The following is a 144179-nucleotide window of genomic DNA, read 5'->3' on the forward strand; positions in this document are numbered from 1 at the left end:
GAACGTGCCCTCCCCTCCCCGTGAGTTCAGGGGTGAGACCCGGATGTGGGTAAAGTCCACTCTGCTGTGTCACTCTCACAGCCACTGCTCTCAGCACTGCTCTCAGCACTGGTGGATGCCAAATCTATGCACAGCGGTGTGTCGTCTGTAAAAAAAAGAAAAACATATTATCTCTAGAAAGAATGAAAGCATATATATATATATATATATATATATATATATATATATATATATATATATATATATATATATATATATATATATATATATATATATATATATATATATATATATATATATATATATATATATATATATATATATATATATATATATATATATATATATTATGAGGTTAGGGAACAGACTAGTGGGAATTAATATGTTTAGGAAATAGACTGAAATAAGACAGTATTAACTTACTTATGCCATGGTGAAGGGGTTGAGCAGGTGAGTGGGTATGAATCCGTAATATTGTGTTAACAGGATGAGATATGGTCTCGTAGCCCCCCATCTGGCGGCGTGGCTGACCTTGATGAAGGGGGTGTGGGTGCCCGCGAGTGAGATCTGCTCTCCTTAGCTCCGTGTGGGAGGAACGGGGTATAGACTCGATGGCGTCTATGTTCCCTCCGTCGATTGAGGTAGGGATTATAACCTGAAATGGAATAAATGATATTCAGCACGGGTGAATGGGGAAAAATATGTTTATTATGCATGTGTGTTCGCTTGCAATGGGATGAAATACAGATACGAGAAGTATATTTTTATATGTTACCTACGTTTATGTGAAGTTTCATTCCGGCGATGACCTCCTCGCGGGGCAGGTGAGCAATAAGGACACTTCACGGTTTTGTAAACTGAAATTGGAAAGAACATATTTAACTGTGTGGAATGTAATAGCCCGAATGAGTAAATATTCTCACACTATAGTAGTTTACACACGCGATATTTCACCTGTGGATGCCATAAAATGAACTGTGGAATATTAAATAAGAATAACACTCACGGTTATCACAGAAAAATCTGCTGACATCGCTTGCATTTGATGTCGTAATGTCCTAGGGGCGGTTTTTCACAGCTCGCGCATTGCAGCCGACACAGTTGATTTGGCGATGGAATATAAAACACTCCGCATTTCATGCAGGCTGTAGAGCTTCGCCTTTCCATGACATGGAGCTGTATGGTGAGTGTGTGTAGCGGATGAAGTCTCGCAGGGAACTGGCGGCGCGTTTGTGTGTGAGGGGAGGGAAACGACCCGGGTCAAATGAGAAGTGATTGATGGCTGACAGGTGCAGGTCTGTCGTATGTACCTCGCTCCCCTCCTTACCGGAATCGCAGTAGAGGGGGAACCGTGGTGGGATGAACATCAAAATGTCTTTAAGGCAATGGCCCACTTCCGCAGGAGGCTGCTGCTCTCTCTCTTACCCTCCTCTCACACTTACGACTTCCTGTAGGGGGAAGCTAATGGACGTAAAGGCTTTCCTCTCAGGTATAGGGGTTCTCCTCTCCCTACCCCCTCCCCCTCCCCTCCACCCCAAACAACATATCCTCTATGTTGGATCCCCTCAACCTCTACTTACTTACTATCATCAAACTATTATCGTCACACAGGATTAAGTCTATGACAAACACACATACATATTTAACGCTTTTCCCTGTACTTACTTACTATACCACATACTCTCCTACATCCCCAACAACATGGCTTCCCTCTTTCCTGACCCAAACACACAGAAAAAGCTCCCCAAAACCCCGAGGACTAGAACCGCGCGCCTTACATTCCTCCGACACGCGTCATAACATCCGGGAAATTCCCCCCAAACCCTTTGTGACTAGAGCGACGCGCTGCGACTACGACGACGCGCACCACCTGGCACCCAACAACATGACTTCCCCTCGTTCCTGACCACATACCCCAACACAGGACGCTCACACGCGCCAAACTTCCGGGAAAATTCCCCCCAAAACCCTGTGCGACTAGACACCTGCGCACCACCTGCCAAGCTGACTCTAATAGAGCTACCTGGGCAGGTGGTGCGCGCGGTTCTAGTCGCACTTTACACTACTATATATATATATATATATATATATATATATATATATATATATATATATATATATATATATATATATATGTATATATATATATATATATATATATATATATATATAGATATATATATATATATATATATATATATATATATATATATATATATATATATATATATATATATATATATATATATATATATATATATATATATATATATATATATATATATATATATATATATATATATATATATATATATATGCAATTGATGATCACAAAACACTGATCATTTTATGCGGAAAATCCACAGAGAAATATGAAATGAGGTGAACGTTTCGGCTTGTTAAAGCCTTTGTCAACACCAGACTAAGGAGAAGGGAGAAGGGGGGAGGATATATAGGCCGACACCTGACCAACCCATTGTAACAAACTAGGCTGTTGTAAGAATTATTCCAGAAGGTTCCAGAAGTTTCGGGTAGGGACCTGACCTCTCAACGCACATTCCCCTGGGGATTAGCAGGTCTGAGTCACAAATGGCGGGCGTCTCTGTTCATAGTTGCGTATATTGAATCATCCTATAGTATACAGTAATTTAGAGAACAGATATGTGTTGGTGCTAGTTGACCATCTGTCTAGATACACTACACTAGTTGCATTACCTCAGAAGGATTCTCGTACGGTTGCAGATGCGTTCTTGCGTAGGTTCGTTACTGTATTCGGACCTCCTAAAGTTTTAGTCTCTGACCGGGGTCAAGAATTCAATGGGAATATATTTAGAGAAGTTTGTAAGATTTTAGAGACAACTTCGGCTTTTACAACAGCCTACCACCCACAAGCAAACGGAATGACGGAACGGACTAATCGTTCAGTCAAGGATATGCTTGCAATCCTTGCTGAACATGATGCAAACATCTGGGATGAACACCTACCCTATGTTCAGTTCGCCTTGAATACTGCCATCCACCAATCAATTAACACCCAACCACTTCATTTGTTTACTGGTAATTCATGCAATTTCCCCTCAGGTCTGCTTAACAGACATAATGTTGCATACGGGGAGGACTATCCTTCAGAGGTCCTTGGAAAAATGAGAAATGCATGGAATATTGCAGCTGAAGCGTCCAAGAAGGCACGGACTCGGTATGCTCATTTTTATGACTAGAAAGTGCGCCCTCTTGAGTTGACGGAAGGAGGCCTCGTATTGAGAGTGAATGAGGCTGCGCCCGCCAATCAGAGCAGGAAACTAGCTCCGAGGTGGCGAGGACCATATAGAGTAATTAAAAGGGCGGGGCCGGTTAATCTTGTTATAAAAGGAGTGTTCGAGGACCAGGTGGAAAGGACAATTCATGTGAATAAATTTAAACATTATCATGCTAGAGAGGAATTAGAACTGCCTTCAGCGGGTCTAGTTCCTGACTCAGCAGTGCTGACTCGTGGCTTCACCGACGAGTCAGAAGATGAGGATGACCCTCTGTCATCGCTCATCAGTAGTCAGGTGCAGTCTCGCCACCCTATGGTGACGAGATCTCGCGCTGTACAGTAAAGTAACTTCCCTGGTTAGTATAATTTAGTATTCATTAGATTTTCCTGTAAAGGCAATGAGGTGTACTATGTCTATACTTGACTCAGGTAGCAACTTTTACTGTGCTCTGGGGTTCCACCTCCACCAAACCCAGAGTATATCTATGCTTCCGCTGTGTTGTGTCTGTCTGTTCCCAGGTCTGATTGGTACACCGACCCAGTTGTTCCAGCCACACGTGAACCCTTGTCTGTAAAGACCGAGGGGGGAGGCACGTTACACAAAGCCCTCCCCCCACCAGACCCAGTAACTCATACATCAGTTACTTTGGAGATGAGTGACTGTCCAAGAGTCACCCGGCCGACGTCTCACGTCACTAACGAGGTTGTCAGGGCCAGCGAGCTGTCCACATTATAGCAGTCACCGGAGGTGCCATACAACGCCGGGGTAGCTGTCTCGAGATCACCACTACCCACCTGCTGCGTCATCAAGACTGCAGCCATTCCAGCAGTGTTGAAGGAGAGGTCAAGAAATGGAAAGCACGTAGCAGTACTCAAGAATTTCGCCGGAAGATTAATGATTACGTCATCTGAAGTAACAAGAAAGCGGAAATAAGGCGATCACAGGTGGAAGGCACGGTTTCCCTACAGAGTAACGGGACTCGCCAATAGAAGGTCGCAAAATTGTCTCCTTTGGCCTAAAGTCGGCGGTACGAGGGTATACACAGTGGTGTTTACGGCCTAGTAACCTGGTGACATCAAGAAACGCCTGAGATGACGTGAGCAATGATGGAAGACGAGATTCACCTGTTCTGCAAACAAGCAACCCGCCTCTACGACCTTCTGACACCACTCCTGCTAAGAGACACCGTTGGTACATCCAGTCCTGCTCTGCTGTGGTTATCTGCGCCGTCAAGTTTAACATCAAGACTGTTGTGTGAACTGTGATTGATACGAAGGCGTGGGGACTGTCGAGAGCAAGATTAATGGCCGAAGTAACAGTATTCTACAGCTGTCACTTGGCACTCAGCTCTACTACACTCTGTCGTCATTCAGGAGTACCGGATGGGAGTACAAGAGGACCAGGTATTGATGTCTACACATGGGGAGAAGCAAGATCGACATCGTAATCGTCAGCGACTACATTCAGCATCCAGCAGCATCGATTTTTTTTCTCGATTACTCAATATGAACAATTGATACAAACAACAAAGTGGCTCTGAACATCTGTGTAAAGAACATCTGGACACTTTTGTTTAAATGTTGAAAAACAGAGTTAGAATCACAATACTTTTTAAATGTTGACAAACAGATTTAAAATAATAATTCTGGTATAATATATGAAAATTTTACTCTATAAATTGGTCAGTAATCAAAATCGAAGCCCCTGTGACATTGTTTAAGCCCTGAACAAACGGTTATGGAAAATTATGTTGTGATACTTTTGCAGAATGTTTGAACACAGGAGAGGCGGACCAATATAAACATTGACAGTGAGTGAGAACACTTGGCTGTACAGTCAGCTGAAACCTGTGATATAGTATAAGAATTTTTGTTTATATTTTTAGATACATGTAATAAACATTAGGTGTGTTCCTTAACATGTCAAGGTTGACATTGAGTGGGGAGTGGGTAGTACACGGATGTGTACCTGATAGTTCCGTAGTACGCTCCCGGACGACTGAAAGTTCAGTCTGAAGATATAACTTTAATGTTTATGTTTGAGCACGGTGTGGCCGGCTCTAGAGGACACATGAACTTGGCTAGCGAAGAGCCAAGAGAGTTTAATAGCTAGTCTTTGATGGCAGAGTAGGGACATGTTATTTAGCTATGTCAGTAAGGATAGGATGTATGTTTCCTGATATTGGAGGATTGCTATCAGTTGACAGCTGAGAAATTTATGAAATGTGAACATGTTTATTATGATGTTGGACTATTATTTGTCAAAATTTTATTAGTTAGGTTAGCTTTTGTTTGTGGCATGAGTTGAATTGTGGGTTTGGATACTAAACCTCGTGATTTTTAACAAATTAACAAGGTTTACTAAGTGCTTGTGCGGGGGGGGGGGGTTGTAACAAACTAGGCTGTTGTAAGAATTATTCCAGAAGGTTCCAGAAGTTTCGGGTAGGGACCTGACCTCTCAACGCACATTCCCCTGGGGATTAGCAGGTCTGAGTCACAAATGGCGGGCGTCTCTGTTCATAGTTGCGTGTATTGAATCATCCTATAGTATACAGTAATTTAGAGAAATTAGCCTTTATTCATTTTGTATTAAAATGGTATTGTATAATATTCCTGGTTACAATATCAAGAGTATTCTAATTATTGAGTTAAGTCACCATCAGTGACGTCACGAATCAGATCTAAGTTGTAAGGCGGAGTGACCGGCGGTCATAGGTCATCAGAGTTGACGATGTCCACTATTTCTCGAAGTTCAATTAACCATTTTGGGGAACGGGAACAGCTCTGCCGTTAGATGCTTGTGTAATTTAATTTCAGTAAAATAATTCAACCAGTCTGGATCAATTCAGTACAAACAGAGGTTAATTGTTATAACTTAAACCTTGCTAAGTAACTGGGTAAGCGATGCGGAACAATACAATGCTCTAGTCTGGGGTAGACCAGACGAGGATAGATCAGTGTGGACTCCAGATAAACTGGGGGAGGTCAACCCATCTTACCTCTCCCCCAAGACCAGCCCAACATCTTTAGCTGGTAACACGTAGAGGTATAGTTGCTATTTGTTATTTATAGGGATAGTCTTCTCATTTGCCGTTCAGGTCAAGTAGGGAGTGTTAAAGTGACAGGGAGTGAACTTATTTAGATTTTGTTTTAGTTTTTCTTTTAATAAATTAATTAGTTAATATTTTGCATTTTTATTGTTTCCATTTGGTTATGTTTACTTGTCCTGGTCACGTGGTCCACACGAGGCAGAGTTGAATTGGGCGCCGATTCTAACATCGAATCGGAATTCATCATTACCGTGTAATTTATTCCACATTCAAGGTCATCAGTTATAGTGGGGATCAAGCCCCAAGGTTGATTAATTCGCATGATCGATCCAGACCTCGATCATTGCTGTGTTACTGGTCTGGTGGTGGCGGCGGAGGCGACTCTAGGGTTTTGCTCAAAGCCTAGGTCACGTCATACTGGGTGTAGAATCCTAAGTCGGTCAATCGTCTTAGGACCACGTGGCGTGGAGTTGGCTTTGGTAAAAGTTTTGGAGTCCCTTGTAGAGAATAAAGAGTAAGAATACGGGTAGGGGGGAGAAGAAGGAAAGATAAGTAGAGAAACCCCTACCCTTGTTACACCATCCCTAGGGAAAGAATTAACCATAAACAGGTATAGCTTATCTTAGAATGGTCAAAGAGGATTAAGCGGTCAGAGAATAAGGATGAAAGATTAAAGAAAAGCCTCATGAACACACAATATATGAATATACAATTATAATGAGACATTGTAAGCCTCTCTATCAGAGTTGTTTCTTAAACTGTTGTGCAATATTATAACTTAAAAATGGATCAAGTTTGTACATACCAGTACTAACATTAAGAAGATTTGGACACTGACTGATTAGAGCAGACTCAATCAAATTCCGTTCCACGAAATCCCCACAATTGGTAATGCTTTTTGCCCCATTCCAGTTAATATTGTGATCGCATAAACTCGTATGTTTTTCTGGTTTTATAGTAAATCGTCAGTTGTATCCTCTGATTTTTGTCTGTAGGGATAACGTTTCTATTAACAATATCTTTCAGGACCCTTTCCTCCGTTTTATGAGCTGTGGAAAAGAAGTTCCTGTAAAATAGTCTAATAGGGGGTATAGGTGTTGTGTTAGTTGTCTCTTCAGAGGTTGCATGGCTTTTCACTTTCCTTCTTATGATGTCTTCGACGAAACCATTGGAGAAGCCGTTATTGACTAGGACCTGCCTTACCCTACAGAGTTCTTCGTCGACTTGCTTCCATTCTGAGCTGTGGCTGAGAGCACGGTCGACATATGCGTTAACAACACTCCTCTTGTACCTGTCTGGGCAGTCGCTGTTGGCATTTAGGCACATTCCTATGTTTGTTTCCTTAGTGTAGACTGCAGTGTGGAAACCTCCGCCCTTTTCCATGACTGTTACATCTAGAAAGGGCAGCTTCCCATCCTTTTCCATCTCGTAAGTGAAACGCAGCACGGAACTCTGCTCAAATGCCTCCTTCAGCTCCTGCAGATGTCTGACATCAGGTACCTGTGTAAAAATGTCGTCAACATACCTGCAGTATATGGCCGGTTTCAAGTTCATGTCGACTAAGACTTTTTGCTCGATGGTACCCATGTAGAAGTTTGCAAACAGGACACCTAGGGGAGAACCCATGGCGACCCCATCTACTTGCTTATACATGTGCCCTATACCCCCTATTAGACTATTTTACAGGAACTTCTTTTCCACAGCTCATAAAACGGAGGAAACGGTCCTGAAAGATATTGTTAATAGAAACGTTATCCCTACAGACAAAAATCAGAGGATACAACTGACGATTTACTATAAAACCAGAAAAACGGCCAGCCTACTCATGAGAAACTCTCCAGACACAAAACAGAACGCTTTAAAAGAGACTAACGTCGTCTATGCCTTCAAATGCCCTCTTGGGGACTGTAAGCTCCAAAAAACCCAGTATATAGGCAAGACAACAACATCTCTTTCTAGGCGTTTAACGATGCATAAGCAACAGGGCTCCATTAAGGAACATATAATCTCTTCCCACAACCAAACCATCGCCAGAGAAATCCTAGTAAACAACACAGAAATCATCGATAGATACAGCGATAGCAGGCGGCTTGACGTTTGCGAGGCACTACACATCAAGAAGTCAACACCAGCAATCAACAGCCAATTATTGCACAACTATATTCTACCCACCTCAAGACTCCGCTCCAATATAGAAGCATCAAGAAATATGGACCAATAGGCTTTCTACAAACACTTCTATTCAATATCCATTGTTTCGTGTTCTGTCTTGTGTTGATGAAATTAATACCCTATTAATACCACTTCTTGTTCTGTCTTGTGTTGATGAAATTAATACCCTATTAATGCCACATCTTGTTCTGTCTTGTGTTAATGCCACATCACCCCTTCCACCTCACTCAAATGTAGATATAAAATCGGAGATGCGTAAGTTCTATTCAGTTGTGTATTTGTGAACTAAAGTCTTTGAAAATGTAATAAGTTTTACGAAACGTGCTCGTGTCGCGTCAGACTAGAAATAAAAATGAATTTTGGAGAATTGATTTTTGATTTACCTCCAACAGTGAAAAGAAATGTACGAAAGATTGAGAAAATTCGTGTTAGAATTATTAATCTTACTTTTTCGGTCATATTTAATAATATATGTCTACAGGAAAGACTGCTACCAAAATATACTAATATATATATATATATATATATATATATATATATATATATATATATATATATATAAATATATATATATATATATATATATATATAAATATATATATATATATATATATATATATATATATATATATATATATATATATATATATATATATATATATATATATATATATATATATATATATATATATATATATATATATATATGCGGAAAATCCACAGAGAAATATGAAATGAGGTGAATGTTTCGGCTTGTTAAAGCCTTTGTCAACACCAGACTGACTAAGGAGAAGGGAGAAGGGGGGAGGATATATAGGACGACACCTGACCAACCCATTGTAACAAACTAGGCTGTTGTAAGAATTATTCCAGAAGGTTCCAGAAGTTTCGGGTAGGGACCTGACCTCTCAACGCACATTCCCCTGGGGATTAGCAGGTCTGAGTCACAAATGGCGGGCGTCTCTGTTCATAGTTGCGTATATTGAATCATCCTATAGTATACAGTAATTTAGAGAACAGATATGTGTTGGTGCTAGTTGACCATCTGTCTAGATACACTACACTAGTTGCATTACCTCAGAAGTATTCTCGTACGGTTGCAGATGCGTTCTTGCGTAGGTTCGTTACTGTATTCGGACCTCCTAAAGTTTTAGTCTCTGACCGGGGTCAAGAATTCAATGGGAATATATTTAGAGAAGTTTGTAAGATTTTAGAGACAACTTCGGCTTCTACAACAGCCTACCACCCACAAGCAAACGGAATGACGGAACGGACTAATCGTTCAGTCAAGGATATGCTTGCAATCCTTGCTGAACATGATGCAAACACCTGGGATGAACACCTACCCTATGTTCAGTTCGCCTTGAATACTGCCATCCACCAATCAATTAACACCCAACCACTTCATTTGTTTACTGGAAATTCATGCAATTTCCCCTCAGGTCTGCTTAACAGACATAATGTTGCATACGGGGAGGACTATCCTTCAGAGGTCCTTGGAAAAATGAGAAATGCATGGAATATTGCAGCTGAAGCGTCCAAGAAGGCACGGACTCGGTATGCTCATTTTTATGACTAGAAAGTGCGCCCTCTTGAGTTGACGGAAGGAAGCCTCGTATTGAGAGTGAATGAGGCTGCGCCCGCCAATCAGAGCAGGAAACTAGCTCCGAGGTGGCGAGGACCATATAGAGTAATTAAAAGGGCGGGGCCGGTTAATCTTGTTATAAAAGGAGTGTTCGAGGACCAGGTGGAAAGGACAATTCATGTGAATAAATTTAAACATTATCATGCTAGAGAGGAATTAGAACTGCCTTCAGCGGGTCTAGTTCCTGACTCAGCAGTGCTGACTCGTGGCTTCACCGACGAGTCAGAAGATGAGGATGACCCTCTGTCATCGCTCATCAGTAGTCAGGTGCAGTCTCGCCACCCTATGGTGACGAGATCTCGCGCTGTACAGTAAAGTAACTTCCCTGGTTAGTATAATTTAGTATTCATTAGATTTTCCTGTAAAGGCAATGAGGTGTACTATGTCTATACTTGACTCAGGTAGCAACTTTTACTGTGCTCTGGGGTTCCACCTCCACCAAACCCAGAGTATATCTATGCTTCCGCTGTGTTGTGTCTGTCTGTTCCCAGGTCTGATTGGTACACCGACCCAGTTGTTCCAGCCACACGTGAACCCTTGTCTGTAAAGACCGAGGGGGGAGGCACGTTACACAAAGCCCTCCCCCCACCAGACCCAGTAACTCATACATCAGTTACTTTGGGGATGAGTGACTGTCCAAGAGTCACCCGGCCGACGTCTCACGTCACTAACGAGGTTGTCAGGGCCAGCGAGCTGTCCACATTATAGCAGTCACCGGAGGTGCCATACAACGCCGGGGTAGCTGTCTCGAGATCACCACTACCCACCTGCTGCGTCATCAAGACTGCAGCCATTCCAGCAGTGTTGAAGGAGAGGTCAAGAAATGGAAAGCACGTAGCAGTACTCAAGAATTTCGCCGGAAGATTAATGATTACGTCATCTGAAGTAACAAGAAAGCGGAAATAAGGCGGTCACAGGTGGAAGGCACGGTTTCCCTACAGAGTAACGGGACTCGCCAATAGAAGGTCGCAAAATTGTCTCCTTTGGCCTAAAGTCGGCGGTACGAGGGTATACACAGTGGTGTTTACGGCCTAGTAACCTGGTGACATCAAGAAACGCCTGAGATGACGTGAGCAATGATGGAAGACGAGATTCACCTGTTCTGCAAACAAGCAACCCGCCTCTACGACCTTCTGACACCACTCCTGCTAAGAGACACCGTTGGTACATCCAGTCCTGCTCTGCTGTGGTTATCTGCGCCGTCAAGTTTAACATCAAGACTGTTGTGTGAACTGTGATTGATACGAAGGCGTGGGGACTGTCGAGAGCAAGATTAATGGCCGAAGTAACAGTATTCTACAGCTGTCACTTGGCACTCAGCTCTACTACACTCTGTCATCATTCAGGAGTACCGGATGGGAGTACAAGAGGACCAGGTATTGATGTCTACACATGGGGAGAAGCAAGATCGACATCGTCATCGTCAGCGACTACATTCAGCATCCAGCAGCATCGATTTTTTTTCTCGATTACTCAATATGAACAATTGATACAAACAACAAAGTGGCTCTGAACATCTGTGTAAAGAACATCTGGACACTTTTGTTTAAATGTTGAAAAACAGAGTTAGAATCACAATACTTTTTAAATGTTGACAAACAGATTTAAAATAATAATTCTGGTATAATATATGAAAATTTTACTCTATAAATTGGTCAGTAATCAAAATCGAAGCCCCTGTGACATTGTTTAAGCCCTGAACAAACGGTTATGGAAAATTATGTTGTGATACTTTTGCAGAATGTTTGAACACAGGAGAGGCGGACCAATATAAACATTGACAGTGAGTGAGAACACTTGGCTGTACAGTCAGCTGAAACCTGTGATATAGTATAAGAATTTTTGTTTATATTTTTAGATACATGTAATAAACATTAGGTGTGTTCCTTAACATGTCAAGGTTGACATTGAGTGGGGAGTGGGTAGTACACGGATGTGTACCTGATAGTTCCGTAGTACGCTCCCGGACGACTGAAAGTTCAGTCTGAAGATATAACTTTAATGTTTATGTTTGAGCACGGTGTGGCCGGCTCTAGAGGACACATGAACTTGGCTAGCGAAGAGCCAAGAGAGTTTAATAGCTAGTCTTTGATGGTAGATGATTTCAACACAGAAATCGATGATTTCTGTGTTGTTTACTAGGATTTCTCTGGCGATGGTTTGGTTGTGGGAAGAGATTATATGTTCCTTAATGGAGCCCTGTTGCTTATGCATCGTTAAACGCCTAGAAAGAGATGTTGTTGTCTTGCCTATATACTGGGTTTTTTGGAGCTTACAGTCCCCAAGAGGGCATTTGAAGGCATAGACGACGTTAGTCTCTTTTAAAGCGTTCTGTTTTGTGTCTGGAGAGTTTCTCATGAGTAGGCTGGCCGTTTTTCTGGTTTTATAGTAAATCGTCAGTTGTATCCTCTGATTTTTGTCTGTAGGGATAACGTTTCTATTAACAATATCTTTCAGGACCCTTTCCTCCGTTTTATGAGCTGTGGAAAAGAAGTTCCTGTAAAATAGTCTAATAGGGGGTATAGGTGTTGTGTTAGTTGTCTCTTCAGTGGTTGCATGGCTTTTCACTTTCCTTCTTATGATGTCTTCGATGAAACCATTGGAGAAGCCGTTATTGACTAGGACCTGCCTTACCCTGCAGAGTTCTTCGTCGACTTGCTTCCATTCTGAGCTGTGGCTGAGAGCACGGTCGACATATGCGTTAACAACACTCCTCTTGTACCTGTCTGGGCAGTCGCTGTTGGCATTTAGGCACATTCCTATGTTTGTTTCCTTAGTGTAGACTGCAGTGTGGAAACCTCCGCCCTTTTCCATGACTGTTACATCTAGAAAGGGCAGCTTCCCATCCTTTTCCATCTCGTAAGTGAAACGCAGCACGGAACTCTGCTCAAATGCCTCCTTCAGCTCCTGCAGATGTCTGACATCAGGTACCTGTGTAAAAATGTCGTCAACATACCTGCAGTATATGGCCGGTTTCAAGTTCATGTCGACTAAGACTTTTTGCTCGATGGTACCCATGTAGAAGTTTGCAAACAGGACACCTAGGGGAGAACCCATGGCGACCCCATCTACTTGCTTATACATGTGCCCTATACCCCCTATTAGACTATTTTACAGGAACTTCTTTTCCACAGCTCATAAAACGGAGGAAACGGTCCTGAAAGATATTGTTAATAGAAACGTTATCCCTACAGACAAAAATCAGAGGATACAACTGACGATTTACTATAAAACCAGAAAAACGGCCAGCCTACTCATGAGAAACTCTCCAGACACAAAACAGAACGCTTTAAAAGAGACTAACGTCGTCTATGCCTTCAAATGCCCTCTTGGGGACTGTAAGCTCCAAAAAACCCAGTATATAGGCAAGACAACAACATCTCTTTCTAGGCGTTTAACGATGCATAAGCAACAGGGCTCCATTAAGGAACATATAATCTCTTCCCACAACCAAACCATCGCCAGAGAAATCCTAGTAAACAACACAGAAATCATCGATAGATACAGCGATAGCAGGCGGCTTGACGTTTGCGAGGCACTACACATCAAGAAGTCAACACCAGCAATCAACAGCCAATTATTGCACAACTATATTCTACCCACCTCAAGACTCCGCTCCAATATAGAAGCATCAAGAAATATGGACCAATAGGCTTTCTACAAACACTTCTATTCAATATCCATTGTTTCGTGTTCTGTCTTGTGTTGATGAAATTAATACCCTATTAATACCACTTCTTGTTCTGTCTTGTGTTGATGAAATTAATACCCTATTAATGCCACATCTTGTTCTGTCTTGTGTTAATGCCACATCACCCCTTCCACCTCACTCAAATGTAGATATAAAATCGGAGATGCGTAAGTTCTATTCAGTTGTGTATTTGTGAACTAAAGTCTTTGAAAATGTAATAAGTTTTACGAAACGTGCTCGTGTCGCGTCAGACTAGAAATAAAAATGAATTTTGGAGAATTGATTTTTGATTTACCTCCAACAGTGAAAAGAAATGTACGAAAGATTGAGAAAATTCGTGTTAGAATTATTAATCTTACTTTTTCGGTCATATTTAATAATATATATATATATATATATATATATATATATATATATATATATATATATATATATATATATATATATATATATATATATATATATATATCCGATCCTATCTTAGTGTCAAACACTACTATATGTAGCCATCAATGATCTATAACCTCCCATTCTCTACCAGTAACCGTAGGAGTGCCGCAGGGCATCATCCTTGATGATGATGATAGTCCAGTATCTGTGGACTTTTTCTTATATTAGTCAATGATTTGCCAAATATCTCTAACATTCTTAAAGCTATACTATTTGTTGCCGATACTACCTTCATCTATTCAGACCCCACTCCACACACTAAATAATGTTGTAAATAACGAATTAAAAAAGTCCATTCATGTCAAGTTTGTCAACCAACAAACTCACACAACACGTAAAAAAGACCTACTAAATATCAAATCATCATATCAAATTCAACTTCAGATAGACAATGCTAACATCAGCAATAAAAATGATGAAAGGTTCCTTGGCCTATATATAAACAAGAGACTTAACTTCATCATCCACATAAAACACAGTCAAAAAAGTCTCAAAAACTGTTGGATAACTCTCTAAAATCAGATATTTTGTTACCCATTCTCCTCTCATTATACTACGCGCTAAATTATCCCTATCTTACATACAGTATCTGTGTATGGGTTTCAACTACTGCAAATTACCTCAAGCTCATCATCATCAAGCAAAAAACTGCTATCAGCACAGCAATAACACACTCTGTTTTCAGACAAAACACAGCCTCCCTGTTTAAATTTCTAACCATACTAAACATACACTTGCTCCACACATTCTCTTGTGCTATTTACATGTACAAAACCTTGTTCCTAAATGCAAACCCTGATCTGAAACTCTTCTTTTACAGATGTAATAGATCCCATAATCACCACACCAGAAATAAATATCTCTGATATCCCTAGAGTCAAATTAAATCTGTGCAAACACTTTATGCAAATAAAGAGACCTGGTGTATGGAACCTTGACTCCATAACGAATTCAAAAGCCGTCCAATCTGTGCCTTATTCAAAAAGTAATACCAAAAAGTGCTTCATTTCATCCTCATAGCTTCCTACGTAGTGCTTCAAACTCGCATTGAATCTTGTACTATCCACTCCCCCAGTATATGTGCCTTACCCATGCAACTTCACCGCTGTAATGACTGCTATCAACTTATATCATAGTTGTTATGTTGAACGCAAATTTTGCTACTTTGTAACTATTAATAATCTTCAAATTATGCTATAGTGTACGTATTAATAATCTTCAAATTATGCTATAGTGTACGTATTAACAATCTTCAAATTTAAAGTACCTATTAATATTTTACAAATTTTGCTGCAAATTACCTCTTTTTATATGTTACATTAAGGACCTGCCAGAAACGCTATGCGTGTTAGTTAGTAGCTTTGCAAGAATGTAAAAACATGAAAGTTATGTACTCTCACAAACTCAATATACTTTTTTGTATACAGTATATAATTACAAATACAAATGTAAGGTATCATCTCAAACTGAAATAGTTACCGGTGAATTATTCGTATATGTATTACAGAAAACGGAAATCGACTCTGTTAAATTTTCTGAAGACAAGGAGCTGGGACGAGATTTAAAGATTATCCCGTTATAATATAAAGTAATTAGGAAGAAGTCTGACAGTACAAGGGATTTTTTTTTTTTTTTTTTTAAGGAGTGGATGAAATTAAGTAGAGTATAGTACAAAATAACGCCAGAGAGTAGGACTGGTGAAGAAAACGTAGATAAAGTTGAAAGGGGCTATCGGGAGGTTGATTATATGAGTTTATTTTGAGAGAATATATGTGTAAGATGTAATTAATGATTTTAAGTGCGTGCCGTAGTTTGAAGAGACACTTTACTACCATGATGAACTAACGTAGGTAACTAACTTTCAGGTATTTAATTTTAAGAAGCTAAATATGATATATACTTGATAACTGATATGTATACCTTAATACATAATATGTTGTAATACTGGTGAGGCAAAGGCAGTGTAACTAAAAGTGTAACAGGAAGGAAAACAAGTTAAATCCGGATTGATTGAAAATAAAGATAACCCTAACTGAAAAACCTATTGTAATTCTTTGCTCACTAACCGGTCTGTATTAATAGAAAATAGGTGTATATAATTTATATTTATAAGGTGTAATTTAAAATGTTAATAATAATTCAAAAAGGACCAGGTCCGCCTATGTTGGCAAGGCTGCTACGGGCCGCCCACTCACGGGCGCGATCCCACTACTGCTCGACACGGGTGCTTTTGGCTGCTGGGTTTCCCCCCTGGCCCGATTCACACCTCCTTAGACAACCTGGACGCCCTTGACTCCCCAAGGGTGGCCATATTGATGCCGAGCTTAGTGCGGACGCCCACTCAACGTGGGGAGTCCCGCACCAGTGATCCACACCGCAAGCCGTCCACTGGCCCAGGCCTCCGAGTCGCCGGATTACAGGGATGCGCCACCATCCCCAGCCGCTTGTAATGACGAGGAAGACAGGTCCAGTGACTCACGACACACGAAGTTTAGTTTAGTTCATTTATTATGCACCCCATACCCATCTTGTGGGCGGTAGTGGAAAGAGTTACAGAGGCACATAATGGGCTCAGGGACTGAACCCCACAATTCATTTAGCTAAGCAAGTTACAATCTTGATGAGCTAGTTACAAAATTCTATATAAGTCGTCACATCAACAATGGGTTCGAGATCGACCTCAAATACAGGTTCTAAATTAAGCAACTGACATATGTGGAGAGCTAGTGTCAAAATTTATATGTTTGTCCTGCACACCGCCCCCCATCCAGTGGGCAGCGGTGGATAGGTTACAATCACACAGTTACTACCTACAGTTAGCAAACTGGGGATATTTGGCTAAAATTTCTGGTAGCAGATCATTTTGAATGAAATATTTACACATCGCTGCAACATTGGTTATAGAATTGTCTCTAAATTCACGTATCTTTTCGCACTCCATCACATAGTGACGGAGGGTGTGCGAATTAATTTTGTTGACACAGTTTACATTTGGTCAGGTCTACATTGGCAGATAATGAGAATTCCCAGAAATACTTGTAACCGAGTCTAAGCCGAGCAGTAGTAACATCTAGAAGTCTGCTGATTTTATTGGATGATCCATAGATGTGTGGCTCCTCTTGCATGATAGTATGATGATAGATGGAATTACTGGTGTCAATTTCACTTTGTCTCAGATCTACACGATCTTGTTGAAGTTCTCGGTGTACTGCTGCTCTCAGATTGCTCATTGACAATCCAAGGTTACACTCAACGGCTCCTTTAAAGGCAGATTCTTTGGCTAACTTATCAGCTCTATCATGCATTCGGAGGCCAACATGAGATGCAGGAGACCACATGAAATGGACTCTGTTACCATCCTTAATAATTTTGTTGTATTTGTGTCTAGCTTCGGACACGAGCATGTTACAGTTATGTCTTAAAGAGTTGAGAGCATTTAAGGATGATAAGGAGTCACTTACAATTAAGTATCAAGTTTGGAGACTTATACACATTTCAGTGCAAGGATCAAGGCAAATAGTTCGGTCTGAAGGGTATAGAGGCCCAATTGTTTATACGGACTCCCCACTCAAAGTACAAGCCATCGCCCATTGTCAGGACAACTGCACTTCCAGCTGCACCCGTGGTGCGGTGTAGGGAACCATCAGTGTATATGATTTGAGAGAGAATGCTCTGTGGACAGAGCATCAATATGGCTTAAGGCGTTGAGCTTTGCCTCAAGACGAAGCTTGGGCTGATCTCTAATTTGCTTCTTGGGTGGAAAGGGAGGGATTAAAACTGGAAAGGGTGTAACCTCCCACGGTGCAGGAAAGTGCCGTTGTTGTTTCTCTTGGTACAAATCATGAACCTGATACATTCTGAGTTGAGTTCCACTTTTTGTTATCCATTTGGAACAATGCTGATCTTCAATAAAGAAATTCTGGAGGGCTTCTGTGCAAGGATTAGGATGAGTTAGCCTAAGCATTTTTATACCAATTTGACAGTTAATTTCAGTAACACGATCAACAACGCTCAGAATATTAAGTTTCTTTCTCATATTAAGTATCTTTGTGGTACGAGGGCACCCAAGGATTATCCTCAAGGCTTCGTTCTGCAATTTTTCAAGCCCTCCAAGCTTTCTTTCAGGCATCAAGACAAGCAGAGGTGCAGCATAATCCACTAGCTGATGTATGCAAGGTACATCATTTTGACAAATCTGACATTGGCACCATAGCCTGAGTGATAACCTGCAACAGCCTCGAGAGCTCGGAGCCTCTCTTAATTTATACTGACGACAGAGTCTGAATACAACAGGACCATAGAGTGGCACCTCAAGGCCAAGGTATTTGAATCTGTTTACATAGTCAAGCTGGGAGCCATTAGACAGTTGCATCTTGCGAACAGCTCCTCCCTGCCTGGGTGGGCGCCGATTTAGTATCTTTGTTTTTCTGAGGTTGGAAGAAAACGTGCTCAGATTGGGGACTTGTTTATTTTATAATGGTAAATAATAAATTAATATATAAAATTAATATATAATAAATTAATTTATTATATAAATTAATAAATAATAAATTAATAGATAAAATTATTATTATATAAATAATAATAATAATAACAAATAGTATAATGATAAGCAATTATTTTTAATGAATCAAATAGCTAATTAGGATGAATGATAAATAATTATTGACTAGTGCATAACAATAAAGTATTAAGGAATAATTATAATGAATAATCCTTAATGATAAAGTAGAGATCAATTACAATTAATAACTACATCCATAGGTAGTAAATGAAAGTTGCATTAATTAGACTAATTACAATTCATGGGAATATTTCTTAGCTATCTGCAGGCTTATCACTTTGGGGGTTCCGGCGGAGCACCCCCAATCCCGCGAGGGCCAGCGGGAGAAGGATTAAGGAGAAGGGGTTCCTTACTCTTACTAGCACGTAGACTGGGCAAAGGATTAGCTGCGGACAGCGGGACACTTGGGGACCGGCGCTGCACCCCCACCGCAGGCCAGCTGGCCGGACCCCCCCCCCCCCCGAAGGGCGAGGCCCGCTGGTCGCAAGGAGGCCTCAGAGTGGCAGTGCAACAACGTCCCGGACGTAGTCAGCTGGGTGTTCCAGCTCGTTGCTGGACCCGCCGTTAACTCCGATGGCTAGCCCGTCAAGAGAGCCGAGTGGCCCTGTCAATTCTAAAGGTAAGAGGGCGTGGTCGGCTGAAGGCGAGCCTAGCTCTGCGAGGGCGGCGCGAATTAATCGCCCTGAAGAAGTGTTGCCTGTTCACTGGGCGCGGGCCGGGTAGAACTTGCCGGGGGGCGCTCGCTGGGCTAGGGTATGCGTGCGTCCTGCACTGCGCTTGTAGGATCCGAAGAGTGTTGATTCCTGACCATGTAAGCGATACCTGGTCCAGTCGGAGCGTGCGTCGATTTTTTGTCGCGTAGATCACCTCCCCCGGGCTGAAAGATATAAGGCAGTAAGGGTGGGCAGAAGCGGCATGCAGTGTTATCGTGACAGGCAAGGGCACAGACGAGAGGGAAAACCTTAGCTGAATCAATACGGAGACGAAAAACGGGGGGAGGGAGCCCGGCACAGGAATTAAGAGATTCCTTAATTAACAATCCTGGATGAATAAAGAGTTTTCCGAATAATTATACTGTAGCAATGAAGGGGGCTAACAATTCTAAGAATCTTCCAGCAAACAGAAGGGGGAGGTACCTTTGCTAAGAGCAAAGGTGGGAGAAAGCCAGTAGGAGAACAGCAAAGAAGCACAAAGCAACTATAAACAAGGATAATACGAAACACTGTAAATCTTGAATATAAACCAATAAATATACCAAGAACGGGAATATATACAACAAAGCAATATATACATAAACAATAAAATGGAATAAGAACCAATTCTTAAAGCCAAATCTATAACATGCTTGTGTCCTAAGCGGATGTAGAATGTGAGCGGGGAACATTACCCTTGGTCTCCATCCCATCTCTGCCTCCAGACGGGTGATAGGGCTGGATAGAAGCCAAGGAGTCTGCCTTAAGTGGCCGCTGAGTGTAGTCGTGAGTTGTCAATGAGCGTCTGCAAGCCGCAGCTAGTACGCCGTGAACTTCGGCTACATCTTTTAGAACAGGAGCAAAGTGAAATCGACGGCAGGGAACCGTCATCCAGTAACTGTAATAAGGAATAATATTAAGAATACAATGTCGTAAATAATCGTACAATGTAAGAATACAATGTAATATCGTAAATAACCGATGACGGCAAGTGCCGCAGAATGGAAGAAATTAAGAAAGCAACGCCAAACCATAATAACAATTTATATTTTTAATAAAATAATACTGGAATGACAGTAACGATACGGAATAATATTAATACTACCATATAGCCCAGCAAATAAGGGAAGATAATAGTATTAACGTAGGCCCTGGGCGGCTGCAACCCGGCACCTCTGCGTGTGTTGTAATGGTGATAAGAGGAATTTTCTGACCAGGGGGAGAAAGATACTGGCAGTATGGGGCGTTAAAGTTTATTGAAGATTAAATTCTGCAGAACATGTAAATATATAAAGTTCAAATAAAGTAAGTAATTATATAAAGTTTATATTAAACACGGTTTATATTATAGACTTATAACAAAGTTGATATTATATAAAACTTAACATTGAACATGTAAATATATAAAGTTTCAAATATAAATTAAGTAAATATATAACGTTTATATTAAAATATATAAAGTAAATATATAAAGTAAGAATTAACAGTAACAATTCCAAGTCCGAGGACTAGATTTAACTTAAAAGGTACACCCGTAGTAAGTATGAGACCTTAGCCTATAGTGACATGGAAACTAATTCTGCAGAAACCTAAAGGTTAACTGGTACTAGAATTAAGGCCGAGTGCAAATGTGTAGTAATTATATAACACTAGGATATAACAGGCAGGACACAAAGAATAACTAATAAGTGAGAGACCACATAACACGTAATGTACCCAGCCAAGAGGCCGTAAAAGACCTAATGGATAAGGAGAAGGGGGTGTGACTACAAGTAGGGCTTACTAGCACCTAGACTGGGCAAAGTATTAGCTGCGGACAGCGGGACACTTGGGGACCGGCGCTGCACCCCCACCGCAGGCCAGCGGCCGGACCCCCCCCCCCCCCCGAAGGGCGAGTGCCAGCTGGCCGCGTGAGGCACTCAAAGTAGCAGAGCAACAACGTCCCGTCTGACGTAGGATGTGAGCACTACTCTTCCGCCTGCCGTCTGCCATTATTTCTGATGTGGCGAGCCCGTCCCGAGACAGCTGGGTGCGGAGCGTAGTCATCTGAAGTCAAGCCTAGCGCCGAGAGGGCAGCGCGTAGGATCCTGGAGAAATCTCGCCTGGTGACAGGAGCGCTTGTAGGATCTGTGCTTGTAGGATCCGAAGAGTGTTGATTCCTGACCATGTAAGCGATACCTGATCCAGTCGGAGCGTGCGTCGATTTTTTGTCGCGTAGCTCACCTTCCCCGGGCTGAAAGATATAAGGCAGTAAGGGTGGGCAGAAGCGGCGTGCAGTGTTATCGTGACAGGCAAGAGCACAGACGAGAGGGAAACCCTAGCTGAATCAATACGGAGACGAAAAACGGGGGAGGGAGCCCGGCAGCAGGAATTAAGAGAAACCTTAATTAACAATCCTGGATGAATAAAGAGCATCCGAATAATTATACTGTAGCAATGAAGGGGGCTAACAATTCTAAGAATCTTCCAGCAAACGGAAGGGGGAAGTACCTTTGCTAAGAGCAAAAGTGGGAGAAAACCAGTAGGAGAACAGCAAGGAAGCACAAAGCAACTATAACAGGGTAATACGAAACACTATAAATCTTGAATATAAGCAATACATATACCAAGAACGGGTATAACAACTAAGCAACATATACATAAACAATAAAATGGAATAAGAACCAATTCTTAAAGCCAAATCTATAACATGCTTGTGTCCTAAGCGGATGTAGAATGTGAGCGGGGAACATTACTCTTGGTCTCTATCCCATCTCTGCCTCCAGACGGGTGATTGGGCTGGATAGAAGCCAAGGAGTCTGCCTTAAGTGGCCGCTGAGTGTAGTCTTGTGTTGTCAATGAGCGTCTGCGAGCCGCAGCTAGTACGCCGTGAACTTCGGCAACATCTTTAGAACAGGAGCAAAGTGAAATCGACGGCAGGGAGCTGCCATTCAGTAACTGTAATAAGGATAATAATAAGAATACAATGTCGTAAATAATCGTACAATGAAGAATACAATGTAATATCGTAACTAACCGATGACGGCAAGTGCCGCAGAATGGAAGAAATTAAGAAAGCAACGCCAAACCATAATAACAATTTATATTTTAATAAAATAATACTGGAATGACAGTAACGATACGGAATAATATTAATACTACCATATAGCCCAGCAAATAAAGGGAAGATAATAGTATTAACGTAGGCCCCTGGGCGGCTGCATCCCGGCACCGCTGCGTGCGTTGTAATGGTGATCAGAGGAATATCCGGCTCGCGTTCTCTTCCTCGCCGCAGTAGGGTGTGGAGGGGGGGGGGTTCCGGCTTGTCGTGGCTGCGAATAAAGGGAACAGAAGAAGCCGGCGTTGAGCGCCAAGCGGGCAGAGCGCAGTGGAAGGAATAGCGGTTGGAGGTAAGGGCCCCTAACCTAATGATAGATGAGGTAAAATTAAATAGAATACTATTACGTAGTAGGAAACAACAATGGCGAAGGAACAAGAAGAGTAAAATAGCCCAGAAGGCCGGATGGGCAAAGAACGTTAGCGACCGTATGGCCAACAGCATGCTGGCTGCGCTGGCCAACAAGAAGCTGGCCGACGTCATGCTAACTGACTGGCTTGAGCTTGCCGAAAGGAAGGCCGAATGGCCAGTTTTTGCATGACACCGTGCGCGAGGCCATGCTAAACTTCTCGGTAGCATCCAAATGTAACTTAATGTACTGTCGATACGATGAAGAATGGGTGGGCAAATATAATGCACAATATTCAGAATATATAATGAGGGAAACGAGTGTAATAGGACGAAATAACCGGAGGAAAAAAAAAAAAAAATTGTGGGGGGGGGGCCCACCCGAATGCACTGCAACTAGCGTACCCTAGCTGAAAATAACTTAAAGGCACAGAGGCAAAGCAATAGATTAATACAAATCCTAATTGATAGTCCCTTAATAACAAATTGAACGTGAAACTTAAACAAAGAGTAAATTGCGGGAGAAAAATTTTGCCGTAATAAATACAAATCAAATTGCGAGTCTAACAATAACAAATTTAACAGATACGCAGACGTAGGAGGAACCAAGGGGACGTTTCCCACGGGCGTGCCCGCACGGCTGGGGGGGAGGGGCCGTCAAACAGAGGCCGAAGAGAAGATAACGGCGCTGAGGCGCGCTGGGCAGCACACAACCCGTACAGGGAAGGAACAAGGCCCAAAAACGAGAAGCGATAACGTAGAATGGGAAGGAAGAATGCGGAAGTAAGAGGGCAAGACCGAGTAAACAGGGACCGAGGGGGGGGGGGGGCTACCGATAAGCCGTGGCTCGCGCCCCGCTGTCCATACCTAAACATCCTAGACAAGAAGGGGAGAAGCATAAAAGTAAGCCGGCAAAAGAGACAAGCAGCTGACAAAGCATAGCCTGCAGGAGGCGAATGACAGGGGAAGGCTGTCGAACAGGCCCAAATAACTTAAGCAAGGGCAAAAGGCCCGTAACACAGCAACGAGCCCGACGCGTCTGCAATTACCCAAAACATAAAGGCAAAGCTCTAGCAAACACCCGAAGGAGACCAAGGAATTACTGAGCAACAGAAAGAAAAGTTAACCAACCCAATGAAAAAAAAAGAGACCCCAGAGAAGGGGGGAAAACGTAGCCTGAATAGACAACAAGAAGCAAGGGGCCCACAACACCGAAGGCAAGGCGAACTAGCAGACCTTACAGACGTAGAAGCAACAAGAGTAGTTGAACGACAGAGGAACCGGGGGAAGAACATAACTAACAGCGAGAGCTAGGCGTAAACGAGAATAAAAGAAAGGGGAACCCAACAAGTGCAGGGCCAGAAGCATAAAGCAAGAGGCGAGGGCCCACAACTGCACCTCGCGCATCCTGGCTGCCTTGAAACAACAGCGAAGGAAAGGGGACTACTAACTGAAGACACTGCCGAGGAAATAAACAAAGGATGGCAGAGACAAAGAATAACGTATGCTAAATGTAACATTTCGCCCTATAGTAAAAAATGTTTTTATAACAGACATAAAGGATGCACGACACAAGTGTAACCAAATAAGTAACAGGGATGAATAGTGGGGAATGGGACATTTCGCCCTATAATAAATAGAAACAAATTAAATGACAACCATAAATGAAGCACATCACAAATGTTATCAAATAAGCAAGATGTATTAAATTGTGGTAGGCTAAATGGAACATTTCGCCCTAGAATAAATAAAACCATTTTTACATTAAGAAACGGAGGAAAAGCATAACATAAATATATAACCATATAAGTAACGTGAATAAACTGCAATAGCCAAGCATAAACTACTGTAACTACCTATGAAGCTAGGCAAAAATGCAGGGCCAGGAGACGTGAAGCTAAAATAAGGGCCCGCGAATACTGCAAATAGCACATCCTGTCTGACTTTACTTAATAATTCTAGGAACTCTGCAAATACACATCCTGGTTGACTTTACTTAATAATTTCTTAGTAACTCTGCAACTAGCATTGCCTGGCTGACTTCACTTAATAATTTACTTAGTAACTCTGCAATTAGCACATCCTGGCTGACTTTACTTAATGAGGTAAGGCAGGGTAACATGGGCAAGCATACTGAACACAGCAGCGCAAAATAAACGTGCGACATGAGCAACGCATCAACTGTCGGGGTAAATTAAGGAGGCTGTTTGGGAAAGAGAGTCGAGGTAACCTGAAACAGGAGGCATGTTAGCGCTGAAATGTAGAACATAATTATGAATAGGGCAGGCATGTCACGTGGTATCTGCAATTACAAAAAAGTGGATACAATCGGCGTGGATATAAAGCCATTTACATTAAGAGAACGGAAGAGATGCATGACGTAAATATAACCAAATAAGCGACGTGAATAAACTGTAAGAGCCAAGCGAAAGTAGTGTAACTACTGAGGAAACTAGGCAAAATGCAGGGCCAGGGAACGTAAAGCAAATTAAGGGGGCCCGCAAATACTGCAAATAGCACCTCCTGGCTGACTTTACTTAATAAATTACTTATAACTCTGCCAATAGGACATCCTGGCTGACTTTACTTAATGACAAGGAAAAGTGAACAAGCATACTGTAACACAGCGAACGCGAAGATATGAACGTGCGACATGCACAAGGCACAAATGCCTGAGTAAAATAAGTTAGGCTGGTGGCAAAATGAGTCCGAGGTGATCTGAAAGCAGAGGCATGTCAGTCTGATATGTAGAACATAAATATGAATAAGGGCAGGGCATGACGCGAGATGTCTGCTAGTACAAAATAAGAAACCTTCCATATAAAGTGGGAGAAAGTCTTAATTTACAGTGTCAGGAAGGCAAAGAATGGGAATCATTAAATATACGACGTTCCCGACGACGCTTCGACGCCGCCATCTGCTGGAGGAAGCCGTGTCCGGAGATGGACCGTGCCCCAGGCAACATGGGGGCCACCCCCCTGTCCAGGGCACGGCCCCTGGAACTGGATGCCGAGGACTTAACGGACATAACGAAGTCATCCTGGATTGCCGGCGGCAACGCCGAACCCAGGGCCTGGGTGCGTACCGTTAGACGTAAACCTGCCGGCGTCGTCGAGCTGATCTCGGGTCCTTGCGCCAGCGCCGGCGTCTCCCTCCGACGAAGAAGAACAACAGACGACACAGGCGGACGGGCAGGCAGACGAACGCTGAACTTACGACGTAGGAGGAATCCCTGCTACAACGGACGGGCAGGGCGCTTAAGACAAACACACCAGGCTACACCGGCCAGGCGGGAGCGCCTGGGAACCAACCTGCCGGCAACACCAGCCAGGCGGAGGACATGGAGTAACGGTCCTGGCTACCCCCCAGGCAAGCAGGGCACGTGCCTGAGGGCCTGGACGGCTGAAAGCTTGAAATAACACACCGGGCAACACCGGCCAGACGTACGTCTGGGGACTACATGCCGGACTTACACCGGCCGACGGACGTCTGGGGACATCTTGATCGGCGCCACTCGGTGAAGACGTACCTGGGGACTCCGGGACACCGAAGGGCCTGGGACTAACACCCCGGGCAACACGGCCGGGCGAGACGTCGGAGGGCGACGTGCCTAGCGGAGAACACACCACACACGGCAAGGACCCCGTGGCCTACCAACCACGCGCTGCCACACGGCATGCTCAGGGCCTAGACGAAAAGGGAAGGGGGGGGGGTGCCGCACACAGGCGCGGCCGTACGGGCGCAAGGCAGCCCGAGCCCCGACGTGGGAAGCCGTGGCGCAAAGCCACGTGGATTAGCACCCAACAGGGAACAGGAAGGGCGGGACACAGCCCAACCGTGTGCGCCATGGAACGCCGTGCCACGTGGCAGCACGACCAGGCGTGTGCCCCGTAGCAGGCCCGGGCGGAGGGCCGGACCTGGACACTTGTCGTCGCTTGTCCGCTCAGGGAGACCCGACCCCTGGGGACATCCCAGGGAAGCCGGCAGACCGGCAACAGGGAACACCCGAGGGAAAAACAGAAAAGACGCAGAAGCACGCCCTGCCGGCCAGGCACGTGACGACCCGGCAAGGCATGCATGGGCCCCAAGGCGGGGCCCGCCATAGGGCCGCCCACGCCTGGCCACGTGTCGCCGCCGCCGAGAACATGCGTCCCGGGCGTAGGACCGAACCTGGCCACAATCCGTCGCCGAGGGCGACACATGCCCTCGGACAAGGCGAAACCTGGCCCCCTGGGACACCCAGGGAACCCGGCGGGCCGGCGACAGGGAGCCCTGAAGGAAAGGCGGGAAGGACGCCGAAGCACGCCCAGACGACCCCAAGGCCAATTAAAAGGAGACGGCCCCAAGGCAGAGCACAAAGGGCGTAGGGCCCACCACGCCTGGCCACATGGCGACGCCGGCAAGGGCACGCCTGGCCGCCGACGGGGCCCCGGGCAGGGCGCGCGCCTGGGCACGCCGCGCGGCGGGGCCCCCTTGGACACGGACGGGCATGGCTGGACGGGGCCCCACAAGAGAGGAGACCGAACGCAGGCCACTAGGGACGCGGCCCGGGGCACGCCGACCCTAAGCCAGCCACGCGACCAACACGGCACGGGGGCGCCCGGCACAGGCCCAAGGAGGGCGCCCCAGCTCTCCGGGAACTAACAGCAGAGAGCCCAAAGGACTAACTAAGGCGGCACACACGTACCGCGAGGGGATGGCGCATGGCACACGCCGCACTGGGGAAGACCTGACTAGAATTGAACAGAAAACCTCACCTTGGGTTTAAAAGTGTAGGGCAGGAGGGCCCTGCCGGAACAGTCTGGGGTGTCGAGGGCCCCAGGATGTCCGTGAGAGAGAGGTCAGGTACCGAGGCAGCTGGCGTGTTGTCCATCTCGTGCGAAGTCGGGCGGCCGGGGAGTGGTTGCGAGGGCAGCGGCGAGGGCAGGCGGAGTGAGGCAGAGCCCCATTGTGCGCCAGTATTTATACGGCCCCAAACTGCCCGCGCAACGCTGCGGGACGCGCTGCGCAATTGTTTCTTTCTCCCACGCCAGAAAAATCCCCGCTTGCGATCAAGCAGTGACCATATCCGGCTCGCGTTCTCTTCCTCGCCGCAGAATTTTTAGGCATGAGGCAAAAGCAATGCTATAAATTGCGGAAGTAATACAACTCATAACTGAAAGTCTAGCAGTCATAAGATATATTTTAAAATTGTTCACAAATAATATAAATTATAAATCACCAAAACGGCGTACCGCACGACGCCAGGGCGTCAAAGCTTAAGGTAGAGATAACCGAGACGGCGAGTAGCCACTCGCTCGGCCTAACTGGCCTTACCTAACAACTTAAAGTCGAGCGAACAAGCATAAAATTCCACCGGGAAGCAAAACCTGCAGCTGGTGTTGGGAGGGCATCAATTGAATTAAACTGTGATAGGGTAAATGTAAACATTTAGGCCGTAAATGATAAACCACATTACGTAACCAGGAGAAACAACAAATATGCCGCAAGGCTACCCGTAATAACAGTAATAATTTACAGAGGAAACTAAACATAAATGCAGGGCCTGAAACTTAAAGCAGGAGACAAGGGGCCCGTAACACCGCGACTAGCACGTCCTAACTGACTTTACTTAATAACTTAAGGCAAAGCAAAAGTTAAACAAACATACTGTAAACACAGTAAAAGACACATGCAATAAAACAAAGCATCCTGAGCGGGAATACAGTGAGTAGGCTAGTGGAAAAAGCGAAGCCAGGGAAACTGAAGCAAGAGGCCTGCGACACGGCAACTAGCACAACCTAGCTGGCTTAGTTAATAACTCAGATACAATAAGCACGGGATTTTTTATAAGTTAAAGAATTATGCACGTGGGTAGTACCTGGACCTTAAACCCACATTAACGTAGCATGTATAACACAAACACCAATAGTCAAAATTGTGCAAAATAATGGATCAACTTAACGACCGTTGCCGAATGTTGAACTGCAAATTCCTGCCATCAGCGGCTGGAACATCGGGGCTGGGCACCTGCAGCTGGGCATCGACAGCTGGAGCATCAACATCTGATAAAGGGAGGAAAATAGCGGCAACTGGCCACCAGGGAAGACCTTAGTGGTAAGTAGAGGGCCAGCTGCAAGACAATTTAGGCTAAAGATTGGAATATAACTGTCCTAGAAATAACGGGAACAATTCATGAAGCTGGGAAAGCGAGAATTACAAAACTGAAAAGAGTGTTAAATTGATGGGCGCAACGTCGGGTGGAACGCTTCAGCTGGAGGTTCATGACTGAAGCATCGGCTGCCGGGAAGCCTAAGATGGAACTGGGGCGTTAGCAGCTGTAACATCGTCTGCTGAAACTAGCTGAATCTGTGAGGGCGCCCGCTGCAACAGCTACGGCCGAGCCACCAGCTGGTCCATCCTCTGCAGGAACAACACCGGCTGGGACGACGTCGTTGGAAAAGCCTAACAATGTAATAAATTATTATATGAATAATCGTAAATAAATGGTGTAAATAATAAAATTATAAACCAATTATAACTATAATTAATTATAACTAATTATAAATAATTAAATTGCAAAACAAAGTATGCTCAAAATAAAGCTGGACTATAACTCGTTAGAGAAACGGGATTAACACTTTGAGCCGAGGTAAATACAACCAAATACATTAACGAAAAGGAGTGAAAAAAGACACTTCGGCTGTAAGGCTTCAGCTGGAACTTCGCGACCAGCGGCCTAGGAGGCCGCTGTGACATCCGGGCTACACCGGGCAGACAACACGTCTGGATAAACCAGCGGCCTGGGAGGCCGCAGTGACATCCGGGCTACGCCGTGCAGACAACACGTCTGGATAAACCAGCGGCCTGGGAGGCCGCCTATTTATATGACCAAATAAATATAAAACTGAAAACATCGCCGGCTTAACTCGTCACAGGAAGGACGTCGGCTGGGAAGCCGCATTACCTTCCGACTAAATTGAGGAATAAACTGAAAGTCTTTAATACACGTCGTGACTGAAAGACCCCATAGCATAACCTAACTAGCTCGTCCTAGCTGACTTAACTTAAAACTTAATGACAAATATTCAAAGTTTCAAATATATAAAGTAAGTAAATATATAAGTAAATATATAAAGTTTATATTAAAATATATAAAGTAAATATATAAATGATGCGCAGCACAAATGTTACTAAATAAGTAAGATGTAATAAATTGTGGTAGGCTAATGGAACATTTCGCCCTAGAATAAATAAAACCAATTTTACATTAAGAAAACGGAGGAGAAGCATAACAAAATATAACCATGTAAGGAAGGTGAATAAACTGCAATAGCTAAGCATAAACTACTGTAACTACCGATGAAACTAGGCAAAAGTGCAGGGCCAGGAGACGTGAAGCTAAAATAAGGGCCCGCGAATACTGCAAATAGCACATCCTGGCTGACTTTACTTAATAATTTACTTAGTAACTCTGCAACTAGCACAACCTGGCTGACTTTACTTAATAATTTACTTAGTAACTCTGCAAATAGCCCATCCTGGCTGACTTTACTTAATGACGTAAGGCAAGGTAAAAGTGGGCAAGCATACTGAACACAGCAACGCAAAATTAAACATGGGACATGAGCAAAGCATCAACTGTCGGAGTAAATTAAGGAGGCTGTTTGGGAAAAAAGAGTCCGTGGTAACCTGAAAGCAGGAGGCATGTTAGTGCTGAAATGTAGAACATAATTATGAATAGGGCAAGGCATGGCACGTGGTATCTGCAAGTACAAAATAAGGGTATACAATCGGCGTGTATATATAGCCATTTTTACATTAAGAGAACGGAGGTGATGCATAACAAATATAACCAAATAAGCAACGTGAATAAACTGCAAGAGCCAAGCGTAAATTACTGTAACTATACAATACAATACAATACAATTTTATTTAGGTAAGGTACATACATACAATAAATTTTTACAAGGATTGTTTGACTTATAGGTAGAGCTAGTACATACAATGCCTAAAGCCACTATTACGCAAAGCGTTTCGGGCATGATAAACTTAAATGACAAGCTTAATACTAATTGAGCATAATGAGTAGAATGAAAACAAGAAATGAAAACATAGATGAAAAAGCAGCACAAATACAATTATGTCGACAAACAGCGCTCTTTAAAGAAAAAAACAGACATTGGTTGACAATAGAAGGGTAAGGTAGGTTACAGGGAATTTATTAGGTATAGCTTCACTTTTAACTTAAACTGGTTGAGAGAGGTACAGTCTTTAACATGGATGGGAAGGTCATTCCACATTCTGGGCCCCTTGATTTGTAGAGCATTTCTAGTTTGATTAAGTAGTACTCTAGGAATATCAAAACTGTATTTATTTCTGGTGTGATGCTCATGGGTTCTGATACAACCTTCTATGAAGCTTTTGAGATCAGGATTGGCATTATAGTTTAGCGTTTTATATATGTATAATACACATGAGAGAATGTGCAGTGACTTAATGTCTAACATATTCAGAGATTTAAGTAGGGGTACCGAGTGATGTCTGGGGCCAGAAGTGGATATTGTCCTTATAGCAGCTACTGAGGAAACTAGGCAAAAATGCAGGGCCAGGGAACGTAAAGCAAAATAAGGGCCCGCGAATACTGCAAATAGCACCTCCTGGCTGACTTTACTTAATAAATTACTTATAACTCTGCAAATAGGACATCCTGGCTGACTTTACTTAATGACGTAAGACAAGGAAAAGTGAACAAACATACTGTAACACAGCGAACGCAAAAATTGAACATGCGACATGCACAAGGCATCGAAAGAATGAGTAAATTAAGTTAGGCTGTTGGCAAAATGGATCCGTGGTGATCTGAAAGCAGAGGCATGTCAGTGCTGAAATGTAGAACATAATTATGAATAAGGGCAAGGCATGTCGCGAGATGTCTGCAAGTACAAAATAAGAAACCTTCCATATAAAGTGTGCGAAAAGTCTTAATTTACATTGTCTAGGAAGGCAAAGAATGGGATATCATTAAATATACGACGTTCCCGACGACGCTTCGACGCCGCCATCTGCTGGAGGAATCGTGCCCCAGGCAACATGGGGGCCACCCCCCTGTCCAGGGCACTGCCCCTGGATCTGGACGCCGAGGACTTAACGAACACCGAGGGAGACGAGTCATCCTGGATTGCCGGCGGCAACGCCGAACCCAGGGCCTGTGGTGCGTACCGTTTGTCGGAAAATCCGACACCATTTAATATATCATACAGACAGATAATAATTGCTGCTGTATTACCAACAAGTTACCCATAGAAAACGTAACTTGTAGTGGAATTACCATCTATAGAAAACGGGATATCATCACCACATACTATTATAATTCACCAGCTATTCTGCTGGGAATTATTCTTTAATACATTAGTCTTTGGACTTTACCATCATAAAAACATCTTATATAAATTAACTTAATTATCAATATTAAAGTAGAGTAAATGTGACCCTTCTATCACTTTCTGTCATGTGGACAATGTAAGCCAGGCGTCAGTGAGGAAGGAGGGGCAGCCATTGTTGTGTCACCTCCGAGACGTGTGGAGCAAATTCGGCTCCTATCATATCTGGACAATGTCGGCCAGTAGCGTCAATAGTATGGAGTGTTAGACATTGCCATTGTTTATACTAGACCAGAGGCATACGGGAGCAAATACGGCTCCCGTTAATTTTACTTGGAGGAAGTGTTATGGAAACCAAAGGTGTACCATTATCACACGCTGTCAACAAATTCAAGTTAAGTGTCTTTCCGAAACCCGTATATCTATCATTGGTGGCCATTAATGTCATTGGGTAGGGTGGGCCGTTTAGATCACGAAATCGCCTCATACTAAAGGTAATTAAGCCAGGTCTTTATTGTTCCATGTATAGTGTTTTCTCTGATATACTTGTCATATATAGGTTTCTGGCTTTACAGCTAGCACCCTTTTGACAGGTCAAGACGAGGAAGACTTTGTGCACCAGTTACTGGGTGATGGAAGCTACCTCAAAGAGGATAATTTGGTGTCTACACCCTAGTTATACCTGGTGGACTAACCTGCTGTACTATAAGATAAGGAACCTTTTCAATGTATGTAGTTAATACTGTAGTTTGATTGGCTGCATATATATTTAATTAATATAAACCCCCCCTAATGTGTAGAGGATTGAATTGTGAGATTAAGAGATTATTGCAGAAATACAGTCCACTCATTATTATACAAATTGCTATCGAAGTATATAAATTAACGTAAATATAAATTCATATAAATTAAATAAATATAAATCTCACATTTCGGTTCCCACATTATTTGGTCATCTTCGAACCGGATGACGGATTATTTGATCCTTTGAACCCACATTTGGTCATCTTAGTACCGGATGAACCAGTTAACCAGTGGATTCATTAAATATACTAGTGCAGTGTTATTTAAACAAAGCCAGCAGTCAATGACGGCGGCGTTGACTCGTGCGAGTTCACGAGCCCCGCTCAATTCAGATCAGCTTCGTCAGCGGTTTCATGCACACCCACAGAGATTTGGTGGCGTGTTATTCTGTGAAATGACAGCGCTAATATAGAAGCCAGCCAAATTAGTGACTGTGTCTTCGCGATATTGTTCACGGATTTCGTGGTGTTAAATTTCGCAAGAGATTATCTACGAATTTTGTGGAGTTTATTTCGCGAGGTCACTAATAATATTTAATACTTCTTGATAATATTAGAAGTTTCATAGAGGCTAATTATATAAGAGGCTATTATCAATAATTGTGTATATTATTTCTCCAAAATAGAGAATTATTTAATATATATTGCACTAGTGATCACAGTATAATATTTACTAATTGTCAACCCACAACAGGGTAGGATATTACCACTGACTAGTTGAACTATTATCGTTCATCCTAGTCCCATTATTACCATAGTCAGTTGTACTATATTCAACAACCTAACACCATTAATGAATGGTCCAGACCCTATTTTGGGTGTAATTTTTATCAACTCGAGTTGAGTTGTGTATATATAATAATTTACTCATGATCATTACACCTTTGAGTGATTAATTAGTGTCTCTACCATCCTAGGGTGATATAGAAGAGCTAACCTAAAGGTACTTCCAGTGACACTGGTTTATCACTCAAATCATTAGTGTGTATGATTGTATATATATAATGTGTATTAATTTTAAGTGCTAACCTCTAGTAGAAGTAGGATTATTGCCTAGTGAGTTCAGAATTTACCCTAGGCTACCATTAGTGTTTGTTCAGTACTATGAGCAGCCCAAGTACAAGTCCCACAAGGCTTCACCAACTAGCCAGTATGGATAATGCAGGGAGAATGAAAAGAACCCTTGCAGGTCTTAAAGGCCACTTAACAAGACAGATCAAGAAATGTGAAGATTTGTCACAACAATCTCAAGTTGATTATGCTGACCTGGAAAGCTATTATCAAGCAACTGCAGGTAAATTTGAGCAAATCAAATGCCAAATGGCTGTCCTTGTGGGGACAGACTACTACCATCGATTCATCGGTAGCCCTACTAAATATCAGGGCATAACCATGTTAAACTCTGCAGGAGGTAAATTACTCTCAGGCCCAGTATCAAGCCTGAGGAGACCTATGCCTGCAGATAAACAATACCAGTAGAAATCTAAATTTGTCAGCTGATTATATTTCTCCAGTAGCATTATACTAAGGAGATTACAGCTGACTATACCAACAGAGGTTGATGTTAGTATCATCATTTGAAGCTGAAGATGAGTTCATGAGGCCTCAGTGGCAAATCAGTGAACAGTAGCTTAAACAGCTACAAGTCACTGCGACCAATGTCACTGAACCCACTGCAGTCTCAGAACTATACTTTACTTTAATGATGAGCTATTCAATCTTCTGAATCAATTAACTAAATTAAACCCCAATAAATCTGATGACTGATTTGATACATTTATTATTTAATCAAGATGTATTCCATGGGCCTCAGTGTTTATATATCAGTGACCAGTTACCTGAACAAACTTCAAGTTATATCTAATGTCACTGATCTCACTGCAGTCCCTGAATCATACTTGACTGTAGTACTTGATCACATTCAGTCTTCTGGGTTAAATAATATGTAATAAGGCTTGAATATTAGCCTTTCAAGAGTTAACAGGGAAATGAAATCGCATTAGACTTCTAACCCCTGCAACTCTAGTACGGGACATCCGTCCTGTACGAACAGACGCACAAATGTGTGATTACTAACTACTAACATCAAATTAATCAAATAATTCGAAGGAGTATCGGTGTTCGTCTGTTCTAAATAGGACTTCGACCCGTGAGCAGCCCCTGGGGAATTATGTCGGAAAATCCGACACCATTTAATATATCATACAGACAGATAATAATTGCTGCTGTATTACCAACAAGTTACCCATAGAAAACGTAACTTGTAGTGGAATTACCATCTATAGAAAACGGGATATCATCACCACATACTATTATAATTCACCAGCTATTCTGCTGGGAATTATTCTTTAATACATTAGTCTTTGGACTTTACCATCATAAAAACATCTTATATAAATTAACTTAATTATCAATATTAAAGTAGAGTAAATGTGACCCTTCTATCACTTTCTGTCATGTGGACAATGTAAGCCAGGCGTCAGTGAGGAAGGAGGGGCAGCCATTGTTGTGTCACCTCCGAGACGTGTGGAGCAAATTCGGCTCCTATCATATCTGGACAATGTCGGCCAGTAGCGTCAATAGTATGGAGTGTTAGACATTGCCATTGTTTATACTAGACCAGAGGCATACGGGAGCAAATACGGCTCCTGTTAATTTTACTTGGAGGAAGTGTTATGGAAACCAAAGGTGTACCATTATCACACGCTGTCAACAAATTCAAGTTAAGTGTCTTTCCGAAACCCGTATATCTATCATTAGTGGCCATTAATGTCATTGGGTAGGGTGGGCCAGTTAGATCATGAAATCGCCTCATACTAAAGGTAATTAAGCCAGGTCTTTATTGTTCCATGTATAGTGTTTTCTCTGATATACTTGTCATATATAGGTTTCTGGCTTTACAGCTAGCACCCTTTTGACAGGTCAAGACGAGGAAGACTTTGTGCACCAGTTACTGGGTGATGGAAGCTACCTCAAAGAGGATAATTTGGTGTCTAAACCCTAGTTATACCTGGTGGACTAACCTGCTGTACTATAAGATAAGGAACCTTTTCAATGTATGTAGTTAATACTGTAGTTTGATTGGCTGCATATATATTTAATTAATATAAACCCCCCCTAATGTGTAGAGGATCGATTTGTGAGATTAAGAGATTATTGCAGAAATACAGTCCACTCATTATTATACAAATTGCTATCGAAGTATATAAATTAACGTAAATATAAATTCATATAAATTAAATAAATATAAATCTCACAGGTCGGTTCCCACACCGTTAGACGTAAACCTGCAGACGTCGTCGAGCTGATCTCGGGTCCGTGCTCCAACGCCAGCGTCTCCCTCCGACGAAGAAGAACGACAGACGACACAAGGCGGACGGGCAGGGCGCGTAAGACAAACGCACCGGGCTACCCCGGCCAGGCGGGAGCGCCTGGGAACCAGCCTGCCGGGCAACACCGGCCAGACGGAGGACATGGAGTAACGGTCCTGGCTACCCCCCAGGCAAGCAGGACACGTGCCTGAGGGCCTGGACGACGGAAAGCTTGAAATAACACACCGGGCTACACCGGCCAGACGTACGTCTGGGGACTACATGCCGGACTTACACCGGGCAGACGGACGTCTGGGGACAACTTGTTCGGCGACAACTCCGGGGAAGACGTACCTGGGGACTCTGGGACACCAAGGGGCCTGGGACTAACACCCCGGGCAACACGGCCGGGCGAGACGTCCGAGGGCGACGTGCCTAGCTGAGAACACACCACACACTCCAAGGACCCCGTGGTCATTACTTGCCAAATTACAGTATTACAAATTCATTAATAAATTAAGGAAACTTATGGAAAACAAGTCCATAAACAAATCTAGGGGCCAGAGGCCTGCGACACTGCAGCTAGCCTAACCTAGCTAACTTTACCTAATAACTTAAAGGCAATAGCAGAAGTTAAACAAACAAATGTAAAACCAGCTAAAGAAACACGCAGCTTGACACTGCATAAAATTCAATAATAAATTAAGGAAACTTATGGAAAACAAATCCATGAAAACAAAGGCCCGAAACGCTTTGCGTAATAGTGGCTTTAGGCATTGTATGTACTAGCTCTACCTATAAGTCAAACAATCCTTGTAAAAATTTATTGTATGTATGTACCTTACCTAAATAAAATTGTATTGTATTGTATTGTAAAGCTAGGGGCCAGAGGCCTGTGACACTGCAGTTAGCCTAACCTAGCTAACTTTACCTACTAACTTACAGGCAAAGACCAAAAGTTAAAACAAACCTAAATGTAAAACCAGCTAAAGAAACATGCAGCTTAACACTGCATAAATTTCAGTAGTAAATTAAGGAAACTTGTGGGAAACAAGTCCATGAAAACTAAGCTAGGGGCCAGAGGCCTGTGACACAGCAGCTAGCCTAACCTAGCTGATTTTCCCTAATAACTTAAAGGCAATAAGCTAAAGTTAAATAAACCTAAATGTACAGCCTGCAAAAGAAACATGGAGCTTGACACTGCATTAAATTCATTAATAAGTTAAGGAAATTTATGGAAAAACTAGTCCATTAAACTTAAAGCTGGTGGCCAGAGGCCTGTGACTCGGCAGCTAGCCTAACCTAGCTGACTTTACCTAATAACTTATAGGCAATAAGCAAAAGTTAAAACAGACCTGAATGAAAAGCCTGCAAAAGAAAACATGCGGCTTGCCACCATTAAATTCATTAATAAATTAAGGAACTTATGAAAATACAAATCCATGAAAATTTAAAGCTAGGGGCGAAAGCAAAGGTAAAATTACAGTAAATATTGTAGCTTGAGGAAACACACCCTGACTAACAGTCAGACTGTAAGGAAGGACTTATATAAAGAACGTAAATAATTTGTAATTGTATTTGTGCTGTTTTTTCAACAATGTTCCCCCCTCTTTTACCTCTATTTTTATTTGTACTCAACGCATTTTTTTCTTTTTACCCATTAGTTTTAAGCTTTAGTCAGTAGTGTTTTTTCCTGCCCAAAACGCTTTGCGTAATAGTGGCTTTAGGCATTGTATGTACTAGCTCCTATCTATAAAGCCAACAAACTTTGTAAAATCTCTTTATGTATGTACCTTTGCCTAAATAAAAATTATTATTATTATTATTATTATTATAAATAATAAATAACGGCATAACAGAAGTCGCCCAACAGCATACCTCACGTCGACTGGGTGAGGGAGCTTAAGGACAGGGCGGAGCAGATGGGGAAGGTGAGGGTGGACAGGCCTCCTCCCGAGTGTGCTTCAAATAACAGCCACCTACTGGAGAAAACCCAGTGCCCCATAACACCGAGGTCACCTCCCCCTCTAGGACCACTGCACCTGCATTTGGTCACCAAGGCTGGACCAACAGGCGTGCTTCAGGGCGCGCGCGCCCACAAAGAGACAAACAGTGGTCCGACGCGCCAACAACACAAACACTGGTCCGGCGCGCCAACAAAACACAAACACTACCTTAAATGTTGAGAAGGGCAGGACGCCCCTAACGGGTCGCTCCGAGAGGAACTGGTGTAGGGTCCATGCTGGGAGAACAGTTGAGCGGGCTAAACTTCTGTGTTTACGACTCGCTGAGCAGCAGTGAGTCGTTATGTAAGAGCAGCTGCTGGCTTGGGAAAGGGGCCCACGCCGTCTCCGTCCCGGTTTATATAACCTCGGGTCAATGCGCGCGCAGCTTGGGGCGGTTAAAGTCAGCTTCCAGACATACGTTTTCTTCCACTCAGAAAACCCACCGTTTTTGGGAAACAGTGTTCTTTTCTCTGCTGAGATAATTAAACCTAGGTCCTGATCGACATGAGTCTAATACAGAGTTAAGAGTGTTCTGCGTGTTAGCATACCCAGTGGTGTGTATCATTATATCATCAGCATAGCTAATGATGTGGACGTTGGGTTTGCTCGCTATAGAGTTTAACAGCGTGCTTATTAAGATATTAAATAAGGTAGGACTGAGAACACCACCCTGCGGGGTACCTAGTTCAAAGTCTCTTGTTACACTCCTATGCCCCTGGAAAAATACAGATGACTTCCTGTTGGATAAGTAACCCCTGATCCAACAAAGAAGCCGACCACCAATATTCATTCTTGCAAGCTCACTCAAGATAACATGTCTATTTGCAATATCAAAGGCAGACTTAAGATCTAGGAAGGTGGTATATGACTTTTCAGTGTGCAGGGTAAGAAAGGTGGTGATGCAATGATGCACACTCCTTCCATGCATGAAGCCATATATCTGGGGGATAGCATGGTTCTTATTCTATGGAGGAGACGGTTTAGGACCATTCTCTCGAATGTTTTGCAAATGCAGCTAGTAAGGGAAATTGGGCGGAAAGCATTCTCTTGATTTGGCTTGGGAATTGGAATGATTATACTGTAACGGTTCTATTGTTACGTAAAGTATGGTGACAAATAAACACAGACACTAAGATACTATATATATATATTTGGTCGAATATACAGAAGTACACCGGTGATACTTTGGTGTGAGTTGAGCGCACTGAGCGTCGGTACAGTATCTCGCAAGTGTCTGCTCTAGACCACACTTGAAAGTGGACTCTGGTTTAATGTTTGATTGATTGATTGATAAAGATTAAGCCACCCAAAAGGCGGCACGGGCATGAATAGCCCGTAAGTGGTGGCCCTTTTGAGCCATTACCAGTATCAAGAGCTGATACTGGAGATTTGTGGATGTGCGACTGCACCCTGCGTGACGGGAGATGTCTCCCGTAATTATTAATTTTTTTCTTTTTTCTTTTCTTTTTTTTTCCCCAGTGTTCTGAGGTTGCATTTAACCATCAAGCTGTTATCGTGGGGGAGGATACTGCTTCACAGTCTTTATGAGGGTGTCCAGCTGCTGGACACCTTTGTTGACCAGGAGAGTGGCTGTGTTGATGGCTTCAGGGTGGCCACTGCATGATTCAGGAACTCTTAAAGCTCTTCTAAGGTCATTGGTTGCTTCACATTCCAGAAGATAGTGAAGTAATGGCTTTTCTGTGACAGTTTGTTTAATGTTTGCTATCCTGCTGCTTATATGCCCGGGCAACTCCTCACCGTATTGCCCGGGCAACGCCTCACCTCATTCATCTCCAAAGGTTGACAGGAATATTAACAATGCATTTGGAGCGAGTATATTATTGGATAATCTACTCGCTACAGAACTCCCCCTCCCAGGGGATGAAAGGAAAAATACTTGATCAAGGAACTTAGCTGGTCAGTGAATTGTACGCCCTGCTCGCGTTACATAACCATCCAAGTTAACTTCCTCCTCTTCGCTGATGTCATCTAATTGGGGTCGTAGGGTGGGAGGTCGCACAGGATCGTCCGTCGTCGTAGGATCAGGTTGTGGTGCGGCTGGGTACTGGGGTTGTAGGGTGGGAGGTCGTACAGGATCGTCCGTTGTCGTAGGTGGCGGTGCTGCTGGTAACTGTGGTCGAAAAGTGAACTGCGTAGTCGGCGGATGTGTCTCTGGATTTAGCAGTGTTGCAGACGTTGAGACGAAGCCTGGAGCAGAGCAGAGAGCTGAGTGAGGCCGGAGTCGTGGAGCTCTATGTGGGAGAGCGTGGCGGCTCGATTGAGAATTGTGAGTGTCTAAACTCGGGGAGCGAGAGCGTGGCGGCTCGATTGAGAATTGTGAGTGTCTAAACTCGGGGAGCGAGAGCGTGGCGGCTCGATGCGGTCGTAATCTGCTGTCTGCTCTGTGTCGAAGCTGTAGCGTCTTGGGTTGATTAGGACTGTACACGCCGAGTACTACATTGTTGACTGTGGAAATTGTAGTCTGGTACTAAAAGATGTAGGCAGTGTGTGGACAAGCTCGGTGTAGCAGGAGAGAAGAATGTGCATAATTGTTGCGTCCTTGGGTCGCTGGTGGAGCATTTAGATCCGGGGCGGATGGGCTCGGGCACCAGGACATTAGGAGGTAATGTAGGCACGTAGTTAGGACAACGAGGGAATCACTGCTAGAGCTGAATTGTCCTGGAGGCGACGAAGATTCGGAAACGCAAGCTGTAAGTCCTGTACTGCGCAAAGGGCTTGAGTCGGCAGAGTATCAAAATGCAGTGAACGTGTAGATGAATCTGACGAAAGAGCAGCTTTCGTGGGCGCCCCTGTAGGACAAGCAGTGCCCTGGCAGCGACGGAGAGTCGGCAGGGCAGGCTGTAGATCCCACATTATGTAGTTACTGATGAAGCTTGTGGGTGACCTTGAACCCACGCATATTTGTGGAGGCATTCTAGACCTCTGTGTTGGTTTCAACGTCTCTCACGTCTGGAGCACATCATCTATTGTAACAGATTTGTTGTCAGATCATCACCCTAGATTGATTACTCTATGTATAGGAAATACCATCCTGCCCGGTGGGACTTTCAAACGCAAACGGCTCAGTGTTCCTCCTGCTCGACGTGAAGACTTTGTTGCTCATGTGTCAGAGTGGTACAGCACTTATGATCCCTCCACAGTCCAGACATTTAACGACGGTCTAGTACAGAGCATTCAGATGTTTGCTGACCCTTTAGGTCGGCCCCCTGCACCATCCAATAGTCGGAACGATATGAAAGGTAATAAACGCCATGCCTATTACAATGACCCCAAACTGCGTACTTTGAAACGCACTGCCAGGCGAGTTGGGCTTGCATATAGGGAAACACGTACGCCAGCAATGCTCAAGCTCTTTCAGAAAGCCCTAGCCAAGGCGAGGGAGCGCATGACAGAGCTCAGGCAAGATAACTGGGAAACTTTTGTTAACAGTCTCAACTCTCACACCCCCCTCAGCCAGGCATGGAAGGATATTAAAAAAATTAAAGGCGATAAGATCGGCCAAGTAGCACACCCTCACCCTCTACACAGAGCAAACGAGTTAGTCGATGCTTGGGCAACCACCTCTAGCTTCAATAATCTTCACCCCAGACATACAGTTCAGATTAAATGCTGGTTACGGAGATCGAGAAAGGCTCGTTGACTTCATGCTCCACAAGGAAGATGAATGCAACGTGCCATTTACTGAGTTTGAATTACTCGCGGACCTAAACAAAGGCAAAGCCACATCCCCCGGTGAAGATGGCATCACTTATGATATTGCGTCTACTTCCTTTAGTACCAGGGAATCCCCTGCTTGAGCTGTATAATATGAGCTATGTTACTAGGGAACTTCCTATCTCTTGGACTAACAGTATTGTAGCGAGTAGATTATCCAATAATATACTCGCTCCAAATGCATTGTTAATATTCCTGTCAACCTTTGGAGATGAATGAGGTGAGGCGTTGCCCGGGCAATACGGTGAGGAGTTGCCCGGGCATATAAGCAGCAGGATAGCAAACATTAAACCAGAGTCCACTTTCAAGTGTGGTCTAGAGCAGACACTTGCGAGATACTGTACCGACGCTCAGTGCGCTCAACTCACACCAAAGTATCACCGGTGTACTTCTGTATATTCGACCAAATATATATATAGTATCTTAGTGTCTGTGTTTATTTGTCACCATACTTTACGTAACAATAGAACCGTTACATTGGTGACCCCAGAGAGTTTCGACGATACCCAGTCACGATGGACTACAACATGGACTCTCACTGGACCTCCACTGCTGCTGCTTGCTGTGGACCGCAGCCACCTGTCGTGGAACGTTGCCAACACCCTTGCCACAGCTATGATTTTCATCGCGATCATCTCTGCATTTTCATCTACTACGGCTTGCTGCTCCACGATCACTACTCACTCATCTGGCAGCTTCATCAGTAACTACATAATGTGGGATCTACAGCCTTCCCTGCCGACTCTCCGTCGCTGCCAGGGCACTGCTTGTCCTACAGGGGCGCCCACGAAAGCTGCTCTTTCGTCAGATTCATCTACACGTTCACTGCATTTTGATACTCTGCCGACTCAAGCCCTTTGCGCAGTACAGGACTTACAGCTTGCGTTTCCGAATCTTCGTCGCCTCCAGGACAATTCAGCTCTAGCAGTGATTCCCTCGTTGTCCTAACTACGTGCCTACATTACCTCCTAATGTCCTGGTGCCCGAGCCCATCCGCCCCGGATCTAAATGCTCCACCAGCGACCCAAGGACGCAACAATTATGCACATTCTTCTCTCCTGCTACACCGAGCTTGTCCACACACTGCCTACATCTTTTAGTACCAGACTACAATTTCCACAGTCAACAATGTAGTACTCGGCGTGTACAGTCCTAATCAACCCAAGACGCTACAGCTTCGACACAGAGCAGACAGCAGATTACGACCGCATCGAGCCGCCACGCTCTCGCTCCCCGAGTTTAGACACTCACAATTCTCAATCGAGCCGCCACGCTCTCGCTCCCCGAGTTTAGACACTCACAATTCTCAATCGAGCCGCCACGCTCTCCCACATAGAGCTCCACGACTCCGGCCTCACTCAGCTCTCTGCTCTGCTCCAGGCTTCGTCTCAACGTCTGCAACACTGCTAAATCCAGAGACACATCCGCCGACTACGCAGTTCACTTTTCGACCACAGTTACCAGCAGCACCGCCACCTACGACAACGGACGATCCTGTACGACCTCCCACCCTACAACCCCAGTACCCAGCCGCACCACAACCTGATCCTACGACGACGGACGATCCTGTGCGACCTCCCACCCTACGACCCCAATTAGATGACATCAGCGAAGAGGAGGAAGTTAACTTGGATGGTTATGTAACGCGAGCAGGGCGTACAATTCACTGACCAGCTAAGTTCCTTGATCAAGTATTTTTCCTTTCATCCCCTGGGAGGGGGAGTTCTGTAGCGAGTAGATTATCCAATAATATACTCGCTCCAAATGCATTGTTAATATTCCTGTCAACCTTTGGAGATGAATGAGGTGAGGCGTTGCCCGGGCAATACGGTGAGGAGTTGCCCGGGCATATAAGCAGCAGGATAGCAAACATTAAACCAGAGTCCACTTTCAAGTGTGGTCTAGAGCAGACACTTGCGAGATACTGTACCGACGCTCAGTGCGCTCAACTCACACCAAAGTATCACCGGTGTACTTCTGTATATTCGACCAAATATATATATAGTATCTTAGTGTCTGTGTTTATTTGTCACCATACTTTACGTAACAATAGAACCGTTACAGTATAATCATTCCAATTCCCAAGCCAAATCAAGAGAATGCTTTCCGCCCAATTTCCCTTACTAGCTGCATTTGCAAAACATTCGAGAGAATGGTCCTAAACCGTCTCCTCCATAGAATAAGAACCATGCTATCCCCCAGATATATGGCTTCATGCATGGAAGGAGTGTGCATCATTGCATCACCACCTTTCTTACCCTGCACACTGAAAAGTCATATACCACCTTCCTAGATCTTAAGTCTGCCTTTGATATTGCAAATAGACATGTTATCTTGAGTGAGCTTGCAAGAATGAATATTGGTGGTCGGCTTCTTTGTTGGATCAGGGGTTACTTATCCAACAGGAAGTCATCTGTATTTTTCCAGGGGCATAGGAGTGTAACAAGAGACTTTGAACTAGGTACCCCACAGGGTGGTGTTCTCAGTCCTACCTTATTTAATATCTTAATAAGCACGCTGTTAAACTCTATAGCGAGCAAACCCAACGTCCACATCATTAGCTATGCTGATGATATAATGATACACACCACTGGGTATGCTAACACGCAGAACACTCTTAACTCTGTATTAGACTCATGTCGATCAGGACCTAGGTTTAATTATCTCAGCAGAGAAAAGAACACTGTTTCCCAAAAACGGTGGGTTTTCTGAGTGGAAGAAAACGTATGTCTGGAAGCTGACTTTAACCGCCCCAAGCTGCGCGCGCATTGACCAGAGGTTATATAAACCGGGACGGAGACGGCGTGGGCCCCTTTCCCAAGCAAGCAGCTGCTCTTACATAACGACTCACTGCTGCTCAGCGAGTCGTAAACACAGAAGTTTAGCCCGCTCAACTGTTCTCCCAGCATGGACCCTACACCAGTTCCTCTCGGAGCGACCCGTTAGGGGCGTACGTCCTGCCCTTCTCAACATTTAAGGTAGTGTTTGTGTTTTGTTGGCGCGCCGGACCAGTGTTTGTGTTGTTGGCGCGTCGGACCACTGTTTGTCTCTTTGTGGGCGCGCGCGCCCTGAAGCACGCCTGTTGGTCCAGCCTTGGTGACCAAATGCAGGTGCAGTGGTCCTAGAGGGGGAGGTGACCTCGGTGTTATGGGGCACTGGGTTTTCTCCAGTAGGTAGCTGTTATTTGAAGCACACTCGGGAGGAGGCCTGTCCACCCTCACCTTCCCCATCTGCTCCGCCCTGTCCTTAAGCTCCCTCACCCAGTCGACGTGAGGTATGCTGTTGGGCGACTTCTGTTATGCCGTTATTTATTATTTATAATAATAATAATAATAATAATAATTTTTATTTAGGCAAAGGTACATACATAAAGAGATTTTACAAAGTTTGTTGGCTTTATAGATAGGAGCTAGTACATACAATGCCTAAAGCCACTATTACGCAAAGCGTTTCGGGCAGGAAAAAACACTATACTGACTAAAGCTTAAAACTAATGGGTAAAAAGAAAAAAATGCGTTGAGTACAAATAAAAATAGAGGTAAAAGAGGGGGGAACATTGTTGAAAAAACAGCACAAATACAATTACAAATTATTTACGTTCTTTATATAAGTCCTTCCTTACAGTCTGACTGTTAGTCAGGGTGTGTTTCCTCAAGCTACAATATTTACTGTAATTTTACCTTTGCTTTCGCCCCTAGCTTTAAATTTTCATGGATTTGTATTTTCATAAGTTCCTTAATTTATTAATGAATTTAATGGTGGCAAGCCGCATGTTTTCTTTTGCAGGCTTTTCATTCAGGTCTGTTTTAACTTTTGCTTATTGCCTATAAGTTATTAGGTAAAGTCAGCTAGGTTAGGCTAGCTGCCGAGTCACAGGCCTCTGGCCACCAGCTTTAAGTTTAATGGACTAGTTTTTCCATAAATTTCCTTAACTTATTAATGAATTTAATGCTGTGTCAAGCTCCATGTTTCTTTTGCAGGCTGTACATTTAGGTTTATTTAACTTTAGCTTATTGCCTTTAAGTTATTAGGGAAAATCAGCTAGGTTAGGCTAGCTGCTGTGTCACAGGCCTCTGGCCCCTAGCTTAGTTTTCATGGACTTGTTTCCCACAAGTTTCCTTAATTTACTACTGAAATTTATGCAGTGTTAAGCTGCATGTTTCTTTAGCTGGTTTTACATTTAGGTTTGTTTTAACTTTTGGTCTTTGCCTATAAGTTAGTAGGTAAAGTTAGCTAGGTTAGGCTAACTGCAGTGTCACAGGCCTCTGGCCCCTAGCTTTACAATACAATACAATACAATACAATACAATTTTATTTAGGTAAGGTACATACATACAATAAATTTTTACAAGGATTGTTTGACTTATAGGTAGAGCTAGTACATACAATGCCTAAAGCCACTATTACGCAAAGCGTTTCGGGCCTTTGTTTTCATGGATTTGTTTTCCATAAGTTTCCTTAATTTATTATTGAATTTTATGCAGTGTCAAGCTGCGTGTTTCTTTAGCTGGTTTTACATTTGTTTGTTTAACTTCTGCTATTGCCTTTAAGTTATTAGGTAAAGTTAGCTAGGTTAGGCTAGCTGCAGTGTCGCAGGCCTCTGGCCCCTAGCTTTGTTTATGGACTTGTTTTCCATAAGTTTCCTTAATTTATTAATGAATTTGTAATACTGTAATTTGGCAAGTAATGACCACGGGATCCTTGGAGTGTGTGGTGTGTTCTCAGCTAGGCACGTCGCCCTCGGACGTCTCGCCCGGCCGTGTTGCCCGGGGTGTTAGTCCCAGGCCCCTTGGTGTCCCAGAGTCCCCAGGTACGTCTTCCCCGGAGTTGTCGCCGAACAAGTTGTCCCCAGACGTCCGTCTGCCCGGTGTAAGTCCGGCATGTAGTCCTCAGACGTACGTCTGGCCGGTGTAGCCCGGTGTGTTATTTCAAGCTTTCCGTCGTCCAGGCCCTCAGGCACGTGTCCTGCTTGCCTGGGGGGTAGCCAGAACCGTTACTCCATGTCCTCCGTCTGGCCGGTGTTGCCCGGCAGGCTGGTTCCCAGGCGCTCCCGCCTGGCCGGGGTAGCCCGGTGCGTTTGTCTTACGCGCCCTGCCCGTCCGCCTTGTGTCGTCTGTCGTTCTTCTTCGTCGGAGGGAGACGCTGGCGTTGGAGCACGGACCCGAGATCAGCTCGACGACGTCTGCAGGTTTACGTCTAACGGTGTGGGAACCGACCTGTGAGATTTATATTTATTTAATTTATATGAATTTATATTTACGTTAATTTATATACTTCGATAGCAATTTGTATAATAATGAGTGGACTGTATTTCTGCAATAATCTCTTAATCTCACAAATCGATCCTCTACACATTAGGGGGGGTTTATATTAATTAAATATATATGCAGCCAATCAAACTACAGTATTAACTACATACATTGAAAAGGTTCCTTATCTTATAGTACAGCAGGTTAGTCCACCAGGTATAACTAGGGTTTAGACACCAAATTATCCTCTTTGAGGTAGCTTCCATCACCCAGTAACTGGTGCACAAAGTCTTCCTCGTCTTGACCTGTCAAAAGGGTGCTAGCTGTAAAGCCAGAAACCTATATATGACAAGTATATCAGAGAAAACACTATACATGGAGCAATAAAGACCTGGCTTAATTACCTTTAGTATGAGGCGATTTCGTGATCTAACCGGCTCACCCTACCCAATGACATTAAAGGCCACTAATGAATGATAGATATACGGGTTTCGGAAAGACACTTAACTTGAATTTGTTGACAGCGTGTGATAATGGTACACCTTTGGTTTCCATAACACTTCCTCCAAGTAAAATTAACAGGAGCCGTATTTGCTCCCGTATGCCTCTGGTCTAGTATAAACAATGGCAATGTCTAACACTCCATACTATTGACGCTACTGGCCGACATTGTCCAGATATGATAGGAGCCGAATTTGCTCCACACGTCTCGGAGGTGACACAACAATGGCTGCCCCTCCTTCCTCACTGACGCCTGGCTTACATTGTCCACATGACAGAAAGTGATAGAAGGGTCACATTTATTCTACTTTAATATTGATAATTAAGTTAATTTATATAAGATGTTTTTATGATGGTAAAGTCCAAAGACTAATGTATTAAAGAATAATTCCCAGCAGAATAGCTGGTGAATTATAATAGTATGTGGTGATGATATCCCGTTTTCTATAGATGGTAATTCCACTACAAGTTACGTTTTCTATGGGTAACTTGTTGGTAATACAGCAGCAATTATTATCTGTCTGTATGATATATTAAATGGTGTCGGATTTTCCGACATAATTCCCCAGGGGCTGCTCACGGGTCGAAGTCCAATTTAGAACAGACGAACACCGATACTCCTCCTTCGAATTATTTGATTAATTTGATGTTAGTAGTTAGTAATCACACATTTGTGCGTCTGTTCGTACAGGACGGATGTCCCGTACTAGAGTTGCAGGGGTTAGAAGTCTAATGCGATTTCATTTCCCTGTTAACTCTTGAAAGGCTAATATTCAAGCCTTATTACATATTATTTAACCCAGAAGACTGAATGTGATCAAGTACTACAGTCAAGTATGATTCAGGGACTGCAGTGAGATCAGTGACATTAGATATAACTTGAAGTTTGTTCAGGTAACTGGTCACTGATATATAAACACTGAGGCCCATGGAATACATCTTGATTAAATAATAAATGTATCAAATCAGTCATCAGATTTATTGGGGTTTAATTTAGTTAATTGATTCAGAAGATTGAATAGCTCATCATTAAAGTAAAGTATAGTTCTGAGACTGCAGTGGGTTCAGTGACATTGGTCGCAGTGACTTAATTGTAGCTGTTTAAGCTACTGTTCACTGATTTGCCACTGAGGCCTCATGAACTCATCTTCAGCTTCAAATGATGATACTAACATCAACCTCTGTTGGTATAGTCAGCTGTAATCTCCTTAGTATAATGCTACTGGAGAAATATAATCAGCTGACAAATTTAGATTTCTACTGGTATTGTTTATCTGCAGGCATAGGTCTCCTCAGGCTTGATACTGGGCCTGAGAGTAATTTACCTCCTGCAGAGTTTAACATGGTTATGCCCTGATATTTAGTAGGGCTACCGATGAATCGATGGTAGTAGTCTGTCCCCACAAGGACAGCCATTTGGCATTTGATTTGCTCAAATTTACCTGCAGTTGCTTGATAATAGCTTTCCAGGTCAGCATAATCAACTTGAGATTGTTGTGACAAATCTTCACATTTCTTGATCTGTCTTGTTAAGTGGCCTTTAAGACCTGCAAGGGTTCTTTTCATTCTCCCTGCATTATCCATACTGGCTAGTTGGTGAAGCCTTGTGGGACTTGTACTTGGGCTGCTCATAGTACTGAACAAACACTAATGGTAGCCTAGGGTAAATTCTGAACTCACTAGGCAATAATCCTACTTCTACTAGAGGTTAGCACTTAAAATTAATACACATTATATATATACAATCATACACACTAATGATTTGAGTGATAAACCAGTGTCACTGGAAGTACCTTTAGGTTAGCTCTTCTATATCACCCTAGGATGGTAGAGACACTAATTAATCACTCAAAGGTGTAATGATCATGAGTAAATTATTATATATACACAACTCAACTCGAGTTGATAAAAATTACACCCAAAATAGGGTCTGGACCATTCATTAATGGTGTTAGGTTGTTGAATATAGTACAACTGACTATGGTAATAATGGGACTAGGATGAACGATAATAGTTCAACTAGTCAGTGGTAATATCCTACCCTGTTGTGGGTTGACAATTAGTAAATATTATACTGTGATCACTAGTGCAATATATATTAAATAATTCTCTATTTTGGAGAAATAATATACACAATTATTGATAATAGCCTCTTATATAATTAGCCTCTATGAAACTTCTAATATTATCAAGAAGTATTAAATATTATTAGTGACCTCGCGAAATAAACTCCACAAAATTCGTAGATAATCTCTCGCGAAATTTAACACCACGAAATCCGTGAACAATATCGCGAAGACACAGTCACTAATTTGGCTGGCTTCTATATTAGCGCTGTCATTTCACAGAATAACACGCCACTAAATCTCTGTGGGTGTGCATGAAACCGCTGACGAAGCTGATCTTAATTGAGCGGGGCTCGTGAACTCGCACGAGTCAACGCCGCCGTCATTGACTGCTGGCTTTGTTTAAATAACACTGCACTAGTATATTTAATGAATCCACTGGTTAACTGGTTCATCCGGTACTAAGATGACCAAATGTGGGTTCAAAGGATCAAATAATCCGTCATCCGGTTCGAAGATGACCAAATAATGTGGGAACCGACCTGTGAGATTTATATTTATTTAATTTATATGAATTTATATTTACGTTAATTTATATACTTCGATAGCAATTTGTATAATAATGAGTGGACTGTATTTCTGCAATAATCTCTTAATCTCACAAATCGATCCTCTACACATTAGGGGGGGTTTATATTAATTAAATATATATGCAGCCAATCAAACTACAGTATTAACTACATACATTGAAAAGGTTCCTTATCTTATAGTACAGCAGGTTAGTCCACCAGGTATAACTAGGGTTTAGACACCAAATTATCCTCTTTGAGGTAGCTTCCATCACCCAGTAACTGGTGCACAAAGTCTTCCTCGTCTTGACCTGTCAAAAGGGTGCTAGCTGTAAAGCCAGAAACCTATATATGACAAGTATATCAGAGAAAACACTATACATGGAACAATAAAGACCTGGCTTAATTACCTTTAGTATGAGGCGATTTCGTGATCTAACCGGCCCACCCTACCCAATGACATTAATGGCCACTAATGATAGATATACGGGTTTCGGAAAGACACTTAACTTGAATTTGTTGACAGCGTGTGATAATGGTACACCTTTGGTTTCCATAACACTTCCTCCAAGTAAAATTAACAGGAGCCGTATTTGCTCCCGTATGCCTCTGGTCTAGTATAAACAATGGCAATGTCTAACACTCCATACTATTGATGCTACTGGCCGACATTGTCCAGATATGATAGGAGCCGAATTTGCTCCACACGTCTCGGAGGTGACACAACAATGGCTGCCCCTCCTTCCTCACTGACGCCTGGCTTACATTGTCCACATGACAGAAAGTGATAGAAGGGTCACATTTACTCTACTTTAATATTGATAATTAAGTTAATTTATATAAGATGTTTTTATGATGGTAAAGTCCAAAGACTAATGTATTAAAGAATAATTCCCAGCAGAATAGCTGGTGAATTATAATAGTATGTGGTGATGATATCCCGTTTTCTATAGACGGTAATTCCACTACAAGTTACGTTTTCTATGGGTAACTTGTTGGTAATACAGCAGCAATTATTATCTGTCTGTATGATATATTAAATGGTGTCGGATTTTCCGACAAACGGTACGCACCACAGGCCCTGGGTTCGGCGTTGCCGCCGGCAATCCAGGATGACTCGTCTCCCTCGGTGTTCGTTAAGTCCTCGGCGTCCAGATCCAGGGGCAGTGCCCTGGACAGGGGGGTGGCCCCCATGTTGCCTGGGGCACGATTCCTCCAGCAGATGGCGGCGTCGAAGCGTCGTCGGGAACGTCGTATATTTAATGATATCCCATTCTTTGCCTTCCTAGACAATGTAAATTAAGACTTTTCGCACACTTTATATGGAAGGTTTCTTATTTTGTACTTGCAGACATCTCGCGACATGCCTTGCCCTTATTCATAATTATGTTCTACATTTCAGCACTGACATGCCTCTGCTTTCAGATCACCACGGATCCATTTTGCCAACAGCCTAACTTAATTTACTCATTCTTTCGATGCCTTGTGCATGTCGCATGTTCAATTTTTGCGTTCGCTGTGTTACAGTATGTTTGTTCACTTTTCCTTGTCTTACGTCATTAAGTAAAGTCAGCCAGGATGTCCTATTTGCAGAGTTATAAGTAATTTATTAAGTAAAGTCAGCCAGGAGGTGCTATTTGCAGTATTCGCGGGCCCTTATTTTGCTTTACGTTCCCTGGCCCTGCATTTTTGCCTAGTTTCCTCAGTAGCTGCTATAAGGACAATATCCACTTCTGGCCCCAGACATCACTCGGTACCCCTACTTAAATCTCTGAATATGTTAGACATTAAGTCACTGCACATTCTCTCATGTGTATTATACATATATAAAACGCTAAACTATAATGCCAATCCTGATCTCAAAAGCTTCATAGAAGGTTGTATCAGAACCCATGAGCATCACACCAGAAATAAATACAGTTTTGATATTCCTAGAGTACTACTTAATCAAACTAGAAATGCTCTACAAATCAAGGGGCCCAGAATGTGGAATGACCTTCCCATCCATGTTAAAGACTGTACCTCTCTCAACCAGTTTAAGTTAAAAGTGAAGCTATACCTAATAAATTCCCTGTAACCTACCTTACCCTTCTATTGTCAACCAATGTCTGTTTTTTTCTTTAAAGAGCGCTGTTTGTCGACATAATTGTATTTGTGCTGCTTTTTCATCTATGTTTTCATTTCTTGTTTTCATTCTACTCATTATGCTCAATTAGTATTAAGCTTGTCATTTAAGTTTATCATGCCCGAAACGCTTTGCGTAATAGTGGCTTTAGGCATTGTATGTACTAGCTCTACCTATAAGTCAAACAATCCTTGTAAAAATTTATTGTATGTATGTACCTTACCTAAATAAAATTGTATTGTATTGTATAGTTACAGTAATTTACGTTTGGCTCTTGCAGTTTATTCACGTTGCTTATTTGGTTATATTTGTTATGCATCACCTCCGTTCTCTTAATGTAAAAATGGCTATATATACACGCCGATTGTATACCCTTATTTTGTACTTGCAGATACCACGTGCCATGCCTTGCCCTATTCATAATTATGTTCTACATTTCAGCACTAACATGCCTCCTGCTTTCAGGTTACCACGGACTCTTTTTTCCCAAACAGCCTCCTTAATTTACTCCGACAGTTGATGCTTTGCTCATGTCCCATGTTTAATTTTGCGTTGCTGTGTTCAGTATGCTTGCCCACTTTTACCTTGCCTTACGTCATTAAGTAAAGTCAGCCAGGATGGGCTATTTGCAGAGTTACTAAGTAAATTATTAAGTAAAGTCAGCCAGGTTGTGCTAGTTGCAGAGTTACTAAGTAAATTATTAAGTAAAGTCAGCCAGGATGTGCTATTTGCAGTATTCGCGGGCCCTTATTTTAGCTTCACGTCTCCTGGCCCTGCACTTTTGCCTAGTTTCATCGGTAGTTACAGTAGTTTATGCTTAGCTATTGCAGTTTATTCACCTTCCTTACATGGTTATATTTTGTTATGCTTCTCCTCCGTTTTTCTTAATGTAAAATTGGTTTTATTTATTCTAGGGCGAAATGTTCCATTTAGCCTACCACAATTTATTACATCTTACTTATTTAGTAACATTTGTGCTGCGCATCATTTATATATTTACTTTATATATTTTAATATAAACTTTATATATTTACTTATATATTTACTTACTTTATATATTTGAAACTTTGAATATTTGTCATTGAGTTTTAAGTTAAGTCAGCTAGGACGAGCTAGTTAGGTTATGCTATGGGGTCTTTCAGTCACGACGTGTATTAAAGACTTTCAGTTTATTCCTCAATTTAGTCGGAAGGTACTGCGGCTTCCCAGCCTACGTCCTTCCTGTGACGAGTTAAGCCGGCGATGTTTTCAGTTTTATATTTATTTGGTCATATAAATAGGCGGCCTCCCAGGCCGCTGGTTTATCCAGACGTGTTGTCTGCCCGGTGTAGCCCGGATGTCACAGCGGCCTCCTAGGCCGCTGGTCGCGAAGTTCCAGCTGAAGCCTTACAGCCGAAGTGTCTTTTTTCACTCCTTTTCGTTAATGTATTTGGTTGTATTTACCTCGGCTCAAAGTGTTAATCCCGTTTCTCTAACGAGTTATAGTCCAGCTTTATTTTGAGCATACTTTGTTTTGCAATTTAATTATTTATAATTAGTTATAATTAATTATAGTTATAATTGGTTTATAATTTTATTATTTACACCATTTATTTACGATTATTCATATAACAATTTATTACATTGTTAGGCTTTTCCAACGACGTCGTCCCAGCCGGTGTTGTTCCTGCAGAGGATGGACCAGCTGGTGGCTCGGCCGTAGCTGTTGCAGCGGGCGCCCTCACAGATTCAGCTAGTTTCAGTAGACGATGTTACAGCTGCTAACGCCCCAGTTCCATCTTAGGCTTCCCGGCAGCCGATGCTTCAGTCATGAACCTCCAGCTGAAGCGTTCCACCCGACGTTGCGCCCATCAATTTAACACTCTTTTCAGTTTTGTAATTCTCGCTTTCCCAGCTTCATGAATTGTTCCCGTTATTTCTAGGACAGTTATATTCCAATCTTTAGCCTAAATTGTCTTGCAGCTGGCCCTCTACTTACCACTAAGGTCTTCCCTGGTGGCCAGTTGCCGCTATTTTCCTCCCTTTATCAGATGTTGATGCTCCAGCTGTCGATGCCCAGCTGCAGGTGCCCAGCCCCGATGTTCCAGCCGCTGATGGCAGGAATTTGCAGTTCAACATTCGGCAACGGTCGTTAAGTTGATCCATTATTTTGCACAATTTTGACTATTGGTGTTTGTGTTATACATGCTACGTTAATGTGGGTTTAAGGTCCAGGTACTACCCACGTGCATAACTCTTTAACTTATAAAAAATCCCGTGCTTATTGTATCTGAGTTATTAACTAAGCCAGCTAGGTTGTGCTAGTTGCCGTGTCGCAGGCCTCTTGCTTCAGTTTCCCTGGCTTCGCTTTTTCCACTAGCCTACTCACTGTATTCCCGCTCAGGATGCTTTGTTTTATTGCACGTGTCTTTTACTGTGTTTACAGTATGTTTGTTTAACTTTTGCTTTGCCTTAAGTTATTAAGTAAAGTCAGTTAGGACGTGCTAGTCGCGGTGTTACGGGCCCCTTGTCTCCTGCTTTAAGTTTCAGGCCCTGCATTTATGTTTAGTTTCCTCTGTAAATTATTACTGTTATTACGGGTAGCCTTGCGGCATATTTGTTGTTTCTCCTGGTTACGTAATGTGGTTTATCATTTACGGCCTAAATGTTTACATTTACCCTATCACAGTTTAATTCAATTGATGCCCTCCCAACACCAGCTGCAGGTTTTACTTCCCGGTGGAATTTTATGCTTGTTCGCTCGACTTTAAGTTGTTAGGTAAGGCCAGTTAGGCCGAGCGAGTGGCTACTCGCCGTCTCGGTTATCTCTACCTTAAGCTTTGACGCCCTGGCGTCGTGCGGTACGCCGTTTTGGTGATTTATAATTTATATTATTTGTGAACAATTTTAAAATATATCTTATGACTGCTAGACTTTCAGTTATGAGTTGTATTACTTCCGCAATTTATAGCATTGCTTTTGCCTCATGCCTAAAAATTCTGCGGCGAGGATGAGAACGCGAGCCGGATATGGTCACTGCTTGATCGCAAGCGGGGATTTTTCTGGCGGGGGAGAAAGAAACAATTGCGCAGCGCGTCCCGCAGCGTTGCGCGGGCAGTTTGGGGCCGTATAAATACGGGCGCACAATGGGGCTCTGCCTCACTCCGCCTGCCCTCGCCGCTGCCCTCGCAACCACTCCCCGGCCGCCCGACTTCGCACGAGATGGACAACACGCCAGCTGCCTCGGTACCTGACCTCTCTCTCACGGACATCCTGGGGCCCTCGACACCCCAGACTGTTCTGGCAGGGCCCTCCTGCCCTACACTTTTAAATCCAAGGTGAGGTTTTCTGTTCAATTCTAGTCAGGTCTTCCCCAGTGCGGCGTGTGCCATGCGCCATCCCCTCGCGGTACGTGTGTGCTGCCTTAGTTAGTCCTTTGGGCTCTCTGCTGTTAGTTCCCGGAGAGCTGGGGCGCCCTCCTTGGGCCTGTGCCGGGCGCCCCCGTGCCATGTTGGTCGCGTGGCTGGCTTAGGGTCGGCATGCCCCGGGCTGCGTCCCTAGTGGCCTGCGTTCGGTCTCCTCTCTTGTGGGGCCCCGTCCAGCCGTGCCCGTCCGTGTCCAAGGGGGCCCCGCCGCGCGGCGTGCCCAGGCGCGCGCCCTGCCCGGGGCCCCGTTGGCGGCCAGGCGTGCCCTTGCCGGCGTCGCCATGTGGCCAGGCGTGGTGGGCCCTACGCCCTTTGTGCTCTGCCTTGGGGCCGTCTCCTTTTAATTGGCCTTGGGGTCGTCTGGGCGTGCTTCGGCGTCCTTCCCGCCTTTCCTTCGGGGCTCCCTGTCGCCGGCCCGCCGGGTTCCCTGGGTGTCCCAGGGGGCCAGGTTTCGCCTTGTCCGAGGGCATGTGTCGCCGTCGGCGACGGATTGTGGCCAGGTTCGGTCCTACGCCCGGGACGCATGTTCTCGGCGGCGGCGACACGTGGCCAGGCGTGGGCGGCCCTATGGCGGGCCCCGCCTTGCGGCCCATGCATGCCTTGCCGAGTCGTCACGTGCCTGGCCGGCAGGGCGTGCTTCTGCGTCTTTCCTGTTTTTCCCTCGGGTGTTCCCTGTTGCCGGTCTGCCGGCTTCCCTGAGATGTCCCCAGGGGTCGGGTCTCCCTGAGCGGACAAGCGTCGCCCTGGCGACGACAAGTGGCCAGGTCCGGCCCTCCGCCCGGGCCTGCTACGGGGCACACGCCTGGTCGTGCTGCCACGTGGCACGGCGTTCCGTGGCGCACACGGTTGGGCTGTGTCCCGCCCTTCCTGTTCCCTGTTGGGTGCTAATCCACGTGGCTTTGCGCCACGGCTTCCCACGTGGCTTTGCTCCACGGCTTCCCACGTCGGGGCTCGGGCTGCCTTGCGCCCGTACGGCCGCGCCTGTGTGCGGCACCCCCCCCCTTCCCTTTTCGTCTAGGCCCTGAGCATGCCGTGTGGCAGCGCGTGGTTGGTAGGCCACGGGGTCCTTGCCATGTGTGGTGTGTTCTCCGCTAGGCACGTCGCCCTCCGACGTCTCGCCCGGCCGTGTTGCCCGGGGTGTTAGCTCCAGGCCCTTCGGTGTCCCGGAGTCCCCAGGTACGTCTTCACCGAGTGGCGCCGATCAAGATGTCCCCAGACGTCCGTCGGCCGGTGTAAGTCCGGCATGTAGTCCCCAGACGTACGTCTGGCCGGTGTTGCCCGGTGTGTTATTTCAAGCTTTCAGCCGTCCAGGCCCTCAGGCACGTGCCCTGCTTGCTTGGGGGGTAGCCAGGACCGTTACTCCATGTCCTCCACCTGGCTGGTGTTGCCGGCAGGTTGGTTCCCAGGCGCTCCCGCCTGGCCGGTGTAGCCTGGTGTGTTTGTCTTAAGCGCCCTGCCCGTCCGTTGTAGCAGGGATTCCTCCTACGTCGTAAGTTCAGCGTTCGTCTGCCTGCCCCTCCGCCTGTGTCGTCTGTTGGTCTTCTTCGTCGGAGGGAGACGCCGGCGCTGGCGCAAGGACCCGAGATCAGCTCGACGACGCCGGCAGGTTTACGTCTAACGGTACGCACCCAGGCCCTGGGTTCGGCGTTGCCGCCGGCAATCCAGGATGACTTCGTTATGTCCGTTAAGTCCTCGGCATCCAGTTCCAGGGGCCGTGCCCTGGACAGGGGGGTGGCCCCCATGTTGCCTGGGGCACGGTCCATCTCCGGACACGGCTTCCTCCAGCAGATGGCGGCGTCGAAGCGTCGTCGGGAACGTCGTATATTTAATGATTCCCATTCTTTGCCTTCCTGACACTGTAAATTAAGACTTTCTCCCACTTTATATGGAAGGTTTCTTATTTTGTACTAGCAGACATCTCGCGTCATGCCCTGCCTTTATTCATATTTATGTTCTACATATCAGACTGACATGCCTCTGCTTTCAGATCACCTCGGACTCATTTTGCCACCAGCCTAACTTATTTTACTCAGGCATTTGTGCCTTGTGCATGTCGCACGTTCATATCTTCGCGTTCGCTGTGTTACAGTATGCTTGTTCACTTTTCCTTGTCATTAAGTAAAGTCAGCCAGGATGTCCTATTGGCAGAGTTATAAGTAATTTATTAAGTAAAGTCAGCCAGGAGGTGCTATTTGCAGTATTTGCGGGCCCCCTTAATTTGCTTTACGTTCCCTGGCCCTGCATTTTGCCTAGTTTCCTCAGTAGTTACACTACTTTCGCTTGGCTCTTACAGTTTATTCACGTCGCTTATTTGGTTATATTTACGTCATGCATCTCTTCCGTTCTCTTAATGTAAATGGCTTTATATCCACGCCGATTGTATCCACTTTTTTGTAATTGCAGATACCACGTGACATGCCTGCCCTATTCATAATTATGTTCTACATTTCAGCGCTAACATGCCTCCTGTTTCAGGTTACCTCGACTCTCTTTCCCAAACAGCCTCCTTAATTTACCCCGACAGTTGATGCGTTGCTCATGTCGCACGTTTATTTTTGCGCTGCTGTGTTCAGTATGCTTGCCCATGTTACCCTGCCTTACCTCATTAAGTAAAGTCAGCCAGGATGTGCTAATTGCAGAGTTACTAAGTAAATTATTAAGTGAAGTCAGCCAGGCAGTGCTAGTTGCAGAGTTACTAAGAAATTATTAAGTAAAGTCAACCAGGATGTGTATTTGCAGAGTTCCTAGAATTATTAAGTAAAGTCAGACAGGATGTGCTATTTGCAGTATTCGCGGGCCCTTATTTTAGCTTCACGTCTCCTGGCCCTGCATTTTTGCCTAGCTTCATAGGTAGTTACAGTAGTTTATGCTTGGCTATTGCAGTTTATTCACGTTACTTATATGGTTATATATTTATGTTATGCTTTTCCTCCGTTTCTTAATGTAAAAATGGTTTTATTTATTCTAGGGCGAAATGTTCCATTTAGCCTACCACAATTTAATACATCTTGCTTATTTGATAACATTTGTGATGTGCTTCATTTATGGTTGTCATTAAATTTGTTTCTATTTATTATAGGGCGAAATGTCCCATTCCCCACTATTCATCCCTGTTACTTATTTGGTTACACTTGTGTCGTGCATCCTTTATGTCTGTTATAAAAACATTTTTTACTATAGGGCGAAATGTTACATTTAGCTTACGTTATTCTTTGTCTCTGCCATCCTTTGTTTATTTCCTCGGCAGTGTCTTCAGTTAGTAGTCCCCTTTCCTTCGCTGTTGTTTCAAGGCAGCCAGGATGCGCGAGGTGCAGTTGTGGGCCCTCGCCTCTTGCTTTATGCTTCTGGCCCTGCACTTGTTGGGTTCCCCTTTCTTTTATTCTCGTTTACGCCTAGCTCTCGCTGTTAGTTATGTTCTTCCCCCGGTTCCTCTGTCGTTCAACTACTCTTGTTGCTTCTACGTCTGTAAGGTCTGCTAGTTCGCCTTGCCTTCGGTGTTGTGGGCCCCTTGCTTCTTGTTGTCTATTCAGGCTACGTTTTCCCCCCTCCTCTGGGGTCTCTTTTTTTTTCATTGGGTTGGTTAACTTTTCTTTCTGTTGCTCAGTAATTCCTTGGTCTCCTTCGGGTGTTTGCTAGAGCTTTGCCTTTATGTTTTGGGTAATTTCAGACGCGTCGGGCTCGTTGCTGTGTTACGGGCCTCTTGCCCTTGCTTAAGTTATTTGGGCCTGTTCGACAGCCTTCCCCTGTCATTCGCCTCCTGCAGGCTATGCTTTGTCAGCTGCTTGTCTCTTTTGCCGGCTTACTTTTATGCTTCTCCCCTTCCTGTCTAGGATGTTTAGGTATGGACAGCGGGGCGCGAGCCACGGCTTATCGGTAGCCCCCCCCCCCCTCGGTCCCTGTTTACTCGGTCTTGCCCTCTTACTTCCGCATTCTTCCTTCCCATTCTACGTTATCGCTTCTCGTTTTTGGGCCTTGTTCCTTCCCTGTACGGGTTGTGTGCTGCCCAGCGCGCCTCAGCGCCGTTATCTTCTCTTCGGCCTCTGTTTGACAGCCCCTCCCCCCCAGCCGTGCGGGCACGCCCGTGGGAAACGTCCCCTTGGTTCCTCCTACGTCTGCGTATCTGTTAAATTTGTTATTGTTGGACTCGCAATTTGATTTGTATTTATTACGGCAAAATTTTTCTCCCGCAATTTACTCTTTGTTTAAGTTTCACGTTCAATTTGTTATTAAGGGACTATCAATTAGGATTTGTATTAATCTATTGCTTTGCCTCTGTGCCTTTAAGTTATTTTCAGCTAGGGTACGCTAGTTGCAGTGCATTCGGGTGGGCCCCCCCCCACAATTTTTTTTTTTTTCCTCCGGTTATTTCGTCCTATTACACTCGTTTCCCTCATTATATATTCTGAATATTGTGCATTATATTTGCCCACCCATTCTTCATCGTATCGACAGTACATTAAGTTACATTTGGATGCTACCGAGAAGTTTAGCATGGCCTCGCGCACGGTGTCATGCAAAAACTGGCCATTCGGCCTTCCTTTCGGCAAGCTCAAGCCAGTCAGTTAGCATGACGTCGGCCAGCTTCTTGTTGGCCAGCGCAGCCAGCATGCTGTTGGCCATACGGTCGCTAACGTTCTTTGCCCATCCGGCCTTCTGGGCTATTTTACTCTTCTTGTTCCTTCGCCATTGTTGTTTCCTACTACGTAATAGTATTCTATTTAATTTTACCTCATCTATCATTAGGTTAGGGGCCCTTACCTCCAACCGCTATTCCTTCCACTGCGCTCTGCCCGCTTGGCGCTCAACGCCGGCTTCTTCTGTTCCCTTTATTCGCAGCCACGACAAGCCGGAACCCCCCCCCCCCCTCCACACCCTACTGCGGCAAGGAAGAGAACGCGAGCCGGATATTCCTCTGATCACCATTACAACGCACGCAGCGGTGCCGGGATGCAGCCGCCCAGGGCCTACGTTAATACTATTATCTTCCCTTTATTTGCTGGGCTATATGGTAGTATTAATATTATTCCGTATCGTTACTGTCATTCCAGTATTATTTTATTAAAATATAAATTGTTATTATGGTTTGGCGTTGCTTTCTTAATTTCTTCCATTCTGCGGCACTTGCCGTCATCGGTTAGTTACGATATTACATTGTATTCTTCATTGTACGATTATTTACGACATTGTATTCTTATTATTATCCTTATTACAGTTACTGAATGGCAGCTCCCTGCCGTCGATTTCACTTTGCTCCTGTTCTAAAGATGTTGCCGAAGTTCACGGCGTACTAGCTGCGGCTTGCAGACGCTCATTGACAACACAAGACTACACTCAGCGGCCACTTAAGGCAGACTCCTTGGCTTCTATCCAGCCCAATCACCCGTCTGGAGGCAGAGATGGGATAGAGACCAAGAGTAATGTTCCCCGCTCACATTCTACATCCGCTTAGGACACAAGCGTGTTATAGATTTGGCTTTAAGAATTGGTTCTTATTCCATTTTATTGTTTATGTATATGTTGCTTAGTTGTTATACCCGTTCTTGGTATATGTATTGCTTATATTCAAGATTTATAGTGTTTCGTATTACCCTGTTATAGTTGCTTTGTGCTTCCTTGCTGTTCTCCTACTGGTTTTCTCCCACCTTTGCTCTTAGCAAAGGTACTTCCCCCTTCCGTTTGCTGGAAGATTCTTAGAATTGTTAGCCCCCTTCATTGCTACAGTATAATTATTCGGATGCTCTTTATTCATCCAGGATTGTTAATTAAGGTTTCTCTTAATTCCTGCTGCCGGGCTCCCTCCCCCGTTTTTCGTCTCCGTATTGATTCAGCTAGGGTTTCCCTCTCGTCTGTGCTCTTGCCTGTCACGATAACACTGCACGCCGCTTCTGCCCACCCTTACTGCCTTATATCTTTCAGCCCGGGGAAGGTGAGCTACGCGACAAAAAATCGACGCACGCTCCGACTGGACCAGGTATCGCTTACATGGTCAGGAATCAACACTCTTCGGATCCTACAAGCACAGATCCTACAAGCGCTCCTGTCACCAGGCGAGATTTCTCCAGGATCCTACGCGCTGCCCTCTCGGCGCTAGGCTTGACTTCAGATGACTACGCTCCGCACCCAGCTGTCTCGGGACGGGCTCGCCACATCAGAAATAATGGCAGACGGCAGGCGGAAGAGTAGTGCTCACATCCTACGTCAGACGGGACGTTGTTGCTCTGCTACTTTGAGTGCCTCACGCGGCCAGCTGGCACTCGCCCTTCGGGGGGGGGGGGGGGGGTCCGGCCGCTGGCCTGCGGTGGGGGTGCAGCGCCGGTCCCCAAGTGTCCCGCTGTCCGCAGCTAATACTTTGCCCAGTCTAGGTGCTAGTAAGCCCTACTTGTAGTCACACCCCCTTCTCCTTATCCATTAGGTCTTTTACGGCCTCTTGGCCGGGTACATTACGTGTTATGTGGTCTCTCACTTATTAGTTATTCTTTGTGTCCTGCCTGTTATATCCTAGTGTTATATAATTACTACACATTTGCACTCGGCCTTAATTCTAGTACCAGTTAACCTTTAGGTTTCTGCAGAATTAGTTTCCATGTCACTATAGGCTAAGGTCTCATACTTACTACGGGTGTACCTTTTAAGTTAAATCTAGTCCTCGGACTTGGAATTGTTACTGTTAATTCTTACTTTATATATTTACTTTATATATTTTAATATAAACGTTATATATTTACTTAATTTATATTTGAAACTTTATATATTTACATGTTCAATGTTAAGTTTTATATAATATCAACTTTGTTATAAGTCTATAATATAAACCGTGTTTAATATAAACTTTATATAATTACTTACTTTATTTGAACTTTATATATTTACATGTTCTGCAGAATTTAATCTTCAATAAACTTTAACGCCCCATACTGCCAGTATCTTTCTCCCCCTGGTCAGAAAATTCCTCTTATCACCATTACAACACACACAGAGGTGCCGGGTTGCAGCCGCCCAGGGCCTACGTTAATACTATTATCTTCCCTTATTTGCTGGGCTATATGGTAGTATTAATATTATTCCGTATCGTTACTGTCATTCCAGTATTATTTTATTAAAAATATAAATTGTTATTATGGTTTGGCGTTGCTTTCTTAATTTCTTCCATTCTGCGGCACTTGCCGTCATCGGTTATTTACGATATTACATTGTATTCTTACATTGTACGATTATTTACGACATTGTATTCTTAATATTATTCCTTATTACAGTTACTGGATGACGGTTCCCTGCCGTCGATTTCACTTTGCTCCTGTTCTAAAAGATGTAGCCGAAGTTCACGGCGTACTAGCTGCGGCTTGCAGACGCTCATTGACAACTCACGACTACACTCAGCGGCCACTTAAGGCAGACTCCTTCTTCTATCCAGCCCTATCACCCGTCTGGAGGCAGAGATGGGATGGAGACCAAGGGTAATGTTCCCCGCTCACATTCTACATCCGCTTAGGACACAAGCATGTTATAGATTTGGCTTTAAGAATTGGTTCTTATTCCATTTTATTGTTTATGTATATATTGCTTTGTTGTATATATTCCCGTTCTTGGTATATGTATTGGTTTATATTCAAGATTTACAGTGTTTCGTATTATCCTTGTTTATAGTTGCTTTGTGCTTCTTTGCTGTTCTCCTACTGGCTTTCTCCCACCTTTGCTCTTAGCAAAGGTACCTCCCCCTTCTGTTTGCTGGAAGATTCTTAGAATTGTTAGCCCCCTTCATTGCTACAGTATAATTATTCGGAAAACTCTTTATTCATCCAGGATTGTTAATTAAGGAATCTCTTAATTCCTGTGCCAGGCTCCCTCCCCCCGTTTTTCGTCTCCGTATTGATTCAGCTAAGGTTTTCCCTCTCGTCTGTGCCCTTGCCTGTCACGATAGCACTGCATGCCGCTTCTGCCCACCCTTACTGCCTTATATCTATCAGCCCGGGGGAGGTGATCTACGCGACAAAAAATCGACGCACGCTCCGACTGGACCAGGTATCGCTTACATGGTCAGGAATCAACACTCTTCGGATCCTACAAGCGCAGTGCAGGACGCACGCATACCCTAGCCCAGCGAGCGCCCCCCGGCAAGTTCTACCCGGCCCGCGCCCAGTGAACAGGCAACACTTCTTCAGGGCGATTAATTCGCGCCGCCCTCGCAGAGCTAGGCTCGCCTTCAGCCGACCACGCCCTCTTACCTTTAGAATTGACAGGGCCACTCGGCTCTCTTGACGGGCTAGCCATCGGAGTTAACGGCGGGTCCAGCAACGAGCTGGAACACCCAGCTGACTACGTCCGGGACGTTGTTGCACTGCCACTCTGAGGCCTCCTTGCGACCAGCGGGCCTCGCCCTTCGGGGGGGGGGGGGTCCGGCCAGCTGGCCTGCGGTGGGGGTGCAGCGCCGGTCCCCAAGTGTCCCGCTGTCCGCAGCTAATCCTTTGCCCAGTCTACGTGCTAGTAAGAGTAAGGAACCCCTTCTCCTCAATCCTTCTCCCGCTGGCCCTCGCGGGATTGGGGGTGCTCCGCCGGAACCCCCAAAGTGATAAGCCTGCAGATAGCTAAGAAATATTCCCATGAATTGTAATTAGTCTAATTAATGCAACTTTCATTTACTACCTATGGATGTAGTTATTAATTGTAATTGATCTCTACTTTATCATTAAGGATTATTCATTATAATTATTCCTTAATACTTTATTGTTATGCACTAGTCAATAATTAGTTATCATTCATCCTAATTAGCTATTTGATTCATTAAAAATAATTGCTTATCATTATACTATTTGTTATTATTATTATTATTTATATAATAATAATTTTATCTATTAATTTATTATTTATTAATTTATATAATAAATTAATTTATTATATATTAATTTTATATATTAATTTATTATTTACCATTATAAAATAAACAAGTCCCCAATCTGAGCACGTTTTCTTCCAACCTCAGAAAAACAAAGATACTAAATCGGCGCCCACCCAGGCAGGGAGGAGCTGTTCGCAAGATGCAACTGTCTAATGGCTCCCAGCTTGACTATGTAAACAGATTCAAATACCTTGGCCTTGAGGTGCCACTCTATGGTCCTGTTGTATTCAGACTCTGTCGTCAGTATAAATTAAGAGAGGCTCCGAGCTCTCGAGGCTGTTGCAGGTTATCACTCAGGCTATGGTGCCAATGTCAGGTTTGTCAAAATGATGTACCTTGCATACATCAGCTAGTGGATTATGCTGCACCTCTGCTTGTCTTGATGCCTGAAAGAAAGCTTGGAGGGCTTGAAAAATTGCAGAACGAAGCCTTGAGGATAATCCTTGGGTGCCCTCGTACCACAAAGATACTTAATATGAGAAAGAAACTTAATATTCTGAGCGTTGTTGATCGTGTTACTGAAATTAACTGTCAAATTGGTATAAAAATGCTTAGGCTAACTCATCCTAATCCTTGCACAGAAGCCCTCCAGAATTTCTTTATTGAAGATCAGCATTGTTCCAAATGGATAACAAAAAGTGGAACTCAACTCAGAATGTATCAGGTTCATGATTTGTACCAAGAGAAACAACAACGGCACTTTCCTGCACCGTGGGAGGTTACACCCTTTCCAGTTTTAATCCCTCCCTTTCCACCCAAGAAGCAAATTAGAGATCAGCCCAAGCTTCGTCTTGAGGCAAAGCTCAACGCCTTAAGCCATATTGATGCTCTGTCCACAGAGCATTCTCTCTCAAATCATATACACTGATGGTTCCCTACACCGCACCACGGGTGCAGCTGGAAGTGCAGTTGTCCTGACAATGGGCGATGGCTTGTACTTTGAGTGGGGAGTCCGTATAAACAATTGGGCCTGTATACCCTTCAGACCGAACTATTTGCCTTGATCCTTGCACTGAAATGTGTATAAGTCTCCAAACTTGATACTTAATTGTAAGTGACTCCTTATCATCCTTAAATGCTCTCAACTCTTTAAGACATAACTGTAACATGCTCGTGTCCGAAGCTAGACACAAATACAACAAAATTATTAAGGATGGTAACAGAATCCATTTCATGTGGTCTCCTGCATCTCATGTTGGCCTCCGAATGCATGATAGAGCTGATAAGTTAGCCAAAGAATTTGCCTTTAAAGGAGCCGTTGAGTGTAACCTTGGATTGTCAATGAGCAATCTGAGAGCAGCAGTACACCGAGAACTTCAACAAGATCGTGTAGATCTGAGACAAAGTGAAATTGACACCAGTAATTCCATCTATCATCATACTATCATGCAAGAGGAGCCACACATCTATGGATCATCCAATAAAATCAGCAGACTTCTAGATGTTACTACTGCTCGGCTTAGACTCGGTTACAAGTATCTCTGGGAATTCTCATTATCTGCCAATTAATGTAGACCTGACCAAATGTAAACTGTGTCAACAAAATTATTCGCACACCCTCCGTCACTATGTGATGGAGTGCGAAAAGATACGTGAATTTAGAGACAATTCTATAACCAATGTTGCAGCGATGTGTAAATATTTCATTCAAAATGATCTGCTACCAGAAATTTTAGCCAAATATCCCCAGTTTGCTAACTGTAGGTAGTAACTGTGTGATTGTAACCTATCCACCGCTGCCCACTGGATGGGGGGCGGTGTGCAGGACAAACATATAAATTTTGACACTAGCTCTCCACATATGTCTGTTGCTTAATTTAGAACCTGTACTTGAGGTCGATCTCGAACCCATTGTTGATGTGACGACTTATATAGAATTTTGTAACTAGCTCATCAAGATTGTAACTTGCTTAGCTAAATGAATTGTGGGGTTCAGTCCCTGAGCCCATTATGTGCCTCTGTAACTCTTTCCACTACCGCCCACAAGATGGGTATGGGGTGCATAATAAATGAACTAAACTAAACTTCGTGTGTCGTGAGTCACTGGACCTGTCTTCCTCGTCATTACAAGCGGCTGGGGATGGTGGCGCATCCCTGTAATCCGGCGACTCGGAGGCCTGGGCCAGTGGACGGCTTGCGGTGTGGATCACTGGTGCGGGACTCCCCACGTTGAGTGGGCGTCCGCACTAAGCTCGGCATCAATATGGCCACCCTTGGGGAGTCAAGGGCGTCCAGGTTGTCTAAGGAGGTGTGAATCGGGCCAGGGGGGAAACCCAGCAGCCAAAAGCACCCGTGTCGAGCAGTAGTGGGATCGCGCCCGTGAGTGGGCGGCCCGTAGCAGCCTTGCCAAAATAGGCGGACCTGGTCCTTTTTGAATTATTATTAACATTTTAAATTACACCTTATAAATATAAATTATATACACCTATTTTCTATTAATACAGACCGGTTAGTGAGCAAAGAATTACAATAGGTTTTTCAGTTAGGGTTATCTTTATTTTCAATCATTCCGGATTTAACTTGTTTTTCCTTCCTGTTACACTTTTAGTTACACTGCCTTTGCCTCACCAGTATTACAACATATTATGTATTAAGGTATACATATCAGTTATCAAGTATATATCATATTTAGCTTCTTAAAATTAAATACCTGAAAGTTAGTTACCTACGTTAGTTCATCATGGTAGTAAAGTGTCTCTTCAAACTACGGCACGCACTTAAAATCATTAATTACATCTTACACATATATTCTCTCAAAATAAACTCATATAATCAACCTCCCGATAGCCCCTTTCAACTTTATCTACGTTTTCTTCACCAGTCCTACTCTCTGGCGTTATTTTGTACTATACTCTACTTAATTTCATCCACTCCTTAAAAAAAAAAAAAAAAAATCCCTTGTACTGTCAGACTTCTTCCTAATTACTTTATATTATAACGGGATAATCTTTAAATCTCGTTCCAGCTCCTTGTCTTCAGAAAATTTAACAGAGTCGATTTCCGTTTTCTGTAATACATATACGAATAATTCACCGGTAACTATTTCAGTTTGAGATGATACCTTACATTTGTATTTGTAATTATATACTGTATACAAAAAAGTATATTGAGTTTGTGAGAGTACATAACTTTCATGTTTTTACATTCTTGCAAAGCTACTAAAGCTACAATTCCCTTTGTAAGCCAAGGATTGTTAAGCCTTTTGCTTGTGACTTGTTTTGTAAGCATAGGACAGTGGGTGTTATAAAGGCTAAGAGTTGTTTGTAGAAAAGATTGCACTGCTAGGTTGATGTCCTCTATGTTACCTAACTCGGACTCCCAGTTGACATTATCAGCAGCAGTTATAAAATTGTTTATAGCAGTTTCATTGTGCAGCCTAAAGCTTAACTCCCTTCTCTCTAGAGGTGGTTTGCTAATGTTAGTTAAGAGAAATGTGGGGTAATGGTCTGTAGTGCTATCGGTGATTATACCTGAAGTAAGCAGAGAGGTTATGTTGGTCCAGATGTGATCTAGAGTCGTAGCAGTACTATCAGTGATTCTAGTTGGTCTAGTGATTAAGGGTATGAGGAAATGGCCTCTGCTTTGAAATACAAAGCGGAGATGTTTCTGAAGAGGGGGACAAAGACAGTTGCGCAGTGCGCCCCGCGCAGATGCGCGGGAAGTCTGGGGCCATATAAATTCCGAGGCAGAGAGGGGCTCTTTAGCCAAATATCCCCAGTTTGCTAACTGTAGGTAGTAACTAAGTGATTGTAACCTATCCACCGCTGCCCACTGGATGGGGGGCGGTGTGCAGGACAAACATATAAATTTTGACACTAGCTCTCCACATATGTCAGTTGCTTAATTTAGAACCTGTACTTGAGGTCGATCTCGAACCCATTGTTGATGTGATGACTTATATTGAATTTTGTAACTAGCTCATCAAGATTGTAACTTGCTTAGCTAAATGAATTGTGGGGTTCAGTCCCTGAGCCCATTATGTGCCTCTGTAACCCTTTCCACTACCGCCCACAAGATGGGTATGGGGTGCATAATAAATGAACTAAACTAACTAACTAAAACTCTTCCTCACTTCCACCCGACCGCCGCAGTACTCGAAACTCCCACCCGCCTCCCCTTCATGCATGTGGCAGTTCCCGGTCATGCTTTGTGCCAGTGTCCCTGTCTTCCCCACCGCAAGTGGGGAGGGGGGATCAGCACCGGTCCCCAAGTGTCCCGCTGTCCGCAGCTAATCCTTTGCCCAGTCTAGGTGCTAGTAAGAGTCAGGAAACACTTCTTATTCCTTGGCGGCCGGCCTCACGCCCTGGGAAAAACTTCTCCCATTTGTCATATCAGTTTTCCCCAGTCACTAGGTATTTTCTGCCCGCCTGTTAATTCTAGGATTTCCCATTATGTCTTGGTAGGGCTCCGTTAAGTGTTGTGTCTATACACTTTATTTCCCCTTTGTGTCCTGACTGTTATACCTAGTTCTAATTATATTTCATCTGCCATTAGGTTTCTGCAGAACGTGTTTGCCATGTCTAGGCTATGCTTACTACTACGGGGGTACATTTTAAGTTAATTAGTCCTCAGACATGGACATGTTACATTTGTTAATTCCTACTTATATTATTTACATGTTCTGCAGAATTTAATTTACTAATAAAAAAATTTAAGCCCATTCGGCCTGTGTCTTTTTCCCCCTTGTCAGAAAGCAGGAATTCATACAGTTGAGGAAGCTAACAGCAGTAGGGTGTTCAGGCTCGCAGAGGTCAATATTAAAGTCCCCTGCGATAATTAGATGGTTTTTGTTCAGTCTGTTATCTAGTATTAGATTTCTAAGGGTTGAGTTGAATTCAGACACATCAGTGTTAGGAATTCTATAGACTGCACCCACAGACAGGACAGACTCAGCACCCTTGACTCTGAAACTGGCGAAGATATACTCCCCACAGCAGTCTCTAGTTCTAATTATTTTTAAGCATGTTAGTTCTTGGTGGTAGTAAAGAGCAGTACCACCACCTCTCTGCATTTGACGACAGTTGTGAATTGCCGAATAGTTAGGCATGTTAAAGTGTTGAGTAGTATCCTCTTTCAACCACGTTTCAGTAAGTATAATAAAAGAGAATTTGTTGTCAATAGTTTTAATCAAGGCACTAACATCATCGAAGTGTTTACCTAGGGATCTAACGTTCAAGTTGATTACAGAGATATTGTGATTATCTGTTAATACATTGTTTACATCATGTGCTGTAAAATATCTGCAATTTTGATCATTGAATATATAAAATATATAAAATATATAATATATAAATATATAAAATATATAAATATATAAAAAAAAAGTTGCAAAAACTGTTGGCATTCTTTCTAAGATCAGATATTATGTACCCCGCCCTGCCCTGGTGACTCTCTATTACTTCCTCATCTATCCATATCTCAACTATGGTATTTGTGCTTAAGGTTCTACTACCCAAAATCATTTACGTCCTCTAATTACTCAACACAAAGCTGCTATTAGGACAATATCCAACTCTGGCTCCAGACATCACTCGGTACCCCTACTCAAATCTCTGAATATGTTAGATATTAAGTCACTGCACATTCTCTCATGTGTATTATACATATATAAAACGCTAAACTGTAATGCCAATCCTGACCTCAAAAGCTTCATAGAAGGTTGTAACAGAACCCATGAGCACCACACCAGAAATAAATACAGTTTTGATATTCCTAGAGTACGACTTAATCAAACTAGAAATGCTCTACAAATCAAGGGACCCAGATTGTGGAATGACCTTCCCAACCATGTTAAAGACTAATTACCCAACTCAAAGCTGCTATTAAACAATATCTCTCAACCAGTTTAAGATAAAAACGAAGCTATACCTAATAAATTCCCTGTAACCTACCTTACCCCTCTATTGTCAACCATGCAATGTCTGTTTTTTTTTTTAAGAGCGCTGTTTGTCGACAGAATTGTATTTGTGCTGCTTTTTCAGCTATGTTTTCATTCCATGTTTTCATTTTACTCTTTATGCTCAATTAGTATTAAGCTTTAGTCATTTAAGTTTTTCATGCCCGAAACGCTTTGCGTAATAGTGGCTTTAGGCATTGTATGTACTAGCCCTATCTATAAATCCATCACTCTTTGTAAAATCTCTTGTATGTATGTACCTTACCTAAATAAACATTTGATTTTGATTTGATTTGATTTAATGCATTCCATTTGTCAACCATTCTGACACTAAAAAAGTTCTTTGTAATATCTCTGTGGCTCATTTGGGCACTCAGTTTCCACCTGTATCCCCTAGTGCATGTGCCCCTTGTGTTAAATAGCCTGTCTTTCTCAACCCTGTCGATTCCCTTGAGAATCTTGAATGTGGTGATCATGTCCCCCCTAACTCTTCTGTCTTCCAACGAAGTGAGGTTTATTCCCGTAGTCTCTCCTCGTAGCTCATACCTCTCAGCTCGGTTACTAGTCTAGCTGGTGGCAAACCTTTGAACCTTTTCCAGTTTAGTTTTGTATCTGACCTTGTATGTATGTACTTTACCTGAATAAAAATTTGTATTTGTATTTGTTTGTAACTTTCGTCTTCTCCAATCCTGACCCTCTTGCTCTAAATCTCACTGTGAATACTGAACTAAATAAAGTCCATCTTTGGCTAACTGCTAACAAATTCACCCTTAACATTGACAAAACTTTCTATATTTTGTTTGGCAATAAAACCTCAAATGAAATTAATTTAAGAATAAACAATATACAAATCAGTAGTAAAATTCATGGTAAATTCCTTGGTGCCCTCATCGATAACAAGCTGAATTTCCAGGGACACATTCTAAATATAGCAAAATAGTTTCTAAAACTGATGGCATTCTTTCTAAGATCAGATATTATGTTCCTCGCCCTGCCCTGGTGACACTCTATTACTCTCTCAGCTATACTTATCTCAACTATGGTATTTGTGCTTGGGGTTCTACTACCCAAAATCATTTACGTCCTCTAATTACCCAACTCAAAGCTGCTATTAAAACAATATCTAACTCTGGCCCCAGACAGCACTCGGTACCCTTACTCAAATCTCTGAATATGTTAAATATTAAGTCACTGCACATCCTCTCTTGTGTACTCTATATATTTAAAACTCTGAATTGTAATGTCAATCTTGACCGTAAAAGCTTCCTAGAAGGTTGTAACAGAACTCATGTGCACAACACCAGAAACAAATACCTATTTGATATTCCAAGAGTTAGACTTAATCAAACTAGGAATGCTCTACAAATCAAGGGAGCCAGAATGTGGAATGACCTTCCCAATGATGTCAAAGATTGTACCTCTCTCAACCAGTTTAAGATGAAAACTAAGTACTACCGAATTAACTCCATGTAACCTACCTTTTCTGACCAGGGGGAAAAAGACACAGGCCGATTGGGGCTTAAATTTTATTAGTAAATTAAATTCTGCAGAACATGTAAATAATATAAGTAGGAATTAACAAATGTAACATGTCCATGTCTGAGGACTAAATTACAATACAATACAATGCAATACAATTTTTATTTAGGTAAGGTACATACATACAATAGATTTTTACAAGGATTGGTTGACTTATAGGAAGAGCTAGTACATACAATGCCTAAAGCCACTATTACGCAAAGCGTTTCGGGCATGATAAACTTAGATGACAAGCTTAATACTAATTGAGCATAATGAGTAGAATGAAAACAAGAAATGAAAACATAGATGAAAAAGCAGCACAAATACAATTATGTCGACAAACAGCGCTCTTTAAAGAAAAACAGACATTGGTTGACAATAGAAGGGTAAGGTAGGTTACAGGGAATTTATTAGGTATAGCTTCGTTTTTAACTTAAACTGGTTGAGAGAGGTACAGTCTTTAACATGGTTGGGAAGGTCATTCCACATTCTGGGCCCCTTGATTTGTAGAGCATTTCTAGTTTGATTAAGTCGTACTCTAGGAATATCAAAACTGTATTTATTTCTGGTGTGGTGCTCATGGGTTCTGTTACAACCTTCTATGAAGCTTTTGAGATCAGGATTGGCATTATAGTTTAGCGTTTTATATATGTATAATACACATGAGAGAATGTGCAGTGACTTAATGTCTAACATATTCAGAGATTTGAGTAGGGGTACCGAGTGATGTCTGGGGCCAGAATTGGATATTGTCCTAATAGTAGCTTTGTGTTGAGTAATTAGAGGACGTAAGTGATTTTGGGTAGTAGAGCCCCAAGCACAAATACCATAGATGAGATATGGATAGATAAGGGAGTAATAGAGAGTCACCAGGGCAGGGCGTGGTACATAATATCTGATCTTAGAAAGAATGCCCACAGTTTTTGAAACTTTTTTTGATATGTTTAGAATGTGTCCCTGGAAATTCAGCTTGTGGTCAATGAGAATGCCAAGGAATTTGCCATCTAATTTGTTACATATTTGGGTATTGTTTATTTTGAGATTTATTTGATTAGAGGATTTATTGCCAAACAGAATATAGAAAGTTTTGTCAATGTTAAGGGTGAGTTTGTTGGCAGTTAGCCACAGATGGACTTTATTTAGCTCAGTATTTACTGTGGCATTTAGAGCAAGGGGATCAGGACTGGAGTAAATGAAGGTTGTGTCGTCAGCAAATAGAATTGGTTTGAGGTGTTGGGAGGCATTTGGAAGGTCATTAATGTAGATGAGAAAGAGGAGAGGGCCAAGTATGCTGCCCTGGGGAACACCAATGTTGATGGGTAGGGTGGGAGAAATTGTATTATTCACAGAAACATATTGGAGCCTGTCAGTAAGGTAGGATTTGAGGTATTGTAGGGAGTGTCCTCTGACTCCATAATGATGTAATTTAAGAAGAAGGTTTTGGTGGTTGACAGTATCAAAAGCTTTACGCAGGTCCACAAACAACCCAACAGGGAACTCATTTTTATCAAGAGCTGTATGAATCGAGTTAAGCATACTAATAAGTGCATCGTTAGTGCTTTTTTTGGGTCTGAAGCCATATTGGCAAGGGCTAAGTATATTGAGTTTGGCTAGATATGAGTAAAGCTGCTTATAGATTAGTTTTTCAAAAATTTTTGACAAGTTTGGCAGGATAGATATAGGTCTGTAGTTGTTAACATCTGTGAGATCACCACATTTGTGGACAGGCGTTACTCTCGCTTTTTTTAGAATATCTGGGAAGGTTTGGAGTTCAAGTGACTTGTTGAAGAGCAAAGCAATAGCAGGGGCTAAAGATCTGGAGGCTTTTTTGTAAATTAAAGTTGGTATCTCCTCAAGGGCACCAGACTTGGTTTTAACTTAAAATGTACCCCCGTAGTAGTAAGCATAGCCTAGTGACATGGCAAACACGTTCTGCAGAAACCTAATGGCAGAAGAAATGTAATTAGAACTGGGTATAACAGTCAGGACACAAAGGGGAAATAAAGTGTATAGACACAACACTTAACGGAGCCCTACCAAGACATAATGGGAAATCCTAGAATTAACAGGCGGGCAGAAAATACCTAGTGACTGGGGAAAACTGATATGACAAATGGGAGAAGTTTTCCCAGGGCGTGAGGCCGGCCGCCAAGGAATAAGGAGAAGGGTTTCCTGGCTCTTACTAGAACCTAGACTGGGCAAAGGATTAGCTGCGGACAGCGGGACACTTGGGGACCGGCGCTGCACCCCCACCGCAGGCCAGCTGGCCCGACCCCCCCCCCCCACGAAGGGCGAGGCCCGCTGGCCGCAAGGAGGCCTCAGAGTGGCAGCTGCAACAACGTCCCGGACGTAGTCAGCTGGGGGTTCCAGCTGGTTGCTGGACCCGCTATTATCTCCGTTGGCGAGCCCGTCAAGAGAGCTGAGTGGCCCTGCCAATTGTAAAGGTAAGAGGGCGTGGTCGGCTGGAGGCGAGCCTAGCTCTGCGAGGGCGGCGCGAATTAAGCGCCCAGAAGTGTTGCCTGTTCACTGGGGCACGGGCCGGGTAAAACTTGTCGGGGGGGGGGGGGCGCTCGCTGGGCTAGGGTATGCATGCGTCCTGCGCTGTGTTTGTAGGATCCGAAGAGTGTTGATTCCTGACCATGTAAACGATACCTGGTCTAGTCGGAGTGTGCGTCGACTTTTTGTCGCGTAGATCACCTCCCCCGGGCTGAAAGATATAAGGCAGTAAGGGTGGGCAGAAGCGGCATGCAGTGTTATCGTGACAGGCAAGAGCACAGACGAGAGGTAAACCCTAGCTGAATCAATACGGAGGAGACGAAAAACGGGGGGAAGGGGCCCAGCAGCAGGAATTAAGAGATTCCTTAATTAACAATCCTGGACGAATAAGAGTTTTCCGAATAACTATACTGTAGCAATGAAGGGGGGCTAACAATTCTAAGAATCTTCCAGCAAACGGAAGAGCGAAGTACCTTTGCTAGGAGCAAAGGTGGGAGAAAGCCAGTAGGAGAACAGCAAGGAAGCACAAAGCAACTATATAAACAGGGATAATACGAAACACTATAAATCTTGATAATATAAACAATACATATACCAAGAACGGGTATATACAACAAAGCAATATATACATAAACAATAAAATGGAATAAGAACCAATTCTTAAAGCCAAATCTGTAACATGCTTGTGTCCTAAGCGGATGAAGAATGTGAGCGGGGAACATTACCCTTGGTCTCCATCCCATCTCTGCCTCCAGACGGGTGATAGAGCTGAATAGAAGCCAAGGAGTCTGCCTTAAGTGGCCGCTGAGTGTAGTCTTGTGTTGCCAATGAGCGTCTGCAAGCAGCAGCTAGTACGCCGTGAACTTCGTCTACATCTTTTAGAACACGAGCAAAGTGAAATCGACGGCAGGGAACTGGCATCCAGTAACTATAATAAGGATAATATTAAGAATACAATGTCGTAAATAACCGTACAATGTAAGAATACAATGTAATATCGTAAATAACCGATGACGGCAAGTGCCGCAGAATAGAAGAAATTAAGAAAGCAACGCCAAACCATAATAACAATTTATATTCTTAATAAAATAATACTAGAATGACAGTGTAGCGAGTAGATTATCCCAATAATATACTCGCTCCAAATGCATTGTTAATATTCCTGTCAACCTTTGGAGATGAATGAGGTGAGGCGTTGCCCGGGCAACACAGTGAGGTGTTGCCCGAGCATATAAGCAGCAGAATAGCAAACATTAACTAGTCTACTTTCAAGTGTGGTCTAGAGCAGACACTTGCGAGATACTGTACCGACTCTCAGTGCGCTCAACTCACACCAAAGTATCACCTGTGTACTTCTGTATATTCGACCAAATATATATTTAGTATCTTAGTTTATTTGTCACCATACTTTACGTAACAATAGAACCGTTACATTGGTGACCCAGTGAGTAAAAAGAACACCTAGCCACAAACTAGATCTTCGTCATGGATTTATCTACCAGGTTTCCAGCATACAACGCAGATGAGCCAGAATTTTGGTTCATGCAGATGGAGGCTATTTTCGACCTTCACGAAATTTCGACTGAGTAAGCCCGATATGCCTGTACCCTGCCAACACTTACCTCGGAGGCTATGCACACTGCCTCCGCTGTCATCACTGCACCATCACCAGACACCAGGACGTACACTGCATTGAAGGCCGCTCTTCTACAGGCAGCAATGAAACGCCGCATTCAACAAAGGGACCAACTCCTCACTGACAAAAGATTAGCAGACAAAACACCAGCTCAGCTTCTGCGGCATATTCAGTATGTGATGCATACTGCAACTGGCCCAGCCCCCAGCGAGATTGTGAGATCACTGTGGATACAACTCTGTCCAAAACACATTCAACCGGCCCTATTCAGTATGGCTGACGACACCCCATTAGCCAAGCTGGCTACACTGGCAGACCGGCTTCATACGACGTCTGATAACGCTACGCTGTCCCATCCCAGTGTAACACAGCAGACTACAGACACCCAACAACTCGACCAGGGAGGACGTACAATGCGAATCCTGTATCAGTCTCTAGGCGACAGCGAGAACATCGGGGAGAGCTTTGTTCTTACCACCAGAAGTTCGGACACCAAGCCTGCAACTGTAGGGCTCCTTGTTCCTGGTCGGGAAACTACTTCGGCGGGGACTGTTAACGGTCAGTGACCCCGCCATTTCAAACACTACACTGCTCTACATATCTGACATCATAACCAAACGCCGTTTCCTCGTTGACACAGGTGCAGCAGCTAGTGTGTTGCCTCCCCCACTGGTCAAACCAACCCGTACTCCTGGTTTGGAATTACGAGCCGCCAATGGTACGTCCGTCCGTACATATGGGACCCGCGCCCTGGTTCTCGAGTTCGCCTCTCTGGGTCGCTTTACGTGGACTTTCCTCATAGCGGATGTGGAACAACCCATTCTTGGATGGGATTTCCTGCAACACCATCGACTTATTGTGGATCCCGCAGGTGCAGTACTTCGAGCCTCTCCTAGTACCTCTGCACAAGTTAACATCGTCACCCCAGTCGCATCTGTACTTCAAGCACTCCCGGATGAATTCAAAGATGTGACCCAACCCGCCAGCCCTCGACCAGAGGTGCAACATACGATTACGCATCACATTACTACAACGGGAGCACCTACCTTCGCCAGACCACGCCGCCTGGCACCGGAACGACTGGCGGTAGCACGTGCTGAATTCAATAAGCTACAGGAGGCGGGAATAATCCGCCCTTCGAACAGTCCATGGGCTTTACCTCTCCATATGGTCCCGAAAACAGCCCCAGGGGAATGGCGCCCTTGCGGAGACTACAGGGCTCTCAACGTTCGTACTCTGCCGGATCGCTACCCAATACCACACATCCAGGATTTCTCACAGGGATTGAGCAACGCAACCGTTTTTTCGAAAATTGACCTTGTGCGGGCATTTCACCAGATCCCTGTGGAACCGGCAGACATTCCGAAAACAGCGATCACAACACCTTTTGGACTGTTTGAATTCGTCCGGATGCCTTTTGGTCTGCGGAATGCAGCCCAGACATTCCAACGCTTCATCGACCAAGTAGTTAAGGACCTTCCTTTTTGCTACGCCTACATTGACGATCTGCTGGTGGCCAGTACATCACCAACAGAACATCTGCTACACCTCCGACTCCTTCTCACCCGTCTGCGCAACTTCGGCTTGCAGCTCAACTCCGAGAAGTGTATTTTCCATGTTCCAGAGCTGGATTTCTTGGGACACCGTGTGTCAGCAGCAGGGGTCCAACCACTAGAGAAGAAAATCGAGGCAATCAAGGAATTCCCGCGCCCATCTACTCCAAAGAAGTTGCAAGAATTTCTTGGTGTAGTGAATTTTTATCATCGATTCATCCCACATTGTTCGGACATCTTGCGACACTTATACGACCTCTTACGTGGTCGGAAACTCACGTCCCGTCTTCCGTTGGAGTGGACTCCCCAGGCAGAGACAGCATTCACCGACATAAAACACAAGGCGGAATTCACCTTGCTCGCACACCCAGTGTCTGACGCTCCCACCAATCTATCTACCGACGCTTCAAACACAGCAATTGGTGCTGTACTACAACAGCTCGTTGAAGGAGAATGGCGCCCAATTGCATTCTTTTCAGCGCGCCTGTCACCCACTGAAGAGAAGTACAGCACTTTTGATAGGGAACTGCTCACCGTCTACTCAGCCATACAACATTTCCGGCACTTTCTCGAGGGGCGGAACTTCCACATCCTCACAGACCACAAACCTCTCACTTATGCGCTGGCGGCCAAGGGTGATGCTCACTCTCCTCGAGTAGCCAACCACCTGGGATTTATTTCCCAATTTACCTCGGATATCCGTCATGTCAAAGGAACTAATAATGTCATAGCCGATGCACTGTCTCGACCCACCATAAACCACGTCGTGACAAACCCAGCTCAGGTGGACTATTGTGTAATCAGTAAGGCCCAACGGGAAGACCCTGATCTGCAGCGATTACGAACATCTGACACAGCTCTCCGGTTCATCGAGATTCCCATGGAAGGTGGCGGAAGTATAATCTGTGACACCTCACGGACGGGAGCAGTTAGGCCCTACATTCCTGCCCAGTTTCGCTGGAAAACGTTCTCAGTATTTCACTCCCTAGCACACCCAGGAGTACGTGCTTCCCAGAAACTACTAACGGAGCGTGTTGTATGGCCAGGAATCAATGCCGATGTTCGACGATGGACTCGCTCATGTCTCAGTGCCAGCGAGCGAAAACACATCGTCACACAAAGAGCCCTCTTCAACAGTTTCCGTTACCTTCTGACCGTTTCGAGGTGGTGCATGTAGACATCGTTGGACCATTACCGTCGGCAAGAGGATATTCTTATCTACTCACCTGCATCGATCGATTCTCCAGATGGCCGGAAGCAATCCCATTAATCAACATCTCAGCTGAGTCAGTGGTCCAGGCTTTCCTCTCTGGATGGGTCGCCCGTTTTGGCAGCCCCTCTGTCATCATCACCGACCAAGAACGACAGTTCGAATCATATCTATGGAAGGAACTTATGGAATTCCTCGGCACCACACATAACCGAACCACAGCATACCACCCTGAGTCGAACGGAATGGTAGAACGCTTTCATAGACAACTAAAAGCTGCCCTAAGAGCTCAAGCACGCCCTGATGATTGGATCGACAACCTTCCATTAGCCTTGCTTGGCATCCGTTCGGCCACGAAGGAGGGCAGTGGATTCTTGGCAGCAGACTTAGTATACGGATCTAGCCTGCGGCTTCCGGGCGAATTCTTAACCCCAACGCCACTTATCACACCCCCAGACCCCACTTTTGTCCAGAAATTACGGGCGGCCATGACAAACATTCGGCCTACACCACCACGCCAACCGACAACTCGTGCTACATATGTGCCTCATGAGCTCCACACAACTGAACACATGTTTGTAAGAGTCGACGCTGTTCGACGCCCTCTACAGTCACCTTACGAAGGACCATTTAAAGTGGTTTCTCGAACACCGAAGTTCTTCACCATTGAACGCCGAGGACAGCGGGTAAACATCTCCATCGATCGCCTTAAACCAGCACACTGTGACGCTGCCCCAGATATCCCACCAGAGACACATCCGCCGACTACGCAGTTCACTTTTCGACCACAGTTACCAGCAGCACCGCCATCTACGACAACGGACGATCCTGTACGACCTCCCACCCTACAACCCCAGTTACCAGCCGCACCACAACCTGATCCTACGACGACGGACGATCCTGTGCGACCTCCCACCCTACGACCCCAGTTAGATGACATCAGCGAAGAGGAGGAAGTTAACTTTGATGGTTATGTAACGCGAGCAGGGCGTACAATTCACCGACCAGCTAAGTTCCTTGATCAAGTATTTTTCCTTTCATCCCCTGGGAGGGGGAGTTCTGTAGCGAGTAGATTATCCCAATAATATACTCGCTCCAAATGCATTGTTAATATTCCTGTCAACCTTTGGAGATGAATGAGGTGAGGCGTTGCCCGGGCAACACGGTGAGGTGTTGCCCGAGCATACAAGCAGCAGAATAGCAAACATTAACTAGTCTACTTTCAAGTGTGGTCTAGAGCAGACACTTGCGAGATACTGTACCGACGCTCAACTCACACCAAAGTATCACCTGTGTACTTCTGTATATTCGACCAAATATATATATAGTATCTTAGTGTCTGTGTTTATTTGTCACCATACTTTACGTAACAATAGAACCGTTACAACAGTAACGATACGGAATAATATTAATACTACAATATAGCCCAGCAAATAAGGGAAGATAATAGTATTAACGTAGGCCCTGGGCGGCTGCATCCCGGCGCCGTTGCGTTGCCTAGTAACACTAGAGTATGAGTGAAAGCTCCAGTTTCTGATCAGGGGCAGAAAGATACTGACAGTATGGGGCTTAAATGTTTATTGATAAAATAAATTCTGCAGAACATGTAGATATATAAAGTAAGAATTAACAAAAGTAACAATTCCAAGTTCGAGGACTAGATTTAACTTAAAAGGTACACCCGTAGTAAGTATGAGATAAGCTTAGCCTAGTGACATGGAAACGAAATCTGCAGAAACCTAAAGCTTAACTGGTACTAGAATTAAGGCCGTGTGCAAATGTGTAGTAATTATATAACACTAGGATATAACAGGCAGGACACAAAGAGTAACTAATAAGTGAGAGACCACATAACACATAATGGACCCGACCAAGAGGCCGTAAAGACCTAATGAATAAGGAGAAGGGGGGGGGGGGTGACTACAAGTAGGGCTTACTAGCACCTAGACTGGACAAAGTATTAGCTGCGGACAGCGGGACACTTGGGGACCGGCGCTGCACCCCCACCGCAGGCCAGCGGCCGGACCCCCCCCCCCCCAAAGGGCGAGGCCCGCTGGCCGAAAGAGTGGCAGAGCAACAACGTCCCGGACGTAGTCAGCTGGGGGTTCCAGCTGGTTGCTGGACCCGCCATTATCTCCGTTGGCGAGCCCGTCAAGAGAGCTGAGTGGCCCTGCTAATTCTAAAGGTAAGAGGGTGTTATGACCCTGGGTTCCTCAATGGAAACCAGAGGTCAAAAGTGAGCTATTAAACTTTCTTATAGTACAGTTGAGCGCATCACGAGTGGCAATTGTTTATATCTTCCCTGCCAGACATAAGACTATTCTTGTTTCTCAAAGAGCATTTAAAGATTGAGCTGGGGGTTGATTATTAAATAATAACATAGGCACCAACTATGTTTACTAATACTTTAATCATTTGTAAAGTAACAATACGTTGCATAGGGGAAGATCTTTAATGTGCTTAGCTGCACGATCAATTAGGCTCCTTCCGGCACCACGACATGCGGGAGGCCTAGCTGGTCGCTATAGGAGCGTGCTTCTTCTGGCTGGCGTTCATGGGGACGAGACCTATTCTGTGGCTGCACCCCTACTCTCCTCCCTTCTCCACTTACTTATTTCCCTTACCTGAAGTTTCTGTACCATTAAATTAAGTACGGGGCGTTTTTAAGTGTACCTACTCTGGTAGTAAATATTGGTGAGACCTGGGGTAGTATTTGCCAGTGTTTTGGGTACCCCCTAAGTGTTGTGTTTTGTATTAGGGTCCCACGTGGTTTCATTACCCTAAGCTGCATCCAGCTTCAGTGCTTATCCAGTAGTACTTTACCCTAGCTTGTTCTCTGTGTAAACCTTGTATCCTGCCTACGTGGACCAAGGCTTTAACGTAAGATAGGGTGGTAAAGTAATTATTATTATTTTTATTGGTGTGAATGTGTATGGAGGGGTTGTTAAGGGGTTAATAAATAAGTACCTTAGAACAGAGTATCCCTTCTTCCAGTGTGGGAGTGTATTGATCAACCCTTAGACTGACATGGTCTAGTAGCAAGTATTATTACTGTGGAAAATTTATTTTGGGGGCCGGGCCTTTTAACTCTTCCCTATTTGATAACTGTTTTCTAACTACCCTTACTCCTTAATAGTACCAATTCCCCATAGTAAGCCACCATATTTTTTTATAACAGAGGGCGTGGTCGGCTGGAGGCGAGCCTAGCTCTGCGAGGGCGGCGCGAATTAATCGCCCTGGAGAAGTCTTGCCTGTTCACTGGGGCACGGGCCGGGTAGAACTTGTCGGAGGGGGGGGGGGCGCTCGCTGGGCTAGGGTATGCGTGCATCCTGCGCTGTGCTTGTAGGATCCGAAGAGTGTTGATTCCTGACCATGTAAACGATATACCTGGTCCAGTCGGAGCGTGCGTCGATTTTTTGTCGCGTAGATCACCTCCCCCGGGCTGAAAGATATAAGGCAGAAGCAGCATATGCAGTGTTATCGTGACAGGCAAGAGCACAGAAGAGAGGTAAACCCTAGCTGAATCAATACGGAGGAGACGAAAAAACGGGGGGAGGGGGCCCAGCAGCAGGAATTAAGAGATTCCTTAATTAACAATCCTGGATGAATAAGAGTTTTCCGAATAACTATACTGTAGCAATGAAGGGGGGCTAACAATTCTAAGAATCTTCCAGCAAACGGAAGAGCGAAGTACCTTTGCTAGGAGCAAAGGTGGGAGAAAGCCAGTAGGAGAACAGCAAGGAAGCACAAAGCAACTATATAAGCAGGGATAATACGAAACACTATAAATCTTGATAATGTAAACAATACATATACCAAGAACGGGTATATACAACAAAGCAATATATACATAAACAATAAAATGGAATAAGAACCAATTCTTAAAGCCAAATCTGTAACATGCTTGTGTCCTAAGCGGATGAAGAATGTGAGCGGGGAACATTACCCTTGGTCTCCATCCCATCTCTGCCTCCAGATGGGTGATAGAGCTGAATAGAAGCCAAGGAGTCTGCCTTAAGTGGCCGCTGAGTGTAGTCTTGTGTTGTCAATGAGCGTCTGCAAGCAGCAGCTAGTACGCCGTGAACTTCGTCTACATCTTTTAGAACACGAGCAAAGTGAAATCGACGGAAGGGAACTGGCATCCAGTAACTGTAATAAGGATAATATTAAGAATACAATGTCGTAAATAACCGTACAATGTAAGAATACAATGTAATATCGTAAATAACCGATGACGGCAAGTGCCGCAGAATAGAAGAAATTAAGAAAGCAACGCCAAACCATATTAACAATTTATATTCTTAATAAAATAATACTGGAATGACAATAACGATACGGAATAATATTAATACTACAATATAGCTCAGCAAATAAGGGAAGATAATAGTATTAACGTAGGCTATGGGCGGCTGCATCCCGGCGCCGCTGCGAGCGTTGTAACGGTGATAAGAGGAATATCCGGCTCGCGTTCTCTTCCTCGCCGCAGTAGGGTGAGGAGGGTTGTGGGGGGGGGGGGTTCCGGCTTGTCGTGGCTGCGAAAAAAGGGAACAGAAGAACCCGATGTTGTGCGCCAAGCGGGCAGAGCACAGGGGAAGGAACCCTAGCTGAAATTAACCTAATGGCGCAGAGGCAAAGCAATAGATTAATACAAATCCTAATTGAAAGTCCCTTAATATAACAAATTAAACGTGAAACTTAAGCAAAGTGTAAATTGCGGGAAAAATTTGCCGTGTTAAATACGAATCATAATTGCGAGTCCAACAATATTTTTTTTTTTTTTTTTAGGCATGAGGCGAAAGCAATGCTATAAATTGCGGAAGTAATACAACTCATAACTGAAAGTCTAGTAATCAAGATATATTTTAAAATTGTTAACAAATAATATAAATTATAAATCACCAAAACGGCGTACCGCACGACGCCAGCTGGGCTTCAAAGCTTAGTTAGAGATATCTGAGACAGCGAGTAGCCACTCGCTCAGCCTAACTGGCCTTACCTAACAACTTAAACAAAGTCGAGCGAACAAGCATAAATTTCCACCGGGAAGTAAAACCTGCAGCTGGAGTTGGGAGGGCATCAATTGAAGAATTAAATTGTGATAGGCTAAATGTAAACATTTAGGCCGTAAATGATAAACCACATAACGTAACAAGGAGAAACAACAAATATGCCGCAAGGCTACCCGTAATAACAGTAAATTTACAGAGGAACTAAACATAAATGCAGGGCCAGAAACTTAAAGCAGGAGACAAGGGCCCGTAACACCGCGACTAGCACATCTAACTGACTTTACTTAGTAACTTAAGGCAAAGCAAAAGTTAAGCAAACATACTGTAAACACAGTAAAAGAAACATGCAACAAGACAAAGCATCCTTAGCGGGAATAAAGTGAGTAGGCTAGTGGAAAATGCGAAGCCAGGGAAACTGAAGCAAGAGGCAAGAGGCCTGTGACACGGCAACTAGCACAACCTAGCTGGCTTGGCTAATAACTCAAATACAATAAGCACGGGTTTTATAAGTTAAAGAATTATGCACGTGGGTAGAACCTGGACCTTAAACCCACATTAACGTAGCGTGTAACACAAACACCAATAGTCAAAATTGTGCAAAATAATGGATTAACTTAACGACCGTTGCCGAATGTTGAACTGCAAAATCCTGCCATCAGCGGCTGGAGCATCGGAGCTGGGCACCTGCAGCTGGACATCGACAGCTGGAGCATCAACATCTGATAAAGGGAGGAAAATAGCGGCAACTGGCCACCAAGGAAGACCTTAGTGGTAAGTAGAAGGCCAGCTGCAAGACAATTTAGGCTAGAGACTGCGATATAACTGTCATAGAAAATAACGGGAACAATTCATGAAGCTGGGAAAGCGAGAATTACAAAAACTGAAAAGAGTGATAAATTGATGGGCGCAACGTCGGGTGTAACGCTTCAGCTGGAGTTTCATGACTGAAGCATCGGCTGCCGGGAAGCCTAACATGGAACTGGGGCGTTAGCAGCTGTAACATCGTCTGCTGAAACTAGCTGAGACTGTGAGGGCGCCCGCTGCAACAGCTTCGGCCGAGCCACCAGCTGGTCCATCCTCTGCAGGAACAACACCGTCTGGGACAACGACGGCTGGGACGACGTCGTTGGAAAAGCCTAACAATATAATAAATTATATTAATATGAATAATCGTAAATAAATGGTGTAAATAATAAAATTATAAACCAATTATAACTATACTTAATTATAACTAATTATAAATAATTATAAATTGCAAAACAAAGTATGCTCAAAATAAAGCTGGACTATAACTCGTTAGAGAAACGGGATTAACACTGAGCCGAGGTAAATACAACCAAATACAATAACGAAAAGGAGTGAAAATAGACGTCAGCTGGAACTTCGCGACCAGCGGCCTAGGAGGCCGCTGTGACATCCGGGCTACACCGGGCAGACAACACGTCTGGATAAACCAGCGGCCTGGGAGGCCGCAGTGACATCCGGGCTACACCGGGCAAACAACACGTCTGGATAAACCAGCGGCCTGGGAGGCCGCAGTGACATCCGGGCTACACCGGGCAAACAACAGGTCTGGATAAACCAGCGGCCTGGGAGGCCGCATATTTATATGACCAAATAAATATAAAACTGAAAATATCGCCGGCTTAACTCGTCACAGGAAGGACGTCGGCTGGGAAGCCGCAGTACTTTCCGGCTAAATTGAGGAATAAACTGAAAGTCTTTAATACACGTCGTGACTGAAAGTCACTGTTATAAATTATGTGTGTTGGGCTCTATGGGGGACTTGGTACTATTAAGGGGTAAGGGTAGTTAGAAGACAAGAGTATCAAATATGGGAGAGCTAAAAGGCCCGGCCCCCAAGATAAACTATCCACAGTAGTAATAACTTGCTACTAGACCATATATGTTAGTCTAAGGGTTGATCAATGCGCTCCCACACAGGAAGAAGGGATACTCTGTAATTCATGTACTTATTTATTAACCCCTTAACAACCCCCCATATACACTCACACCAATAACAATAATAATAATAACTTTACCACACTATCTTGGTCCACGTAGGCAGGATACAAGGTTTACACTAAGAACAAGCTAGGGTAAAGTACTACTGGATAAGCACTGAAGCTGGATGCAGCTTAGGGTAGGGAAACCACGTGGGACCCTAATACAAAACACAACACTTAGGGGTACCCAAAACACTGGCAACTACTACCCCCAGGTCTCACCAATCGTTACTACCAGAGTAGGTACACTTAGAGATCCTACAATACTTAACTTAATGGTACAGGAACTTAAGGTAAGGGAAATAAGTAAGAGGAGAAGGGAGGAGATTAGGGGTGCAGCCACAGAGTAGGTCTCGTCCGCACGAACGCCAGCCAGAGAAGGAAGCTCCTAGCGACCAGCTAGCCTCCCTCATGTCGTGGTGCCGGAAGGAGCCTAATTGATCGTGCAGCTAAGCACATTAAAGATCTTCCCCTATGCAACGTATTGTTACTTTACAAATGATTAGAAAGTATTAGTAAGCAAAGTTGGTGCCTATGTTATTATTTAATAATCAACCCCCCAGCTCAGTCTTTAAATGCTCTTTGAGAAACAAGAATAGTCTTACGTCTGGCAGGGAAGATGCAAACAATTGCCGTTCGTGATGCACTCAACTGTACTATCAGAAAGTTTAATAGCTCAAGTTTTGACCTCTGGTTTCCACTGGAGAACCCAGGGTCGTAACACTCCTCCCCCCTTCAGAGAAAAAAAAAATGTGACTACTGGAATAGTAGTCATATTTTTTTGTAAGAGTATACAGAGAATAAAAAGAAAAACCATATGACAAACAAAAAATCAATCAAAAACAATAATTTCTCTGCAAGAAAAATACAAAGGAGTTCTCTGAAAGAAAAAAAAAACATACACAAAAAAAATAAAAGAACAGGGAAGTAAATAAATTGGACACGGAATATTTAATGTCACAGGAGAACCTAAAAAAAAATAACTAAAGCATGACAGTTGGTAAATGGCTTTCTGTGGCTCAGATGAGTGTTATTCAGGCAACCGGGACAGAGCGTCGGCTATCACGTTGAGTCTGCCCGGTAGGTGGGTAATGGAAAGATTGAAGTCCTGTAGGTACAACGCCCACCTGAGGATGCGTTTATTCTTACCCTTCATCTGAGTCAGGAAGACTAGTGGGTTATGGTCCGTGTACACTTCCACTATATTACCTGTGAGGTAAACTTCGAACTTTTTACATGTTAACACTAGCGCCAACGCCTCTTTTTCTACCACTGAATAATTGCGTTGCGCCTTGTCGAATTTCACAGAGTAATAATATACTGGGTGTTCCACCTGATCATCCCCAGTTTGCAACAACACTGCACCAGCACCCGAGTCAGACGCGTCAACATGAATTTTAAACGGTCGGTCGAACCTTGGACTAGCAAGCACTGGGGCGGAAGCTAAGATCAATTTCAAATTTTTAAATGCCTCTGCACAGTCTGATGACCACTTAAATTTAACGGCTTTCCGCAACAAGTCTGTGAGAGGAGTGGCAACACTGGAAAAGTTCTGACAAAAACGTCGATAGTACGCACACATACCGATAAATCTTTGAACGTCCTTTTTAGACTTTAGTACTGGATACTCCAGAATGGCACTGATTTTATCTTGCCGAGGTAACACTTTTCCTTGGCCCACTTCATAACCGAGGTACGTCACTGTGCCTTGGCCAAAATGACACTTTTTGGCATTTAAGGTAAGATTTGCCCTTTTCAAGATGGCAAACAACTGGCGTAACCTAGCTATGTGGTCAGCCCAATTACTGTCAAACAGCACAATATCATCTAAATATGCCCGCCAATTTGGCACCTTAGCGAGTAGAGAGTTCATGAGTCTCTGGAACGTGGCAGGAGCATTACGCAAGCCAAATGGTAACACTTGATACTCAAAAACACCCTCGGGTGTCACGAACGCAGTTAGTTGTTTCGCACGTTCAGTGAGTGGGATTTGATAATACCCCCTCGAGAGGTTAAATTTCGAGACGTACTTGGCATTTCCCAGCTCGTCGATGCAGTCCTCGAGGAGGGGCAGCGGATAGGCATCCACAATGGTCACCTTGTTGAGCTGCCGATAGTCGGTGCATAATCGCCAGGAGCCGTCTGGTTTGGGGACCAAAAGGCAGGGCGAGCACCAAGAGCCCTGGCTCGGCCGGATGAGGCCGTGCTGGAGCAAGAAGTCGACCTCCTTCCGTACGATGGCCTTCTTTTCTGGACTCATCCGATAGGGTTGAAGGCGAATGGGAGTGTAGTCCGTCAACTCGACATCATGGCAAATGGCATCAGTCTGGGTCGGGACCTCCCCGAACAGACTGGAGAATTCATCAACCAATGACTGCACCTCTTCACGTTGGGCCATCTGCAAATGGGACAGTCCCTCCACAGCATTCACAGAACTAGAATTATTGAAAATGAGATTAGTTGGGTCCCCAGAACAATCATCCCCTCTCTCACTGGAAATGGAAACATTGGTTAGTGCAATGAGCCTGGGGCCCTGGAACTTCTTCAGTCGATTTACATGTATGAGCATTACCTGGTTACGTTTGTCAGAGTGCCTCACTTTGTACGTGAGGTCCCCAGTCTTTTCTGTCACAATGTAGGGGCCTTCATACTTGTGGGACATAGTGTTCCCTAGTCGAGGCTTTAATACCAGGACAGGGTCGCCAGGCTGAAATACCTGTAACTTAGATTTAGCATCGTTACGTTCTTTCATCTTTTCTTGGGCCTTGCCAAGATACTTTAATGCAGCCGCCTTGCAGTCCTTGAGTCTCTGGTGGTGTTGCGCAAAGAAAGCCGAACCTTCGGTTAACGTTACGTTCCCTAACAGATTCTCCTGTAACATTTGCAAGGGTCCACGAACTTTATGGCCAAAGACTAACTCAAAAGGAGAACAACCCAGTGAACTTTGTAATCCCTCTCTAGCCGCAAACAAAACATACGGTAAATTCTCATCCCAGAAGGTGTGGGAACTCTCGCACGATGTCTTCAACATCTGCTTCAGAGTTAGATGGAAACGTTCAATTACCCCCTGACTCTGTGGATGGTATGGGCTGGAAACCTTATGAGTTATTCCATGTTCCTTACAAAATTGCTCAAAAATATCAGACTTAAAATTAGTACCATTGTCAGTTTGCACGACCCGAGGCAGTCCAAAAGTGGAAAAAAATGCAACATACGAGCAACAACAGTTTTTGCTCGGATGTTCCTTACAGCAAAAGCCTCTGGGTAACGAGTAGTGATACACATCATTGTGATTAGGTAAATATTACCAGACTTAGTTCTAGGTAATGGTCCAACACAGTCCATTACCACATGAGAAAATGGTTCCTCTGGCACGACAATAGGCTTTAGAGGAGCTTTAGGTGGAGTCTGGTTTGGTTTCCCAACCAGTTGACAAACAATACACGCATTACAAAATTTTGCCACATCGCTTTTCAGCTTGGGCCAGAAAAAATACTTTAAAATTTTGTGATACGTAATATTAATACCTTGATGTCCCCCCATAGGATCATCATGAGCAGCTGCCAAAACTCTCTCTCTATAGCAGGTCGGCAACATAACCTGGTGGACTACCTCCCACTCATTTGACAAGGGAGCACTCTGTGGTCTCAATTTTCTCATCAAAATCCGATCATTGTAGTAGTACCCAGTTGCTGCGTCTACAATTTCCTCCATAGAGACAGCTGTCTCATGACAATCTGCAAGAGTGGGGTCAGCTTTCTGTAACTCACTCAAGGAGGCATCTAGGCCTTGGTCAGATGCCATTGGCCGAGGCTCAACAGTGTTCTCCTCCACCTCCCCACTACTCTCGGTAGATGGCGGTGGCAGGCTCTCCACAATGTCCTCGGCCACGTCATCGAGTCAGGCCATGAATGTGTCCGCGAGGTCCACTTGGTTTTCACCACTCGGTAAGCTCCTCGTGACATCGGGATTTACCACCTTGGCAAGCACAGGGCTGCCCTTACATTTAAGTCCCATAGACCTGGTCACCGCGCACGCAGGGTACACAACATTATCCTCTGCGGCGGGTGGATCCAGGCAAACCTTAGGGGTAGGCAACATAATAGGCAGTCTGGAGTCCCCTACCTTATCCCCTGCTAAATCATTACCCACTATTACATCAACATTAGGGAAAGGTAGGTATGAAGTGACTCCGACTGTACAAACACGTACCCTTGTGGAAATCAGATTCCAGGGTAACCTTATGGAGGGGTACTGCTCGAGTATCACTAGTGACACCCTCGACCAGTACCACCTCTCCAGTGTCGAGAGTGTTGGCACCTTGCAACGCACTCTCTAAAATTAAAGTCTGGATGGCACCGGTGTCTCGGAAGATCACCACGTCCTTCCAGGAAGAACCCTCAGACAAAAGTAGTCTCCCTTTCGATAAGAATGGGGTAAGCAAGTCCAACCACTGTGGGTTGGAGGTCTTACTCCCTAACCCTTCTGAAGGCCTCAAGCCCTGTGTCACAACTAGAGCATTGGGTCTTTTTTCCAGGTACAGTTGCCAACAACGGCTAATATTGTGGTTTGAACGATTACAGTGACCACAAAAACGTCGGGGAGAAGAGACATTACTAACAGAATTACCCTTCGGTTCACCCTTAGGTGCCGTGGGGCTAGACACTTTAACAGGGTTAGTTATGTCTGTAACAGAAGGTGCATTAGGTAAAGGGTTAGAATGAGCTGGTCTGGACTGGCTGTGGGTATAAGTTTTGCTACTCTGTGGGGTATAATTATTTTTATTGGCCTTTTGCCCGCCAATTGGTAGTTTTCTGCCAACTTGGCCAAATCCCCTATTTTAGAATTTAACTCTATCCTTCCTTTAATGTACAGTGAAACGTTCTCTGGCATAATATCTATAAAAGTTCCTGAGAGCCTCGTATGTTTTGGCTTTCGCCGAGCGAATCCATCTATCAAACAATCTAATTTGATCACTAACAAATTCAGTGAGCGGTTGGTTGTGAGTAGGCCTAAGGTTGCGATAAACTTGGCGGTGAGCTTCAGGAGTAATTTCATATGCCCGCAAAATACATTCCCTGACTTTATCATATTCAAAACACTCGTCGTCAGGCATGTTTATAAAAATATCTTGTGCTTTACCCCTAAGTCTTCCCTGTAGGATTTTCACCCACTCTTCCTTTGGCCAGTTCATGGACATGGCCAATCTCTGAAAATGGTTGAAAAACCTTTCAGGGTCTGACTCGGAAAATTCAGGCAAATTATGCTTTTTCTCATAATGCCTGGGGTTTGAATCCCCGGCAGGTGGAGGTCCAGTGGCATTCGCTCTAATTCTAGCCTCCTCGGTTTTGAGTCTTTGCTCCTCTAATTTTATTTTTGCTAACTCTAAAGCTAATTCTCTATCCCTATGAGTTGCACTTTCTGCTTGGCTAGGCTGGCATAAAGGTGTATCACTTGCCAATAGTTCTTCATCAATACAATGTTGTAATATTTCATTCACCAAAGTCCACTTTTTATCCGCGTCATTTAATTCTAGGCCAAATTCCTTGCCTAACAATACTAAATTAGACTTTTTAAGTTTCTTTATCTCTACCACTGAAGGCTCCATTGCCAGTCTCTGCATTTCAGATGACATCACTAACAATTTTAGCTCCCAGCTAAAGAAAAAATTAAAAAATAAAAATTGGAAAAAAACAAAAATTTGCACGGCCCCTAACACAAGGCCACACTAACCTTAATCGTGAAGGGAACCAGCTGGGTGTCCAGTCAGTGCAAGAATGTCCTTTGCTAGATGAGCTGGACCCTAGGCTAGCACACAACCGTTCTGCGGAAAACAAAAAATTTTAGTTTTGGCACTCAAGAATCTAATTTTTTACACTTATAATGTTCATCCCGGACAGGCCCCCACTTGTTATAAATTATGTGTGTTGGGCTCTATGGGGGACTTGGTACTATTAAGGGGTAAGGGTAGTTAGAAGACAAGAGTATCAAATATGGGAGAGCTAAAAGGCCCGGCCCCCAAGATAAACTATCCACAGTAGTAATAACTTGCTACTAGACCATATATGTTAGTCTAAGGGTTGATCAATGCGCTCCCACACAGGAAGAAGGGATACTCTGTAATTCATGTACTTATTTATTAACCCCTTAACAACCCCCATATACACTCACACCAATAACAATAATAATAATAACTTTACCACACTATCTTACGTTAAAAGCCTTGGTCCACGTAGGCAGGATACAAGGTTTACACTAAGAACAAGCTAGGGTAAAGTACTACTGGATAAGCACTGAAGCTGGATGCAGCTTAGGGTAGGGAAACCACGTGGGACCCTAATACAAAACACAACACTTAGGGGTACCCAAAACACTGGCAACTACTACCCCCAGGTCTCACCAATCGTTACTACCAGAGTAGGTACACTTAGAGATCCTACAATACTTAACTTAATGGTACAGGAACTTAAGGTAAGGGAAATAAGTAAGAGGAGAAGGGAGGAGATTAGGGGTGCAGCCACAGAGTAGGTCTCGTCCGCACGAACGCCAGCCAGAGAAGGAAGCTCCTAGCGACCAGCTAGCCTCCCTCATGTCGTGGTGCCGGAAGGAGCCTAATTGATCGTGCAGCTAAGCACATTAAAGATCTTCCCCTATGCAACGTATTGTTACTTTACAAATGATTAGAAAGTATTAGTAAGCAAAGTTGGTGCCTATGTTATTATTTAATAATCAACCCCCCAGCTCAGTCTTTAAATGCTCTTTGAGAAACAAGAATAGTCTTACGTCTGGCAGGGAAGATGCAAACAATTGCCGTTCGTGATGCACTCAACTGTACTATCAGAAAGTTTAATAGCTCAAGTTTTGACCTCTGGTTTCCACTGGAGAACCCAGGGTCGTAACACTCCTCCCCCCTTCAGAGAAAAAAAAAATGTGACTACTGGAATAGTAGTCATATTTTTTTGTAAGAGTATACAGAGAATAAAAAGAAAAACCATATGACAAACAAAAAATCAATCAAAAACAACAATTTCTCTGCAAGAAAAATACAAAGGAGTTCTCTGAAAGAAAAAAAAAACATACACAAAAAAAATAAAAGAACAGGGAAGTAAATAAATTGGACACGGAATATTTAATGTCACAGGAGAACCTAAAAAAAAATAACTAAAGCATGACAGTTGGTAAATGGCTTTCTGTGGCTCAGATGAATGTTATTCAGGCAACCGGGACAGAGCGTCGGCTATCACGTTGAGTCTGCCCGGTAGGTGGGTAATGGAAAGATTGAAGTCCTGTAGGTACAACGCCCACCTGAGGATGCGTTTATTCTTACCCTTCATCTGAGTCAGGAAGACTAGTGGGTTATGGTCCGTGTACACTTCCACTATATTACCTGTGAGGTAAACTTCGAACTTTTTACATGTTAACACTAGCGCCAACGCCTCTTTTTCTACCACTGAATAATTGCGTTGCGCCTTGTCGAATTTCACAGAGTAATAATATACTGGGTGTTCCACCTGATCATCCCCAGTTTGCAACAACACTGCACCAGCACCCGAGTCAGACGCGTCAACATGAATTTTAAACGGTCGGTCGAACCTTGGACTAGCAAGCACTGGGGCGGAAGCTAAGATCAATTTCAAATTTTTAAATGCCTCTGCACAGTCTGATGACCACTTAAATTTAACGGCTTTCCGCAACAAGTCTGTGAGAGGAGTGGCAACACTGGAAAAGTTCTGACAAAAACGTCGATAGTACGCACACATACCGATAAATCTTTGAACGTCCTTTTTAGACTTTAGTACTGGATACTCCAGAATGGCACTGATTTTATCTTGCCGAGGTAACACTTTTCCTTGGCCCACTTCATAACCGAGGTACGTCACTGTGCCTTGGCCAAAATGACACTTTTTGGCATTTAAGGTAAGATTTGCCCTTTTCAAGATGGCAAACAACTGGCGTAACCTAGCTATGTGGTCAGCCCAATTACTGTCAAACAGCACGATATCATCTAAATCTGTCATCGGTCTGATCGAGGGAGGACGCTACGCACGCTACGCTCCTCACTATAAGCTGTATATCAGCCCTTAAACTTACGCCAGATGATGTAGACCACCACCCACAGGCAGCTAAGTACATGGAGTCCAAGCATGTTATAGCAAAACCAAAGTAACCGACCAAAATCAACTCATTCCATCTCAAATACGTTTCAAAACAATCCTCTACGGTGTGAGTACCAGTGCATGCTGCCGCCACCGCGCTGCCTGACGCAAGTTTCTTCTCAACATATACCCCTCAGTCCATTCTAACCAATCATGTCTCCTAAAAATGTGACTGTGCAGGGAAATAAGGGCAGCAAACCCCTTAACAAGACATCCATCCCGGCCAACAATAACAATATCCGTGTTTCTCCATCTGGAAGCTCTGGGGTCCGGGGTGGCGGGGCTGCCCTCCCCTCCACCCCATTGAGCAAAGGAGCAGAGTCCTCTCAACCCTCTCCTATGAACATGCTAGCATCCCAGTATAATCAACTCAAGCGAGCTTCCGGTCCCTCACCGGAATTCACTAACTGGACCGAGAATCTGTGGTTCAAAAAGTTGTGCCTAGTCCTCGAGTCACAAAATTCTATCATCTTGAGTCTTCTCAACGAGAATCTAGCGAACCGCGCTAATCTCCAACAACAACAACAAGAAATAACCCTCCTCCGCGAGGATATTAGAAACTACAAGGCTAGCCAAGACCAACTACAGCATGATTTGAATGATCTCCATGAGGTAAACAACCTTCGGAAAACTGATGAAGCCTTAAAAAAGCAGGAGGAAGCTCTCAGCAAAATGACTGCATGTATCAGTACATTTTCAGCTCAACGTTCCGTCTCCCAGGAGGAACAAGACCAGCAAAAGCTGCTAGACTCTGTTATCGTGTCGTCCCAAGATATACCTGTGGAACATGAAGGTGAAAATTGTTTCGAAATAGCTCAGGATCTCTTAAAAAACAAATTGCAGCTCAATCTAAACAAAACTGACGTTATTGCTGCCTACAGAGTCGGCAAAAAGAATCCATCAGGTCTAAATCAACGGAAAATTCGCCTGAAGCTGTCTTCCCAGTTCACGAAATCCAATCTAGTACGGACAGCTGCATCCCTACGGAAGGGATTATACATCAACGAGTGCTTGACCAGGAACAGACAGCAAATCCTCTACCGCCTGCGTCAAATCCGGCAACAAAACCCAGATGCTATTCATCAGTGCTTCGTTAGAGATGGTCTGATAAAGGTGAGAAAAACCGCAGAGGGCAAAATGTTTACTATTACTAGAGAAGAAAACCTCAACACTTTCCTCTCCCAATGTGGTTTGTCTCACCATATTATCACTCCCAATGAATTAACTTAATTAACCCCCTGTCAACTAGTGGGGCTAGGTATCCTAAGTCTCCTTGGTTCATTTTCTGACTTAATTTTTAACTTACTCTTACCTAGTCATTTACCGAAATTTTTAATTGAGTTATTAAGTAGTTCTTCAGGTCTTTTTAATTATACAGTCATTACTGAACTATCTATAGTTATTAATCATTAGCTTAAATTTGCCTATGTTTATTATTCAACTTTTCTTTGATTTCATTTATTACCTAGGTTGCCTAGCCTTGCCATGCTCCCTTACTCCATTGTACCCCTGGCTTTGCCTGCATCTCAAATTGCAAATTGTTACTTACAGTGTACCTGTGAGTACTCGTAAGCAATCTACCTCATTTTTGCTCAATTTGTTTTTTTTCTGTATTGCTTAGTCTTACTTATATTTTTTGTTTTGTATTTCCATATCTTGTGTTTTGTATAGTCCATGTTTACATGTTTTTTCTTTAATCTCATTAATTGCCTAGGTTGCCTAGCCTAGCCATACTCCCTTACTCCTTTGTACCCCTGTAAGCCCCTTTTGTGTTTGTTTTGTACAGTATTGTGTATATATTTTTCCCTATTTTATAGCTTTTTTCTACTTATTTCTGATTCTACAATCAGCTTCTTTTATGCAGTCAAGTATAGACCCAGAACTTAACCTCTTATCCACTATCTATGACAATAATCACTTTAATGATCTAAATTACAGATATTTTGCAGCACATGATGTAAACAATGTATTAACTCATAATCACAATATCTCTGTAATCAATTTGAACGTTAGATCCCTAGGTAAACACTTCGATGATGTTAGTGCCTTGATTGAAACTATTGGCAACAAATTCTCTTTTATTATACTTACTGAAACATGGTTGAAAGAGGATACTACTCAACTCTTTAACATGCCTAACTACTCAGCAATTCACAACTGTCGTCAACTTCAGAGAGGTGGTGGCACTGCTCTTTACTACCACCAAGAACTAACATGCTTAAAAGAAATTAGAACTAGAGACTGCTATGGGGAGTATATCTTCGCCAGCTTCAGAGTCAAGGGTGCCGAGTCTGTCCTGTCTGTGGGTGCAGTCTATAGAATTCCCAACACTGATGTGTCTGTATTCAACTCAAACCTTAGAAATCTAATACTTGATAACAGACTGAACAAAAACCACCTAATTATCGCAGGGGACTTTAATATTGACCTCTGCGAGCCAGAACACCCTACTGCTGTTAGCTTCCTCAACTGTATGAATTCCTGCCTCCTCATACCCTTAATCACTAGACCTACTAGAATCACTGATAGCACTGCCACGACTCTAGATCACATCTGGACCAACATAACCTCTCCGCTTACTTCAGGTATAATCACCGATAGCACTACAGACCACTACCCCACATTTCTCTTAACTAACATTAGCAAACCACCTCTAGAAACAAGGGAGTTAAGCTTTAGGCTGCACAATGAAACTGCTATAAACAATTTTATAACTGCTGCTGATAATGTCAACTGGGAGTCCGAATTAGGTAACATAGGGGACATCAACCTAGCAGTGCAATCTTTTCTACAAACAACTCTTAGCCTTTATAACACCCACTGTCCTAGGCTTACAAAACAAGTCACAAGCAAAAGGCTTAACAATCCTTGGCTTACAAAGGGAATACTGAAATCCATTAACAAAAAACACGACCTTGAGAAGAAGTATAGGTTAGGAATTGTCTCCAAAGAATTCTCAAAGAATTACTCATTATTGCTAACTAAGATAATTAGACGAGCCAAAACTAATTACTACGAAGATAAATTTACTCAAATAAAGAGCAACATTAAACAAACTTGGAGCACAATTTCACAAATATTGGGATCAAAGAAATCTTTAAATAACAAACCGACTCTCCTGTCTAATAACGATGGTCAGCTTTCAGCCTCTGATTCTGCTATTGAGTTCAATAGGTTCTTCTCTTCCATTGGTTCATCCCTTGCAAATGATATTCCATCTTCCAGTACTGACATTAAGGACTATCTTACAGGTAACTATCCACAGTCTCTGTACCTAAAGCCTATTAACTCCACTGACGTCAATGAGATAATCCTTTCCCTTAAAACCAAGTCTGGTGCCCTTGAGGAGATACCAACTTTAATTTACAAATAAGCCTCCAGATCTTTAGCCCCTGCTATTGCTTTGCTCTTCAACAAGTCACTTGAACTCCAAACCTTTCCAGATATTCTAAAAAAAGCGAGAGTAACGCCTGTCCACAAATGTGGTGACCCCACAGATGTTAACAACTACAGACCTATATCAATCCTGCCAAACTTGTCAAAAATTTTTGAAAAACTTATATACAAGCAGCTTTACTCATATCTAGCCAAACTCAATATACTTAGCCCTTGCCAATATGGCTTCAGACCCAAAAAAAGCACTAACGATGCACTTATTAGTATGCTTAACTCGATTCATACAGCTCTTGATAAAAAGGAGCTCCCTGTTGGGTTATTTGTGGACCTGCGTAAAGCTTTTGATACTGTCAACCACCAAAACCTTCTTCTTAAATTACATCATTATGGAGTCAGAGGACACTCCCTACAATACCTCGAGTCCTACCTTACTGACAGGCTCCAATATGTTTCTGTGAATAATACAATTTCTCCCACCCTACCCATCAACATTGGTGTTCCTCAGGGCAGCATACTTGGCCCTCTCCTCTTTCTCATCTACATTAATGACCTTCCAAATGCCTCCCAACACCTCAAACCAATTCTATTTGCTGACGACACAACCTTCATTTACTCCAGTCCTGACCCTCTTGCTCTAAATGCCACAGTAAATACTGAGCTAAATAAAGTCCATCTTTGGCTAACTGCCAACAAACTCACCCTTAACATTGACAAAACCTTCTATATTCTGTTTGGCAATAAATCCTCTAGTCTTATAAATCTCAAAATAAACAATACCCAAATTTGTAACAAATTAGATGGCAAATTCCTTGGCATTCTCATTGACCACAAGCTGAATTTCCAGGGACACATTCTAAATATATCAAAAAAAGTTTCAAAAACTGTGGGCATTCTTTCTAAGATCAGATATTATGTACCACGCCCTGCTCTGGTGACTCTCTATTACTCCCTTATCTATCCTTATCTCAACTATGGTATTTGTGCTTGGGGTTCTACTACCCAAAATCACTTACGTCCTCTAATTACCCAACACAAAGCCGCTATTAGAACAATATCCAACTCTGGCCCCAGACATCACTCGGTACCCCTACTCAAATCTCTTAATATGTTAGATATTAAGTCACTGCACATTCTCTCATGTGTATTATACATATATAAAACGCTAAACTATAATGCCAATCCTGATCTTAAAAGCTTCATAGAAGGTTGTAACAGAACCCATGAGCACCACACCAGAAATAAATACAGTTTTGATATTCCTAGAGTACGTCTTAATCAAACTAGAAATGCTCTGCAAATCAAGGGGCCCAGAATGTGGAATGACCTTCCCAACCATGTTAAAGACTGTACCTCTCTCAACCAGTTTAAGATAAAAACTAAACACTACCTAATAAATTCCCAGTAATCTACCTCACTCCTCTATTGTCAACCCATGTCTGTTATTTTCTTTTATTTTCTTTTTTTTTTTTTTTCTTTTTTTTTAATCAACACTGTTTGTCAACCTATTGTATTTGTGCTGCTTTTTCAGTCATGTTCCCCCTTTTTTTTTTATCTTTATTTGTATTTGTTCTCAACATCTTTTATTCTTTATGCTCAATTAGTATTAAGTTCTAGATATTAATGTTTTTCTTGCCCGAAACGCTTTGCGTAATAGTGGCTTTAGGCATTGTATGTACTAGCTCTATCTATATATCAATCCATTAGTGTAACATCACTTGTATGTATATACCTTACCTGAATAAACATCTGAATCTGAATCTGAATCTGAATCTAAATATGCCCGCCAATTTGGCACCTTAGCGAGTAGAGAGTTCATGAGTCTCTGGAACGTGGCAGGAGCATTACGCAAGCCAAATGGTAACACTTGATACTCAAAAACACCCTCGGGTGTCACGAACGCAGTTAGTTGTTTCGCACGTTCAGTGAGTGGGATTTGATAATACCCCCTCGAGAGGTTAAATTTCGAGACGTACTTGGCATTTCCCAGCTCGTCGATGCAGTCCTCGAGGAGGGGCAGCGGATAGGCATCCACAATGGTCACCTTGTTGAGCTGCCGATAGTCGGTGCATAATCGCCAGGAGCCGTCTGGTTTGGGGACCAAAAGGCAGGGCGAGCACCAAGAGCCCTGGCTCGGCCGGATGAGGCCGTGCTGGAGCAAGAAGTCGACCTCCTTCCGTACGATGGCCTTCTTTTCTGGACTCATCCGATAGGGTTGAAGGCGAATGGGAGTGTAGTCCGTCAACTCGACATCATGGCAAATGGCATCAGTCTGGGTCGGGACCTCCCCGAACAGACTGGAGAATTCATCAACCAATGACTGCACCTCTTCACGTTGGGCCATCTGCAAATGGGACAGTCCCTCCACAGCATTCACAGAACTAGAATTATTGAAAATGAGATTAGTTGGGTCCCCAGAACAATCATCCCCTCTCTCACTGGAAATGGAAACATTGGTTAGTGCAATGAGCCTGGGGCCCTGGAACTTCTTCAGTCGATTTACATGTATGAGCATTACCTGGTTACGTTTGTCAGAGTGCCTCACTTTGTACGTGAGGTCCCCAGTCTTTTCTGTCACAATGTAGGGGCCTTCATACTTGTGGGACATAGTGTTCCCTAGTCGAGGCTTTAATACCAGGACAGGGTCGCCAGGCTGAAATACCTGTAACTTAGATTTAGCATCGTTACGTTCTTTCATCTTTTCTTGGGCCTTGCCAAGATACTTTAATGCAGCCGCCTTGCAGTCCTTGAGTCTCTGGTGGTGTTGCGCAAAGAAAGCCGAACCTTCGGTTAACGTTACGTTCCCTAACAGATTCTCCTGTAACATTTGCAAGGGTCCACGAACTTTATGGCCAAAGACTAACTCAAAAGGAGAACAACCCAGTGAACTTTGTAATCCCTCTCTAGCCGCAAACAAAACATACGGTAAATTCTCATCCCAGAAGGTGTGGGAACTCTCGCACGATGTCTTCAACATCTGCTTCAGAGTTAGATGGAAACGTTCAATTACCCCCTGACTCTGTGGATGGTATGGGCTGGAAACCTTATGAGTTATTCCATGTTCCTTACAAAATTGCTCAAAAATATCAGACTTAAAATTAGTACCATTGTCAGTTTGCACGACCCGAGGCAGTCCAAAAGTGGAAAAAAATGCAACATACGAGCAACAACAGTTTTTGCTCGGATGTTCCTTACAGCAAAAGCCTCTGGGTAACGAGTAGTGATACACATCATTGTGATTAGGTAAATATTACCAGACTTAGTTCTAGGTAATGGTCCAACACAGTCCATTACCACATGAGAAAATGGTTCCTCTGGCACGACAATAGGCTTTAGAGGAGCTTTAGGTGGAGTCTGGTTTGGTTTCCCAACCAGTTGACAAACAATACACGCATTACAAAATTTTGCCACATCACTTTTCAGCTTGGGCCAGAAAAAATACTTTAAAATTTTGTGATACGTAATATTAATACCTTGATGTCCCCCCATAGGATCATCATGAGCAGCTGCCAAAACTCTCTCTCTATAGCAGGTCGGCAACATAACCTGGTGGACTACCTCCCACTCATTTGACAAGGGAGCACTCTGTGGTCTCAATTTTCTCATCAAAATCCGATCATTGTAGTAGTACCCAGTTGCTGCGTCTACAATTTCCTCCATAGAGACAGCTGTCTCATGACAATCTGCAAGAGTGGGATCAACTTTCTGTAACTCACTCAAGGAGGCATCTAGGCCTTGGTCAGATGCCATTGGCCGAGGCTCAACAGTGTTCTCCTCCACCTCCCCACTACTCTCGGTAGATGGCGGTGGCAGGCTCTCCACAATGTCCTCGGCCACGTCATCGAGTCAGGCCATGAATGTGTCCGCGAGGTCCACTTGGTTTTCACCACTCGGTAAGCTCCTCGTGACCTCGGGATTTACCACCTTGGCAAGCACAGGGCTGCCCTTACATTTAAGTCCCATAGACCTGGTCACCGCGCACGCAGGGTACACAACATTATCCTCTGCGGCGGGTGGATCCAGGCAAACCTTAGGGGTAGGCAACATAATAGGCAGTCTGGAGTCCCCTACCTTATCCCCTGCTAAATCATTACCCACTATTACATCAACATTAGGGAAAGGTAGGTATGAAGTGACTCCGACTGTACAAACACGTACCCTTGTGGAAATCAGATTCCAGGGTAACCTTATGGAGGGGTACTGCTCGAGTATCACTAGTGACACCCTCGACCAGTACCACCTCTCCAGAGTCGAGAGTGTTGGCACCTTGCAACGCACTCTCTAAAATTAAAGTCTGGATGGCACCGGTGTCTCGGAAGATCACCACGTCCTTCCAGGAAGAACCCTCAGACAAAAGTAGTCTCCCTTTCGTTAAGAATGGGGTAAGCAAGTCCAACCACTGTGGGTTGGAGGTCTTACTCCCTAACCCTTCTGAAGGCCTCAAGCCCTGTGTCACAACTAGAGCATTGGGTCTTTTTTCCGGGTACAGTTGCCAACAACGGCTAATATTGTGGTTTGAACGATTACAGTGACCACAAAAACGTCGGGGAGAAGAGACATTACTAACAGAATTACCCTTCGGTTCACCCTTAGGTGCCGTGGGGCTAGACACTTTAACAGGGTTAGTTATGTCTGTAACAGAAGGTGCATTAGGTAAAGGGTTAGAATGAGCTGGTCTGGACTGGCTGTGGGTATAAGTTTTGCTACTCTGTGGGGTATAATTATTTTTATTGGCCTTTTGCCCGCCAATTGGTAGTTTTCTGCCAACTTGGCCAAATCCCCTATTTTAGAATTTAACTCTATCCTTCCTTTAATGTACAGTGAAACGTTCTCTGGCATAATATCTATAAAAGTTCCTGAGAGCCTCGTATGTTTTGGCTTTCGCCGAGCGAATCCATCTATCAAACAATCTAATTTGATCACTAACAAATTCAGTGAGCGGTTGGTTGTGAGTAGGCCTAAGGTTGCGATAAACTTGGCGGTGAGCTTCAGGAGTAATTTCATATGCCCGCAAAATACATTCCCTGACTTTATCATATTCAAAACACTCGTCGTCAGGCATGTTTATAAAAATATCTTGTGCTTTACCCCTAAGTCTTCCCTGTAGGATTTTCACCCACTCTTCCTTTGGCCAGTTCATGGACATGGCCAATCTCTGAAAATGGTTGAAAAACCTTTCAGGGTCTGACTCGGAAAATTCAGGCAAATTATGCTTTTTCTCATAATGCCTGGGGTTTGAATCCCCGGCAGGTGGAGGTCCAGTGGCATTCGCTCTAATTCTAGCCTCCTCGGTTTTGAGTCTTTGCTCCTCTAATTTTATTTTTGCTAACTCTAAAGCTAATTCTCTATCCCTATGAGTTGCACTTTCTGCTTGGCTAGGCTGGCATAAAGGTGTATCACTTGCCAATAGTTCTTCATCAATACAATGTTGTAATATTTCATTCACCAAAGTCCACTTTTTATCCGCGTCATTTAATTCTAGGCCAAATTCCTTGCCTAACAATACTAAATTAGACTTTTTAAGTTTCTTTATCTCTACCACTGAAGGCTCCATTGCCAGTCTCTGCATTTCAGATGACATCACTAACAATTTTAGCTCCCAGCTAAAGAAAAAATTAAAAAATAAAAATTGGAAAAAAACAAAAATTTGCACGGCCCCTAACACAAGGCCACACTAACCTTAATCGTGAAGGGAACCAGCTGGGTGTCCAGTCAGTGCAAGAATGTCCTTTGCTAGATGAGCTGGACCCTAGGCTAGCACACAACCGTTCTGCGGAAAACAAAAAATTTTAGTTTTGGCACTCAAGAATCTAATTTTTTACACTTATAATGTTCATCCCGGACAGGCCCCCACTTGTTATAAATTATGTGTGTTGGGCTCTATGGGGGACTTGGTACTATTAAGGGGTAAGGGTAGTTAGAAGACAAGAGTATCAAATATGGGAGAGCTAAAAGGCCCGGCCCCCAAGATAAACTATCCACAGTAGTAATAACTTGCTACTAGACCATATATGTTAGTCTAAGGGTTGATCAATGCGCTCCCACACAGGAAGAAGGGATACTCTGTAATTCATGTACTTATTTATTAACCCCTTAACAACCCCCATATACACTCACACCAATAACAATAATAATAATAACTTTACCACACTATCTTACGTTAAAAGCCTTGGTCCACGTAGGCAGGATACAAGGTTTACACTAAGAACAAGCTAGGGTAAAGTACTACTGGATAAGCACTGAAGCTGGATGCAGCTTAGGGTAGGGAAACCACGTGGGACCCTAATACAAAACACAACACTTAGGGGTACCCAAAACACTGGCAACTACTACCCCCAGGTCTCACCAATCGTTACTACCAGAGTAGGTACACTTAGAGATCCTACAATACTTAACTTAATGGTACAGGAACTTAAGGTAAGGGAAATAAGTAAGAGGAGAAGGGAGGAGATTAGGGGTGCAGCCACAGAGTAGGTCTCGTCCGCACGAACGCCAGCCAGAGAAGGAAGCTCCTAGCGACCAGCTAGCCTCCCTCATGTCGTGGTGCCGGAAGGAGCCTAATTGATCGTGCAGCTAAGCACATTAAAGATCTTCCCCTATGCAACGTATTGTTACTTTACAAATGATTAGAAAGTATTAGTAAGCAAAGTTGGTGCCTATGTTATTATTTAATAATCAACCCCCCAGCTCAGTCTTTAAATGCTCTTTGAGAAACAAGAATAGTCTTACGTCTGGCAGGGAAGATGCAAACAATTGCCGTTCGTGATGCACTCAACTGTACTATCAGAAAGTTTAATAGCTCAAGTTTTGACCTCTGGTTTCCACTGGAGAACCCAGGGTCGTAACACTCCTCCCCCCTTCAGAGAAAAAAAAAATGTGACTACTGGAATAGTAGTCATATTTTTTTGTAAGAGTATACAGAGAATAAAAAGAAAAACCATATGACAAACAAAAAATCAATCAAAAACAACAATTTCTCTGCAAGAAAAATACAAAGGAGTTCTCTGAAAGAAAAAAAAAACATACACAAAAAAAATAAAAGAACAGGGAAGTAAATAAATTGGACACGGAATATTTAATGTCACAGGAGAACCTAAAAAAAAATAACTAAAGCAATAACATAAAGCCCTGGTAAATGGCTTTCTGTGGCTCAGATGAATGTTATTCAGGCAACCGGGACAGAGCGTCGGCTATCACGTTGAGTCTGCCCGGTAGGTGGGTAATGGAAAGATTGAAGTCCTGTAGGTACAACGCCCACCTGAGGATGCGTTTATTCTTACCCTTCATCTGAGTCAGGAAGACTAGTGGGTTATGGTCCGTGTACACTTCCACTATATTACCTGTGAGGTAAACTTCGAACTTTTTACATGTTAACACTAGCGCCAACGCCTCTTTTTCTACCACTGAATAATTGCGTTGCGCCTTGTCGAATTTCACAGAGTAATAATATACTGGGTGTTCCACCTGATCATCCCCAGTTTGCAACAACACTGCACCAGCACCCGAGTCAGACGCGTCAACATGAATTTTAAACGGTCGGTCGAACCTTGGACTAGCAAGCACTGGGGCGGAAGCTAAGATCAATTTCAAATTTTTAAATGCCTCTGCACAGTCTGATGACCACTTAAATTTAACGGCTTTCCGCAACAAGTCTGTGAGAGGAGTGGCAACACTGGAAAAGTTCTGACAAAAACGTCGATAGTACGCACACATACCGATAAATCTTTGAACGTCCTTTTTAGACTTTAGTACTGGATACTCCAGAATGGCACTGATTTTATCTTGCCGAGGTAACACTTTTCCTTGGCCCACTTCATAACCGAGGTACGTCACTGTGCCTTGGCCAAAATGACACTTTTTGGCATTTAAGGTAAGATTTGCCCTTTTCAAGATGGCAAACAACTGGCGTAACCTAGCTATGTGGTCAGCCCAATTACTGTCAAACAGCACGATATCATCTAAATATGCCCGCCAATTTCGCACCTTAGCGAGTAGAGAGTTCATGAGTCTCTGGAACGTGGCAGGAGCATTACGCAAGCCAAATGGTAACACTTGATACTCAAAAACACCCTCGGGTGTCACGAACGCAGTTAGTTGTTTCGCACGTTCAGTGAGTGGGATTTGATAATACCCCCTCGAGAGGTTAAATTTCGAGACGTACTTGGCATTTCCCAGCTCGTCGATGCAGTCCTCGAGGAGGGGCAGCGGATAGGCATCCACAATGGTCACCTTGTTGAGCTGCCGATAGTCGGTGCATAATCGCCAGGAGCCGTCTGGTTTGGGGACCAAAAGGCAGGGCGAGCACCAAGAGCCCTGGCTCGGCCGGATGAGGCCGTGCTGGAGCAAGAAGTCGACCTCCTTCCGTACGATGGCCTTCTTTTCTGGACTCATCCGATAGGGTTGAAGGCGAATGGGAGTGTAGTCCGTCAACTCGACATCATGGCAAATGGCATCAGTCTGGGTCGGGACCTCCCCGAACAGACTGGAGAATTCATCAACCAATGACTGCACCTCTTCACGTTGGGCCATCTGCAAATGGGACAGTCCCTCCACAGCATTCACAGAACTAGAATTATTGAAAATGAGATTAGTTGGGTCCCCAGAACAATCATCCCCTCTCTCACTGGAAATGGAAACATTGGTTAGTGCAATGAGCCTGGGGCCCTGGAACTTCTTCAGTCGATTTACATGTATGAGCATTACCTGGTTACGTTTGTCAGAGTGCCTCACTTTGTACGTGAGGTCCCCAGTCTTTTCTGTCACAATGTAGGGGCCTTCATACTTGTGGGACATAGTGTTCCCTAGTCGAGGCTTTAATACCAGGACAGGGTCGCCAGGCTGAAATACCTGTAACTTAGATTTAGCATCGTTACGTTCTTTCATCTTTTCTTGGGCCTTGCCAAGATACTTTAATGCAGCCGCCTTGCAGTCCTTGAGTCTCTGGTGGTGTTGCGCAAAGAAAGCCGAACCTTCGGTTAACGTTACGTTCCCTAACAGATTCTCCTGTAACATTTGCAAGGGTCCACGAACTTTATGGCCAAAGACTAACTCAAAAGGAGAACAACCCAGTGAACTTTGTAATCCCTCTCTAGCCGCAAACAAAACATACGGTAAATTCTCATCCCAGAAGGTGTGGGAACTCTCGCACGATGTCTTCAACATCTGCTTCAGAGTTAGATGGAAACGTTCAATTACCCCCTGACTCTGTGGATGGTATGGGCTGGAAACCTTATGAGTTATTCCATGTTCCTTACAAAATTGCTCAAAAATATCAGACTTAAAATTAGTACCATTGTCAGTTTGCACGACCCGAGGCAGTCCAAAAGTGGAAAAAAATGCAACATACGAGCAACAACAGTTTTTGCTCGGATGTTCCTTACAGCAAAAGCCTCTGGGTAACGAGTAGTGATACACATCATTGTGATTAGGTAAATATTACCAGACTTAGTTCTAGGTAATGGTCCAACACAGTCCATTACCACATGAGAAAATGGTTCCTCTGGCACGACAATAGGCTTTAGAGGAGCTTTAGGTGGAGTCTGGTTTGGTTTCCCAACCAGTTGACAAACAATACACGCATTACAAAATTTTGCCACATCGCTTTTCAGCTTGGGCCAGAAAAAATACTTTAAAATTTTGTGATACGTAATATTAATACCTTGATGTCCCCCCATAGGATCATCATGAGCAGCTGCCAAAACTCTCTCTCTATAGCAGGTCGGCAACATAACCTGGTGGACTACCTCCCACTCATTTGACAAGGGAGCACTCTGTGGTCTCAATTTTCTCATCAAAATCCGATCATTGTAGTAGTACCCAGTTGCTGCGTCTACAATTTCCTCCATAGAGACAGCTGTCTCATGACAATCTGCAAGAGTGGGATCAGCTTTCTGTAACTCACTCAAGGAGGCATCTAGGCCTTGGTCAGATGCCATTGGCCGAGGCTCAACAGTGTTCTCCTCCACCTCCCCACTACTCTCGGTAGATGGCGGTGGCAGGCTCTCCACAATGTCCTCGGCCACGTCATCGAGTCAGGCCATGAATGTGTCCGCGAGGTCCACTTGGTTTTCACCACTCGGTAAGCTCCTCGTGACCTCGGGATTTACCACCTTGGCAAGCACAGGGCTGCCCTTACATTTAAGTCCCATAGACCTGGTCACCGCGCACGCAGGGTACACAACATTATCCTCTGCGGCGGGTGGATCCAGGCAAACCTTAGGGGTAGGCAACATAATAGGCAGTCTGGAGTCCCCTACCTTATCCCCTGCTAAATCATTACCCACTATTACATCAACATTAGGGAAAGGTAGGTATGAAGTGACTCCGACTGTACAAACACGTACCCTTGTGGAAATCAGATTCCAGGGTAACCTTATGGAGGGGTACTGCTCGAGTATCACTAGTGACACCCTCGACCAGTACCACCTCTCCAGTGTCGAGAGTGTTGGCACCTTGCAACGCACTCTCTAAAATTAAAGTCTGGATGGCACCGGTGTCTCGGAAGATCACCACGTCCTTCCAGGAAGAACCCTCAGACAAAAGTAGTCTCCCTTTCGATAAGAATGGGGTAAGCAAGTCCAACCACTGTGGGTTGGAGGTCTTACTCCCTAACCCTTCTGAAGGCCTCAAGCCCTGTGTCACAACTAGAGCATTGGGTCTTTTTTCCGGGTACAGTTGCCAACAACGGCTAATATTGTGGTTTGAACGATTACAGTGACCACAAAAACGTCGGGGAGAAGAGACATTACTAACAGAATTACCCTTCGGTTCACCCTTAGGTGCCGTGGGGCTAGACACTTTAACAGGGTTAGTTATGTCTGTAACAGAAGGTGCATTAGGTAAAGGGTTAGAATGAGCTGGTCTGGACTGGCTGTGGGTATAAGTTTTGCTACTCTGTGGGGTATAATTATTTTTATTGGCCTTTTGCCCGCCAATTGGTAGTTTTCTGCCAACTTGGCCAAATCCCCTATTTTAGAATTTAACTCTATCCTTCCTTTAATGTACAGTGAAACGTTCTCTGGCATAATATCTATAAAATGCTCCATTAAAACTAAGTTCCTGAGAGCCTCGTATGTTTTGGCTTTCGCCGAGCGAATCCATCTATCAAACAATCTAATTTGATCACTAACAAATTCAGTGAGCGGTTGGTTGTGAGTAGGCCTAAGGTTGCGATAAACTTGGCGGTGAGCTTCAGGAGTAATTTCATATGCCCGCAAAATACATTCCCTGACTTTATCATATTCAAAACACTCGTCGTCAGGCATGTTTATAAAAATATCTTGTGCTTTACCCCTAAGTCTTCCCTGTAGGATTTTCACCCACTCTTCCTTTGGCCAGTTCATGGACATGGCCAATCTCTGAAAATGGTTGAAAAACCTTTCAGGGTCTGACTCGGAAAATTCAGGCAAATTATGCTTTTTCTCATAATGCCTGGGGTTTGAATCCCCGGCAGGTGGAGGTCCAGTGGCATTCGCTCTAATTCTAGCCTCCTCGGTTTTGAGTCTTTGCTCCTCTAATTTTATTTTTGCTAACTCTAAAGCTAATTCTCTATCCCTATGAGTTGCACTTTCTGCTTGGCTAGGCTGGCATAAAGGTGTATCACTTGCCAATAGTTCTTCATCAATACAATGTTGTAATATTTCATTCACCAAAGTCCACTTTTTATCCGCGTCATTTAATTCTAGGCCAAATTCCTTGCCTAACAATACTAAATTAGACTTTTTAAGTTTCTTTATCTCTACCACTGAAGGCTCCATTGCCAGTCTCTGCATTTCAGATGACATCACTAACAATTTTAGCTCCCAGCTAAAGAAAAAATTAAAAAATAAAAATTGGAAAAAAACAAAAATTTGCACGGCCCCTAACACAAGGCCACACTAACCTTAATCGTGAAGGGAACCAGCTGGGTGTCCAGTCAGTGCAAGAATGTCCTTTGCTAGATGAGCTGGACCCTAGGCTAGCACACAACCGTTCTGCGGAAAACAAAAAATTTTAGTTTTGGCACTCAAGAATCTAATTTTTTACACTTATAATGTTCATCCCGGACAGGCCCCCACTTGTTATAAATTATGTGTGTTGGGCTCTATGGGGGACTTGGTACTATTAAGGGGTAAGGGTAGTTAGAAGACAAGAGTATCAAATATGGGAGAGCTAAAAGGCCCGGCCCCCAAGATAAACTATCCACAGTAGTAATAACTTGCTACTAGACCATATATGTTAGTCTAAGGGTTGATCAATGCGCTCCCACACAGGAAGAAGGGATACTCTGTAATTCATGTACTTATTTATTAACCCCTTAACAACCCCCATATACACTCACACCAATAACAATAATAATAATAACTTTACCACACTATCTTACGTTAAAAGCCTTGGTCCACGTAGGCAGGATACAAGGTTTACACTAAGAACAAGCTAGGGTAAAGTACTACTGGATAAGCACTGAAGCTGGATGCAGCTTAGGGTAGGGAAACCACGTGGGACCCTAATACAAAACACAACACTTAGGGGTACCCAAAACACTGGCAACTACTACCCCCAGGTCTCACCAATCGTTACTACCAGAGTAGGTACACTTAGAGATCCTACAATACTTAACTTAATGGTACAGGAACTTAAGGTAAGGGAAATAAGTAAGAGGAGAAGGGAGGAGATTAGGGGTGCAGCCACAGAGTAGGTCTCGTCCGCACGAACGCCAGCCAGAGAAGGAAGCTCCTAGCGACCAGCTAGCCTCCCTCATGTCGTGGTGCCGGAAGGAGCCTAATTGATCGTGCAGCTAAGCACATTAAAGATCTTCCCCTATGCAACGTATTGTTACTTTACAAATGATTAGAAAGTATTAGTAAGCAAAGTTGGTGCCTATGTTATTATTTAATAATCAACCCCCCAGCTCAGTCTTTAAATGCTCTTTGAGAAACAAGAATAGTCTTACGTCTGGCAGGGAAGATGCAAACAATTGCCGTTCGTGATGCACTCAACTGTACTATCAGAAAGTTTAATAGCTCAAGTTTTGACCTCTGGTTTCCACTGGAGAACCCAGGGTCGTAACAGTCACCATAGTATAACCTAACTAGCTCATCCTAGCTGACTTAACTTAAACTCAATGACAAAAGCGACAGTTACACAAACATAATTGCGGCACAAAAAGTTAAATAAAACGTGGAGCAAACGCAATGCATAAATTGCAGTAACAAATTGCTGAGGGTAATTGACTCGTAAATCAAGTGCAGGAATAATCTAAAGCCAGAGGCTTGCTCAATGCTAAATTGAGGAATAACTTTAGTCTTAATACACGTCATGACTGGAAGAATAAGGATATAACAAGTTATTTAAGTAAGCGTTTAGTTAATGATGGAGGAACGTAAATCACCAATACAGGAGCGGGCTCCCGTTCACTAAATTGACATGAAAATACGAATTCTTTTACGAAAATAGAATTTTTTAAGGCAAGGGGTGTAAGCAATGCTATAAATTTCCTAAATTTGCCGCGTAATGAAACTAATCAAGCTGAAAATCTAAATACAATACAATACAACACAATACAATTTTACAATACAATTTTATTTAGGTAAGGTACATACATACAATAAATTTTTACAAGGATTGGATGACTTATAGGTAGAGCTAGTACATACAATGCCTAAAGCCACTATTACGCAAAGCGTTTCGGGCATGATAAACTTAAATGACAAGCTTAATACTAATTGAGCATAATGAGTAGAATGAAAACAAGAAATGAAAACATAGATGAAAAAGCAGCACAAATACAATTATGTCGACAAACAGCGCTCTTTAAAGAAAAAAACAGACATTGGTTGACAATAGAAGGGTAAGGTAGGTTACAGGGAATTTATTAGGTATAGCTTCGCTTTTAACTTAAACTGGTTGAGAGAGGTACAGTCTTTAACATGGTTGGGAAGGTCATTCCACATTCTGGGCCCCTTGATTTGTAGAGCATTTCTAGTTTGATTAAGTCGTACTCCAGGAATATCAAACTGTATTTATTTCTGGTGTGGTGCTCATGGGTTCTGTTACAACCTTCTATGAAGCTTTTGAGATCCGGATTGGCATTATAGTTTAGCGTTTTATATATGTATAATACACATGAGAGAATGTGCAGTGACTTAATGTCTAACATATTCAGAGATTTGAGTAGGGGTACCGAGTGATGTCTGGGGCCAGAATTGGATATTGTCCTAATAGCAGCTTTGTGTTGAGTAATTAGAGGACGTAAGTGATTTTGGGTAGTAGAGCCCCAAGCACAAATACCATAGTTGAGATATGGATAGATAAGGGAGTAATAGAGAGTCACCAGGGCAGGGCGTGGTACATAATATCTGATCTTAGAAAGAATGCCCACAGTTTTGAAATTTTTTTTTATATGTTTAGAATGTGTCCCTGGAAATTCAGCTTGTGGTCAATGAGAATGCCAAGGAATTTGCCATCTAATTTGTTACAAATTTGGGTATTGTTTATTTTGAGATTTATTTGATTAGAGGATTTATTGCCAAACAGAATATAGAAGGTTTTGTCAATAATAATAATAATAATAATTTTTATTTAGGCAAAGGTACATACATAAATAGATTTTACAAAGTTTGTAGGCTTTATAGATAGAGCTAGTACATACAATGCCTAAAGCCACTATTACGCAAAGCGTTTCGGGCAGGAAAAAACACTACTGACTAAAGCTTAAAACTAATGGGTAAAAAGAAAAAAATGCGTTGAGTACAAATAAAAATAGAGGTAAACGAGGGGGGAACATTGTTGAAAAAACAGCACAAATACAATTACAAATTATTACAGAAAATTACATTAAAACAGCGTTGATTTGAAAAAAAAAAAAAAAAAAAAAAAAAAAAAAAAAAAAAAAAAAAAAAAAAAAAAAAAAAAAAAACATACATGGGTTGACAATAGAGGGGTAAGGTAGGTTACAGGGAATTTATTAGGTATAGCTTCGTTTTTAACTTAAACTGGTTGAGAGAGGTACTGTCTTTAACATGGTTGGGAAGGTCATTCCACATTCTGGGCCCCTTGATTTGTAGAGCATTTCTGGTTTGATTAAGTCGTACTCTAGGAATATCAAAACTGTATTTATTTCTGGTGTGGTGCTCATGGGTTCTGTTACAACCTTCTATGAAGCTTTTGAGATCAGGATTGGCATTACAGTTTAGCGTTTTATATATGTATAATACACATGAGAGAATGTGCAGTGACTTAATGTCTAACATATTCAAGGATTTGAGTAGGGGTACCGAGTGATGTCTGGGGCCAGAATTGGATATTGTCCTAATAGCAGCTTTGTGTTGAGTAATTAGAGGACGTAAGTGATTTTGGGTAGTAGAGCCCCAAGCACAAATACCATAGTTGAGATATGGATAGATAAGGGGGTAATAGAGAGTGACCAGGGCAGGGCGTGGTACATAATATCTGATCTTAGAAGAATGCCCACAGTTTTTGAAACTTTTTTGATATGTTTAGAATGTGTCCCTGGAAATTCAGCTTGTGGTCAATGAGAATGCCAAGGAATTTGCCATCTAATTTGTTACAAATTTGGGTATTGTTTATTTTGAGATTTATTTGATTAGAGGATTTATTGCCAAACAGAATATAGAAAGTTTTGTCAATGTTAAGGGTGAGTTTGTTGGCAGTTAGCCACAGATGGACTTTATTTAGCTCAGTATTTACTGTGGCATTTAGAGCAAGGGGATCAGGACTGGAGTAAATGAAGGTTGTGTCGTCAGCAAATAGAATTGGTTTGAGGTGTTGGGAGGCATTTGGAAGGTCATTAATGTAGATGAGAAAGAGGAGAGGGCCAAGTATGCTGCCCTGGGGAACACCAATGTTGATGGGTAGGGTGGGAGAAATTGTATTATTCACAGAAACATATTGGAGCCTGTCAGTAAGGTAGGATTTGAGGTATTGTAGGGAGTGTCCTCTGACTCCATAATGATGTAATTTAAGAAGAAGGTTTTGGCAAAATGTTCACTATTACTAAAGAAGAGAACCTCAACGCTTTCCTCTCCCAATGTGGTCTGTCTCAGCTCATTATCACTCCCAGTGAATTAACTTAATTAACCCCCTGTCAACTATATAGTGGGGCTAGGTTTCCTAAGTCTCATTGTTTCATTTTCTGACTTAATTTTTAACTTACTCTTAACTAGTCATTTACTGAAATTTTTTAATTGAGTGCATAAATAGTTCTTCAGGTCTTATTAATTATACAGTCATAACTGAACTATTTATAGTTAATAATCATTAGCTTAAATTTGCCTATGCTTATTATTCAACTTTTCTTTGATTCCATTTATTACCTAGGTTGCCTAGCTTCGCCATGCTCCCTTACTCCATTGTACCCCTGGCTTTGCCTGTATCTCAAATTGCAAATTGTTACTTACAGTGTACCTGAGAGTACTTGTAAGCAATCTACCTCATTTTTCATTTTTGCTCAATTTGTTTTTGTATTGCTTAGTCTTGTTTATATTTTTGTTTTGTATTTCTTTATCTTGTGTTTTGTATAGTCCATGTTTATATGTTTTTTCGTTAATCTCATTTATTACCTAGGTTGCCTAGACTAGCCATACTCCCTTACTCCATTGTACCCCTGTAAGCCCCTTTTGAGTTTGCTTTGTTCTGTATTGTGTACATCTTTTTCCCTATTTTATAGCTTATTTCTACCTTGTTATTTGCCTTTCTTCCCTTTTTTCCTGCAATCAGCTTTTTTTATGCAGACAAGTATAGACCCTGAACTTAACCTCTTATCCACTATCTATGACAATTATCACTTTAATGATCTAAATTGCAGATATTTTGCAGCACATGATGTAAACAATGTATTAACTCATAATCACAATATCTCTGTAATCAATTTGAACGTTAGATCCCTAGGTAAACACTTCGATGATGTTAGTGCCTTGATTGAAGCTATTGACAACAAATTCTCTTTTATTATACTTACTGAAACATGGTTGAAAGAGGATACTACTCAGCTCTTTAACATGCCTAACTACTCAGCAATTCACAACTGTCGTCAAATTCAGAGAGGTGGTGGCACTGCTCTTTACTACCACCAAGAACTAACATGCTTAAAAGAAATTAGAACCAGAGACTGCTATGGGGAGTATATCTTCGCCAGCTTCAGAGTCAAGGGTGCCGAGTCTGTCCTGACTGTGGGTGCAGTTTATAGAATTCCTAACACTGATGTGTCCGAATTCAACTCAAACCTTAGAAATCTAATACTTGATAACAGACTGAACAAAAACCACCTAATTATCGCAGGGGACTTTAATATTGACCTCTGCGAGCCTGAACACCCCACTGCTGTTAGCTTCCTCAACTGTATGAATTCCTGCTTCCTCATACCCTTAATCACTAGACCTACTAGAATCACTGATAGCACTGCCCCGACGCTCGATCACATCTGGACAAACATAACCTCTCCGCTTACTTCAGGTATAATCACCGATAGCACTACAGATCATTACCCCACATTTCTCTTAACTAACATTAGCAAACCACCTCTTGAGTCAAGAGTGATACGTTTTAGACTACACAATGAAACTGCTATAGACAATTTTATAACTGCTGCTGATAATGTCAACTGGGAGTCCGAGTTAGGTAACATAGTGGACATCAACCTTGCACTACAATCTTTTCTTCAAAAAACTCTTAGCCTTTATAATACCCACTGTCCTATGCTTACAAAACAAGTCACAACCAAAAGGCTTAACAATCCCTGGCTTACAAAGGGAATACTTAAATCTATTAATAAAAAACATGACCTTGAGAAGAAGTATAGGTTAGGAATTGTCTCCAAAGAATTCTCAAAGAATTACTCATTATTGCTGTCTAAGATAATTAGACGAGCCAAAACTAAATACTACGAAGATAAATTTACCCAAATAAAGAGCAACATTAAACAAACTTGGAGAACAATTTCTCAAATATTGGGATCAAAGAAGTCTTTAAATAACAAACCGACTCTCCTGTCTAATAACGATGGTCAGCTTTCAGCCTCTGATTCTGCTACTGAGTTCAATAGGTTCTTCTCTTCCATTGGTTCATCCCTTGCAAATGATATTCCATCTTCCAGTACAGACATTAATGACTATCTTTCAGGTAACTATCCACAGTCTCTGTACCTAAAGCCTATTAATTCCACTGACGTCAATGAGATAATCCTTTCCCTTAAAACCAAGTCTGGTGCCCTTGAGGAGATACCAACTTTAATTTACAAAAAAGCCTCCAGATCTTTAGCCCCTGCTATTGCTTTGCTCTTCAACAAGTCACTTGAACTCCAAACCTTCCCAGATATTCTAAAAAAAGCGAGAGTAACGCCTGTCCACAAATGTGGTAATCTCACAGATGTTAACAACTACAGACCTATATCTATCCTGCCAAACTTGTCAAAAATTTTTGAAAAACTAATCTATAAGCAGCTTTACTCATATCTAGCCAAACTCAATATACTTAGCCCTTGCCAATATGGCTTCAGACCCAAAAAAAGCACTAACGATGCACTTATTAGTATGCTTAACTCGATTCATACAGCTCTTGATAAAAATGAGTTCTCTGTTGGGTTGTTTGTGGACCTGCGTAAAGCTTTTGACACTGTCAACCACCAAAACCTTCTTCTTAAATTACATCATTATGGAGTCAGAGGACACTCCCTACAATACCTCAAATCCTACCTTACTGACAGGCTCCAATATGTTTCTGTGAATAACACAATTTCTCCCACCCTACCCATCAACATTGGTGTTCCCCAGGGCAGCATACTTGGCCCTCTCCTCTTTCTCATCTACATTAATGACCTTCCAAATGCCTCCCAACACCTCAAACCAATTCTATTTGCTGACGACACAACCTTCATTTACTCCAGTCCTGATCCCCTTGCTCTAAATGCCACAGTAAATACTGAGCTAAATAAAGTCCATCTGTGGCTAACTGCCAACAAACTCACCCTTAACATTGACAAAACCTTTTATATTCTGTTTGGCAATAAATCCTCTAATCAAATAAATCTCAAAATAAACAATACCCAAATTTGTAACAAATTAGATGGCAAATTCCTTGGCATTCTCATTGACCACAAGCTGAATTTCCAGGGACACATTCTAAACATATCAAAAAAAGTTTCAAAAACTGTGGGCATTCTTTCTAAGATCAGATATTATGTACCACGCCCTGCCCTGGTGACTCTCTATTACTCCCTTATCTATCCATATCTCAACTATGGTATTTGTGCTTGGGGCTCTACTACCCAAAATCACTTACGTCCTCTAATTACTCAACACAAAGCTGCTATTAGGACAATATCCAATTCTGGCCCCAGACATCACTCGGTACCCCTACTTAAATCTCTGAATATGTTAGACATTAAGTCACTGCACATTCTCTCATGTGTATTATACATATATAAAACGCTAAACTATAATGCCAATCCTGATCTCAAAAGCTTCATAGAAGGTTGTATCAGAACCCATGAGCATCACACCAGAAATAAATACAGTTTTGATATTCCTAGAGTACGACTTAATCAAACTAGAAATGCTCTACAAATCAAGGGGCCCAGAATGTGGAATGACCTTCCCAACCATGTTAAAGACTGTACCTCTCTCAACCAGTTTAAGTTAAAAGCGAAGCTATACCTAATAAATTCCCTGTAACCTACCTTACCCTTCTATTGTCAACCAATGTCTGTTTTTTTCTTTAAAGAGCGCTGTTTGTCGACATAATTGTATTTGTGCTGCTTTTTCATCTATGTTTTCATTTCTTGTTTTCATTCTACTCATTATGCTCAATTAGTATTAAGCTTGTCATTTAAGTTTATCATGCCCGAAACGCTTTGCGTAATAGTGGCTTTAGGCATTGTATGTACTAGCTATACCTATAAGTTAAACAATCCTTGTAAATATTTATTGTATGTATGTACCTTACCTAAATAAAATTGTATTCTATTGTATTGGTGGTTGACAGTATCAAAAGCTTTACGCAGGTCCACAAACAACCCAACAGGGACCTCATTTTTATCAAGAGCTGTATGAATCGAGTTAAGCATACTAATAAGTGCATCGTTAGTGCTTTTTTTTGGGTCTGAAGCCATATTGGCAAGGGCTAAGTATATTGAGTTTGGCTAGATATGAGTAAAGCTGCTTATAGATTAGTTTTTCAAAAAATTTTGACAAGTTTGGCAGGATAAATATAGGTCTGTAGTTGTTAACATCTGTGAGATCACCACATTTGTGGACAGGCGTTACTCTAGCTTTTTTTAGAATATCTGGGAAGGTTTGGAGTTCAAGTGACTTGTTGAAGAGCAAAGCAATAGCAGGGGCTAAAGATCTGGAGGCTTTTTTGTAAATTAAAGTTGGTATCTCCTCAAGGGCACCAGACTTGGTTTTAAGGGAAAGGATTATCTCATTGACGTCAGTGGAATTAATAGGCTTTAGGTACAGAGACTGTGGATAGTTACCTGTAAGATAGTCCTTAATGTCTGTACTGGAAGATGGAATATCATTTGCAAGGGATGAACCAATGGAAGAGAAGAACCTATTGAACTCAATAGCAGAATCAGAGGCTGAAAGCAGACCATCGTTATTAGACAGGAGAGTCGGTTTGTTATTTAAAGACTTCTTTGATCCCAATATTTGTGAAATTGTTCTCCAAGTTTGTTTAATGTTGCTCTTTATTTGGGTAAATTTATCTTCGTAGTATTTAGTTTTGGCTCGTCTAATTATCTTAGACAGCAATAATGAGTAATTCTTTGAGAATTCTTTGGAGACAATTTCTAACCTATACTTCTTCTCAAGGTCATGTTTTTTATTAATAGATTTAAGTATTCCCTTTGTAAGCCAGGGATTGTTAAGCCTTTTGGTTGTGACTTGTTTTGTAAGCATAGGACAGTGGGTATTATAAAGGCTAAGAGTTTTTTGAAGAAAAGATTGCACTGCTAGGTTGATGTCCACTATGTTACCTAACTCGGACTTCCAGTTGACATTATCAGCAGCAGTTATAAAATTGTCTATAGCAGTTTCATTGTGTAGTCTAAAACGTATCACTCTTGACTCAAGAGGTGGTTGCTAATGTTAGTTAAGAGAAATGTGGGGTAATGGTCTGTAGTGCTATCGGTGATTATACCTGAAGTAAGCGGAGAGGTTATGTTTGTCCAGATGTGATCTAGCGTCGTGGCAGTGCTATCAGTGATTCTAGTAGGTCTAGTGATTAAGGGTATGAGGAATCAGGAATTCATACAGTTGAGGAAGCTAACAGCAGTAGGGTGTTCAGGCTCGCAGAGGTCAATATTAAAGTCCCCTGCGATAATTAGGTGGTTTTTGTTCAGTCTGTTATCAATAAAATAAATAAAGGAATGTAATAAAATTGAACAGAATTAAATAATAAATGACCGCAATAATTAGAATTAAATCCAACACTTGTTGTAAAATCTCTTGTATGTATGTACCTTACCTAAATAAACATTTGATTTGATTTGGTTTGAAGTCACTCAAGCGGCAGACCGCACGGCCAGGCATTAGGCTGGGTGCTGAAAACTTGGGATGGTGAAGGGGGCCGCATAACCGGGCACTCCAGGCAGACCAACATCTGGTACACGCGACCGAGGAAAACACGGGAGTACTGTGCTACAGCGTTCGAACGAAACGTGGTGGCATTGACGTACCGGGCTACATCGGCCAGACAAAAACGTCTGGGTACGAACGTGCCGGCTATACCAGCCGGACGAAACGTCTGGGAACAAATGTACCGGGCTACACCGGCCAGACGAAAACGTCTGGGTACGAACGTGCCGGCTATACCAGCCGGACGAAACGTCTGGGAACAAATGTACCGGGCTACACCGGCCAGACGAAAACGTCTGGGTACGAACGTGCCGGATGAAACGTCTGGGAACAAATGTACCGGGCTACACCGGACAGACGACAACGTCTGGGACAAACGTGCGGGCTAAACCGGCCAAGCGAGAACATCTGGGTACGAACGTGCGGGCTAAACCGGCCCGACGAGACGACTGGAGACAAACATACCTGCAGGTACGTTACCATACCTACCATACAAACATACCTGCATACCTGATGAACGCAAAACACGCCTGAGTGCGCCCTGGCTCACCTAGACACCCCCAAACAGAACAGGGGACCATAGAACAGAACGGACCATAGAACGGTGGATAGCCTGGACCAAAACAGCAGGGGACAGGGAGGCACTCTGCTAAGCCCAACCTGACGTCGAGGTAGCCCCTAGGCAAAGAAGCCTCAGGGCCTGCCGACCGGGACACCGCCGCCAGGCGTGGGCGTCTCCAGCCCGTGGGCGTGAAGCAGGCCCCCCACAAGCGGGCACGCCCGGGTACGACATGAATGCAGACAGACCCCCGCCCCGGGGAAGGCCACGCCGCTAATCCGCGTGGCTTAGCACCCAAGAGGGACAGGAAGGAAGCGAGACACAACCCAGGGCAAGCGCTCCTCTGAGCGCCATGGCACGAGGGCGACACCTACCGGGCATGGGCCCCAAAGGTCGGGCCCAAGGAACATAGGACCACTGCAACCTGGCCTCGTGGCGCCCCCGCCAAGGGCCTACCATGAGGTGTTTCCGGGGCTTAGCGTCCCCGCGGCCCGGTCGTCGACCAAGCCTCCTGGTAGCCAGACTGATCAACCAGGCTGTTGGACGCGGCTGCGCGCAGCCTGACGTATGAGTCACAGCCTGGTTGATCAGGTATCAACCTGATCAACCGCCTATGGAGGCCGCCAGGCCGCTCACAGGGAGCCCGCCGTGCACGCACGTCCGGGCACGGCACGCACCATGGCCCTTGGTATAGAACCACAGCAACCTGTCCACGTGGGGGCGCCACCAAGGGCGACGCCGGGCCGCTCGCAGGGGGCCCGGCCAGGGACGCACGTCCGAGCGGGGCACGAACCGGGGCCCCTAGGCGCACGCCTAGGGAACGCAGCTGGCCAGTGCCCATAGTGCACGCCTGGGAGATAACACTACCAGAGCTGTTCACTCGGGACACGGCGCAAACACACGCCGACCCGGGGCATTGCGGCAGCAGCAAAGCAGCCGCTGCAGCACCTGGCACAGACTGAAAGGCGCGCCTGCATACCTCAAGACAGGCAAACGTGCAGAAGGCACTAGGGAACTAAGGCGGCCCATACGGACCGCGGGGGGAAAGGCACCAACACACGCCAGACACTGGACAGTCCTGACTAAACTTTAACAGAAAATTTTTACATTACCTTAGAGTAGGATGATTAGGGCAGGGGGGCCCCTGCCGTATCGACAGACTGATGAATGCAGGACTGGTACTGGTCCACGTGTCGTTGAGGCGCAGCGCGATGCAGTTTCGAGTACTGCGGCGGTCGGGAGAAAGTGAGGGAGAGCCCCAATCCGATCCGAACCGAAAATACAGGAGAAGATGCCCGTAGGGGCGAGCATTGAAGTGGGGACAGAAGAAGACAAGGGGGGGTGAGAGGAAGAAGATTTGTAGGAGAAAAAGTGCCAGGGCTAAACCCAGCTGCGTTGCCGCGTCCAGTCATGGTGTTGAAGTTGTTGTGTGAAGTGATTAAAAAGAGCCCCTCTCTGCCTCAGAATTTATATAGCCCCAGACTTCCCGCGCATCTGCGCGGGGCGCACTGCGCAACTGTTTCTTTGTCCCCCTCTTCAGAAACATCTCCGCTTTGTAGACAGTATGTTCAATTGAAAAATACAGTGTAACATTCTAATTATACGGGATGACAGTTTCAGAAATGGCCTCTGCTTTGAAATACAAAGCGGAGATGTTTCTGAAGAGGGGGACAAAGAAACAGTTGCACAGTGCGCCCCGCGCAGATGCGCGGGAAGTCTGGGGCTATATAAATTCTGAGGCAGAGAGGGGCTCTTTTTAATCACTTCACACAACAACTTCAACACCATGACTGGACGCGGCAACGCAGCTGGGTTTAGCCCTGGCACTTTTTCTCCTACAAATCTTCTTCCTCTCACCCCCCCTTGCCTTCTTCTGTCCCCATTTCAATGCTCGCCCCTACGGGCATCTTCTCCTGTATTTTCGGTTCGGATCGGATTGGGGCTCTCCCTCACTTTCTCCCGACCGCCGCAGTACTCGAAACTGCATCGCGCTGCGCCTCAACGACACGTGGACCAGTACCAGTCCTGCATTCATCAGTCTGTCGATACGGCAGGGGCCCCCCTGCCCTAATCATCCTACTCTAAGGTAATGTAAAAATTTTCTGTTAAAGTTTAGTCAGGACTGTCCAGTGTCTGGCGTGTGTTGGTGCCTTTCCCCCCGCGGTCCGTGTGGGCCGCCTTAGTTCCCTAGTGCCTTCTGCACGTTTGCCTGTCTTGAGGTATGCAGGCGCGCCTTTCAGTCTGTGCCAGGTGCTGCAGCGGCTGCTTTGCTGCTGCCGCAATGCCCCGGGTCGGCGTGTGTTTGCGCCGTGTCCCGAGTGAACAGCTCTGGTAGTGTTATCTCCCAGGCGTGCACTATGGGCACTGGCCAGCTGCGTTCCCTAGGCGTGCGCCTAGGGGCCCCGGTTCGTGCCCCGCTCGGACGTGCGTCCCTGGCCGGGCCCCCTGCGAGTGGCCCGGCGTCGCCCTTGGTGGCGCCCCCACGTGGACAGGTTGCTGTGGTTCTATACCAAGGGCCATGGTGCGTGCCGTGCCCGGACGTGCGTGCACGGCGGGCTCCCTGTGAGCGGCCTGGCGGCCTCCATAGGCGGTTGATCAGGTTGATACCTGATCAACCAGGCTGTGACTCATACGTCAGGCTGCGCGCAGCCGCGTCCAACAGCCTGGTTGATCAGTCTGGCTACCAGGAGGCTTGGTCGACGACCGGGCCGCGGGGACGCTAAGCCCCGGAAACACCTCATGGTAGGCCCTTGGCGGGGGCGCCACGAGGCCAGGTTGCAGTGGTCCTATGTTCTTTGGGCCCGACCTTTGGGGCCCATGCCCGGTAGGTGTCGCCCTCGTGCCATGGCGCTCAGAGGAGCGCTTGCCCTGGGTTGTGTCTCGTTTCCTTCCTGTCCCTCTTGGGTGCTAAGCCACGCGGATTAGCGGCGTGGCCTTCCCCGGGGCGGGGGTCTGTCTGCATTCATGTCGTACCCGGGCGTGCCCGCTTGTGGGGGGCCTGCTTCACGCCCACGGGCTGGAGACGCCCACGCCTGGCGGCGGTGTCCCGGTCGGCAGGCCCTGAGGCTTCTTTGCCTAGGGGCTACCTCGACGTCAGGTTGGGCTTAGCAGAGTGCCTCCCTGTCCCCTGCTGTTTTGGTCCAGGCTATCCACCGTTCTATGGTCCGTTCTGTTCTATGGTCCCCTGTTCTGTTTGGGGGTGTCTAGGTGAGCCAGGGCGCACTCAGGCGTGTTTTGCGTTCATCAGGTATGCAGGTATGTTTGTATGGTAGGTATGGTAACGTACCTGCAGGTATGTTTGTCTCCAGTCGTCTCGTCGGGCCGGTTTAGCCCGCACGTTCGTACCCAGATGTTCTCGCTTGGCCGGTTTAGCCCGCACGTTTGTCCCAGACGTTGTCGTCTGTCCGGTGTAGCCCGGTACATTTGTTCCCAGACGTTTCATCCGGCACGTTCGTACCCAGACGTTTTCGTCTGGCCGGTGTAGCCCGGTACATTTGTTCCCAGACGTTTCGTCCGGCTGGTATAGCCGGCACGTTCGTACCCAGACGTTTTCGTCTGGCCGGTGTAGCCCGGTACATTTGTTCCCAGACGTTTCGTCCGGCTGGTATAGCCGGCACGTTCGTACCCAGACGTTTTCGTCTGGCCGATGTAGCCCGGTACGTCAATGCCACCACGTTTCGTTCGAACGCTGTAGCACAGTACTCCCGTGTTTTCCTCGGTCGCGTGTACCAGATGTTGGTCTGCCTGGAGTGCCCGGTTATGCGGCCCCCTTCACCATCCCAAGTTTTCAGCACCCAGCCTAATGCCTGGCCGTGCGGTCTGCCGCTTGAGTGACTTCAAACCAAATCAAATCAAATGTTTATTTAGGTAAGGTACATACATACAAGAGATTTTACAACAAGTGTTGGATTTAATTCTAATTATTGCGGTCATTTATTATTTAATTCTGTTCAATTTTATTACATTCCTTTATTTATTTTATTGATAACAGACTGAACAAAAACCACCTAATTATCGCAGGGGACTTTAATATTGACCTCTGCGAGCCTGAACACCCTACTGCTGTTAGCTTCCTCAACTGTATGAATTCCTGATTCCTCATACCCTTAATCACTAGACCTACTAGAATCACTGATAGCACTGCCACGACGCTAGATCACATCTGGACAAACATAACCTCTCCGCTTACTTCAGGTATAATCACCGATAGCACTACAGACCATTACCCCACATTTCTCTTAACTAACATTAGCAACCACCTCTTGAGTCAAGAGTGATACGTTTTAGACTACACAATGAAACTGCTATAGACAATTTTATAACTGCTGCTGATAATGTCAACTGGAAGTCCGAGTTAGGTAACATAGTGGACATCAACCTAGCAGTGCAATCTTTTCTTCAAAAAACTCTTAGCCTTTATAATACCCACTGTCCTACGCTTACAAAACAAGTCACAACCAAAAGGCTTAACAATCCCTGGCTTACAAAGGGAATACTTAAATCTATTAATAAAAAACATGACCTTGAGAAGAAGTATAGGTTAGGAATTGTCTCCAAAGAATTCTCAAAGAATTACTCATTATTGCTGTCTAAGATAATTAGATGAGCCAAAACTAAATACTACGAAGATAAATTTACCCAAATAAAGAGCAACATTAAACAAACTTGGAGAACAATTTCACAAATATTGGGATCAAAGAAGTCTTTAAATAACAAACCGACTCTCCTGTCTAATAACGATGGTCTGCTTTCAGCCTCTGATTCTGCTATTGAGTTCAATAGGTTCTTCTCTTCCATTGGTTCATCCCTTGCAAATGATATTCCATCTTCCAGTACAGACATTAAGGACTATCTTACAGGTAACTATCCACAGTCTCTGTACCTAAAGCCTATTAATTCCACTGACGTCAATGAGATAATCCTTTCCCTTAAAACCAAGTCTGGTGCCCTTGAGGAGATACCAACTTTAATTTACAAAAAAGCCTCCAGATCTTTAGCCCCTGCTATTGCTTTGCTCTTCAACAAGTCACTTGAACTCCAAACCTTCCCAGATATTCTAAAAAAAGCTAGAGTAACGCCTGTCCACAAATGTGGTGATCTCACAGATGTTGACAACTACAGACCTATATCTATCCTGCCAAACTTGTCAAAAAATTTTGAAAAACTAATCTATAAGCAGCTTTACTCATATCTAGCCAAACTCAATATACTTAGCCCTTGCCAATATGGCTTCAGACCCAAAAAAAAGCACTAACGATGCACTTATTAGTATGCTTAACTCGATTCATACAGCTCTTGATAAAAATGAGTTCCCTGTTGGGTTGTTTGTGGACCTGCGTAAAGCTTTTGATACTGTCAACCACCAAAACCTTCTTCTTAAATTACATCATTATGGAGTCAGAGGACACTCCCTACAATACCTCAAATCCTACCTTACTGACAGGCTCCAATATGTTTCTGTGAATAATACAATTTCTCCCACCCTACCCATCAACATTGGTGTTCCCCAGGGCAGCATACTTGGCCCTCTCCTCTTTCTCATCTACATTAATGACCTTCCAAATGCCTCCCAACACCTCAAACCAATTCTATTTGCTGACGACACAACCTTCATTTACTCCAGTCCTGATCCCCTTGCTCTAAATGCCACAGTAAATACTGAGCTAAATAAAGTCCATCTGTGGCTAACTGCCAACAAACTCACCCTTAACATTGACAAAACTTTCTATATTCTGTTTGGCAATAAATCCTCTAATCAAATAAATCTCAAAATAAACAATACCCAAAGTTGTAACAAATTAGATGGCAAATTCCTTGGCATTCTCATTGACCACAAGCTGAATTTCCAGGGACACATTCTAAACATATCAAAAAAAGTTTCAAAAACTGTGGGCATTCTTCTAAGATCAGATATTATGTACCACGCCCTGCCCTGGTCACTCTCTATTACCCCCTTATCTATCCATATCTCAACTATGGTATTTGTGCTTGGGGCTCTACTACCCAAAATCACTTACGTCCTCTAATTACTCAACACAAAGCTGCTATTAGGACAATATCCAATTCTGGCCCCAGACATCACTCGGTACCCCTACTCAAATCCTTGAATATGTTAGACATTAAGTCACTGCACATTCTCTCATGTGTATTATACATATATAAAACGCTAAACTGTAATGCCAATCCTGATCTCAAAAGCTTCATAGAAGGTTGTAACAGAACCCATGAGCACCACACCAGAAATAAATACAGTTTTGATATTCCTAGAGTACGACTTAATCAAACCAGAAATGCTCTACAAATCAAGGGGCCCAGAATGTGGAATGACCTTCCCAACCATGTTAAAGACAGTACCTCTCTCAACCAGTTTAAGTTAAAAACGAAGCTATACCTAATAAATTCCCTGTAACCTACCTTACCCCTCTATTGTCAACCCATGTATGTTTTTTTTTTTTTTTTTTTTTTTTTTTTTTTTTTTTTTTTTTTTTTTTTTTTTTCAAATCAACGCTGTTTTAATGTAATTTTCTGTAATAATTTGTAATTGTATTTGTGCTGTTTTTTCAACAATGTTCCCCTTTCTTTTACCTCTATTTTTATTTGTACTCAACGCATTTTTTTCTTTTTACCCATTAGTTTTAAGCTTTAGTCAGTAGTGTTTTTTCCTGCCCGAAACGCTTTGCGTAATAGTGGCTTTAGGCATTGTATGTACTAGCTCTATCTATAAAGCCAACAAACTTTGTAAAATCTCTTTATGTATGTACCTTTGCCTAAATAAAAATTATTATTATTATTATTATTGACAAAACCTTCTATATTCTGTTTGGCAATAAATCCTCTAATCAAATAAATCTCAAAATAAACAATACCCAAATTTGTAACAAATTAGATGGCAAATTCCTTGGCATTCTCATTGACCACAAGCTGAATTTCCAGGGACACATTCTGAACATATCAAACAAAATTTCAAAAACTGTGGGCATTCTTTCTAAGATCAGATATTATGTACCACGCCCTGCCCTGGTGACTCTCTATTACTCCCTTATCTATCCATATCTCAACAATGGTATTTGTGCTTGGGGCTCTACTACCCAAAATCACTTACGTCCTCTAATTACTCAACACAAAGCTGCTATTAGGACAATATCCAATTCTGGCCCCAGACATCACTCGGTACCCCTACTCAAATCCCTGAATATGTTAGACATTAAGTCACTGCACATTCTCTCATGTGTATTATACATATATAAAACGCTAAACTATAATGCCAATCCGGATCTCAAAAGCTTCATAGAAGGTTGTAACAGAACCCATGAGCACCACACCAGAAATAAATACAGTTTGATATTCCTGGAGTACGACTTAATCAAACTAGAAATGCTCTACAAATCAAGGGGCCCAGAATGTGGAATGACCTTCCCAACCATGTTAAAGACTGTACCTCTCTCAACCAGTTTAAGTTAAAAGCGAAGCTATACCTAATAAATTCCCTGTAACCTACCTTACCCTTCTATTGTCAACCAATGTCTGTTTTTTTCTTTAAAGAGCGCTGTTTGTCGACATAATTGTATTTGTGCTGCTTTTTCATCTATGTTTTCATTTCTTGTTTTCATTCTACTCATTATGCTCAATTAGTATTAAGCTTGTCATTTAAGTTTATCATGCCCGAAACGCTTTGCGTAATAGTGGCTTTAGGCATTGTATGTACTAGCTCTACCTATAAGTCATCCAATCCTTGTAAAAATTTATTGTATGTATGTACCTTACCTAAATAAAATTGTATTGTAAAATTGTATTGTGTTGTATTGTATTGTATTTAGATTTTCAGCTTGATTAGTTTCATTACGCGGCAAATTTAGGAAATTTATAGCATTGCTTACACCCCTTGCCTTAAAAAATTCTATTTTCGTAAAAGAATTCGTATTTTCATGTCAATTTAGTGAACGGGAGCCCGCTCCTGTATTGGTGATTTACGTTCCTCCATCATTAACTAAACGCTTACTTAAATAACTTGTTATATCCTTAGTCTTCCAGTCATGACGTGTATTAAGACTAAAGTTATTCCTCAATTTAGCGTTGAGCAAGCCTCTGGCTTTAGATTATTCCTGCACTTGATTTACGAGTCAATTACCCTCAGCAATTTGTTACTGCAATTTATGCATTGCGTTTGCTCCACGTTTTATTTAACTTTTTGTGCCGCAATTATGTTTGTGTAACTGTCGCTTTTGTCATTGAGTTTAAGTTAAGTCAGCTAGGATGAGCTAGTTAGGTTATACTATGGTGACTGTTACGACCCTGGGTTCTCCAGTGGAAACCAGAGGTCAAAACTTGAGCTATTAAACTTTCTGATAGTACAGTTGAGTGCATCACGAACGGCAATTGTTTGCATCTTCCCTGCCAGACGTAAGACTATTCTTGTTTCTCAAAGAGCATTTAAAGACTGAGCTGGGGGGTTGATTATTAAATAATAACATAGGCACCAACTTTGCTTACTAATACTTTCTAATCATTTGTAAAGTAACAATACGTTGCATAGGGGAAGATCTTTAATGTGCTTAGCTGCACGATCAATTAGGCTCCTTCCGGCACCACGACATGAGGGAGGCTAGCTGGTCGCTAGGAGCTTCCTTCTCTGGCTGGCGTTCGTGCGGACGAGACCTACTCTGTGGCTGCACCCCTAATCTCCTCCCTTCTCCTCTTACTTATTTCCCTTACCTTAAGTTCCTGTACCATTAAGTTAAGTATTGTAGGAGCTCTAAGTGTACCTACTCTGGTAGTAACGATTGGTGAGACCTGGGGGTAGTAGTTGCCAGTGTTTTGGGTACCCCTAAGTGTTGTGTTTTGTATTAGGGTCCCACGTGGTTTCCCTACCCTAAGCTGCATCCAGCTTCAGTGCTTATCCAGTAGTACTTTACCCTAGCTTGTTCTTAGTGTAAACCTTGTATCCTGCCTACGTGGACCAAGATAGTGTGGTAAAGTTATTATTATTATTGTTATTGGTGTGAGTGTATATGGGGGGTTGTTAAGGGGTTAATAAATAAGTACATGAATTACAGAGTATCCCTTCTTCCTGTGTGGGAGCGCATTGATCAACCCTTAGACTAACATATATGGTCTAGTAGCAAGTTATTACTACTGTGGATAGTTTATCTTGGGGGCCGGGCCTTTTAGCTCTCCCATATTTGATACTCTTGTCTTCTAACTACCCTTACCCCTTAATAGTACCAAGTCCCCCATAGAGCCCAACACACATAATTTATAACAGTGACTTTCAGTCACGACGTGTATTAAAGACTTTCAGTTTATTCCTCAATTTAGCCGGAAGGTACTGCGGCTTCCCAGCCGACGTCCTTCCTGTGACGAGTTAAGCCGGCGATGTTTTCAGTTTTATATTTATTTGGTCATATAAATATGCGGCCTCCCAGGCCGCTGGTTTATCCAGACGTGTTGTTTGCCCGGTGTAGCCCGGATGTCACTGCGGCCTCCCAGGCCGCTGGTTTATCCAGACGTGTTGTCTGCCCGGTGTAGCCCGGATGTCACAGCGGCCTCCTAGGCCGCTGGTCGCGAAGTTCCAGCCGAAGCGTTCCAGCTGACGTCTATTTTCACTCCTTTTCGTTATTGTATTTGGTTGTATTTACCTCGGTTCAGTGTTAATCCCGTTTCTCTAACGAGTTATAGTCCAGCTTTATTTTGAGCATACTTTGTTTTGCAATTTATAATTATTTATAATTAGTTATAATTAAGTATAGTTATAATTGGTTTATAATTTTATTATTTACACCATTTATTTACGATTATTCATATTAATATAATTTATTATATTGTTAGGCTTTTCCAACGACGTCGTCCCAGCCGTCGTTGTCCCAGACGGTGTTGTTCCTGCAGAGGATGGACCAGCTGGTGGCTCGGCCGAAGCTGTTGCAGCGGGCGCCCTCACAGTCTCAGCTAGTTTCAGCAGACGATGTTACAGCTGCTAACGCCCCAGTTCCATGTTAGGCTTCCCGGCAGCCGATGCTTCAGTCATGAAACTCCAGCTGAAGCGTTACACCCGACGTTGCGCCCATCAATTTATCACTCTTTTCAGTTTTTGTAATTCTCGCTTTCCCAGCTTCATGAATTGTTCCCGTTATTTTCTATGACAGTTATATCGCAGTCTCTAGCCTAAATTGTCTTGCAGCTGGCCTTCTACTTACCACTAAGGTCTTCCTTGGTGGCCAGTTGCCGCTATTTTCCTCCCTTTATCAGATGTTGATGCTCCAGCTGTCGATGTCCAGCTGCAGGTGCCCAGCTCCGATGCTCCAGCCGCTGATGGCAGGATTTTGCAGTTCAACATTCGGCAACGGTCGTTAAGTTAATCCATTATTTTGCACAATTTTGACTATTGGTGTTTGTGTTACACGCTACGTTAATGTGGGTTTAAGGTCCAGGTTCTACCCACGTGCATAATTCTTTAACTTATAAAACCCGTGCTTATTGTATTTGAGTTATTAGCCAAGCCAGCTAGGTTGTGATAGTTGCCGTGTCACAGGCCTCTTGCCTCTTGCTTCAGTTTCCCTGGCTTCGCATTTTCCACTAGCCTACTCACTTTATTCCCGCTCAGGATGCTTTGTCTTGTTGCATGTTTCTTTTACTGTGTTTACAGTATGTTTGCTTAACTTTTGCTTTGCCTTAAGTTACTAAGTAAAGTCAGTTAGATGTGCTAGTCGCGGTGTTACGGGCCCTTGTCTCCAGCTTTAAGTTTCTGGCCCTGCATTTATGTTTAGTTCCTCTGTAAATTTACTGTTATTACGGGTAGCCTTGCGGCATATTTGTTGTTTCTCCTTGGTACGTTATGTGGTTTATCATTTACGGCCTAAATGTTTACATTTAGCCTATCACAATTTAATTCTTCAATTGATGCCCTCCCAACTCCAGCTGCAGGTTTTACTTCCCGGTGGAAATTTATGCTTGTTCGCTCGACTTTGTTTAAGTTGTTAGGTAAGGCCAGTTAGGCTGAGCGAGTGGCTACTCGCCGTCTCAGATATCTCTAACTAAGCTTTGAAGCCCAGCTGGCGTCGTGCGGTACGCCGTTTTGGTGATTTATAATTTATATTATTTGTTAACAATTTTAAAATATATCTTGATTACTAGACTTTCAGTTATGAGTTGTATTACTTCCGCAATTTATAGCATTGCTTTCGCCTCATGCCTAAAAAAAAAAAAAAATATTGTTGGACTCGCAATTATGATTCGTATTTAACACGGCAAATTTTTCCCGCAATTTACACTTTGCTTAAGTTTCACGTTTAATTTTTTATATTAAGGGACTTTCAATTAGGATTTGTATTCATCTATTGCTTTGCCTCTGCGCCATTAGGTTAATTTCAGCTAGGGTTCCTTCCCCTGTGCTCTGCCCGCTTGGCGCACAACATCGGGTTCTTCTGTTCCCTTTTTTCGCAGCCACGACAAGCCGGAACCCCCCCCCCCCCACAACCCTCCTCACCCTACTGCGGCGAGGAAGAGAACGCGAGCCGGATATTCCTCTTATCACCGTTACAACGCACGCAGCGTTAATACTATTATCTTCCCTTATTTGCTGAGCTATATTGTAGTATTAATATTATTCCGTATCGTTATTGTCATTCCAGCATTATTTTATTAAGAATATAAATTGTTAATATGGTTTGGCGTTGCTTTCTTAATTTCTTCTATTCTGCGGCACTTGCCGTCATCGGTTATTTACGATATTACATTGTATTCTTACATTGTACGGTTATTTACGACATTGTATTCTTAATATTATCCTTATTACAGTTACTGGATGCCAGTTCCCTGCCGTCGATTTCACTTTGCTCGTGTTCTAAAAGATGTAGACGAAGTTCACGGCGTACTAGCTGCTGCTTGCAGACGCTCATTGACAACACAAGACTACACTCAGCGGCCACTTAAGGCAGACTCCTTGGCTTCTATTCAGCTCTATCACCCGTCTGGAGGCAGAGATGGGATGGAGACCAAGGGTAATGTTCCCCGCTCACATTCTTCATCCGCTTAGGACACAAACATGTTACAGATTTGGCTTTAAGAATTGGTTCTTATTCCATTTTATTGTTTATGTATATATTGCTTTGTTGTATATACCCGTTCTTGGTATATGTATTGTTTACATTATCAAGATTTATAGTGTTTCGTATTATCCCTGCTTATATAGTTGCTTTGTGCTTCCTTGCTGTTCTCCTACTGGCTTTCTCCCACCTTTGCTCCTAGCAAAGGTATTCGCTCTTCCGTTTGCTGGAAGATTCTTAGAATTGTTAGCCCCCCTTCATTGCTACAGTATAGTTATTCGGAAAACTCTTATTCATCCAGGATTGTTAATTAAGGAATCTCTTAATTCCTGCTGCTGGGCCCCCTCCCCCCGTTTTTTCGTCTCCTCCGTATTGATTCAGCTAGGGTTTACCTCTCTTCTGTGCTCTTGCCTGTCACGATAACACTGCATATGCCGCTTCTGCCTTATATCTTTCAGCCCGGGGGAGGTGATCTACGCGACAAAAAATCGACGCACGCTCCGACTGGACCAGGTATATCGTTTACATGGTCAGGAATCAACACTCTTCGGATCCTACAAGCACAGCGCAGGATGCACGCATACCCTAGCCCAGCGAGCGCCCCCCCCCCTCCGACAAGTTCTACCCGGCCCGTGCCCCAGTGAACAGGCAAGACTTCTCCAGGGCGATTAATTCGCGCCGCCCTCGCAGAGCTAGGCTCGCCTCCAGCCGACCACGCCCTCTGTTATAAAAAAATATGGTGGCTTACTATGGGGAATTGGTACTATTAAGGAGTAAGGGTAGTTAGAAAACAGTTATCAAATAGGGAAGAGTTAAAAGGCCCGGCCCCCAAAATAAATTTTCCACAGTAATAATACTTGCTACTAGACCATGTCAGTCTAAGGGTTGATCAATACACTCCCACACTGGAAGAAGGGATACTCTGTTCTAAGGTACTTATTTATTAACCCCTTAACAACCCCCCCATACACATTCACACCAATAAAAATAATAATAATTACTTTACCACCCTATCTTACGTTAAAGCCTTGGTCCACGTAGGCAGGATACAAGGTTTACACAGAGAACAAGCTAGGGTAAAGTACTACTGGATAAGCACTGAAGCTGGATGCAGCTTAGGGTAATGAAACCACGTGGGACCCTAATACAAAACACAACACTTAGGGGGTACCCAAAACACTGGCAAATACTACCCCAGGTCTCACCAATATTTACTACCAGAGTAGGTACACTTAAAAACGCCCCGTACTTAATTTAATGGTACAGAAACTTCAGGTAAGGGAAATAAGTAAGTGGAGAAGGGAGGAGAGTAGGGGTGCAGCCACAGAATAGGTCTCGTCCCCACGAATGCCAGCCAGAAGAAGCACGCTCCTATAGCGATCAGCTAGGCCTCCCGCATGTCGTGGTGCCGGAAGGAGCCTAATTGATCGTGCAGCTAAGCACATTAAAGATCTTCCCCTATGCAACGTATTGTTACTTTACAAATGATTAAAGTATTAGTAAACATAGTTGGTGCCTATGTTATTATTTAATAATCAACCCCCAGCTCAATCTTTAAATGCTCTTTGAGAAACAAGAATAGTCTTACGTCTGGCAGGGAAGATATAAACAATTGCCACTCGTGATGCGCTCAACTGTACTATAAGAAAGTTTAATAGCTCACTTTTGACCTCTGGTTTCCATTGAGGAACCCAGGGTCATAACACCCTCTTACCTTTAGAATTAGCAGGGCCACTCAGCTCTCTTGACGGGCTCGCCAACGGAGATAATGGCGGGTCCAGCAACCAGCTGGAACCCCCAGCTGACTACGTCCGGGACGTTGTTGCTCTGCCACTCTTTCGGCCAGCGGGCCTCGCCCTTCGGGGGGGGGGGGGTCCGGCCGCTGGCCTGCGGTGGGGGTGCAGCGCCGGTCCCCAAGTGTCCCGCTGTCCGCAGCTAATACTTTGTCCAGTCTAGGTGCTAGTAAGCCCTACTTGTAGTCACCCCCCCCCCCTTCTCCTTATTCATTAGGTCTTTACGGCCTCTTGGTCGGGTCCATTATGTGTTATATATGTGGTCTCTCACTTATTAGTTACTCTTTGTGTCCTGCCTGTTATATCCTAGTGTTATATAATTACTACACATTTGCACACGGCCTTAATTCTAGTACCAGTTAAGCTTTAGGTTTCTGCAGATTTCGTTTCCATGTCACTAGGCTAAGCTTATCTCATACTTACTACGGGTGTACCTTTTAAGTTAAATCTAGTCCTCGAACTTGGAATTGTTACTTTTGTTAATTCTTACTTTATATATCTACATGTTCTGCAGAATTTATTTTATCGATAAACATTTAAGCCCCATACTGTCAGTATCTTTCTGCCCCTGATCAGAAACTGGAGCTTTCACTCATACTCTAGTGTTACTAGGCAACGCAACGGCGCCGGGATGCAGCCGCCCAGGGCCTACGTTAATACTATTATCTTCCCTTATTTGCTGGGCTATATTGTAGTATTAATATTATTCCGTATCGTTACTGTTGTAACGGTTCTATTGTTACGTAAAGTATGGTGACAAATAAACACAGACACTAAGATACTATATATATATTTGGTCGAATATACAGAAGTACACAGGTGATACTTTGGTGTGAGTTGAGCGTCGGTACAGTATCTCGCAAGTGTCTGCTCTAGACCACACTTGAAAGTAGACTAATTAATGTTTGCTATTCTGCTGCTTGTATGCTCGGGCAACACCTCATCGTGTTGCCCGGGCAACGCCTCACCTCATTCATCTCCAAAGGTTGACAGGAATATTAACAATGCATTTGGAGCGAGTATATTATTGGGATAATCTACTCGCTACAGAACTCCCCCTCCCAGGGGATGAAAGGAAAAATACTTGATCAAGGAACTTAGCTGGTCGGTGAATTGTACGCCCTGCTCGCGTTACATAACCATCAAAGTTAACTTCCTCCTCTTCGCTGATGTCATCTAACTGGGGTCGTAGGGTGGGAGGTCGCACAGGATCGTCCGTCGTCGTAGGATCAGGTTGTGGTGCGGCTGGTAACTGGGGTTGTAGGGTGGGAGGTCGTACAGGATCGTCCGTTGTCGTAGATGGCGGTGCTGCTGGTAACTGTGGTCGAAAAGTGAACTGCGTAGTCGGCGGATGTGTCTCTGGTGGGATATCTGGGGCAGCGTCACAGTGTGCTGGTTTAAGGCGATCGATGGAGATGTTTACCCGCTGTCCTCGGCGTTCAATGGTGAAGAACTTCGGTGTTCGAGAAACCACTTTAAATGGTCCTTCGTAAGGTGACTGTAGAGGGCGTCGAACAGCGTCGACTCTTACAAACATGTGTTCAGTTGTGTGGAGCTCATGAGGCACATATGTAGCACGAGTTGTCGGTTGGCGTGGTGGTGTAGGCCGAATGTTTGTCATGGCCGCCCGTAATTTCTGGACAAAAGTGGGGTCTGGGGGTGTGATAAGTGGCGTTGGGGTTAAGAATTCGCCCGGAAGCCGCAGGCTAGATCCGTATACTAAGTCTGCTGCCAAGAATCCACTGCCCTCCTTCGTGGCCGAACGGATGCCAAGCAAGGCTAATGGAAGGTTGTCGATCCAATCATCAGGGCGTGCTTGAGCTCTTAGGGCAGCTTTTAGTTGTCTATGAAAGCGTTCTACCATTCCGTTCGACTCAGGGTGGTATGCTGTGGTTCGGTTATGTGTGGTGCCGAGGAATTCCATAAGTTCCTTCCATAGATATGATTCGAACTGTCGTCCTTGGTCGGTGATGATGACAGAGGGGCTGCCAAAACGGGCGACCCATCCAGAGAGGAAAGCCTGGACCACTGACTCAGCTGAGATGTTGATTAATGGGATTGCTTCCGGCCATCTGGAGAATCGATCGATGCAGGTGAGTAGATAAGAATATCCTCTTGCCGACGGTAATGGTCCAACGATGTCTACATGCACCACCTCGAAACGGTCAGAAGGTAACGGAAACTGTTGAAGAGGGCTCTTTGTGTGACGATGTGTTTTCGCTCGCTGGCACTGAGACATGAGCGAGTCCATCGTCGAACATCGGCATTGATTCCTGGCCATACAACACGCTCCGTTAGTAGTTTCTGGGAAGCACGTACTCCTGGGTGTGCTAGGGAGTGAAATACTGAGAACGTTTTCCAGCGAAACTGGGCAGGAATGTAGGGCCTAACTGCTCCCGTCCGTGAGGTGTCACAGATTATACTTCCGCCACCTTCCATGGGAATCTCGATGAACCGGAGAGCTGTGTCAGATGTTCGTAATCGCTGCAGATCAGGGTCTTCCCGTTGGGCCTTACTGATTACACAATAGTCCACCTGAGCTGGGTTTGTCACGACGTGGTTTATGGTGGGTCGAGACAGTGCATCGGCTATGACATTATTAGTTCCTTTGACATGACGGATATCCGAGGTAAATTGGGAAATAAATCCCAGGTGGTTGGCTACTCGAGGAGAGTGAGCATCACCCTTGGCCGCCAGCGCATAAGTGAGAGGTTTGTGGTCTGTGAGGATGTGGAAGTTCCGCCCCTCGAGAAAGTGCCGGAAATGTTGTATGGCTGAGTAGACGGTGAGCAGTTCCCTATCAAAAGTGCTGTACTTCTCTTCAGTGGGTGACAGGCGCGCTGAAAAGAATGCAATTGGGCGCCATTCTCCTTCAACGAGCTGTTGTAGTACAGCACCAATTGCTGTGTTTGAAGCGTCGGTAGATAGATTGGTGGGAGCGTCAGACACTGGGTGTGCGAGCAAGGTGAATTCCGCCTTGTGTTTTATGTCGGTGAATGCTGTCTCTGCCTGGGGAGTCCACTCCAACGGAAGACGGGACGTGAGTTTCCGACCACGTAAGAGGTCGTATAAGTGTCGCAAGATGTCCGAACAATGTGGGATGAATCGATGATAAAAATTCACTACACCAAGAAATTCTTGCAACTTCTTTGGAGTAGATGGGCGCGGGAATTCCTTGATTGCCTCGATTTTCTTCTCTAGTGGTTGGACCCCTGCTGCTGACACACGGTGTCCCAAGAAATCCAGCTCTGGAACATGGAAAATACACTTCTCGGAGTTGAGCTGCAAGCCGAAGTTGCGCAGACGGGTGAGAAGGAGTCGGAGGTGTAGCAGATGTTCTGTTGGTGATGTACTGGCCACCAGCAGATCGTCAATGTAGGCGTAGCAAAAAGGAAGGTCCTTAACTACTTGGTCGATGAAGCGTTGGAATGTCTGGGCTGCATTCCGCAGACCAAAAGGCATCCGGACGAATTCAAACAGTCCAAAAGGTGTTGTGATCGCTGTTTTCGGAATGTCTGCCGGTTCCACAGGGATCTGGTGAAATGCCCGCACAAGGTCAATTTTCGAAAAAACGGTTGCGTTGCTCAATCCCTGTGAGAAATCCTGGATGTGTGGTATTGGGTAGCGATCCGGCAGAGTACGAACGTTGAGAGCCCTGTAGTCTCCGCAAGGGCGCCATTCCCCTGGGGCTGTTTTCGGGACCATATGGAGAGGTAAAGCCCATGGACTGTTCGAAGGGCGGATTATTCCCGCCTCCTGTAGCTTATTGAATTCAGCACGTGCTACCGCCAGTCGTTCCGGTGCCAGGCGGCGTGGTCTGGCGAAGGTAGGTGCTCCCGTTGTAGTAATGTGATGCGTAATCGTATGTTGCACCTCTGGTCGAGGGCTGGCGGGTTGGGTCACATCTTTGAATTCATCCGGGAGTGCTTGAAGTACAGATGCGACTGGGGTGACGATGTTAACTTGTGCAGAGGTACTAGGAGAGGCTCGAAGTACTGCACCTGCGGGATCCACAATAAGTCGATGGTGTTGCAGGAAATCCCATCCAAGAATGGGTTGTTCCACATCCGCTATGAGGAAAGTCCACGTAAAGCGACCCAGAGAGGCGAACTCGAGAACCAGGGCGCGGGTCCCATATGTACGGACGGACGTACCATTGGCGGCTCGTAATTCCAAACCAGGAGTACGGGTTGGTTTGACCAGTGGGGGAGGCAACACACTAGCTGCTGCACCTGTGTCAACGAGGAAACGGCGTTTGGTTATGATGTCAGATATGTAGAGCAGTGTAGTGTTTGAAATGGCGGGGTCACTGACCGTTAACAGTCCCCGCCGAAGTAGTTTCCCGACCAGGAACAAGGAGCCCTACAGTTGCAGGCTTGGTGTCCGAACTTCTGGTGGTAAGAACAAAGCTCTCCCCGATGTTCTCGCTGTCGCCTAGAGACTGATACAGGATTCGCATTGTACGTCCTCCCTGGTCGAGTTGTTGGGTGTCTGTAGTCTGCTGTGTTACACTGGGATGGGACAGCGTAGCGTTATCAGACGTCGTATGAAGCCGGTCTGCCAGTGTAGCCAGCTTGGCTAATGGGGTGTCGTCAGCCATACTGAATAGGGCCGGTTGAATGTGTTTTGGACAGAGTTGTATCCACAGTGATCTCACAATCTCGCTGGGGGCTGGGCCAGTTGCAGTATGCATCACATACTGAATATGCCGCAGAAGCTGAGCTGGTGTTTTGTCTGCTAATCTTTTGTCAGTGAGGAGTTGGTCCCTTTGTTGAATGCGGCGTTTCATTGCTGCCTGTAGAAGAGCGGCCTTCAATGCAGTGTACGTCCTGGTGTCTGGTGATGGTGCAGTGATGACAGCGGAGGCAGTGTGCATAGCCTCCGAGGTAAGTGTTGGCAGGGTACAGGCATATCGGGCTTACTCAGTCGAAATTTCGTGAAGGTCGAAAATAGCCTCCATCTGCATGAACCAAAATTCTGGCTCATCTGCGTTGTATGCTGGAAACCTGGTAGATAAATCCATGACGAAGATCTAGTTTGTGGCTAGGTGTTCTTTTTACTCACTGGGTCACCAATGTAACGGTTCTATTGTTACGTAAAGTATGGTGACAAATAAACTAAGATACTAAATATATATTTGGTCGAATATACAGAAGTACACAGGTGATACTTTGGTGTGAGTTGAGCGCACTGAGCGTCGGTACAGTATCTCGCAAGTGTCTGCTCTAGACCACACTTGAAAGTAGACTAGTTAATGTTTGCTATTCTGCTGCTTATATGCTCGGGCAACACCTCACCGTGTTGCCCGGGCAACGCCTCACCTCATTCATCTCCAAAGGTTGACAGGAATATTAACAATGCATTTGGAGCGAGTATATTATTGGGATAATCTACTCGCTACACTGTCATTCCAGTATTATTTTATTAAGAATATAAATTGTTATTATGGTTTGGCGTTGCTTTCTTAATTTCTTCTATTCTGCGGCACTTGCCGTCATCGGTTATTTACGATATTACATTGTATTCTTACATTGTACGGTTATTTACGACATTGTATTCTTAATATTATCCTTATTACAGTTACTGGATGCCAGTTCCCTGCCGTCGATTTCACTTTGCTCGTGTTCTAAAAGATGTAGACGAAGTTCACGGCGTACTAGCTGCTGCTTGCAGACGCTCATTGACAACACAAGACTACACTCAGCGGCCACTTAAGGCAGACTCCTTGGCTTCTATTCAGCTCTATCACCCGTCTGGAGGCAGAGATGGGATGGAGACCAAGGGTAATGTTCCCCGCTCACATTCTTCATCCGCTTAGGACACAAGCATGTTACAGATTTGGCTTTAAGAATTGGTTCTTATTCCATTTTATTGTTTATGTATATATTGCTTTGTTGTATATACCCGTTCTTGGTATATGTATTGTTTATATTATCAAGATTTATAGTGTTTCGTATTATCCCTGTTTATATAGTTGCTTTGTGCTTCCTTGCTGTTCTCCTACTGGCTTTCTCCCACCTTTGCTCCTAGCAAAGGTACTTCGCCCTTCCGTTTGCTGGAAGATTCTTAGAATTGTTAGCCCCCCTTCATTGCTACAGTATAGTTATTCGGAAAACTCTTATTCGTCCAGAATTGTTAATTAAGGAATCTCTTAATTCCTGCTGCTGGGCCCCTTCCCCCCGTTTTTCGTCTCCTCCGTATTGATTCAGCTAGGGTTTACCTCTCGTCTGTGCTCTTGCCTGTCACGATAACACTGCATGCCGCTTCTGCCCACCCTTACTGCCTTATATCTTTCAGTCCGGGGGAGGTGATCTACGCGACAAAAAGTCGACGCACACTCCGACTAGACCAGGTATCGTTTACATGGTCAGGAATCAACACTCTTCGGATCCTACAAGCACAGTGCAGGACGCATGCATACCCTAACCCAGCGAGCGCCCCCCCCCCCCCCGACAAGTTTTACCCGGCCCGTGCCCCAGTGAACAGGCAACACTTCTGGGCGCTTAATTCGCGCCGCCCTCGCAGAGCTAGGCTCGCCTCCAGCCGACCACGCCCTCTTACCTTTACAATTGGCAGGGCCACTCAGCTCTCTTGACGGGCTCGCCAACGGAGATAATAGCGGGTCCAGCAACCAGCTGGAACCCCCAGCTGACTACGTCCGGGACGTTGTTGCAGCTGCCACTCTGAGGCCTCCTTGCGGCCAGCGGGCCTCGCCCTTCGTGGGGGGGGGGGGTCGGGCCAGCTGGCCTGCGGTGGGGCTGCAGCGCCGGTCCCCATGTGTCCCGCTGTCCGCAGCTAATCCTTTGCCCAGTCTAGGTGCTAGTAAGAGCCAGGAAACCCTTCTCCTTATTCCTTGGCGGCCGGCCTCACGCCCTGGGAAAACTTCTCCCATTTGTCATATCAGTTTTCCCCAGTCACTAGGTATTTTCTGCCCGCCTGTTAATTCTAGGATTTCCCATTATGTCTTGGTAGGGCTCCGTTAAGTGTTGTGTCTATACACTTTATTTCCCCTTTGTGTCCTGACTGTTATACCCAGTTCTAATTACATTTCTTCTGCCATTAGGTTTCTGCAGAACGTGTTTGCCATGTCACTAGGCTATGCTTACTACTACGGGGGTACATTTTAAGTTAAAACCAAGTCTGGTGCCCTTGAGGAGATACCAACTTTAATTTACAAAAAAGCCTCCAGATCTTTAGCCCCTGCTATTGCTTTGCTCTTCAACAAGTCACTTGAACTCCAAACCTTCCCAGATATTCTAAAAAAAGCGAGAGTAACGCCTGTCCACAAATGTGGTGATCTCACAGATGTTAACAACTACAGACCTATATCTATCCTGCCAAACTTGTCAAAAATTTTTGAAAAACTAATCTATAAGCAGCTTTACTCATATCTAGCCAAACTCAATATACTTAGCCCTTGCCAATATGGCTTCAGACCCAAAAAAAGCACTAACGATGCACTTATTAGTATGCTTAACTCGATTCATACAGCTCTTGATAAAAATGAGTTCCCTGTTGGGTTGTTTGTGGACCTGCGTAAAGCTTTTGATACTGTCAACCACCAAAACCTTCTTCTTAAATTACATCATTATGGAGTCAGAGGACACTCCCTACAATACCTCAAATCCTACCTTACTGACAGGCTCCAATATGTTTCTGTGAATAATACAATTTCTCCCACCCTACCCATCAACATTGGTGTTCCCCAGGGCAGCATACTTGGCCCTCTCCTCTTTCTCATCTACATTAATGACCTTCCAAATGCCTCCCAACACCTCAAACCAATTCTATTTGCTGACGACACAACCTTCATTTACTCCAGTCCTGATCCCCTTGCTCTAAATGCCACAGTAAATACTGAGCTAAATAAAGTCCATCTGTGGCTAACTGCCAACAAACTCACCCTTAACATTGACAAAACTTTCTATATTCTGTTTGGCAATAAATCCTCTAATCAAATAAATCTCAAAATAAACAATACCCAAATATGTAACAAATTAGATGGCAAATTCCTTGGCATTCTCATTGACCACAAGCTGAATTTCCAGGGACACATTCTAAACATATCAAAAAAAGTTTCAAAAACTGTGGGCATTCTTTCTAAGATCAGATATTATGTACCACGCCCTGCCCTGGTGACTCTCTATTACTCCCTTATCTATCCATATCTCATCTATGGTATTTGTGCTTGGGGCTCTACTACCCAAAATCACTTACATCCTCTAATTACTCAACACAAAGCTACTATTAGGACAATATCCAATTCTGGCCCCAGACATCACTCGGTACCCCTACTCAAATCTCTGAATATGTTAGACATTAAGTCACTGCACATTCTCTCATGTGTATTATACATATATAAAACGCTAAACTATAATGCCAATCCTGATCTCAAAAGCTTCATAGAAGGTTGTAACAGAACCCATGAGCACCACACCAGAAATAAATACAGTTTTGATATTCCTAGAGTACGACTTAATCAAACTAGAAATGCTCTACAAATCAAGGGGCCCAGAATGTGGAATGACCTTCCCAACCATGTTAAAGACTGTACCTCTCTCAACCAGTTTAAGTTAAAAACGAAGCTATACCTAATAAATTCCCTGTAACCTACCTTACCCTTCTATTGTCAACCAATGTCTGTTTTTCTTTAAAGAGCGCTGTTTGTCGACATAATTGTATTTGTGCTGCTTTTTCATCTATGTTTTCATTTCTTGTTTTCATTCTACTCATTATGCTCAATTAGTATTAAGCTTGTCATCTAAGTTTATCATGCCCGAAACGCTTTGCGTAATAGTGGCTTTAGGCATTGTATGTACTAGCTCTTCCTATAAGTCAACCAATCCTTGTAAAAATCTTTTGTATGTATGTACCTTACCTAAATAAAAATTGTATTGCATTGTATTGTATTGTAATTTAGTCCTCAGACATGGACATGTTACATTTGTTAATTCCTACTTATATTATTTACATGTTCTGCAGAATTTAATTTACTAATAAAATTTAAGCCCCAATCGGCCTGTGTCTTTTTCCCCCTGGTCAGAAAAGGTAGGTTACATGGAGTTAATTCGGTAGTACTTAGTTTTCATCTTAAACTGGTTGAGAGAGGTACAATCTTTGACATCATTGGGAAGGTCATTCCACATTCTGGCTCCCTTGATTTGTAGAGCATTCCTAGTTTGATTAAGTCTAACTCTTGGAATATCAAATAGGTATTTGTTTCTGGTGTTGTGCACATGAGTTCTGTTACAACCTTCTAGGAAGCTTTTACGGTCAAGATTGACATTACAATTCAGAGTTTTAAATATATAGAGTACACAAGAGAAGATGTGCAGTGACTTAATATTTAACATATTCAGAGATTTGAGTAAGGGTACCGAGTGCTGTCTGGGGCCAGAGTTAGATATTGTTTTAATAGCAGCTTTGAGTTGGGTAATTAGAGGACGTAAATGATTTTGGGTAGTAGAACCCCAAGCACAAATACCATAGTTGAGATAAGGATAGATGAGAGAGTAATAGAGTGTCACCAGGGCAGGGCGAGGAACATAATATCTGATCTTAGAAAGAATGCCATCAGTTTTAGAAACTATTTTGCTATATTTAGAATGTGTCCCTGGAAATTCAGCTTGTTATCGATGAGGGCACCAAGGAATTTACCATGAATTTTACTACTGATTTGTATATTGTTTATTCTTAAATTAATTTCATTTGAGGTTTTATTGCCAAACAAAATATAGAAAGTTTTGTCAATGTTAAGGGTGAATTTGTTAGCAGTTAGCCAAAGATGGACTTTATTTAGTTCAGTATTCACAGTGAGATTTAGAGCAAGAGGGTCAGGATTGGAGAAGACGAAAGTTACAAACAAATACAAATACAAATTTTTATTCAGGTAAAGTACATACATACAAGGTCAGATACAAAACTAAACTGGAAAAGGTTCAAAGGTTTGCCACCAGCTAGACTAGTAACCGAGCTGAGAGGTATGAGCTACGAGGAGAGACTACGGGAATAAACCTCACTTCGTTGGAAGACAGAAGAGTTAGGGGGGACATGATCACCACATTCAAGATTCTCAAGGGAATCGACAGGGTTGATAAAGACAGGCTATTTAACACAAGGGGCACATGCACTAGGGGATACAGGTGGAAACTGAGTGCCCAAATGAGCCACAGAGATATTACAAAGAACTTTTTTAGTGTCAGAATGGTTGACAAATGGAATGCATTAAATCAAATCAAATCAAAATCAAATGTTTATTTAGGTAAGGTACATACATACAAGAGATTTTACAAAGAGTGATGGATTTATAGATAGGGCTAGTACATACAATGCCTAAAGCCACTATTACGCAA

General features: G+C 43.7%; 1 long non-coding RNA gene across 1 annotated transcript; it reads right to left on the reverse strand.

Moving 5' to 3' along the window:
• Nucleotides 1-18865: 18865 nt before the first annotated feature.
• On the reverse strand, nucleotides 18866-121230 carry LOC138351370 (uncharacterized). Its single transcript, XR_011222455.1, has 3 exons — nucleotides 121109-121230; nucleotides 20216-20418; nucleotides 18866-19705 (listed from the first exon to the last, which is right to left on the reverse strand). It is a non-coding gene; the product is annotated as an uncharacterized lncRNA (long non-coding RNA).
• Nucleotides 121231-144179: the final 22949 nt, after the last annotated feature.

Source organism: Procambarus clarkii, chromosome 49 (genome assembly GCF_040958095.1).
Source record: "Procambarus clarkii isolate CNS0578487 chromosome 49, FALCON_Pclarkii_2.0, whole genome shotgun sequence".
NCBI classification, from domain to species: Eukaryota; Metazoa; Arthropoda; class Malacostraca; order Decapoda; family Cambaridae; genus Procambarus; species Procambarus clarkii.